At 38.8% G+C, this 144,179-nt stretch overlaps 4 protein-coding genes across 4 annotated transcripts; 2 read left to right on the top strand and 2 right to left on the bottom strand.

The window, feature by feature from the left end:
• Positions 1 to 37,691: 37,691 nt before the first annotated feature.
• Positions 37,692 to 64,569, top strand: LOC139736467 (coronin-2B-like). The gene is made up of 9 exons (XM_071647217.1): positions 37,692 to 38,135; positions 43,507 to 43,623; positions 45,404 to 45,553; positions 54,884 to 55,048; positions 55,729 to 55,848; positions 57,858 to 57,962; positions 59,052 to 59,261; positions 60,167 to 61,369; positions 64,254 to 64,569. The coding sequence occupies exons 1-9, from the start codon at positions 37,893 to 37,895 to the stop codon at positions 64,380 to 64,382; spliced, it is 2,442 nt and encodes an 813-aa protein (XP_071503318.1). The 5' UTR covers positions 37,692 to 37,892; the 3' UTR covers positions 64,383 to 64,569.
• A 14,917-nt stretch (positions 64,570 to 79,486) lies between these two features.
• On the bottom strand, positions 79,487 to 117,467 carry LOC139736510 (carnitine O-palmitoyltransferase 1, liver isoform-like). The gene is made up of 17 exons (XM_071647260.1): positions 117,114 to 117,467; positions 115,665 to 115,819; positions 103,387 to 103,509; positions 101,964 to 102,175; positions 98,821 to 98,906; positions 97,571 to 97,675; positions 96,707 to 96,838; positions 96,038 to 96,086; positions 95,417 to 95,546; positions 93,138 to 93,280; positions 91,127 to 91,326; positions 89,889 to 90,042; positions 85,222 to 85,293; positions 84,409 to 84,572; positions 83,447 to 83,603; positions 81,120 to 81,236; positions 79,487 to 80,232 (listed from the first exon to the last, which is right to left on the bottom strand). Exons 1-17 carry the CDS (start codon positions 117,242 to 117,244, stop codon positions 80,047 to 80,049), a joined length of 2,316 nt encoding a protein of 771 aa, XP_071503361.1. The 5' UTR covers positions 117,245 to 117,467; the 3' UTR covers positions 79,487 to 80,046.
• A 10,946-nt stretch (positions 117,468 to 128,413) lies between these two features.
• LOC139736509 (proteasome subunit alpha type-2-like) lies at positions 128,414 to 135,467 on the bottom strand. Its single transcript, XM_071647259.1, has 5 exons — positions 135,374 to 135,467; positions 133,792 to 134,001; positions 132,711 to 132,833; positions 131,985 to 132,204; positions 128,414 to 129,648 (listed from the first exon to the last, which is right to left on the bottom strand). Exons 1-5 carry the CDS (start codon positions 135,409 to 135,411, stop codon positions 129,532 to 129,534), a joined length of 708 nt encoding a protein of 235 aa, XP_071503360.1. The 5' UTR covers positions 135,412 to 135,467; the 3' UTR covers positions 128,414 to 129,531.
• A 1,792-nt stretch (positions 135,468 to 137,259) lies between these two features.
• LOC139736508 (large ribosomal subunit protein bL32m-like) lies at positions 137,260 to 140,228 on the top strand. Its single transcript, XM_071647258.1, has 3 exons — positions 137,260 to 137,365; positions 138,905 to 139,160; positions 139,937 to 140,228. The coding sequence occupies exons 1-3, from the start codon at positions 137,260 to 137,262 to the stop codon at positions 140,154 to 140,156; spliced, it is 582 nt and encodes a 193-aa protein (XP_071503359.1). The 3' UTR covers positions 140,157 to 140,228.
• The last annotated feature ends 3,951 nt before the right edge of the window (positions 140,229 to 144,179 follow it).

Below are 144,179 nucleotides of genomic sequence, written 5' to 3'. Positions count from 1 at the left end.
AAATGGCTGAGATACCCAAAACAGAGTAATCCTAATAAAAGGTGGGACCCAGCTTTTATTATGATTGCTTTAGTTTACTTTGTTTTTGGATGTCTCAGTCATTCCAAAACCAATTTTCATCAAATAAACTTTGAACTTGTCTTAGAATGGTATGCTCTGCGCTATTTCATAAGTGGTTTCTTGGTATCTCGCAAAAAGTTAAAAGCCCAATCCTCACCTCCACCAATACTGTACCATCCCTTTAACCCTTATTATGCTTTGTTCCATGATAGGCATGCCTGCTGGAGTGCTTTCTTTCCCAATTGACACAGATGTCTGGAAACTAATTGTCAATGTAGAGATTAACTAATCCCCCTAATCCCTATTGTGTTACCATGGCCTCCATACTGGACTGAGGCTCGTTGCTTCACCTGAGTTTAAAGGGACTGTACAGTACTGGTTGAGGTAGGGATTCATGTTTTGAACATTCCTAAGTGAGATAATGAAAAGCCTCTTATGAAATATGAAAGAGCATGTAATTTTGAGAAGGATTCAACGTTTATTTGATGAAAATTGGTTTTCAAATGGCTGAGATATCCAAAAAAGTGCTAATAATAAAAGGCGACATGCCCCAACTTTATTAGTATCTCTTTGTTTCACCTTGTTTTTGGATATCTCAGCCATTTCAAAACCGATTTTCATCGAATAAACTTTTGATACCCATTAGAACCGCATGCTCTTTGACATCTCATAGAGTGGTTTCTGAATATCTCACAAAACGTTAAAAGCTAAATCTTCACCTCGACCAGAACTGTACACACCCCTTAAATAGGCATGCTAACTTTTGACTAGGTCATATTAGGATAGATTACTGGAAACTGATGAAAGAGCTTTGTAAGTTGAACTAAGTGCCTTGGCATGTAAAGTGTTTCGATTGATTTTGCAATGAGTTGGATAGGTTTAATTTCATAAGAATTTAATATTAAATGCAAGGATTCAGTGGCCTAGCATCATATTGACAATAGAGAAGTAAAAATTAATGTTCTTTCCGTCTTTATGGGGACAGAGCACTCCATATAATCTTTTGTAAAATAGAAGTCTGTTCAACATAGAAATATTACTCCTTCCCATTTAGTATTCAAGCAATTACACTTGTGAAATGTCTTCAACAACATGACTTTAATTTCATCCCAAATCCTTCCCCCTTCATCCCCCCCCCCCCCCCCCCAGTATGTCCTTTTGGCATAACAGTTTGCAATAACAAGCTCACTGATGAGTAGTCTGACTTAAAATGATGCCGATATCATACTTCCAAAGCAAGATATTACTCTCTTTTTGTGTGTGCCGGAAGGGAATTTTGTTTTCCAAGTATTACACTGCATGGGAGAGTGTTCCTCTACCTGGGATGAAAAGCATCCATTTAAAAGCTTCCTCGCGGGCAGTCTATTTCGTTTTGTCTCAGATTCTCGTTCCAAACGCAGCACTAATTATCGTCGTGGGCAAAGGGGAGAAAGAACCAATGGAAGAGAACAGGGAAGCAGAGGATGAGTAGGATGAGGAGAAGGAGTAGGTAGAGGAGGGAGAGGGGGAAAGGAGGAGGACGGTCAGAGGAAGAGGAGGAGAATAAGAAAGAAGAGAGGAGGAAGAGGAAGATTAGGAGGAAGAAGTAGATAAGGAGGAAGAAGTAGAAGAGGAGGAAGAAGATAAGAAAGAAGAGGAGGATGAGAAAGTAGTAGAGAAAGAGAGAGGAGGTGGAAGAAGATGAGAGGATAGAGAAAGGAAAAGAAGGAGTATAAGTAGAAGAGGTATACTAGTGGAGGAAAAGAAGAAGAATGAAGATAAAGAATATAGTCCAGGGAATTGAGAGTATATTGAGCATTGTCCATGCTTCATATTGGGATACTGACGTTGGCTGATCTATACTATGTGTAATGACTCCAGTGATAGAGGTTGAAAAGGATTAGTCATTGAGATGGATGAAAGATGACGAGGATTAAGAGGACAAACATTGCCTGGAATGGATGGCACCGAATGAGAGACCCCAGGGACTCTGAGAAAAGGATGGATTAGTTCTTTCCCGATGTAATGAGTCTTTTAGACATCTTGGGGCAAGCAACATCCACTGGTTGCATCGCCATGGAAACAGAAGAGTGAGGAGACATCATCAAAGGCCAGAAGCTAATCTCGCCCTTCGTGCATTATTTTCGACACCTCTTTAAGAATAATCAAATATAAGCCATTCCCTTGGCTCTGAAATGAATGCTATCGTGGGAATCTAGCATGGCTGCACGGCAATCCTTTATCAGCCAAATAATGGCTGGAAGTGATGACCTCATCTAATGAATTAAAACTGGTTCCTGCCTTTCTCCGTTACTGGATTCTTGTTCCAAACTATCTCATAAACCTCACACCAGTGGTCTGGATGAGTTCAGATGCAGATCATCTGCCTTCCACAGTGGAATGATTGACTGGATTTAGGTTGAGGACGAGTCCCGAGTATACTCGGGCAGGGTTCTATGGGAAATGCGTGTTGTAGCAAAATCAGACCGTCCTCAACGGGTTAAATGAATGGTAGCTCAGTAGAATCTTCAGGATATAGGGTGACACAACCTCACACACTTTGCATTTGTGTACATACATTATCAGCTGTCGATAGATCTTGAGTGCAGGTAGCATTTTCATCATGATTAAAGATTTTCCTGAAATAGGCCAAACTGCTGAAGAATTGTTGGAGATGTGTGTCAGCTGAGATGCTACTGCGATTGGTTTCAGGCTTACAGAAGACCTTTTTGTGAATAAGTTCAGAAACATATTTTCATGCTAATTGAGTTGTGTTTGTTAGTCTGATAGCAAACATGAATGTTTCTCTCAAACATGTTTCTAGTGATCCAGTGTTTTGTTATTCATTATGAGTTTTTTGAAACTTGTAATCTGAACAGTTACTGCTGAGACACAATAGAAGAGGAAGAGCTGAGGCTGGCCTTGTACACTTCTGCATGAAATTGTGTTGAGAGTTGTGCATTTGGCTGACAATTTGTGGTATTGCTGTTGTATGGAATGTGTTCCATGTTAGCTGACAACGAGAAATCCTGCTGTAGCGTCTTTGAACTGCTCATGACTTCAGACATGATGAGAAGGTTGTTTCAGACAGTGTGATCAATACGAGAATTGTTTGTAGTCTGAAACCCTCTTGTGTAATGCCTGGTATAAACGTTTCTCATTTGTTGTGAAGTCAGTTGCAAATTGGTGATGTACGATTGGTCAGAAGTGATGGTGGTGCTTCCCATTCTCTCATCCCCCCCCCCCCCCCCCCATGAGTCAGACACGGGAGTAGATGATCCGTAGCCATGCCCTGGAAGAGATAGAGCAGGAGATAGGGTGGGGTGCTAATGAGATAACTTGCCTAATTAAACGATAATGATGCCACCATCCCCCAAAACCCACGCACGCACGCACCTGTGGATCGTTCCAATTTCCTGCCCGCGGCCACCGCTAACAGATGCCCGCCTCGTGCGCTCACGCACGCACCTGTTCACCCCACACATGCCCCCCTTTTGCAATCCCCTCCTAATACAGTGACTTTAATAGGATAAGATGATTAGTAATGCATTGATGATCAATGGGTCATTCTAATTAGCCAAGTGTGAAAGGGAATATCTTGGTCCTCTCGAGTAAGGGTAGACTCTCTGTGACATTTCACTCGGTAAAAGTTGCTTGGCTTGGAATGTTTGTATCTCCTCCTAGTGGAGTCGGTCCCTTTCATCTCAAAGCCCTAGAGAGTATGCGCCCATCTTTCACGCGCCATTGAATATATTCCTGGTGGTGCATAGCAGTATCGAAAGCAGAGCGCGGATAGGATGAAGACGTTTATTGGAAAAATCTTCCGTGATTGTTCAGTGAGTATGCTTATAATCTCTGCATGCTGTTTTGTGAAATTTATGGAAACTCCGCAAGTGCTGTTGTACATACAGTATGTTGAAGTCACTGAGGTTTTCTTTTGCTGCAAACCAATTCCTTATTGTTAATTAGCATTTCATGTGATATTTCTCATTCAATATGGTAAAATGCTTGTCGAATGAGGCATGCCATGTGGAGTACAGTAATTTGTATGATTTGTGATGACTTCTGAAAGGAATTAGTGTCATTCTTTGTTAATTGCAAGACTTACATAACAGTAGGAATTCTTTCGTCCCTGGGGATACTATGGTACATGAAATGAGGGCGATATTGGACTCCCCCATCCAGTTGATCCCTCCCTTTAGATTTCATTTTCAATATTGCGGTGCAGAGCGTGGATAAAAACAATAAATTGAACCCAAGGGATGTCTGCATGATGTTTGTTTAACACGCAACATCGGGAGGACCATTTATGTAAATTAAACGCTGTCTTGGTAGGCCCCCGGTTCATGATGAGGTGCCAGGAAATCTTGGATCATAACAAACTGACAATTGCTTGCAATGATAAGTAGCCCCAGCTACTGCCTTGTGGTCTTGCATAGTCAAACCAAGGAGCTCAAACTGTACCGATGATTTGGCAAGATATCTGAGGCAAAGTAATTTGTATTGACACCTCTGTGCATTCTGAGCTCTCGTCTTTGTTATGCGTGACGAGACAGCCTATTTCAGGATGCCACCGAGCATTTGACAATACACATTGTGAGCGTGATGATAACAAGCATCAATATGCAACTCGAGTGTTGTATTCTGCTCTTTATGTTCTGATTTTTTTTTTTTTCATTTCTCAAGTCCTTTTGAAAAATAGTATGGTTTTGATACTAAATGTGAATGGGGGATGTTCCATTTTGGAGAAAGTTGTCATCTCTCCAAGCTTTCAGAAAACTGACCCTCCGGTGTGTCTGTGTGCACACATGTAGCAGGGCTCGACACTAACGGTGGCCCGGTGGCCCGGGGCCACCAAAAAATGAGAGTCGCGGCACCAAATTTCAAAAAAGTTCACATTTGGTGGCCCGCCTCAGGCCCCCAAAATTGTTTGAAAAGTAGGGGCCTATGTCAATAAATTCGTAACTTTTTGTGCCGGAAATGCATAAATGCATGCAGTGAGTGTGTTACTCATTTAAAAAAAAAACAGGACTTTTAATTGTTTTTTATTGTTTTTTTTCGGGCCACCAAAAATTTGAAATTGATGATTTTGGTGGCCCCATCGGGCCACCAAAAAAAAAAAAGTTAGTGTGGAGCCCTGCATGTAGAATGTGAATATTCTCACCGTTCTCTTGAGGATACAGTTTGGTATTCTGGAGATTTGTTAATCTGAAATGAAATTAGGTTCGTCATTCCAATGGTTTGGTAATCTGATTATGAAGGAAGGTTCTTTATTCCGAAGGTGCGTTAATCCGAAAATGAAATGCGTGGTTTGTCAATCAGAAAATGAAGTAAGGTTCGTTATTCCGAAGGTTCGTTAGTATGTACCATCTTGTTCATTTTTGGATTAACAAACCTTACATTTTCAGTTTAAAGAATCTTCATAATAACAAATGTGATCACCCTTTCTTGAACTGTCAGATTTTTCCTCCTCTCTAACTCTAACTCTCACTTTGTTACAATCCATCTATTATTCTTTTATCATTATTGGTTAGGAAATTGGTCTGATTTATACAATCACTTAATTGTAGATATTCTATACAATCATTTTGTCAATTGTAACATTTTGTGTGTGTGTGTGTATGTGTGTAAAACCACATTTCCCATGGGCTATGCATTAAGAATTAGCTATTGATATCATCTGTAGTTTAAGGAATATTGTTATTTCAGATCATGTTACTCATTATCATGATTATTGCTATTATTATCATCACCATCAGCATCATTGTTGTTATATTATTATCAGTGTCATTATTATCATCATCATCATCATCATCATTATTATTATTATTATTTCTTGTGCTATTGTGATTATGGTATTTTAAAGTTGTGTTGTTAGTCACTGACAAACAATAGCAGAGTATACTACAGGATTCGTAATACCCTATCAGGCAGCCCTTCATTCTGTGCAGGAGTACTGGGGGGAAAAAATGGCAGAAATATTCTCAGAGCCCGTATGATTGGTTGATGTTATCTCTGGGCTTGAAAATGGATAGGTTGTTGTGAAGCTTTCTGGAAGGAGAAATTTGTCAAGGATCCTTTCGGCCATGAACGCGTTCCATATATTTGAAAGTGTAGGTTTCGACTGTGAATCTGTGATTTCATACCTGAGGGGCGAGTTTGATGGGCTTTTTAGCATGTCTCTGTTTTCCTTCTCCGAGGATGCTGCGGTGTGCGGTAGAAAATGGCCGGTTTTAGGTTTCGGTGATCACACCCGCTGTTGGAATGAAGCGCCTCCGAGATAAGTGGTTGAGGGAGGAGGGATTACCTTTCAGGGAATCTGAAGATGGATGCATCCCTTCTGTGATGATGCTGCATGGCGTATATCTTTAACCCCGTCACTCTCCTTGCATCCTTCGTACAGTGAATATACGTCATGAGCCCTTGGCAAGGTGTCTTGCAGAAAAAAAAAACAAAACTGTTGTGTCATTTTTCATTCTAAAGGAGAGGAATTTCATGACCTATAGAAGTTAGAAAAAATACAAATACTGTGCATTATTGTAAAAGTGGTCAGTTTTGCACATTTTGCATGACTAAAAACTAGCACGGAAATAAACGCATGGGAATGTTTTACTTTTTGAATATACCACTATTAAATTGTTTCCGAGGAATTAAAAACACAAGAAATTCATCTTACCCAACCCAGTGCACGAGATTATCCACCTTTACAGTATATGCCAAAGAATTTCATATGTATTATGAAATGCTTGTAGGACATTTACAGTACTTTATTTGTTCCATTTCAACTCATCAAGCCATGAGAGAATATTTCTTCAGAAATCATCACTTTAACATGATTGAATTGGCACCTCTGAATTTTGAAATATCTTATACTAGAGAAAGATTAGGTAGAAGTGGTTAAATTCTTTAAGTCTGCATGAAATCAGAAAGAAGTGCACCAAATTTGCCAATTTGAGAGAGAAACATGTAAATGGTTTTAAGTAGTGAAATCCTGGTGAACACAAAATGTATTCTTCAAAGCATTAAAAAGCTTTCTTTTTAGCATATTACCCGGTCTCCTAATTGTGTACTATTTAGATTTATGTATTGTCAGGCAATATTTGTGCCTCACGTTTCCATTAGGAAAATCTTGAGGTAAGTGTAATGGTTTGCAGCCACAACAGACACAAGTCCTGTCAAACTTTAACTTAATTTTGTGAGTGAAAAAAGAATCACATATTAAAGCTGTCATCTTCAATAAAGGCAGGGACTTGGCTCCACGGACATACGGTCCTTCTTGCATTATTGCATTAACACTCATGAATTGGTAATGTATGTTGACTCCCTGCAATAATGCAAATCCCGTATGACAGTGATGTTAAAACAGGGGGAGGCAACACATTTTAGAACAAATTCTCTCCGCTAACAAATGCCTCATAATGGATGGAAAAATGGATTAAGAAAAGATTGCTATGCACCTCATGTGCACAGTTGTGTATAACATTTACGTGCTATTTTCAAAGCAGAAAGGACAGGTGAATGTGCATGCAGGAAAAAATATTTTTCATTAAAATTATATGAAGTGCAGGGATGATAGAAGTGCATTAACCTCAAAAGCCAAGTGGAAATTGCCCATTACGATGGCACGGACAATGTTTTAAAAATTCATGACGACGGCTGTTCAAACAAACCTAATCACTCAAACTGCATCTGCGACTGCAGGTGTGACTCAAGAACATTCTAAAATGATAATGGTGGTGATTTCATTGTGGAGTGTAATGTAGGGAACAGAGAGAAGTGGGTGCACCGAATTCATGACTAATAATTTCCCACTGTGTTAGATGATTGGGCATTTTTGCTTATGTACGCAAATATAAAACCACACATGCTTTCATCGCATCTTCCACGTCACAAACTCTTTTCCACAAACTTTTATATTCTTGTCCAATGTTTTCTCTGAGGTGTGGTCCTGAATATCAGCACTGTTGAACTCTGCAATCTGTGAGGTTTTAAATCATTAAATGATAAGAGCTCCCTACCATTACACAACCTGTCCAACCTGATGCCCAATGTGTGTGCAAAGATCTTACTCAGAGTAGCAACTGATTTGAGCCAAGACTTTTGTTATGCCCACCCTGTTTATCCCTGTATCGTTTCCATGTGCGATAGACAGTAGCTATAAAGATGACGATTAACAATTGTAAATGCATATTATATGCAGAACACACAACACTGGGGTACCAAAGGGAAGCAACCAGAGATGTTCCTCATTCTGTCACTCTACATAAGTTACATTCACATGGTTAGGACTTAACATAGACACATCAAAGATAAGTCATAAAATCAGACATAAGTCAGATATCAGCCAATCAGACTTGAGTATTCAGAGACATAAATGTGTGACTGTCTGACTTATGCTTGATCTCAACTTTTATGCAACAGGGTCCAGGTCTTTTAAAGGGTTAATCGCTAGAATATCAAGGAGTGAAGTGTCCCTGGATGTGTAGTGCTGAGACTGATGATAATGAGGTAATGAAGTGGACATGAGTGATGACAGCATGCTGACTAATGGCATCCTGTGTTTGTCCTGGGCTGACCCTCTGCCCTGCACTTTGCTACCTCAGGCTGACAGGTTCATGCCCTGAGGAGACACATTAGGTTCATGATTGGTCCCCCTTCTTCACGAACACATGTGCTCAGTGCTCAGTGGTATGCATGAGAGGATAGAACATGATTGTAAAGAAAAGTCAAGCAGAAAATTTCACCTCCCTCCCAGGGGGGTTTCATAGTTCCGGCATTATGGATGAAAGGATTATCTAGTGATGTCTTTTTGTGTCCAAACCAATGGGAGATTTGTTAGGCAATGACATCTTATTAGCACCTTGTGTAATGTGCACAATTTTCCATTGTAATTAATGGTGCTGTCTTATGAGAATATGTGCTTCTTTAGCATCTGATACACTTCTTAGTTCAGCTTGACCAAGTTTAAAATATTCTTTTTCTGTGTCTTTCTTCTCCTTGTCAAAGTTAACCCTTCCTGCGCCAGTGAGTCTAATGTGCACAAATTTTCACATGCATGTCTGTGGACATGAAATAAATGTGGCACACAGGTGGTTAATCAGAGTACAGTGTGGCATATAATGCTTAAAGTACAATGACATTTAAGGGATGAGTTCTCAGGGAGGTGGTGCTCTTACAAAAACATTTCTTTTGTGTCTTGTTGGTTGATTTAAAGCATAGAGAGAAAGAGTTTTATCTACACACAGTAGATGTTATTTCAAAAGAAACGAGGCATTTTTCTTTTCTTCCATGTCTTGATTAGGGTAACTGTAATAAGACGTTAGTTTGCTAAGCAGGTAGTGTTTTATTTGTTAATTTGTTTTGCTATGTTAGGAAAGAGTGGAGTAATGTCTGTGTTATCAGGCACCATAACCTTACAGCTGTTAAAGTTGCCTGCACGTTTGTTCTGGTTTTTAAAGCACATTTCAGACTAGTTAAGAATTTCAATGCACTTTACAGACTATTGAATAATGTAGAAGATAAACATGTATCCTATTGAATAATGTAGAGGATAAACATGTATCAAGTTTTGCCTTGAATGCAATCAATCCAGATGTCTTATCCTTTATTGTGTAATTAAAGTAATTTGAGAGTTGTTAGGAAACAACCATCATATCCATTTCATTTCCTGATACTAAGAGGAAGTTATTTTATGAAGTTGTTTCAGGGTAAAAGTATCACGTTTCGTGTTTAATACTAGGGACATGTTAATTTGACATGTTTTCATGCCTCTTTCATGCCATCAAGGCATATAATAGGAGTTGCAAAGAAGTCATGAAAAGAGATGAAACATAATTTGAGGTGAGACAAAAGTACAAACTTCTAAACCTTTTCTAGATATTGTGATAATTTGTCATTGTTTAAACGTGTGCTTTTTCTGACTGTCTGCATTCAGGGGAAAGTTAAAGCCAAAGAGATCACTAGGTTTGATTTCAATCAATCAGTTCAGTTTTTATCGATCATAAATCAATATAAAAATACAATGCAAAGTAGCATGGGTCAATCATTAACATCCATGTGTAATATATAAAGAAATGAGAGATTACAAGAAAGTGAGAAACTTGTATAAAACATCAGTCCCTGCATATATTTCAAAGTCATTGTTACAACTGTACATGGTTGTTACATGTACAAGTATACAAAATGTATGTAGATGACAGTTACGATGAATTCTGGGATGCACATATTGGTAATTGACCAACCAGAGAATATTACTGCTTAGGCAACAGTGTTATATCAGTGGGTAGAATTTCTTTCCTTGCAATTGAACTTTTTTTAACCTTTTTGGTTGTTAGAAATTGAATACTTTATCATGTGTGGATGAAGTGAAACCATTAAAAATCTCTTCGCGAAAATCTCTTTGCCTCTAGGATAAATGTGATTGTTATGTACATAAATGCAGTGGTTAAAGACAATGTTGAGACACATAATACTTGTGGCTCAGTGTGTCCTTGGTAGAGTGCTTATTGCATTATAAATACAGATATTATATCTCACTGTAAGTGTGCATGCTAATATTACACACTTGGTTGTGTCAATAAGTAGCTTTTAAAGGTTCTTTCATGGTATGGAGAATGTGTGCGTGTCTCGGGGAAAAGCTGAGAGTACCGAACCTTGTTGACAAACTTTGGACTTGTTCGGAATTCGGGTTAGGACAGGATGGAGGTTTACCGAGTTGGACGAAGCGTGATGATGCTTGGTGGATTACCGTTAATGTCTAACCACCAACAGCCACCATTTTAGCCTCTAATGTCTAATCACCAACTACCACCCGAGTGCCTTTAATGTCTAACCAAACCAATACCGTACAATATCCTGGATGAGCAGACTGTTGCTAGGAATTTGAGAACAACCACTTGAGAATTTTTTTAATTCTTTCCATCCCACTTATAATGTTTTCGGTTTCTTATTACGGTATATCTCGTTGCTTGTACTGGACTGGTCTGTACATTCCTCCCTAGCTGCAATTAGTGGCTGGGCAGTCCTGTCGTAGATTCAGTGGAGAGTAAGCATAATTTGTGGAGCTGTTTATTGAGGAGGAGCATGAAAGATTTAGATGTGCTCCCAGATTGAGTGATTTTCTTGCAGTGCTATTCTTTAACCTGGTGCATTCTTGGATATAAGGCAGGAATTCTAAGAAGGTACAGTGTATAAGCAAAGTATCAAATGGCTTCCTAGTATTTGCAATAATGTAGTATTAATATTTGTGGATTCAATTTTTCCTTGGCAAGCGTGATCAATTTGAACCAATCGCTGCTTTTATTATTTTTGTTATTTTCTAAATGTCTATGACATACATGTGCCATTCCATGTATTGCTTGAACAGTCTGTATGTTGTTTTCATGTCGATATTTAACACAGTTCTATCATGATTAATTGTTGCTGTTGTGAAATATTTGTTGGAACCTATGGTTATGTTGCGATGTAGGGCCATTCTGACAGAGACTCCAACTCTCCCGTTTTCGACGGGAGATCTCCCGCCGAAAATCCATTTTTGCAAAATCTCCCATTCTCCCGCTTGAGAATCAATTTCTCCCGCCCTGGCTCTGTGTCTCCCGTTGGAAAGGATTTCTTACTTATTGCTATCGTATCGTATGTTGAAAAAATAAGCCTTAGATAGCACCAGAGAGCATCTAGAACCCTAGGAACTTCGCGCTTCGCACGCATCAACTTATAAGAGTCTCCCGTTTGCTAGGGGTTTCGGGCGGGAGAATCTCCAGATCAGAAGGTGCTTTGGGTTGGAGTCTCTGTTCTGAGTACTTCCCTTCCCATGCTGTCAGTGTTTGGTGTTTGAGCATCATAATGTTGGTGTTTGAAATGCTTGTTTATTCACACTCATAAATTGTAATTCCTGATGAATGGTGTTAATCTGCAGAGACACAACACAATCGTTGATCAAGAGCTCTAGTTTCTTTAGGCACAGTGATTCCACTTCAGTTATTCTCTGGTTATCAAATGTTTGATTTAGAACTTTTTTTTTTTACTGGGTATGCACCTCTTTATTTACTGTGTTTGTTAAGTAATAAATTAAACAGGATGATAAGATAGGGCCATTGGTTTTAATGCTGTAGGGTGTATAACATACATGTATGTGATGTTGGCTCACCTATGCACCACCATACCCATGTAATGGGATTATGTGTATACTAGGCACAATTAAGATTCATTGGTTTGGTCGTAACAACTTCTCTCTTCAGATGTCTGATTTCACATCACAGTACATGTACAGGAATGTGTGAGATTGTAGTATTTATTTTGAATTATGATAGGTTTCCATCTTGTCCTTCCACTGTATCAAACATTTGAAATGTGTTTACAAAAGGAAAACTTGTAGACTATGCACACATCCAAAGTACAATGTGAGGTGTTTACTGTACCTTCGTTCAAAGAGGGGAAAGGGGAAAAGGAAAAAAAAAAGCACTCTGTTGTTGGCCAGGGTTTTGTCAAACATTTGTCCAAAAATTATTGATTGTTTTTTTTTCTCCCTTGGCTGTGTCAATAGCGGGGGAGAATTAGCCTGTGAGGTTTTTACAAGCTTTGTTACACTTGACTGCTAACTAGGGCTGTTCTCCATTGGATTCATTCCATTGAAATTTTCTGTCTTCGTGTAATTGGTTGAAGGAGAATTGCTCCTCCCTCCCCACTCTATTCTGTGTTCTTCATTGGTGTATTGTTGGAGAAACGTCTTGTATATTTAAGTGCGGAGACCAGAAAATAGATTCTTTCTCTCTTATTTGCCGTTGTGCATGAACTTTAAAGCCTAGTGAGCAGTGCAGTGAGTGTATCTCCTGAGGCTTTAAGAGGGAACATCGTCGAGGTGTTTTCTGTTACGAATATTAAAGGAAGAAACGTGAGTAGTGCGTGTATTATGCATGACATGACCTTAGTTTAGTGAATGAATTATCATCTTGGATGTTAGCATCTTGATGATCAAACATATTTTTTCTGTGATTATGTAGTATTGATACTGCTATCTCTATGAAAGATGTGAATGTTTTTGCTTTTCTCTGGTAAAGCTTACTGCCAAAATTATGTGGGTTTGTCATGGGTGAAATGAGCACTTCCGCTGATTTTGGTCTTGTATCAAATCAAGTACGTGTGCATTGTTAATCTGTTTGGCTGATGTTGAGCCTTTATTTTTGCCAGTGCAGTATTGCTGATACCAATGTGTTTTTAAAAATGCATAGTTCATATCATATTGCTGAATGCAATATCTTTCTGTTAGCAGGGCTTGATACTGTGCCACTATTGTGTCCAACTCTCTGAACTGAACTGTATAGGTTCAACTGCGAATTGAACATTTTGAAAATTGGCTGACCTTTCTTTCACAGAAATGGAATGGACCAGACATATTTTGATGTTGATTTTTAATTATGTTATAGCCGTCATGTTTGATGATGAGCTATTTATGGTACTCAACCTCATGATTTAATTAATTTTTGCTTGTTTGTTTCTGTGATGGACATTTCATTGGCACCAGATGTTGAAAAGTATCTCTGTATCTGGCTGGGCTCATGCAAACCTACTTTTGGCTGATGACTTTTAGTGAAAGAAACTGTACCAAGTATGCAGAGTATTGCATGTAATGAGTTTTGAATTTCTTTCCGCTCGTTTTCCATCCCAGCAGCAGGCGAACATTTTATACGCAATAGGCTGCCTAGTTCTCAGGTATTCGAAATATATTTCATTCTGTACACCATCAAACCGTGGAATAATTCATGAATAGCAGCACAGTGCTCCCTGTATGTCCTGCATAATATCACATCACAGCAAATATACTCCCTCTGCTCTGCAGTTTAGACCACATACTGCTCAATCCTGCTGATATAATTCAAAGAGTGCATGTCTATCCAGTAAAACTGCGTCTGGAGTATATACAGTCAACTCCATGTAAGTCGATGGCGCATATTGTATGTCAAATAATCAGCCAAGTCAAAAATGAAAAGTACCGATTTATATTTATAGCCTTTAATACATATATGTGTGTTTTATATCTCAACATGCAGAAGTCGGATATCACCTCAGTCAATGCGGTTTTTCTTAGTCCCATCAGTATCGACTCATGTGGAGTTGACTGTATAATCGAATTACCCTCAGGGAGTGTCTATTGGGGAATAACTGTCCAATTACTGGATTACCTCATGGCCCAGGGCAGTAGAGGGGTTAATTGAGTGACTGCTGTGAACCTGGTGTTACACCTGGTTTGCTGCAGCCAGCAGGTGTTCACCTGATCAGCTGACATCATGTGTCACGTTTCGGTGGACTACGCTGGGCTGGGGAGGTAGTGAGCAGCCACTCTATAGGATGAATTCTTATGATGAACTGTGATTGTCAACACATACCTCAATATCTAGGGATTTCCCCCACCCTCTGCCTGTTGCAATGTTCTTTCAGACATTAGTATACGAAAAGTGGATTTTTTTGGGGGCACATTTCGTGCGAGATGAGACAAGCGCGAAAATAAAAGCATGCAAATTTTCATCTCTTTACGTATGTAACGTTATTTTAAATTTTGATTCAGTGGAATTAAAAGCTCGTAAAATCCATTTAGCCTGGCCAAGTATAAACTATTAATCACACAGAAATTTCCACTTTTTACAGTACCACTGGTAGAAACATGTTGGCAATTGATCCATAAGGTTGATTTTATTCTTTTGTTTTTGTCATTATCTCAATCAATTCTTACAGTGACTGGAAGATGGTTTAAATGACTAAGAGTCTACTTGTAGGAGCATCGTCTTGACTTCATTTATTATTTTGATTTAGAGCTGGGCAGCAGTAGAATAACATAAGGTACACCTGTGAAGATTGAAGAAATAAGACCAATGTATGCCATCTACAACTTGACAATTAAGAAACTTCAGCGATGTCAGGAAGAAGAAAATCCATAGTAAAAAAAAAGAGAAAATGTAGATTGAGGATAGGTGCATGGGATAAAGGAACCATTTTTATGTCATTGTGACTTTTAGACTTCAGCTTGGAATTGAGACAGTCTTCTAGGAGTAGGGCAAATATATGACGTGTATAGTGGAAAGTGTAGCTGTCTGGTTTATCGAAGAGGAAGGAAAATGTGCAGAAAATAATGGATAAAGGGAAAGAGATAGAAAGGGGAAATACTTCTCATGGAAAAAGAGGAAGAGATTGCAAGTTGAGATAATTACATTAACCCACAAAATTTTGAATTACCATATTCATTGCTTTTTCCCATTCTGTGAATTAAGACAAAATTTATATGAACCATCAATTGTGGCCATCCCAATTGGGGGGGGGGGGGTGGAGAAAGAAATGATAGATAGCATTGACATTTATTAACGGGATAGAGGAAGAGGGTGAGAGATATTGTGAGAGAGAAAGGGAGAGAATGAAGTAGATCAATATGTTCATGAATACCACTCACTTTGCACACAGAGAAATGACAGTGTGTCCATTGATGCGGCGTGCACGTGTCTCTACCAGTTATGACGGCAAACATTGCATGAGTCATTATATGATCTCTCCAAGAGAGAGAGGGAGAGCATAAATTGCATTGTGCCAGTTTGCGGCTTTCTGCATCAGTGCTGGTCCATGTGATGTATTCACATCTAGGTCTGAATCAAAAGCAATTTTCTCCCCTCAATATGAGCAGCCAAAGTGCTCATACAAGTTGAATAATAGCTGTCAATAAAGGGAGTCGTTCAGGTTCAACAAAGACAACAATGCAATGCATTTCGATGGTTCATGATGTATGAAATTTCCCATTTTATGTTTGTGGGCATGTATATCATAGATTTAGAACAGTGCACCTTTTAAGGAATTATTGAAAGATTAAAGGATGAGATGATGTGGATATGGGTTTGAGCTGCATTGTTGACTCACTTCAGCTGAAATATTTTAACTTTTGGATCTACCAGTCTAGTAAAACTCCCACAGATTATCGAAGGGCTAATAACAGTGGCTCATGAAATGACCAGAAATACAGAATATTGCAATTTGATCACAGATCACATGATTGCTATTTTTTTTTTCTTCATATAGTGCTTTAATCCAGAGAATGTGAAGTGAAGATGGTATTGATTTGAGTGCTAGGAAAAGCAAAACAGTCTTGTGTATGGATGTAATTATAAGTATTCATTAAGTCTGAATTAAGGAATGAATGGAGTAATGCTGACATCTTTCTTTAGTGAGTTATCTGTTTATATTCATCTTTACCAGTGAAGTAAATCATGTTTGTGCATCTATGTGAAGCTGATGATTCAGCCATCCATAGGCTTTCCAAACAATGTGTGATATTCTTGCTTGTCTTGATCATGTCCTGAATACATTATCACAGGAAGTATTACTGCATACTCTCTGATGAGCTTTTATAAGAAGGATAGGAATACTCTGCATAAGACTCTTGGGGCTTCCCCTCCTTCCTCCACTCCCCTCCTCCTTCCTCTGAAACTGCCAAGTGATTGTTTCCTCTATATATTATGTGAGTGTAAGCGTATGGTTGATGATGAGCTGGCATCTGCATCAATAGGCATGTCTTCATCAGACCGAAGTTCAAACTAGTGGGCTATTTTGTGGTTAAGGGAAAATAGCCCGATATTACAAATGTGCATCTTCATCAGCTCATAAACAGCCAGCCCGCTTTCGAAATTAGCCCGAAGTTGACGCATGCATACTTTGCATCATTACTCGGCTTGCTCATAGCCACAGAACTCTGCGTAGAGTTCTGTGGTCTCAGCGTGCGGTTCATATGATGGGATTGGGAAAATTTCGGGTCGATGGAGATGCAACCCAACTAGCGTGCTGTTTCACAAACTAGGCCAAGATTTTGGGAGAAATCTTCACGATGTAAGAATAATAATGATGATGATAATGATAATAATAATAATAGTAATTGTTGATATTTTTAGAGTGCCTTTTCCATGGGATACAACATGCTATAAGATGTCATCCCTGGTTGCCATAGGAGATAAAATATGTACAAATTACCAGGCAGTGACAGTACAAGTCAGGTGGGTCTTCGTCAGCTCGAGCTTGAAGAATAGCGCGCTTATTGGGGATCAGAGAAATAAGCCCGACGTCAGCTGAAATGTATAGCGCGCTATTTTGCAAATTAGCTGGCTATTTTGCAATTAAGTCCCAAGATTTCGGTGGTTTATTTTCCTATCGAAATAGCGTGCTATTTCGGTCTTTATTGCAAAATAAGCGGGCTATTTTCTGATCAGGCTAATTCTTTGGATCAGAAATAGCGGCTCATTCTTCAAGCTCGAGCTGATGAAGACCCACCTGTCCAGTGCAAAGGGATTTCAGTATAAGTAGGTCTTCAAATTTTGTTTGATGCAAATAGCGTGCTATTTGCATCATCATTGCACAAATAGCGGGTCAATTTGACATTAGGCTAGTTTCTTCACCACAAAATAGCGTGCTCATAAATAGCCAGCCTGCTTTCGAAATTGGAAAAATAGCGTGCTATTTTGAAACTTTAGTCTGATGCAGACTAGCCTTTTGTCAAGGCCCTCTCGCTGTAATGGGCGAGCGAAGCGAGACCAGCCGAGCGCGCCAGCGCGAGGGCCTTTTGAGATCTGCTTCACAACATTATTATTCATGACACGTGAACCCTTCTGAATACTCATTTTATCGGGTTCCGGTCAACCAATGGAATGGCGCGCTCCCCGAATCCTCAGTCTTGGACGTGTTGTCATGTCTGTTCGCATGCATCACTGACCACCCGCAGAGGTCTGCCACAGAACTCTACACACTCTGTGTGTGTAGAGTTCTGTGTGGTCTGCGGCGTGCATTCGCTCCATTCAAATCGGGTTCGAGCAGACAGACACGCTGATTGGTCCGACTTTTGCTCCCGAAATCGGGGAGCAAAACTCGGTAATTCAAAGGGCTAACAAAAGGATGCGAAGCAGATCTCAAAAGGCCCTCGCGCAACCCCACTCAGCTGGGCTCTCTTCACCATACAGCGAGAGGGCCTTGACAAAAGGCTAGATGCAGACAGGCCCACTGTGTCTCTTGGTGTTGTCATCCCAAACTATTACCCTCCCCCCCCCCCCCATTTTAATCCCAGCGGGCAATAATTCATCCACTCTCCTGTGTTCTCGGCAATTTATCCGTTTCTTGTTTCAAGGAGACAAGAGATATCATTTTCACTAGGCAGAGTGAAAGTGATGTCAATTTCGGCTGCATTTTTACATCCGTAGACCTATCAATTGCTTTTGTAATTCTATTGAAAAAAAATATATGTATTGGCATGTTTGTGTAATTATTTTTCAGCTGTTGTGTATGTATTGCTGAATCAGTATGAAATGGTCTCCATGTTGGCACACCGAAGACAGAGACAAAAGAAAATTAATTGGGGAATCAGTTTCATGTTAAACATAGAGAGGAAAAGTAGTGCTGAAGTGCTGAATGATATAATCATTCTTTAAAGATACCTCTCCTGAATATGAAATCATGATGTCATTGAGAAAAAAAGAAAAAAAAGAGGACTCTCGCACGATTCCAAACAAAATGTCACAACTGTATCAAATTACATCACTTTATATGTCTTCTCGGACCCCTGGGATCATGCGCAAATCATTGCCTGCGGCAAAGTCACGGCACGTACGTAGGTAATTTGGTGCAGTGGGGGCACTGTTTATGCCATGATACTTTAGCCTGTGAGGCCAGGCGCATGTATAATTACGAGCAGCTTCACGTCACCTTTGGAAACCTTCCCAGGACTTGTCTGAAAATGCCTCGGCTGTCGTGCATGGTCGTCTCACCTCTTATACTTATTGTGATGGTGTTTATTCAGCACGCAGCTTTACAATGTAGATGAAATTTGTGATAGTGGCTGACTTTCTCCATTTGAAATTAGGTCATTGACATTAAAAGAGGTGAAGATTATCAAGAGACAATCAAGATGAAAACTGTCTGATTTCTTCTCTGTCTAGTTTTAGATCTTTTTTATGAATCAGGAACAAAAGGGGAATAGGTTGAGTATGAAAAGCAGGAGATTTCTAGCTAGCTATCAATTTGCTCTGTTCTGTTGCTTTATCATGCTAGAAATATCTGTATACATTATTTCAAACTTTATAGTGTGCTGTATGACTTTCAAAGATGAAGTACTCCATGAACAAAATGTTAGGCATAAAGTATACTGTTATCTGTTAACAAAATTACTGTTGTTTAGTGGTATTGAAGTTTACGAAACCTAGGCATATATGTAGGAAAAATTAGATTTGTGAAGTGACCACTTGCGTGGAGAAAAATCCACTGACCAGAGCAGCATAAAGTGTGGTCATGCCATTGTGTCCATGCGTGAACCTGTGATACTCAGTGGGTGTATAGTCACCATAGCAGATTGCTTTGGTGACTCTCTCTCTGAATGACACTTGCTGTGTGTGGGGGTGTGTCACTCCTCCCCTCATCCCTAGTGATGTATGAATCATCCCTGTGATGTCTTCGATCTGTGTGTGTCTATGTGTGTGTCTTCTGTGTGTGTGTGTGTGTGTGTGTGTGTGTGTGTGTGTGGCATCATGTGTGCGTGTCTGTTTTTATGTGTGTGTGCGCCCATTTATATTTCTTTGTTTGCAGGTGCAGGGGCGTGTATCGTGTATGCATGTATTCGCTGATCATGGTGAAGAGCGATTCAAAGCGGACATAGGGCAACCCCTTTCTCCTGGTGTATGGCAGTGGTGGTCCATTCCCTCGCTTTCGATCATCATTAAGGGGAAATGCGCTTATCCCGTATCCATGGCAACGTTCCCGCATTTCGTATGAGCAGTGATTTAGATTTTCACCCTGCACTGATCCTCGAGACGTAAGAGCTGCCTTGGATTTGTTTTTTGGAGTCGGACTCTTTCCTCCAACGAGATGAGTGTAAGGATTAAGCTTTAAGAAAGGTTTAAACAGAAAAGTTCTGATGGACCTTGTGAATGATTGTGGTTCTGACAGTAGAGGATTGATTTTTGGGCATTTTTATGTTTGTACTACATGTATACAGTATTGTCTGGAATATTTGGGAATGTCCATCTTTTTGTCTTTTCATGCATATATCTGACCATCTTTCAATTCTCGCATAGATCTTCTTTCCTGGCACATGTGTTGAATGACTTGTGATCATCTTGTGTTTTGTTGTAAATCTTGCAAAGCCTTCTTGTGTCTTGAATATTGCTCAACTGAACTAGGGTTGTCTGAGGTGGAAAATCAGTCCAGATGCTTGAAATATCATCCAAGTTGACCATTGGAGCACAGTTCATAGAGAAATTTGTGATAAATACCAACTAGAATTGGAAGTATGATACCCTCCCATTGCTATGAACTGTATAGTAGTATTTTTAAAGTCAGTCAGGGTTCAGATTTATTCTATAATGGCTGTTGTCTCAACACAAAATACATCCTGGTGAATTTAAAGCAATACAGACTCCCATGGTGTCCTCACATCAATTGATCTCGTGTGAGTACACTGTTTGTGGAGAGAAGCTGCTATGTCAGAGACAGAGTGACCTTTCAGAACTTTTGTAACCTTTTGTTTTGCCATTTAATTTAACTGCTATCAGCAAAGACCAGTCCTTGATTATATCTAATTATGGATGTAGGGCAGTAGGAATATCTATTCTTTTTTATACTTTACATGCAGAGAACAGCAAACAGGACACATACTGTGTATTTTATATACCGGTACTGCATAACATACGGTACTATAAGCTGTTATTTTCGTGAGGGTTTAATTTTCACAAATTTTGCGAATCACAGTCGGATTGCGAAAATGTCGCATTACGCTTAGGTAATATTGCATTTACGATACCATTGGTGTTGGTTTGCGAAAACATCTCGCGAAAATGTCTCTCACCTCCTTTTTCGCGAAAATATCTGTACGTGAAAATAACAGCTGATACAGTAAGATATACTGTATGTATTATGCAGTGAATAAGACAGAAGGTAAAACTTTTGTGTTGCATCTTTGGTCATTTCATAATCTGACAGATTTTCCTGTTTATTTCAGTAAATGCAGTTTGTCAGTTTTGGTGTGTATTCACCAAATGAGCTATAATCCAATCTGGACAGACTTTTAGTCCATCAAATCTCAACCTGCTTTTGTTAGTCAGTGGATTCAGAACACATCTACTATAGATCTCAACTTGGAGAATGCCTGCAATAAAAGCCTTGAAAGTTTACTGAACAAATACTTTGTAGATACCTACAGCATGGCTTGACACTAACTTTTTTGTTTGGTGGCCCGATGGGGCCACCAAAATCCTAAATTTCAAATTTTTGGTGGCCCGAGAGAAAAATTTGGTGTTCTCCCCAAAAAAACAATGAAAAACATTAAAAGTCCTTTTTTTCATGAGTCAAATATTTAAGTTTATGATAATAAGAATTAGAAGTTGGACATATCTACTCATAAATAAACTTCAACAAACTTGCAACACTCACTCTCAGGCACTCATTCAGTCCTTTTCATCCATCCTTTAAACAAATTTAACTGCTAATTTCCGGCGCAAAAAGTTACGAATTTATTGACATACTTTTCAAAAAATTTTGGTGGCTCGAGGCGGGCCACCAAATTTGCCCCTTTTTTGAAATTTGGTGGCCCGACTTTCATTTTTGGTGGCCCCGGGCCACCGGGCCACCGTTAGTGTCGAGCCCTGCCTACAGAATTATTTCTATCCATGCAGCTTTATAGCTGCCAAGACTTAAGTATTCTGTAGGATGCTACATGGAAACTTAGCTATATCTTCATATCTGGACAAGAGAATCAAAACATCTCCCTAATTTGGATATTATTTATTTTTTTTTTTTTGCCTGTTGAGACGCATGTCATACACAGGGGCCACCCTTACTGCAGAACCTCCTTGATATCAATGTGTGAATATTGGCAACCTTGCTTCAGAACTGGACATTTCCTTGTACTCTTTGGTGCTAAAACTATACGTTTGCAAACGTGTAGAATCAAACTGATATTGCACATGTATAGAATTTTACAAGATCTGAGTTATGGTGCTTGCATGACAGTTGCACAAATCATTTTTGAATTGCAATAAAAGTGGGTCTGTCTATGTGGAAGCGGAAACGTGTAAGCTAATTGATTGAGAGTGATTGCTTTTTTTTTTTACTGGGTGATCAGGAGATTAAACAGGCTGAAGCGTGCCCCAGATATTAATCTCGACACATTTCTACGATGAAATATTTGTGTGATTAAGTCTTTCCTTTGGGCCACACACTGTCATCGCGCCAGATTTGTCATAAAAGCTGGACTTTGCGAGAGACATTTGGGCGATATTGCTGCAGGGTTGATAACCTCACAATCGTCACGGAAACGGTCCAGCTGATATGTATTAGATGTGAAGGGGTTAGGATGTGAGTCATGGGAGTTGTATAGCCTTCATGGGGTGCTGTTCAGATGCAATCTGCCTTGCATCATTTCACATTGAAAATTACTGCCCCTTCCAAGGAAAACCAGCATTCCCCGTGATCACTTAGCCATTTCCTGTATGACTGCCCTGTCAGTATCGCTCGTCTAGATGACTTCTGCAATGATGACTTCTGATGACTAGATGACTTCTGCAATCAATGTTGCACAATAACAACATATTGCAGATTTCATCATCCACCCACACTTGGGCAACTTATGAAGAAGTTGGCTCTTACATCATTCATTATGCATTCTGAAAATTTGTGATATTCTTTTAAAAAGTCTGAAGCAGAGTCATGGATATATTTGATAGATCATCCTTTCCAAACAATCAAAATTCCAGATAATATTCCTTCTGCAAAACAAATGTCTGATGAAATCAGAGTGGTTTCTGACTTAACAGGGAAATAAATTTCACACTTGTCTCAAAAACCAAAGCAAACAAATGAGATTCTCCTAGACTTTGTTCCAGGACAAAGCAAACATATTTTGTTCCATTAGCGTAACAATAGAAGTTGAGTCCATCAATAATGATAAGGAAATTTAATCATTTCCCTTGATTACCTTTGTCTATGTAAACCAAGCAAGGAGTATTTTATGAGAGATATCTTTTTATAACAACTGAAGTGGCTGTACTAAGGGACTTACAAAAAAAAAAAGTGTGTCAAATGATCAGCCAGCATCATTTAAATGGTCACAAATGTATCATCAGTGAAATTTTCTTCAGATATTAGAGAGTCTGTTTGTTTTTGTCATTGCATTAATTCACACACACACAAAAAAAATATTTGTAGCAGATTTCTCATTCAAATGTAGCCATTCACTCCTGCATAGTGAACATCATTATTGTATAGACAGACTGGTGTAGGACAACTCACGCAGTCATAATTGCAGCACTTTATTGTCATGCTGTGGAAATATTGCTCTGTGGCCGAGCATCGGAAAGTGTCTTTGACGGTTCACCTGTCCTGGTTTGCCGAGAAGCATCGGTTGACCTCTTGAGATTGGCAGCCCTGTCTCCGCAATCGTCACGAACCTGCCTCTTTCAATGACGTCAGACCTTCACTACTGGAGCCCACTGCTTTGCATTTCCCCACAGAAATTCTAAATGCATGGGAATAGAAGCGGGAGATGACATGGAAAAGAAGGATAGTGGCCACACGGAGAATAGTTTTCCCTCAAAGGTTGAAGGTTACTGTAGAATATTGGAAGCCATTCCCCTCCCATCACCCCCCCCCCCAAAAAAAAAATAAAATAAATAAATAAATAAAAAAGAGAAGAAGATACAGAGCAATATGAATGATTATAGATTGTCACAGCCTAAATGCTAGTCAGTCATGGATTGTCTGCTGCCTCAATGCAGCTCTCAGGTGATTCCTGTTTCCCCCACAAAGAGGATGCCTCAAGGTATCTCACCAAGGGAATTTATCATGGCAAGCTGGGTAAATATTGCATTCATATCCGGCAATGGATGCACCGACTTGCCTTCACCGTGCACTCCAGTGACCGGGAGAAAGATATAACCATTGCCTAGCAACGATGTGAATGATACAGAATGCAAAAGTCGTTTTGTCATGGAGACCAGCAAATTATTGCCCAGTTTTCAGCTGGGTCATTAATCAGGATTTGACCATGATCAAAACCAGAGGGAAAAAAAACAAACTATTATAATGATAAATATATAGAGAGTAAGAGTATATAAATGTATAAAGAGAAAAACTACAGAGTTTGCTGATGAAAGGGGAGGTCATTCTGAATAAGCCAGAACCATTCATAACTCTTGATCATAGAATCACACAGGCTGCTTTTACATCTCAAAGAAATCTCTGAATATTAATGTGGAAGGCTCATGATGTTAAGACTGATGAAATGTCCTCAGAGATATTGAATTTTTATTTCATTTTCAATTTGCGAGTAAACTTTCATTTGTGACTAATAGCATTCAGATTCTTATCCAGATAGTGAAATGGGTTCTGTAAGTGGGTTCTTGCAACAGGTGGTTTTTCTATACTTGTGAAGCCTCCTTCCTCAGTCTGTAGTTCATTTGAGCAAAAATGACAATGATACTTGCAACCTTTTGTACAGTGCTTGTTGACCATATCACCAGCTTCAGTTCTCAGAGCACTTCATATCATTCAGCTCCCAACCCACCCCCCTCTCCCCCTGTCACCCCCCCCCCCCACACTAACCTGTCAGAACTTTGCAAGACAGTTCATTAATCAGGCTGAAGGAGGGACATTCAGAGGCAAGGTCAGGTGTTTTGATTATTCAGAAGATGATAAGTACACCTGTGCCAACTCATCTCTGGATGAATTGTGAACCTGGTTTGCAAGGTGCAGTGATTTACCCCCATAATCCGGTGCCCTCGCCCCCCTTTCCTCTCCTGTGTCCTTCATTCCTGTCCTCTCTCTCATCTCATAGCGGTGGATTTAGCCCTTCCTTTTTGGAACAGGTTAGAACTCAAGCCCTGAAGCACACGTAGGCACACAGAAACAGACAGCCACAGATAAAGATAAAATTCGGGTTGTCATGTTTCCAACAGTAGCTGCCATTGTAAATGATGGTATTGATGATTGCTGTCATGCATACTGTTAATTATCGTAATTATAGCTACCTTTACATAATGCTACTGCCACAACGTACTGCTACAACTACTGATGTTATCATTTTACTCTATATGTGATACAGTAAAATTTGTAGTGATGACCATGGTTTATGTAGAGTGTTTTCACGGCTTTGTGTACAAAGCAATATATCGGTTTGTGTTGCCAGGGGGAAGACCGCCACTTTGAGATCTATGATCCAAACTTTTGAAGGAATGTTGTCCCTATAGTCACTGGTTCAACATTGAATGTTCGTCAGTCGAGTGGCTGGTAGTGTGCCAGCAAACATGGTGGAGGTTGAGATGTCGTTGAGTCAGAGGAAATACCATGATGCGCAAGGTTTTTCCTTCCCCGAGTGAGAGGATGCTCCAGAACAGAGTCGATGTGAAAGATGATCAAAATTTTCATACTTTTACTGACACTTGCTTTCCTAATTACTAGGAGTACATGTCCCTGCAGTTTACATTGCTATGGTAACTCTTGCCTAACATGTTAGTCACTTTGACTAGGGTGTTTTAGCTCCGTGATCAGAGGAGATTGCACTGCATTAAGTTCCCCTCAAACTAATTCCTGGATCTGGGAAGAACTTTGATAGACACTCTTCGCCGCTCTTGACTCTCTTCGCAAGTTTTTTAAGCCGGTGCGAGGAAATCGGCCACTGAGTCAGTGGAAGTCGGAGAAAACGAAACGGAGCGCATGCCAAAGACGCGGGTTTTTCGTGTCCCCCCCATGACAATCCCAGCAGGTGCCATTTGTAACCCCCTCCAATGAGGTGTTAATTGGGGGGCTTTGGGAGGGATTCAGGAAGGACCGAGGACCGTGAGACCTGGTGATGGAAGAAACTGCGAGTCTGCCATGGAGGTGTTGTGTTATAGGAGATCGCTGAGAGACTCGCTGTGGGAAATATTTGGTGTCTGATATCTATCTGTATTGATATCACTCTTCATAAATGCACAAAGTGTTGATTGGTGTGTTTTTGATGATATTTGCATTTTTGAATAATTCCAGTTTTAAGCCCTCTCATGTAATTGGTATTGTGAAATAAGATTTTAGACGGCAGATATATGCATAATGTTGCATCCACCTGCTATATTTTGAAATATCCCAGTTTTATGAATTTCTTGAAATACACATATACATGTATCCACACATGAACACTCACTCAAAATGAATATTCGTCATATAGAGCCTACACACACCTACATGTACTGTGGATGGGGACAACTGAATAAGTTGTGTGGGAATTCAAAGGTAACTCATTGTTACACAACTGTTAACTTGTAAGGTATAACAGATTCTGTTCCATTCTCAAGTTTGTAATGTGACACTTTCAACTGAGGTGTTCAAGTAATATGATAGGGCCTCAATTTGTGAAAGATCTGGGAAATAGTGACAGCTCATGAACAATAAACTGCAATTTTTTGTGTCAAAAATCTGAACAGAATCTAGGAATTGATGAGAGAGGGGACTTGACTCACAAAGACAAACCAAGTTTTCACCATGAACTGTCTCAGACTTCGTATCAAAGCATACCCCACAATAATGTCATTTGACAAGGGGAAGAGAATATTAATGAATAAAATAGGAAAGCTCTATTTGGTTCTCTTCCAAATTTCAGATGTGATTTAATGGTTAAGCTGTGTTGACGGGCATTTTAATTTTTTGGCAGATGTTTTGGCTTAAAAAAAATTGAAACACTCCATTTTGTTAGCAATGTCACTGTATAATCTGGATATCTTCCAAATCTCGGTCCACATTTCATGGCTGGTCTGTGTCATACAGTGGTCGTACTGACATTTATTGAGACAGAGGTTTTCATAACAATGTAAGGATGTTGTCCTGTTTAATAGCAGTTGATATTTACTGAAGTCAATTTAACATTTTTCATTTCTAATCAGCAACAGATAGCATCATGCTTGCATAACTGATAGCCAGGCAACATGGTTAGATAAATGATACTCACATTATAATATTTAAACACTTGTATTTAACAAAGGTTATTAAGTAATCATATGAAATGCAAGATATATAAGCAAAGTGATTGGAAAAATGTTGGATATGAGAAATCTCCTTCAGAGCAGGGCATGTATTTATGTTGATTACTTTAAAAAAAAAGAAAAAAAAGGAAAATGCATGAATTATCAATAAATGATTATACCAGGTGTGTCATTTGTCAGATGTACTAATTATTTACGTTCTGTTTTGAGAATGGAAATGGAATAGCTCCCCCCCCCCCCATTTCTAAGGCATGCATTCAGCAGATCCTGAAGAAATGTGATTGTCATTGAGTCAGCATCATTGGTGTGTGCTCAGCATGACTTCGAATTGAGACAGCTTAAAGGACAAGTTCACCTTCATAGACATGTGGGTTGAGTGAATGCAGCAATATTAGTAGAACACATCAGTGAGAGTTTGAGGAAAATCTGACAATCCGTTCAAAAGTTATGAATTTTTGAAGTTTCTGCTCAGTCACGGCTGGATGAAAAGACTAAGTAAGCTTGTGATGTCACATGAGTACAACGATATAAAGAAAGAATAAAGAAAATTCAACATATTTCCATTTTTCTCGCATAACAAAAGAACACTCGACTTCTCTCTTTCAGAAGGCAGGGGGAATAATATCACCATTAACATACGTCAGTAGCAAGTCGAAGAAATGTGCACTTTATGGGTCATTCCATGGGGTTGGGTCTTCTCTAGATTTTCATGTTGTGTAGGGAATAAAAGTCATATTCTGAAAAATTTATCAAATAATTGTCCGTGGTTTGCAGTTATTCTTGGAGAGAAATGTGTGAAGAATTATTTGATGAAAAAAAAACAAGCCTGTGTACAAATGTATTTTGTCTATGACTGTTTCACTCATGATGTCCCATGGTTTTTTGTGGTTTATGTTGTGACATAAATATATGCCATTTTCATGGCAATGTAAAACAGGAATATACAACCTTTCAGCATTATGCCTATCATAATTAAGAGAGGCAAGGTGACTTCTACAAAGACTATAAGGCACATAAACATTTGTAACAAAATAAGAACACCAGAGCATCTTCAAGCAACCTCATACCTATGTTACAAACGATGTCCATGGCAATTTTTGTTGTAACATAGGTATAGCATGGTTTTACATACACTTCCAATCATAATATGATTAGAAACTTTATATCTATAATGAGATTTATATTTCAGGAGTATTCTTATCCAAAAATTAGCATCAAAATCCTCCAAATAAACGAGAAAATACGGAACATATCACTGTACTTCAGTGTGATGTCCGGCCTCTTCGTGTAACGTAGGTAAGGAAAGACGCTCTCGCGATAAAAAGAAGAGCTACTAACTTCAGCAATCGTATTCATGTCACCGGCAGTCCTCCCCCAATGGCAGAAAAACTACTCACAGCCAATATACACCTACCTGGACAGCGCAAGATCTGTTTTTCTGCCGTTGTCCATGTAACGTAGGTACAGGAGTTTTAATGTTTCTGATGTCAATTGGTAAGGTTTTACGCTATTTTATGAAAATAATAACATTTGTCATATTCTGTAACTCTATTAGAGGAAAAAAACCGACATCTATACCTCTGAACTGGCCAAAAATACTGTGGACGATGATACTGTAGTCCCACATACTGAGATATTTGTTACAGGTTCATGTTCATAATTTTGATTGCCAAATTTTCCGTCCATGCCGGTCGCTGCAAAAGGAGCATATATTCCTCTCTTAGAAAACCATACAAAAGTATATTAGTGTATCTTCACTGCAATATAAAATTGTTTTACCTCCCGATTATTGTGAATTTTTGGACCCTTTTGTCATTAGGTATCTACCAAGGTAGACGTGCTAGAGTTAGTATTAATCACTATATACTAGTTGGAAAACGTAGATGTCCAGACTGCATCTGAACTAGAGAAATAGAGTTTGCCTTATTTTGCTGGTGATATTGAGGGAACTAGGAGCTGTGAAATTCTTTCTCTTTAACAGATTTACTTCGAAAATGTCAATGTTTTCCTTCCAAGATTTCACTGACCTGTTAGATGCTCTGATGAAGTTGTTAACATTTCACAAAGATTCACCATTTCCATTCCATGTTCACCCAAGTGTGAAGTCTCAAAGCTAAAATGCCAGTGTCCTATTCAGTTTGGGTGGGTAGTGGGTAGGAAAGGCTTCAATAAAATTATGAACCCCAATCAAAATTGGACTATTATTGCTCTACACTATCATTCAAAAAGAGGGCGACAATTTCGATGGGGGATGAATATAAAATAGGGCCTAGTATTATTTTGGGAGTCTATTAAGGACCATAACCTTAACCGTAACCCTGACCCTAGCCCTAACCTTAGCTAGGACACTGGGGGCAGCAACCTGCCCTTCCTACAGTGTAGCTTGCATCTGAAAACAAGTTTTTAGCATAGAGTATGAAAATGATATTTTCCTATGTTTGACATGCTATATTATTATTATTAATATTTACATCATTTTAAGCATAACCCATTTTTTTTTTTTCAATTTTGGTGGGAGGTACACATGGAACTCTAGCTAATGGGTATGCCAAGAGGTAGAAATGTAAGCAAAATTGTTAAAATTATTTAATTCCATTCATAAACACACAGATACATCAACAGGAATATATAGTCAACCCCGACAAAAATTTTCTTTTATTTTTTTTATTCTATTTCTCTTTACACCTTTTGTTCAGTTTGTTGATGAATCTGCCATGGCTCCTCCTCTACCACCGCTACATGTTAAACTACATGAAAGAGTGAAAAGGACACATCCACAGCACTCCACAAACAGAGAGGAAGCCGACAAAGCAACACCCAAGAAGAGCGAATGTAACAAACTAGACAAGAAGAAAACTGCACAGAGGGAAAATGGACAGAAGAAAAACAAAAATCGAGGGCTAAATGGACATTGGACAAAAGAGCAGAAATTAATTTCAAACAAAGAACATGGAGAAGACAAGAAGACTTGTCTGATTTCTCTTTATTAGTTTTCTTAGTTAGTTGACAACTAGTTGATGATGTTGTTAGTGTATATTAGGTCAAATTGTGTAAAGCTTCACTTTCTTCTTCTTCTCCTGATTAAATCTGCCTTCTTTCATATCAGAGTTACAAAGAATTGAAGTCTGTGTAACATAGGTATTGTTCCACAGGTGTGCAGTAGATATAATTCCAAAGAACTGTTACAATAGTGTTATTTGTGGGAACATACATAAAGTCTATATGTGTAGGTTTTAACATCTCGCACCACAATAAAGGAAATCAGTTGATATGTCGTAGTGTACCTATGTTACAAAGACATACTGTCTGTGTAACATAGGTAGTACACTGTGGGAGAGGTTGTTGTCTGAAAACCCCTGATTATAACAATAAAATCATGTTTTCACTTGAATACCCATACAAATCACTTGCTTCAATTGTGGTGCTTTTAAGAATATTGTCATTGTGTCACTCTTGATGAAAAAGTTAAACCTTTGATTGAAATTGTTAATGGTTTGTAGAAAAAAACATGTTAATAAAAGTGGCTTGCAGTTGACATCAGAACATCTTACCAATAATGATCTCATGCGCCTGTTAAATAACATGTTGATGTGCTATGGACGAAAAAAACGTGGATGTGTTCATTGTTATCATTTCAGAACACAAAATGATGAAGGATGTCAACAAATGAAGTCCGTGTAACATAGGTATTTTGCCATACCTGTTTACCCATGCTGACTGAAAGTGTGCGAAGTAATAAACAGATTTCTAGTGGAATATGTTGAAGAATGGGAGTAACAAATCAGGGGAAAAAAGGAAATTTCAATTTACCCAACTTGAATTTTCAACTTGTATGTCACAATTTCAGTCCCAACCCCATGGAATTACCCTTATTCAAAAAGTAAAGTTTTGTGAAATTCTCTTTTTATTTTCATTATATAGTTGTACGCATGTGACATCATATACTGTAGTAGTCTTGTCATCCAGCAGTGACTTCGCAGATACTTAGAATATTCATAACTTTTGAACGGAATGCCTGATTTTCCTCAAACTTTCACTGATGTGTTCTACTAATATTGCTGCATTTTCTCAATCCTAATGTATATGAAGGTGGACTTGTCCTTTAACCACAGAACTCACAAGAGTCATTTTATTTATCTTCCCAACTCGAATACCCTCAGCCTTTGGTGCCTGGATAATTTTTTTTTTTTTTTTTGCATTTTGAAAGAATCTGTCAGTGGCATATGTGCAATGACCAAAGACCAATGACCAATGACCAATGACTAAGTTGAAGTCCAAGATATTGAAACAAATATGAGAATGCTTCAATCAGGAAATGTCTGTTTGATAGATATATTATAAGAAATTTAATGAATTATGTGCTCTTACAGCCAGTGTAATGCCGAAGTGAAAGTATGGAAAACATTAATCAGTCTCCTCATCCTAAATTAATCACATATGTTCCATGTTTATATCGCAGTGTAACATCAGCGTTCTTGTCTGTGTTGATATTGATTTTATGGCCAGCGAGGCGCCATGCACCAGCTCATTAATTACCAGTGTCGATTTCCTTGGGAATGTGAAAAATGTCGCGCATGGCAGGGCGGCTGCATGGCTGAATGATGTTAACATTTGCATTTGAAGAGATCAGGTCTCCCTGCACCAGCTGAGGAAGTTGATTTGTGGACCCTGGAAGGTGCCATAGTTTGACACCAGCATGTGCAGGTTTACCTAATTCCCTACAGAGGGATAGTCCCTATTTTACTGTGCAAGCCTCTCTAACATCTACTGCACAATTAGAGGGATGGTATAGTTTTGGTTAAGATGGGGCTCTAGGTTTCCAATTTTTTTTGGTGAGATATTCATAAATGAGAAGCCAGTTGTGAAAAATAAAAGACCATACAATTCTAAGAGGTATTCAAAGTTTATTTGATGGAAATTGGTTTTGAAATAGCTGAGATATCCAAACAAAGGGATCCTTATAAAAAGTGGGACCCACCTTATAGTTTATCTATTTTTTTCCTTGCAAAAAGTTGAAATCTGAATCCTCCATCTCAACCATAACTGTACTATCCTCTGAATACAAAAATATATTGTAAAATTCATGCTTTTGGTCATGACTATCAAATACAAATCCTTCTTCCTAAAACTCATCATGGTTTGATTTCAACACAATAATGTATGGCGATACATTTTTCAGAACAGCAATTTTAGCACTTTTAAATGTAAGGAACTGAAAAAGAAATGCATACCTTTGTTCATACTTTTAGAACTGAAGTTGAAAGTGCATTGAACCCAGGATTTGCCCCAAATTGAGACAAAATGGAGACAGATCAATCTCCATGGACTGGTCTTGGAGACGCAGATGAAGAGTCTCTTTCTCGAATGAAGATTGACTCCTGCGATAGTCGTGGCCTTTCCTTCCTTTTTATACCCCCGCCAAACGAAGTTTGAAGGGGGTATATAGGAATCAGCGGACGGGCGGTCGGTCGGGCGGTCGGTCGGGCGGTCGGTCGGGCGGTTGGTCTGTTGCAAATTTTGCGTCGCGAACTACTTCCTCAGTTTTCAACCGATTCCCATAAAACTTGGCACAGATGTGTGCCTTGGGTTGTAGATGTGCAAGACGTATTTTTTGACAGTACCCAAAAGTACGTTGCCATGGTAACGGCATATTATGGGCAAAAATGGGTACAAATCTTGCGTCGTGAACTCCTCCCACAGTTTTTGATCAATTTTTATGAAATTAGGTACAGATGTTCATCTGAATATGTTAATGTGCAAGACACATATTTCTGCAGTGGCAAAAAGTGTGTTGCCATGGTAACGGCATGTTATTGGTAAAATATAGGGCAAAATGCTTCATGGCAAAACTGCTTCATCAGTGTTCTTCCAATTCTCATGGAATTCATATTGAATGTTTGTCTTAGGATATAGGTCAGCATGACACATTTCTTGACAGTGACAAAAAGTATGTTGCCATGGTAACAGCTCACATATGAGCCAAAATGATGGAAAATTTTGTGTTGCAAACTACTTCCTCAGTTTTTGCCCAATTTCCATGAAACTTGGTACAGATGTGTGCCTTTGGTTGTAGATGTGCAAGACGCATTTTTCGACAGTACCCAAAAGTACGTTGCCATGGTAACGGCATATTAATGGCAGAAGATCAAGGAAAGATCTTGCGGATTTAACTACTTCCTCAGTTTTTTGACCAAAGCTTATGAAATGTTGTTTTGACCAAAGCTTATGAAATGTTGTTTGGTGGGGGTATAACCAGTCGCTGTAGCGACATTTCTAGTTTTTACTGCCATGCTGCGATGATGACAGAGTTGATTCGTCACTTTTCGATAACCTCAGCTGATGGCAGTCTATGTGCGTGTTTGTTTGTTGGTTACATTCTGTAGTTGGCTGCCGATTTGGCCCTAGAAATCTGGCCATGAGGTTCATTTGCTGCGAGGCTAATTAAGGAAAGACACAAAAGAGGGAGCTGACACACGGACGTACTGCTTGACCAAATGTGATTGATGTGATTCGCCCGATTCATTGTTTGAAAGCGGCAGTAATTGTGAGACAACGAGGTCGTGCAAATACTGTTTGCCTGATTTGGAAGAATAAAGGAAAATATCCTGAGGTACTTTAGAGAGAACTTGATAAGCAAAGCTGTGTGTTTAGCCAGCAGGCACTCGTCAAAACTATGAGTAATCTAATTCACGTATACTACTTCAATTTACAGCTGCACGCATGATGTGGTGCTGAGCTGCAGAAGGTAGCAATATGAGGGGGGTTGGGATATGGAGGGGGGGGGGAGGGGGGAGAGGGGAGGTGAGAAAAGTGCAAACTAGCCGTGAATGGTCCCCGAATAGGATAGATAATCACTGAATGAGCGTCGCAGTTGTCGCAGGGTGTTAAAAGGTGCCATTGCTCACATTGGCCAGTTTTTAACCGCAGCCGATCAAGAACTTGGCCGTTCGTCGTTGGTGGGACCGCCGGATCCAAGGTAATCTCTTTCCCCCCACCACTGTCATTGCTGTCCTTCGCTGTGTCCACTCGTTGTCTCCCACAGGAATATTAGATAGTGAATATACCGTACTCACTAGCGTACAGCATCGGGTAAGTCTTGACAATTGCGTGCATAGTCTATGCATAAATTTGTAGTAGTCCTAAACGTACAGTGAGGCATGGACTGATTGTGAACATTGTGATTTTTTTCTTTCAAAGATAAATATTGTGAATGATGTGCCGTTTTACCATGTAAAAATAGGGTTTTAGGGCACAAAGGTATTCCCAAGTCAATATTTCCTCAGTGGTAATGACTTTCACATTGAATCATTCAGAAGAGACAATCCTGAAAAGGCAAAAAAAAAAAATACTAGTAATAATAATTTGGCCATAAAATGAAAATCTTGTCTTCTTTTACGTATGAATCCAGACTTGTACCTTCGTATGTTTTATCGAGACTCTAAATACAAGTACAGTTGTATATGCTTGTAGGTAATATGCCTATGTTGCATAATGACATTTGAATCATAGGATTATAATAATTTTTCTGTCTGTGTGTGTGTCATTACATTCTGTGAAATTTCTGCTAATGTGCTTCTTAAAATATGCTTTAAATTTTTTCTTTTTCCTGTGGATGCAGCTTTCCTGTTGGGTAAACCTCCCTCTAGATACAAATCTAGGGGATAATATGTTGGGACAATTCATTATTTGCTTGGTTTTCAGATGAATTTGGGGCATTTCTGTATATTACTGTGTACTGCAGTTGTGTTGTACATTTAACATCTTCATTTGCTCTAGAGAGGCAAAATAGCCTTTCATTCTCCAATCTTGGAAATTTGACGGAAGCATTTGATTTTCTTCTTTACAAGCTCAGGCTATCTATATGACTAGGGTTGTTTAAGATCATGGGTCCAGTTCCTTGTGAGCAAAACAGCTCATTTACATAATAGGATAAATGACAAATATGGTAGGAAGGTAGTGGCTGGCTTCTCAAAGTTTTATAGCACTTGATATTCCAAACTTGCCCAAGATTTGAGGGTCTATAGTATTTATTTTACCATATGAATACAAAGTGTAATGATAATAATGACCCTCTTTTAGAAAGGAACAGTGCAAAATTGTTGCCATGGTTATTTGAGGGTCAGAAGGAACAACAGAGCATGTGATATGTCTGTACCCTTCCATGCAGTCACAGTTGCCCCGACAGGTAGATTTCAAGCAACATGTGGCAAGCCGTAGTGTGTGGATCAGGTTGATCCAGTCGAGGGGCTTGTAATACATGTGTCATGGTTCCTGTAGCTACTGGTATTAAGTGTTATTAAGCACAAGCCACCCACCACAAAGTTTGAGAATGCTAGTCATCATCCCTAATACATTGACATGCATGTCCTGCCCCTTTTCATGACAATTTTGTGGATTGTCTATGTATCATCCAGGGAGGTAGACTGTACTTGTAACCTTCTAGTACCGAAATTCACAAATGCTTTTTTTTTTCTTTTTGTGGACGAGAATGCTTTTTATAGGCCTACAAAAGAAAAAGTATTTCACTTTGAATTTCATTTTGATATATCAAATACAGTATTTGGGTATGTCAATAGATATCAGGAGAAGTAATGAAATAGCAGTAATATTGGTTCAGAATTGTGCTCTGTAATAGTTGAATGCAAAAACGAACTTATGCAATAATCAGGATGTTTTAAGATTTGATATTGCTCTCTTGTGATATGTGTAGCATTAATACCCATGATCTCGCTGGAATATAAGGGAAGTATGAATTATTTATTTATTCTTATTTATTTATTTATCTATTTATTTATTTATTTATTTGTTCATTTATTCATTTATTTATTTATTCGTTCGTTCATTCATTCATTCATTCATTCATCCATCCATCCATCCATCCATCCATCCATCCATCCATCCATCCATCCATCCATCCATCCATCCATCCATTCATTCATTCATTCATTTCATTCATTTGTGAAAACCACTGCTCGATCACTGCTCACAGATCACAGATAACATGTACAGTGTACTTGCAATAATGTCACCAGTGCCTCATGATACACTGTTTGGTGTGTACTGTCACATTCAAATTCTGCTCCCATCCGATCTGATTCTCGTGAAAGTATTAGGACACTGTACATAGAACTTGAGCGTGTAGGAATTCTAATATCTCTTGAGCAACCTGCTCAATTGTCTTGTCAGTGCTAGTTTCATCCGCTGTTCCTGAGAACATTTGCAGGTACACAAAAGTAGTTTTTTCTGTCTATTTTTTGTTCCTTTTTTTTAGGGGGAGGATGGGTTTTAAATTAATCAAATTTGAATGGAAAGTACGAAACTTTGATAGTAGCTGTCTTGTTGAGTATTTGCCTGCTCTCTCTGAACATGATGAAATCAGATTGAGTCGTGTGTGAAAGGTCGTGGACTTTGTGCCGAAGACATGGAATCACATATTACTTGAACGTCCAACATCTCTCAGTTTCTAGTTTCTATAGCACTATTGGTGTTTATTATGTAGATGCACAAACTGCAAACACAATAAGGTACACCAGATATACAAATAAATCAATTCTTTGGCTGCAACTATTCGAAGCAGTAAGGATTTTGAGGACTGTGGTTTTTTTTCTTTCTTTCCTGATGGAATTTATTTCATCGGAAAGACTTTTTCCCCTGTCACGTGAAGATGTAAGGCTATACCAAGCTTGCAAACACAACATTGACTGGCATGATCTGAATGTGACAATATTTGTCACATGTGGCCTGTCCTCCTCAAGAGTTTTACTGAGCTATTATATCTTTATGAAACATCCTCTGTGTTTTGCTTATTAAAGAGTATTCCTTTCAAAGTACTGATGGTGTCGGTCACAAAGATTCCAAGTAAGAAATGTAACACTGTTTACTGTCTTTCAAGTAATATATCACAACCTAGGAGATGTAATTTAATGTGATTTATGGTAGATGTTACACTGATGACAGGTATTCACTGTTTATGCTTTTGATGAGACCCACCTATGAGAGAAGATTGCAGGGATTTAATAGTTCTCATTTTTGAAATTCAGAGGCAGTGTTATCCTAGATGTGTTTGGATGCTGTGAGATGTATGAGGATGAAATTTCACTAGGAACCTAAAGTGTCATCCGCTCTACAGCTGTGGTTGTGAGATTTGCATATTGCACTTTCAACTGTAGGCCTACCTGGTATATTGCAGCGTGCTTTCTTTTGTAAATAATGGTAAATGATGCATATACATGTATGGTCAATGATTGCATTTGTCATGCATCTGTGTTCCCATCAACATCATGCCCCATACTGTATGTGCACTGCTTGATTTGCTATGTTGCATATTGTGCTACTAACAGCACAGTGATGATATGTTGAGGTTTGGGTTGGTATCCCAGCCAGTAAGTGCAGCTTTAAACACCAGTGCTGATCAACAACGCTTTGACTCTTGATTTGTGTCGAATGCTGAGAAACCTTTTAACAGTTCGTCAATCAGGAATGGTGTATAATATGCAATTGGACATCACTTCTGCATGTTTGAGCAGGAAAGGAGGAAAAGAGTATATTCAAGGGTGCAAACATACACTGTAATCACTGAAACTTTGGAAATCCTTGCATGCTGGGCCAACTTCAGTAAGTTACGCTTGTTCATGATTTTGTGGATGAGAGTATTTGTTTTCGTATTCCCGTTTCTCCCCTGAGAATTAGTGCATTCTCCTTTTTTTCTGGCACGAGTTCAAGAAAGTGCAGATAATTCATGAATATGTCCACACCACTACATATTCAATGTTCCAGCAACAGTAGGAAGAAAGTAACAAGCAGTAGATTCTATTCCAACAGATATATGTAATCACTTTCATGTCTGTCATGTCTGTTCTTTTCATGAATCTCGTGCAGGACATGCCAGGGTTCAAGCAGTTGCGGCACTCCAAGTTTCGGCACGTGTTCGGCAAGCCCTTCAGACGGGAGAAGTGTTACGATGGCATCAACATCAGCCGCAATGCACACGACAACAATTTCTGTGCTGTCAACCCCAAGTTTCTCGCCATTGTCACGGAGTCTGCTGGTGGCGGGTCCTTCATCGTCATTCCTCTTGAGCGTGTAAGTCTCCTTTTATTTTCCCATCATTTACACTTTGGCCAAAAAACAAAATGTATTTGACTGAAACCAAACTGCTTTATTCAAATCTCTATTAAAACTGAGTGTGCCCAATCAATAACCAGGCGCCTTCACCTAGGGCTTAGTTCAGCGAGTTGGATCATGGTATTAGAATATCAAAAATGTTTGTTTGCATGCTGTTCATGCACTCTGAGTCAAATCATTGCGAACTTTAAAAAAACAAAAACAAAATTAGTTTGATCATAGTTTATTGGTTATTTGTCTGTGTGTGAGTGAGTGTGTGTGTGTGTGTCAATAACAAGAGCAGGTGTTTGCAATATATTTCAAAAATCAATATTTAAAATATGTTAGTTTAGATTCTACATGTGAATGGGCCTCCTCATTCTGCAGGAGTTTCCATTAAAAGTTAAGTATCTCTTCATGTCCTGACAAAAAAATTTCAAAACCTCCTTAATTTGGGAATCACATTAACCAATTGAGTTAACATACATCACTAGGTCATTCCATGAATTTTTCAAAGATATTGATTTCTTTACCTTGTAATAAGACAGAGAAATCAGCATATACAAAATAGACCAGTTTTACAAAATTCCATATTTTATGCATATACCTTCAATTTCTCAACAAAGGTGATTTGTGACAACCACTTTATTTAGAGGTTTGGTCCTAATGTAGCAACTACTTCAGTGAATACAAAGAGCCCCCCCCCCCATCAAAAAAAAAACCAAACAAACATAACAACAACAACAAATAAACAAATGTGAAAATTAGATTCCAGGTCATTACTCGACAATGCAACAGATGAGTGATGCGTAATCAGGACCTACCCAGTGCCTTGATAAGTTAACCACACGTTCTGGGACACCAGCTGTTCCCAGTTGGTCGGCCAGATGCGTAGCTATTAACTTGATTGAGCACATGTGCGCAAATGTTTTCTTTCTCCGTAGGCACTCGACAGAGCAACGGAGTAATGTGAAGGTTTGCTTTTTGTCAGACAGCCGATCAATTACACCGAGCACGCTGCTGTCCCCTTGTGCTACAATCGACCGTTGTCCAAAATTAGAAGTTTATTTACGGATGCCACACATTGTACACCCTGGGAAAACTTTTCGGTTGCATGATGAATGCATGCGCTCTCCTCGAGTAGTGTTGAAACACCACAGAAAAAGGGTGTTGACAAATTATGTCAGAACACTCCAAATTTTGTTTCTAATTACCCGTATCTTTGCGCATTCTATGATCTTGTGCTCGGTTTCCATTTTTGAGAAGGGAATGTCATAAAGGGATGAGCAGTTCAACTTTCTTAAACATGTTAGATTTTTTTTCTCTCAGTGTTCAGAAGAGAGGAAAAATTGTGCAGTTTGGAAAAGAACAACATCAAAATCATAATGAGGTACAAGATTAGGCACAGCTAAGTTTTAGGTGGTTACAATATAATATTTGCTGAGAAGAATCACAGCAAATTCAGAGTTTCACAGTTTCTGAAACAGTTTGAGATATGATAACGTTTTCATAACAAAATTTGTGATGTAAGGCAATTACCAACCAATAATGTGCCATTTTCCTTGGAATTATTGCAGAGTTAGATTACTACACATAATATGATTTTTTTTTTGGTCATAATTATGATATGTGTTTTTCATAGTACAGGAGGTTGAATGAATAAAAAATAAACAGATGAAAGCAAAAGTACATCATATACAATACTTCCCTGCAGACTTCAGTTGTTTGATTTTTTTTTTTGTCTGACAATCCTTGATGTGGTTTGACACCAGATTAGATGAATTTAATAGCAAAGAACACAGCTGTAAATGACAATTCTACATTCAGACTAGTTTCACTTTTGACAATCCAGGTGTGTCAGTGAAAAAAAAATAATTTGTTTCGTTAAAAAATCAAAGACAGATATGACTTGTGAATGCCAACTTGACAAATTCACCAGGAAATATAACTATGGGAGCCTTATGGACAGGTTGCTGCTACTATTGCCCCTGTGAGATTCCAGATTTAACCCATCCAGTCCCGAAACACCTTTTCTGTGGTTTAGTGCCATGTCTTGTCATTAGAAGTTTGACCAATCATTGTCAGTGGTTCTTAAGGTAGTGTAGAGTGAAAAATTATCTTCCATTGGAGCTCTGTATTATTCATTGATAGTATTTTTTTTTCAGTAACGGGATTTCCATAAGCCTCTAAACTGTTATATTCATAACTGATCCTTACATTGACATTGCATTTTAGAAGAAAAAGATTTCTTTCTTTTTTCAAACTGGAAGTTAAGTTTCTATACCTCTTTACTGGTTTTGTTTAGAGTCAATGAATTTAACCACTCCCATTAAATCTTTTTTATAAAGGAAAAGATAGTAAAAACCAGACTTGCAAATTGAAGGGGATGAGACAATAATTTCTGCAGCAAAATACCCCATGGACTTGACAGTTTAATGGGGAATTCCAAACCATTTGAGAACTAGTCAGAAAAGAAAGAGAAACTTTTTTTAAAGACAACAATGAAAATTTCATCAAGGTTGGATGAAAATTAAGGAAGATGTAAAATTGAGAAGTTTTGATAATTTTCGTGAATCGGCTCTGGAACAGTCAAATGTTGAATTGATGATGTCATCTCGTCCCAAATTGCCATACAGTTTGTACGTAGAATTTAGACATTTTAAGTTTTTCGTTCAAACACAATTATGCCCCATTCTCATATCATACTGTCTGTCTGATCATGATTTGGAAGATATTCAACAAGGAATGACATTACACTTCTTCAGCAGAAGAGTTGAATTTTCATCATTTTTTTTTTTAACATAATCTATGGATAATTGTGAGGTGATGACATCATCAGCTCACTCATTTACATACTGGTATCATCTATTCAAGAATTGTTTTGCCAAAATTATTGAATCTTCAAAGTTTTGTAACTGGGCAAGTCCAAGATAACACGCGCGTTACGTATGGGACATTCAGAGACTTTTATGACCTGAAAAATAGTGTTAATGGCTTTTGATCATATCAAACTTTATCATGGTGATTGATATCTAGGAGTAGTATAATCATGCAAAAAATGGAGAAAAATGACCTTCACAATTATATTCTAGAAGAGAAAATATGTGCCGTTACGTATGGGACCAGAAAAATTTTGTTTTTTTGAACATTTTTTTCAACCTCAAAACTCTCTGAAAGTATTTCATTCTACAACTTGTAACTCACTGTGATGAAAGTCACAACACTCAAGATTATCATAGGTAAGTTTCGTGTCATTAGGTAAAAAGCTCTAATTACAGGTTCTAATTAAAGACAGACATGACGTGTTACGTATGGGACAGTTACGTATGGGACAGTTTGTCCCCCATTCATTTAGTGTGTGAAGAACCATGTTTATGGGTATTTTGCATAATTATCGAAGTAAAATCAGTTGAAACTACTCAAATACTGATCCAGATTGTCAAGGAAACAATATTCCCCAAATATTCACCATCCTAATCATATTCAATCATATTTTTATATTTTTATGACCAACCTGAGTATGCATGCCCTTTGTCCCCCATTCGTTTAGTGTGTGGAGAGACACTTACAATGTATGGGTATTTTGCAAAATAATTTTGCAAAATACCCATAAACAAATTTTTGCATAATTATTGAAATGGAATCAGTTGAAACTACTCAAATACTGATCCAGATTGACGAGGGAACAATGTTCCCCAAATATTTACCATCATAATCATATTCAATCATATTCTATATTTTCATGACCAACCTGAGTATGGGGTATGCCCTATTTTTATCAGGATAGTTACTACTGAAAAATTGAATAGTTTAAAGTGTGTACTTCCATTGATGAAGGGCAGTTTGCCATTTCATTTCAATAAAAAACAACATTTCAATAAAAAACAACTTGACACAAGAAATATTAATTTTTATAAATAAGCAATACCTGCTGCGTGGAACCCCAGTGATCGAGTAGATATATGATGTCTGTCTAGCAGTCAGGTCATTGATTCGAGTCACACCTCAGTATGTATACCCATGAATTTTGTCGTGGCTGTTATTGAAACCCGAATAAGGACAATTTGTGTATCACTTGCAATTAAAAAAAATCGTTTTACTTTATATTCTTTTTAAATATTTATATCACAACCATTTCAAATTGGATCTCCATCACTAAACTTTGAATTCCTCTAGTCTTAGGATTGTATGCTCTTTAGTAATTCATATAATTGGTTTCCAATCATCTCATTAAATGTTGAAAACTGAATCCCCATTTCTACAAAAAAACTATACCATCCCTTTAATGCTGTTTTTTCATTGTGTATTTTGCCATTTTCCCCTCCCCCTTTCTGAAAATTGTTCAGTCAAGTACATGTATTGTTTAAAGTGTCTATAACTCAAAAAGTAGCGACAATGTTGGGATGCTTTCTTCAGGATGATTGACCATTTGTGTACTGAGAGACCTTCCCAGCTAGCTACATGCATTCACATGCATTATGTATGAGGATGTCCCATACGTAACGCATTTGTCCCATACGTAACATTATTTCAATGCCTTATAAAAAATATTCCTTTTACTGTTTTTTCTTTTTTCTATGGTATTTAATTTCTCTAAACAATAAATTAGAACTTTCCAAAAGGGCATTAATATAACCTTAGCAATTTCAGAAAAAACCTAAAAAAATGACCTCAATTTGTTACGTATGGGACATCTCATGATAGGACACGAGCTAATTTGCATAATCATTTGCATAATCCCTAAATTTTCATACCAAGTTAAACTATTTGATGAACTTCTTATGTCCACATATTAATCAAATATCATTTGCTTTCCTTTGAATTAATATGAATTTTTATAAATGTCCCATACGTAACGCTGTGTTTCACATTTATGCAAATGAAGCCCTTGAAATTTGCATAAATTTACGTAATATAATTTTTTCCTCCATGGAAATCAAAACTTCAACTCATAAGCTTCAAAATGATACCAAACATGTCAATATTGAGCAAAGATGAAATTTTGCCTTCTGAGGGGACCTTATCTTGGACTTGCCCAACTTCCTTATGTTCGATCTGATTTTGACCAAATTTTTGCTCCTGTGCTTGTCATATTTTACTCTTTCCTTTCAGACTACCTTTTAACTAGTCTGAAATTCTCCCCTTAAGACTGTCTGTGTAAAACATCATCTGAAAATAGAAGAATGCTATACAGTGGATATACACTTTTGTGTACTGATAATTGATAGGGTTTTGCCAGGGTTTTGATAGGGTTTAATCATTATTTGAATGTAATCGTCTGACTCATTTTGGCTGTAGATCGTACCCTCCCACTTGTCATGTTGCTTCTCTTTCTCCGTTTCGCTGGCAGGTTGGTCGCGTCGGGCTTAACTTCAACAAGGTGTGCGGTCACACGGGCGCCGTGATGGATATCAAGTGGGATCCCTTTGACGACCACATCATCGCTTCGGCTGCGGAAGATGGCAAGGCAAGTGGGATGAGTCGCATGGCTTCTTGTAGCCTGTGTAAATCACACTTTCCCCTCGGAGAAATATCGGCCTGTTGTCATCTAGACGCAGCTCTCATGACACACTCCTGTGGCATGGATATCATATTGCACAATGGAAAATGAATTCTGAATACATTGATACTTCGTAATCAAATATTTCCCCCCCCCCAAAAAAAAAAAAAAAGAAAGAAGAAAAGAAACAGTTTTGTTGTTGTTGTTTTTGAGAGCTTTCCATACACTTGTAAACCCGTGCATGGTAGAATACCAGATCCTTCAAGAGCGATGAACATTCAACATAAGTTAAAACTGCCTTGACATGTTCCTGACCAGTGAAAATCACTGTCGGACCAGGAAATTTTTCAGGAATGGACCAGTAAAAAATAGAAAATCTGGGTACCTACTGGTCTGACAGACAGGTCGGACTAGTAGAAAAAATGGGTTAGTGTGCAGCCCTGCCATATCAATGCAATATATTAAGACAGTGATAATTGCCTTGTGTGAAATCATTCCCTATCAGCAGACATTATTGCTGCCACACTTGACACAAATGGGCATAGCATGGTATGTTTCTGTGCTATTCTGCAAAGTGGTATACTGTTGAATAAATGCAATTCACTCAGGATCACCATTGTGATAACGTAATTCAGCTTCTTTTTATCTTCCTGTCATATGATGTTGTTATGGCATGTTATGAAAAAAAAAAAAAACCTGATACTGTATATGCCATATATTTAGCGAGTCTAAATTTTCGCGAATCGGGACTTCCTGATGATTTTGCAAGTGATTAAATTCTCGATTGTGGAATACTGTACTGAACAGACAAATGTATATGTGTGTGTTACATTCATATTGGGACCAGAGTCATTATTTCCACATGTCTTAAATTTTGCAAATAGCACCTGACTCGTGAAATTCGCAAAAATAATAACCTTGCGAAATATTCGGCGTATACAGTAATGTATTCCTTGGATGTGATGTGTTAATGGGAAAAATATCTGTCAATAACTGGAAAAATATCTGTCAATAACTGTAAAAAAAATACAAATCCGATACTATAGTAAACATTTATTGTCGGCTGAGAATTTTCCATTTGCACCACTTGGAGTTCCATATGATGTGAAAGAGGAAACTCTCTACCTACCAAGCACTCACCATGGAAAGTTTAATTACTGTTATCAAAAGCTTAATATAAAACTGTGGAGCAGATCCTTATGAAATGATTGGTTGAGAGCATTCACTTGACCAGGCAATTATTTTGCCAAACACATAGTTTTGCTTATGACCGGTCACTATTAAAGTGTAATGACTGCTCATTAGCTAGCTTGTCATGTCGCAATCGTGACCAGGCGAGATGTCATTGTTTTAAGTTAGATGTAGATTTAGTAACATATGGACTTTAAGATGAGGGTAATTTATCAAACAACAAGGATCTGCTGTATTATTTTATAAAACAAGTAATGCACATTATCTTTGTCTGGGCATGAGTATCATTGCCCACACACGGTACCTTTATAAGAGTCCAAACACCTTCCGCTATTGCCTGAGGCATATAGTTTAGAATGTTCCAACGGTACCTTGTGTGGGTATTTCTTACAAACGGCCTCATGGATGTGTGTTATTTGTATACTTATGACCTGCATTGCTGTTTATATTATTGGTGACATTCTCCTATGTTGACAAACAGGAGAATGGCCACATTGCACCTTATTTGGTATAGGATGACTAATAAAGAGATCCTTTCCTTTCGTGCATATCTCAGGTGCGAATATGGAATATTCCGGAGGGGGGTTTACAGGAGAACATGGAGACCCCCAAACACGTGCTCAACAGCCACACCCGCAGGTGCAACTGCATCGAGTGGCACCCTACAGCCAAGAACATCCTTGCCAGCACTGGCTACGATCGGCAGGTAGGGACGGCGATTTGAAACTCGGGTGCAATGTAACGAGAGTGGACTTTAATACTCATGCAACACAGTTGCAGCCGTATTACTATTAACCATACCTGTGTATTAACCACACCCCTTGGGTATATATGCCATTTTAGTGAAAGAACAAATATGTATGAATACATACATTGTACACTCGTTTTCATTTCATTAAAAGTTGATTTGGTGTTGGAATAGTTGAGTGTCAGTTAGTTATGGCTGTGAGTGAGCACCGCACAGTGCCCACGATGTTAGGAACGACTAGTTTATGCCAAAGATCTAGGATCAAGTTCAGAATCTTTCAGTTTTTCATATTAAAACTAACAACTTATATATTTGACATTCTTTCATCTGGCATTTTAGACCAGCCTCAGTGATAAAAGTTGATAACTTAACAGTGTTTGGAGATATAGAGTGAAAGTCATATCTCAAGAGTCCCTGGCTGTGCTGTGGCTACAAAGATTTACAACTTGCTGTTGAGTTCCGAGTCCCAGCTTTCTGTATCAGTGTGACCAGCATAGACGCATCAGTTCTCATGATGTGCCCAAATGTCAGTGGCATCACAAACAATTTCATGCATCCTCGCAATTTGAGGAGTATATTGACTCTTTCTGGTTACGTATCTGGGACGTTGTGATGGTGAGATAAAATTGTCACAAGTCCTTAGGATCATCTCGTCATGGCAAACTTCCGTAGCCATTGTTGGCTGAATCACACACCACTCTCCCACAGGAATACATGTTTTTCGTGATATTTTGGCACCAAGAAATCTCCATGGCAACCCCAGCACATAAATAGAGGCTGCCCCTGTTTTGATGGTACCCCTTGAGATGCTGAAATGGCCCACAGCCACCTTCTTGATTGGTATGTGTGTACTGTAAAAGTGGATATTTTCGCGCGACTGATTTTTCGCGCTTTGCCGGGTGAGAAGAGTTTCGCGTGTTTTTAATTTCCGCGGAATCAAGACACCAAGTACATGAACATACGGCAACCAAAAATATTCGCGTGCTTTTATTTTCGCGCTGGCTTCTGGTTGCGCGAAATGCGCGAAAATTTCAACACCGCGAAAATTTCCACTTTTACAGTATGTGTGTATGCGCAACATGATGTGTTAAAAACGTGTTTGTTTTCTTGGTTCGTATTGTGCTTGTGTCACTGTTCTCTCAGTTAACTCTCTGTGAATTCTCACTAGCAGCATTCACACACGTGAGAGTTATCGGTTGTGGCATCGCGGTGCGAAAATCAATTTTATTTGCTATGTTCACAGCTAGCAAAAGAAATTCACTTGACCGCAAAATAATGTGGTTTTAATGTTTGGACTGCATGCTGAAACATTGCCTGGAGTACGACAGGGGGTATGTACCTGATTGTGTGACAGTCCTAATTGTGGAGAGTTGCATTATGGGATTAAAGGAATTTATTTTTGTGTCATGGATTCTCACACACTGCATTGGGCAAATTATTGCAAGAGTTAAAAAAAAAAAACTGGGTTGATTTTTCACATCGCAATGATTATTGCGAGAGTTTACATTTTTTATGTGTATCCACATACGAGATTGAACTGTTTTGAAATGCTTCGCAGTTACCAATATTCAAAGTCTGTGGATTTCAGGTGTGTATGAAAGGGGGTAGTCTGTTTTTCTCAGCAAGTTGTGCAAAATTTTTTGAAATTTACCACTTCCTGCAGAGAGCACAGTTTGACATAGCCACAAATTTCTAGGTACTGGAGGGTCTAGTCCTGTAACAAAATGTATGACCTGATTTCCTAGATGTGTTTAGTTTGGCATACTATGACATGAATTGTGTAAACTCTGTATGAACTCTCATGATGCACATTCAGAGGAATCCATTGGGTGGCTGTAAGGTTTGATAAATGATAAACTGGAAAGCTGCCAAAGATTCATGACAGGATGCTCCAGGATTCTTTGTGCCTGGATGTATATGAAATGGGAAGAGAAGAAGGGAAAGAAAGGGGGAAAAAAGAGAGGGAGAAGATTAAGAAGGAGAAGGAAAAGAAGGAAAAAGAAGAAGTGATAAGGGAAGATAGAGATAAATAGAAGGAGAAAAAGAAGGAGAAAAAGGAGGAGATGAAGAGATAGAAGGAAAAGGGAAAAGAGAAGGGGAAGAAAAGACAAATAGAAGTGGAATGAGAGGAAATCGAACATAATAAACATAGCAGAAGAAATAGAAGAGATAGAAGAGGAGAGAGATGAATAGGAAATTACAATAATGATTATTTCAGGGTAGATATTTTCTGTTTTGCTTGCCTTGTTAACTCAGGAATTTCAAACCGAAACCCATCCTCTAAAATGTCTTGTTAGAGGAAGCTTTAAAGGGAATCAATCGGTAGATGATATTGTTCTTCGATGGAATCGATCTTCATCCACTGCCCTCTGCAGTACATATGAAAACCCTCACTAGCACAAGCTTGCTAGAATGGAATTGCCCATCAGCTAGGCAAATATGTGCACCGAAGTGCATTACGGTACAAATCCAGCATGAAGATGGGGAAGTTGGTCAAAGGACGTCCGTAACTGCTCGAAAGTTTTCTCAGCTTGAATGAGAGCCTGTTGTGCGAGCGTTTTCCGAAGTGCTATGGAGATTCCCCGCAGAGATTTCATTTGCCAACCTTTGCAATACACAGTCTGTCTACAATACATTCCCTTTAATATGAGTCACCCTTAGCACCAAATGGCATTGTCACTGACCAAACACAGCAGTAGACTTGTCCAAAATCGGCGTTGCCAATTTTGATATGGAGGGGATCCTCACCCACCTCCACTCAAAAGCTGAGTTAGCTGTCCATTCTCAGTTGGGGGCGAGGGAGGGGAGGGATTGGGCTACTAGAAGAGAACCATCTGTAGATTCTGAGATCTTTGGGGGCGGGGCAGGGGGGTGGGGTAGAGAGAGAAAAAAAATTAGACAGGAAAGACTTGAAATAGAGAGGGAGACAGGATGTGAAAGAGACAGTATAGAGAGAGAGGGAGAGGGGAGAGGGGAGATTGGAGAGGGGGAGAGAGAGAAAAAAAAAAGGACGTTTGTTTCAAGAAGTGTTCAAATCATTTTTTTTTTAAAAGACTGCAAGGCTGATATAAATTTCATGCCCCAGACCGATAAATTGACTGGCATTTACAATGTGCTTCAAAAGGAAATATCTTCCTTCCCTCATTCTTGTTTGTTTGTTTGTGTGTGAGTAAGTGTGTATGTGTGTGTGTGTTTGTGGGAGTGGGTGTGTTCCAATCTTGATCCATTCATTCCATTTTCTTCATTTCTCTCTCTTATCCTTTTCTATAGCACTATATGCCCCCTCTCTCTTCCCTTGTCCAGCCCCTCACATGTTCTTGCCTCGTCAAACTGTAATTACCTTTGGATGGACTACATACAAACATCTTTAATTACAGACATCTAAATTTCCTTTTGCTGTCTCTTGTTTATACCCCATAGACTGCCTTCGTCATTCTCTCTCTCTGCCCCTGTTCCAGTCAGATATATTTTGCTGCATTTATCTTGTGCTTGATTTACTCCTTAAAATTCCCCATCCAGTTATCAAATCTCCATCATTTTCCTGGAAAGCACATTATCTATTTCCTTTCACATAACCTGTAACTCCTGTACATATCACACAATCTTTAAAATTTGACACATTTCTTGTTGTCTTCCCTCCTTCCGTTCTGTCCCTCTCTCCCTGCTTCAACCCCCCCCCCCCCCCCCCCCCCCCCCCCGTCTTTTTAATTCGTCACCTGCAAAACAGATGTCTGGTAAAATCAGAGTGGTTTCTGACTTTGATATTGAGCAACACATTGCAAGAATTATTTCACTTTTCCGTTGCCGAGAAATATGATGCAAATGATGAATATCGATAGATTCTTTGGTTGTGAAGATACTGGAATTGATGGAAGCTTTCAAATAGAATATCCAGATTAATGTATAACCAAAAACATTCGCGGCATGAAACTTTTGCAAATTGGAGCCGACAGCCTTTTTTTCACGGTAGGAACCTTCTGCAAATTGTCACTGGCATTCAATGCATAGTGTAGACAAACCCTTCGCATGCATTTTACTTTTTTCAAATTTTGGCTACTCGTGAAATTCATGGAAGTTTCATGCTGGTGAAAATTTATGGTTTTACAGTATTCTAATGAAAACATTATTTGTTGATCCCAAGCTTGAAAGAGATGCCATATGGGACTCCCCAGTGAAAACTGGATCTGTCACTTCATGGGGGTCACTGGTTTCCTGATTTCCTGAGGTTTGTAACCCTGCCAGTGTGGTCGGAAGGAGAACCGAGTAGAATCTTGATGCATATTATTGAGAGCTATCGGTTAAGTGTTCCCACTTGTGTTGTAGATGAAGGGTGTGTAGCATGCCAACTGTGAACTCCCATTTTGGACTGAGTCATACATTTGACATCAAGCTTTTCTCACTTTTTTTTTTCTACTCACTATAAGTAAACCCCTGCATGGATTTTGTAAGGAGACACATTTCTACTTGGCGTATACATATATATATATATATATATATATATATATATATATATCAGGGCTCCACACTAACTTTTATTTTTGGTGGCCCAAAGGCAAACATCTGACCTCTTTTGATGGCCCAATCAGGCTAACAAATTCTTCATTTCTGAAATTTTGGTGGCCCGACGTGCGGTTTTGGTGGTCGGGCCACTGGGCCACCGGGCCACCGGGCCACCCTTAGTGTCGAGCCCTGTATATATATACTGTATATTCCACCCAGCTCAAATCATAGAAGGGTTAGGGTCTGGGCAATTGGAATTAACAACAGTGACAACCCGTTGGTCTGATGTTCTGTTTGTTATGGTATGAATCCTTAGCAGAGATGAAGGCAGTATCAGCACATAAGAAGTGTTCGTGTGTGGGATGCCGTTTTGGGGTATCGGGGAGTAAGCCTATCAACAGCTTTTGCAGCCACTGACTGGTAGGATGGATAGGACTTTAGCGTGAGAGACTGGAGGTTTGAGTGAGAAGTGTATTGTAATTTGCATATGGCCACAGCTGAATGGAAACTGGATCATCCAAAAAGCACATCAGTCATGGAAGCTCATCAATCTGTGAGAATTAAAGAAAAAAGGAATAAAAAATGCCTTTTCTTACCATCCCCCTCCCTCCCCCCCCCCCTCTTTTTTAGCCTCCACCACCATTTGTCATGAAACACAATCCACTCGCATCCCACAACTGACATTGATGAATTATTAGTTTTTTACCGAGATATGAAAAGGAGACGTGACTTGAAACATTTTCGTGATAATCTCAAATTCGGTCTGTGGACTCACAGACACTAGTAACCTTTTCGTCTCCCCCTTAGTTAAAAAGCAAAAACAAAAAGACAACATTAGAAATAACCCCAAGAGGGTATTTTTATGTATGCCATTCACACTGGCAGAAAAACCTGCGAAAAAAGAAGATGAAATCCTCAGGATAGGCTTGCCATTGTAAATTTCAGGTTTTATTGTTTAGCTTGTGCGACCTGTTGCTGCTCCTTGGTAGGTTGCTGAACCTCCTAGTAACAGGTGCAGGACATGAATGAAAGTGATCGTTCCCTCTTGCTTGTGTGTGTCAAAATGGAAGGGTCATGCAACCAACAACAAAAAAGTTTCATTGGCAAATGATTGAACGAACGAATGAATGAATGAATGAATGAATGAATGAATGAATGAATGAATGAATGAATAACAAACAAAACAGGTTTTTGGGTTTTTTTTAATATTAAAAATGCACTTTGGATTTGGCTTTTCATTTTTTTTTTGAAGATATACAGTTTATGCCAAGCAACTTCTATCAAAGAACCAGTGGTATTTCTGAAATACAAAAACAAAACAAAACCACATTTTTTATATGGGTGTTCTTTTTGGTGGTTTGTGGAATGCAAGGGTGGTTGCCTAGCACCCTTTTAATGAGTGTCCAGCATGTGAGAAAAATACAATATTTTGTGTTTTGTTTTGTGCTGCTGTTATGGTGTGGTTCCCTACTGTCACAGTCAATCATATTCAGAAATGAAGCTCTACTGCTGAGCAATTTCATTTCTGGGAAGTTGGATGATGTTTTCTAAAAAGTAAAATAAGTTGAAAGAAGACTTTGGACCTCTTGGAGAGAGTTCCCAGGCCTCTACCTTTCGGTATTCACACAGACCTAGTTCCAAGATTTTTCCCGGGGGAGAGACCCGTATGCCTGCTCAGAAAAGGGGCATGTTTATTCACCCTGTCCACCTGAGATCACCTTCTGACTCTACAAACTACCAAAGTTTCGGTCATCAGTGAGTCGGTCCTTCAGTTTCCAAGGGTGGTGGCCAGTTCTTGGCCCTTTCTACCAAAAGATGCTCGATCTTCTCACTTGATCGCTTCCCCTCATTCTTGAGATTTTCTGCCAGATGCAAACAACCCATACAGGGTGAAGTCAAATTCAAATTTCCGATGAAGATGCAAACAACCCATACAGGGTGAAGTCAAATTCAAATTTCCGATGAAGATGCAAAATGATATTTATCTATTTTAAATTTCATATTGTGTAAAGACAAGGAAAAAAGGTTCAGATCTATTTACTGTAATACTCAATGCACAATTTATGATATCATTAGCAATTATAAAAAACAAAAAGTTAATTGATATTTTTATATACAAACAGATACATGTAGATAGATAGTTATATATATATATATATATCGATATATATATATATATATATATATATATATATATGTATATATATATGGATAGATAGATAGATAGATTGATTGAAAGATGGATAGATATAGATAGATAGATAAATAGATAAATATGTAGATAGATATATAAATAGATATATGATATACATATAGATACCATATCATATGAATGAGAATGAAGAAGGGTTACTTTGTTAGATGTAATGCCAGGACTCTGAGGAGACTGCAAGAGATCGTAGATGGCTTTCCATTTTCCATTGAGCATCATACTCATCTCAGGAGTGTCACTGATGACAAAATCAAACCATTGTTTATTGAGATCCAGGTTAAACTGTGGGGGTCTGTAAAAAGTCTATAGAACCATTCACACATATAGGGAAACACTGCAGTATTACCACAGCAGTATTTCATAATGTGAACAGAAATACCTTGTGAAATACCATGGTATGTAGGGTGGCAATTCAAACACATGTAACACTGAGTGTGAATAGTTGTAGTCGTGAAATACCACCCACTACACTGCTGTTTATTTCTCATGCAACCTGACATAATTCCTGTCTTTTCCCCTTGACTCGTTGAGGATGGACTGATTTTGCTACAACACGCATTTCCCATAGACACCTGCCTGAGTATGCTCGGGACTCGTCCTCAACGGGTTCAGTGAGATATGTGTATGCACAGTGCTTACGTCAGAGAGGTATACTTTTGGGCAAGAAATATACCATGGTATTTTATGAATGAGAATAGTACCATCTGAAATACAAGAATATCTGTTACCATGGTATTTTGCCAATGAGAATGGTGACAATTAATGACTATAGTATGTAATACCACAATATTTTTAGGGTGGTTGCACTTTGCAAATTTCAGAATGTCATAGACAGGAGGGGTTAAGGGAATTTAGAGGGGATGAGACCCATCCCAGGAACAAAATTAATCACCAGCGTTAGCTTATATTATAATCCAAGATTCATAATGCCATGTGATTAGGAGACATCTCATCATACTGGGTAATTTTTGTATGAGAATTGTTTTAATGTTGTTATTGTGATGGTGGTAGCACAACTTGAATGTGAGCATTGATGCGTGAGTATTGGCATGCCGCAAACATTGCATTTATGCACTGTCTTCGTCACGCGACAGACGAACTCATTTGTTCCAGACGATTGGTTCGTGGCAAGACTGAGAAATTGATAGAGAACCCTGTTTGATTCACATAATTTCAAGTGTATCTGGAGCATGTCTTATGCATACTTGACAGAATTAGTGGGGGAGCAACTGAAGAATGAATACATGATTATCACCAGCAAACAAAATACAACAGTTGGCATGAGATTATAGACATTCAAGGTTTCATAACGTCTGACATGCAAGCTATGGATGTTATTTTGCAAGACAAGGATGACTTTTAGATACTCCTGCCTGAAGGAGAATGCACATTTCACCATTCTCAGTACCTCTAATGCTACAGTCACACATGGCCGGATTTCGAACCAGGTCCATAAGGAATTAAAACTGCGTCGACCCGGTTCGAACTGTAGAGACCCGCATTGACCCACATCGTAACCTGTGTCAATTCCTGATAAATTCCGGGGGCTACGATATGGCGGTGAAAAATTTTTGGTTATGTTCAAAATTTTCTCACGGATTTCAATTCCGTATTGATATCCGAATTGACCCGGTTTGAACCGCATTGACTCGCATCGACCCGCTGCAACCTGCAACGTAAAACCGTATGGACCCTTGCCGTATACCGCATTGCCTTCGTGCAATGGATGATGACAAGGTTTACATCCGGGTCGGTACGGGTCAAAGCGGGTTGACACGGGTCAATAGGGGTCGAAAAAGATTCAGTTAAGGATTTAAAGCGGATGTTTATATGGTTCGATACGGGTCAATATGGGTCTCTACGGCTCAAAGCAGGTCAATACGGTTTTAATTCCTTATGGACCCGGTTCAAAATCCAGCGGTGTGTGACTGTAGCATAAATTACTGTAAAAGTGGATATTTTCGCGCGACTAATTTATCGCGCTTGGCCGGGTCAGAAGAGTTTCGCTTGTTTTTAATTCCGCGGAATCAAGACATCACGCACATGAACATATGGCAAGCAAAAATATTCGCGTGCTTTTATTTTCGCACTAGTTTCTGGTTGCGTGAAATGCGCGAAAGTTTCCACTTTTACAGTACCCTCCATTCCGGGACTAATCCGGCTCATTTTCACCCGGATCAAATCCGTTTTGTGACCTGGCCGTGTGTGACTGTAGCATTACTCAATGAACATGCAAACCCTTTACTCAGTTCCCTGTGATATTGCTGTGGGTCTGTCATGAAGCTTTGATATGCCGAGTGTGTTTCTTGTTACCATCATAATCATCCTGCTATGTGTAAGTGATAAAATTCGTAAATCAGACTTTTTGACATGTTTTTTTTTTTTTTTTTTTTTTTGCAGGGTACATCTTTGCATTATTCTTTCAGTCCACAAACACAGTACATAAGCAAATACTTTTAATTGCAGTAGAGTAAAAAAATAAAGAGATAAAAAAAATAATTGAAAATGCAACAGAAGTGACCTCCAAATTCAAGAACTATATGCTATTTGTCTTTATCTTCACCTTGTTCTTCCAGCTCTTAATATGGAATGTACGCACAGAAGAGATTGTGTTCAAGATTGACTGCCACCCAGACATCATCTTCTGCCTCTCCTTCAACTGGGACGGCAGCCGCATTGCCACCACCTGCAAGGACAAGATCATCAGGATCATTGACCCCAGGTCAGGGGTCGTGACACAGGTGAGTGAATCGGGAACATTCAGCATCAAAGGTTTTAAGTCACCTTCATATACATAAGGATTGAGTGAATGCGGCAATATTAGTAGAACACGTCAGTGAAAGTTTTAGGAAAATTGGACAATCCATTCCAAAGTTATGAATTTTTGAAGTTTCTGCACAGTCACTGCTGGATGAGAAGACTACTACAGTGTATGATGTCACATGTGTAGAACGATATAAGGAAAATATATAGAGAATTCCACAAAATGTCATTCTTTGAAAAAAAAAGTGAACATTCCCTTGACCCGCTACTGACGTATGTTAAAGGTAATATTATCCCCCCCCCCTGCCTTCTGAAAGAGGCAAGACAAGTGCTCTCTTATTATGCGAGAAAAGTGAAAATTTGCAGCGCATTGAAGCTTTGCAGTGGTGTACCATGACTGTAGTGACTGCAAATCAGTAAAATTTTGAAATTTATACTTTTTTAGTTGAATTCTCAGTGAGGAAAAAGCAGCAATGAAAGAAAAGCAGACAAAAATTGCATTGAATCGCATGGGAACTAAGACATGCGCAAAACAACCGGAAGCGACAATGGCACCGAGGAATCCCACAGTGCATCTGTGGCAGGGCTTTTTAGCATACACAGAAGTTTTCTGAGAATTGTATCAAGAATTTGGTTGTTGTTGTTGTTGTGATTGCAGGAAGGAAAAGGTCACCAAGGAAGTAAAAGTGCAAAGTGCGTCTACGCCGGCGACACGGGACGCCTTATCTCAGTGGGTTCCACTCGCTCCTCAGAACGTCAAGTCTTCCTCTGGGATCAGGTAAGAAATCCTCAGGATTTATAAATTTGTTCGTTTGTTCTTTTGTTTTTTTAAAGTTTGTAGCTGACTAAGATTGTGATTTCTTGGGGGTTCATTTGTTGCTTTTCATTATACCCCCGCCAAACGAAGTTTGAAGGGGGTATATAGGAATCAGCGGACGGTCGGGCGGTCGGTCGGGCGGTCGGTCCGTTGCAAATCTTGCATCGCGAACTACTTCCTCAGTTTTCAACCGATTCCCATAAAACTTGGCACAGATGTGTGCCTTGGGTTGTAGATGTGCAAGACGTATTTTTTGACAGTACCCAAAAGTACGTTGCCATGGTAACAGCATATTATGGGTAAAAATGGGTACAAATCTTGCATCGCGAACTCCTCCCACAGTTTTTGATCAATTTTTATGAAATTAGGTACAGATGTTCATCTGAATATGTTAATGTGCAAGACACATATTTCCGCAGTGGCAAAAAGTGCGTTGCCATGGTAACGGCATGTTATTGGTAAAATATAGGGCAAAATGCTTCATGGCAAAACTGCTTCATCAGTGTTCTTCCAATTCTCATGGAATTCATATTGAATGTTTGTCTTAGGATATAGGTCAGCATGACACATTTCTGACAGTGACAAAAAGTATGTTGCCATGGTAACAGCTCACATATTAGCCAAAATGATGGAAAGTTTTGTGTTGCAAACTACTTCCTCAGTTTTTGCCCAATTTCCAGGAAACTTGGTACAGATGTGTGCCTTTGGTTGTAGATGTGCAAGACGCATTTTTTGACAGTACCCGAAAGTACGTTGCCATGGTAACGGCATATTAATGGCAGAAGATCAAGGAAAGATCTTGCGGATTTAACTACTTCCTCAGTTTTTTGACCAAAGCTTATGAAATGTGGCACACACCTTGATCTTGGTGGGAAGATGTGGAAGACATATTTTTCGGACGTGTCGGAAGCTGCGTTGCCATGGTAACGGCATATAAATGGCAGAAGATCAAGGAAAGATCTTGCGGATTGAACTACTTCCTCTGTATTCGACTGAAGCTCATGAAATGTGGCACACACATTGGTCTTGGTGGGAAGATGTGCAAGACATATGTTTTGGACGTGTCGGAAGCTGCGTTGCCATGGTAACGGCATATTAATGGCGGAAGATCAAGGAAAGATCTTGTGGATTGAATTACTTCCTCAGTTTTTGACAAAAGCTTATGAAATGTGGCACACACAATAGTCTTGGTGGGAAGATGTGCAAGACATGTTTTTCGGACGTGTCGGAAGCTGCGTTGCCATGGTAACGGCATTTAAATGGCAGAAGATCAAGGAAAGATCATTCCTTGGGTAAGACTGTCGTCACGGGGCAGGGGTATTAATCACCTTCAGTGATATTTCTAGATTTTTGTGTCTTTATTATTATTATTTTTTTTTGGGGGGGGGAGTGTAAGGGGAATGTGGCTTGTCTTGATATGTGAGGTTTTTTTTAGTTTATAGCTGATTAAGATTGTTGTTTCTTTGGGGTTCAGTTGTTGCTTTTCAGTCATTTCTTTGTCTTTATTATCATTTTTCTTGGGGGGGGGGGAGTGTAAGGGGAATGTAGCTTGTCTTGATATGTCATCAAAGCTTATATACATTGTATGTGATTTAGAAAGTTTCTAACTATTGGGATCACAACCCATGGGCAGTGATAACACAGGAGACATCATTACATTTTACAAGGTTAACTGTGGTTTATGTTAACACCATGTGTGGTATGCCCTGTGTGGTACACCGTGTGCGATACACCATGTGTGATACACCTTGTGTGATACACCATGTGTGATACACCATGTGTGATACACCATGTGTGATGTACACCATGTGCGATACACCATATGTGATACACCATGTGTGATACACCATATGTGATACACCATGTGTGGTACATCATGTGTGGTGCACCACGTATATAGCAGTGTACTGTGTACCACCAACCAGCTAAAGCATTGTTTTTTTCCTGCGTCATCACTTCCTCACATGTAGGACGATCTGAGTGCTCCCATTGCGAATGTACCCCTCAGTGCAGGAACTGGCATTCTCTTCCCCTACTACGACCCTGACTGCAACGTCCTGTACATCGGGGGCAAGGTAAGATAAGGAGTGTTCTTGATGAAGGGGGGAGGAGGAATTATAGCAAAGAAATACTTGAAAACAGAATGCACAGTTTTCCTTTGGTGTTACAAACGTATTAGTTGTAGCTGCTATTTGAGCATGTTTAGAGATTAGATTCTACTTATGTACAATTAGAGGTCAAGAGTGTACATATTCCTGTGTGAGTTTGTTTGTTTGTTTGTTTGTTTGTTTGATAAACCGTGAACAAAACACACACACACACCTTGAAAGGTATTTTTTAGAAAAACTGAATTATGACTTACTTTTTTTTTATAGTGGGAGCGTCGAGTCAGATCTCCCAACCATTATTGATTTTGGAGGAAAGAATCTGAATTTTCACTTTTCCCAGCTCTTGTTTCAATAGGAGTTTTCAATTTTTCCTGATAATTTGACTACACACTCCTATGGGAACTGCTTTTCTTTCCTACTTTTGACACAAATCATACCTATTTTTCAGTCAGAATGGTTGGGTGGTCTGGTTTAGGGATGGAAGATGTAACTTCACCTACAATCAGGATGAATGCAAAGATTATGAAGCGAACTAGATTTCATGATGACTATCATTTTACGAAGAAGATGATAGGTGAGGGTAAGCTGAAGCTGCTCCAGTGTGAATCCAAGTTATGTTAAACGCTAATCACGCCATCACCTCAAAGAGAGTGCTCTTTGTTCAGTTAACCCGTTGAGGACGAGTTCCGAGTATACTCGGACAGGTGTCTATGGGAAATGCATGTTGTAGCAAAATCGGCCCATCCTCAATGGGCTAATATATCGTTGTTCAGATGTGGCGATACAGATTCAAATCAAACTTTGAGAGTTGAGAGACCTAGTTTGGTTTGCACACTCCGACAGTATCATTCACGTGGATATCTTGATGTTGTATTTGGTCCTTGTGCAAGATTGAAGAATCATTCCAGTTTAGTACTTAATGACTTCTAGCTGCGACAGTACTGAATCTGTTACATGGACATGTGTGTTTTGAGTATATCAATCTTGGATTTCTCAGCAATGTGGAAAGATTATTACAATGTATGTGATTGTTCACTAATTATTTTTGTTCCGCAGGGCGACTCAAGTCTGCTATACTATGAGATCCTGCCTGAGCCGCCACACTTTTTCTACCTGAACCAGTTTCAGACGTCCGGTCCCCAGCGCGGGCTGGGCTACATGCCCAAGCGTGGCGTGGACACCAAGATCAACGAGGTGGTGCGATTCTACAAGCTCCACGCCAGCAAGAACCTCTGCGAACCCATCTCCATGATTGTACCCAGGAAGGTCAGTCAGTTTGTTTGTTTGTTTGTTTGTTTGTTTGTTTGATTTCCATCTGGGAAGATCGCTGGATAGCCCGTATGCAGCTACACTAGCTGGTCTTCCATGGGGTCCAGTTGGATATGAGACAGACCACTGCAACCTGCTCTCGGCGATGAACGAATGAAGCGGGATCTATTCCGTGCATGAGTTGTGACTCTCTCACATATTGGACATCCATTTTCTGTCCTGTCTGAGGGGCAGAGTGTTTTGCCTCGTACCAGAGGGGATTGTATGATTACACAGAATTAGACTTGGGAATCGAATCCGGATCTTGTGGATTAGGGGGCAAATTCACTACTGACTGAGCCAAATCACGGCCGTAGTTAGGGAATTTTCCCCTTCCAAAGTGCAGAGCCACGTCGGCCACGCCCACTCATCCCCTCTTCCCCCTGACAAGTGTATGTACAAACTGAGGCCAGCAATACTGAAAGCCAGAATGTTAATATAAGTTGCCTTAGTTTCAATATGTCTACCAAGTCAAGAGGATGCCCAGAAAAGCAGGAAACTGGAGCGAAAGTATTTTCTGACTTCTGATGTTGTTAATATCATGGCTGTTGTGCTCCACCTGTGATTTTATTTTATCAGCTTCTATGTAATTAGAAATCATACTTCACGTTCCAATTTTAGCAAATTCTTAATAAAAATTATGAAGTTGGTATGTCATAAGCAATGCAAGAAGTGGTGGGTGAATGCCATGGAAAGCCATATTTAGAAAGACTACATCTCCATAGAGATAAGCGATGAATGAAAGTTGAGATTGGGGAGTCTGACTTGAATACACAAAGGCAAACTGTCTCAAGTGTCCATTTTTCATATTCCTCATATTTTTTGTTTTTGTTTTTGTTTTTTATATATTCTCCTTTGTCCAGGGAGAAGCATTTCAGGCTGACCTCTACCCAGACACAGCAAGTGACCAGCCTGCCCTCACAGCTGAGGAGTGGGTCTCTGGAATCGATGCTCCACCCCACCTTCTCTCCCTGGGTGGAGTGGCAAGGCCCATCAGCTCCTTCCCGCCAGCTCCGACTCCAGCCAAAGTTCCCCTCCGGGAGTCCTCCGTCAAGAGCAGTGACAACATTCCAAAACCTGCCTCATCGTCGACCTCGTCATCCTTCACATCGTCATCATTATCCTCCTCGTCATCCGCATCGCAATCATCTTCGCAACCTCTGTCATTGTCGTCGTCAACGTTACCAACTGCATCCTCGACCATGATCGGCAACAAGCCCACTGCGATTGTGACAGGCATCAACAAGTCGGAGCCTGAGATTCAGCCCGTCAGTGGGCCTGTGACGGAGACGATGCTCTTGCTTGAGAAGGAGAACATCAACATCAAGAGAGAGGACTCTGAGACGAACTCTATCAAGGAGAAGTCTGAACGTGAGCTCCTGGAAAAGGATACCAATGCCAGGAGGTCGTCGGTCGATCAGCAGAAGCAGGATCAGGAAAATGAACTGTCGACATCCTCGTCAACAGCATCGACAACGTCGTCGAGGTCATCGATCTTCGCCCACTGGAAGAATCGGGAAGCGGAGAGCCGCAACAGCAGTCCATCCCAGGTGGGCAGCTTCTCGAGGGGGGACAGCCGCAAGCTGCGCGACCATCCTTTCCGGCAGCTGGACACGAGCAGCCGGTCGTCCAGCGGTGAGATCGAGGTGCACCCAGAGCAGCGGCAGGACGACGCAAGATCTTCCCCCAGCTTCCGGTCGCCACTGTCATCGACCTCGGACGACTTTGAGGTGGAGCGCTCGCTGACCCACGAGGGCAGGGAGGTCTTCCGCATCAACATGAGCCCCACCCGGCAACCATCCATCGGTAGCGGAAGCCCATCCAGGCGTGCTCCGAATGTCTCCGACAGCACCACTCGGCGTCAGATGAGCATGTCCTCGGCTGAGCCAATGAGGGCGCCCAGCCTCACAGATACCAACCGACGCAGTGCCAGTGTATCTGACGAGAGGGGCTACTCATCTATGGCTAGCAGCATTGCAACCAGGTTCACCCTCAGCAGCAATGGAGACAGGAGGAACTTGGATGATGAACCTCTGCTGACATCCAAAGACATGGGCATGGACCAGGTTAGTAACCCTCTATAGGCACTTCGGGTAAAGCTTGCCAAGCATCCTCATTAGCATTCACTTAATCTCTGTGTAAATTTGAAGTTATTGCAAGTATGACAGTCCACTCAGGCCGAACAATGGTTCAGATCAACAGGAGAGCATGGTATGAATATTGGGGTTAGAGAGATTAAGAAATCTCTGCTCATTGATGACATCTCGACATCTTTGCCCATAGGCAAAGAAAGCACCCGAGCTGATTTGCCAATCATTGCATAAAGCACTGCAAGGGTTAAAAGTGGCTTGTCCTCCCTTGTTTACTCGGTTTGGTAGATGAAGAATCCTGTACTTCATTGCCTAACTGGAATGGCTTCTTCAGCTGTCAAAGGGTGCATTTATCAACTCTTTTTCTCGGCAGAAACAGGTTTTCCAAACAGCTTTCAAGGAATTTTTACGAGTTGATAAACACAAAGCTGTTTTGAAAGCCCTTTCAGAAAGCCTTTTCGAAAGCCGCAAATTTGTGGCTTTCCAAACAGGCTTCCGAAACAGGTTTTCAGAAACTGCTGTTTGTAAAAGCCTTTTGAAGTTGATAAACGCAAAGCTGTTTTGAAACGGCTTTGTAGTATTGTACTGCAGTTACGAACAATGCACGCCTTATATGACCTCTTCTCCTCGGGTCGAATTGCGCAATGCAGCTGTGCAGTGACAGGCCGGTTATCGTGTTAGCGAAGAGTTGATAAACGCAACTATTTTGGAAGCCGTTTCTAAAGGGCTTTGGAAACGGCTTTTGAAAGCCGTTTAAACAGGGGAAAGTTGATAAACGCAGCCTTAGTCCAAATGCTTCCCATCTATCATGATAGGAATAAGTTTGAATCGTTTCTCACTCTGTGTCTGTATTAACAAGTGTTCAAGATCTCTCTGTGTTTTTATCTGAGTTCCATGCTTAAAACTTTTGCTATATAAATATCGCTGTGTGACTCTGAAGACTTCTCAACTGATATGTCATGACAGTAGATGGTATGTTTGTGTTGTTGTTTTTTCTCCATTAAAAGAAACAAAATTTGTTTTTGAAGTGAATTTTTTTTTCTTATTAAGTTTGACAGAACATGCTAAGTATACACTCCTTTCCTATGTTAAAAGCAAAATTTCATTTGGACTACAAAAGATAGATAAAGAAATAATTTCTTCTTTTTTTCCTTTTTACTGGACATCAGTTTTTGATTTGCCATGCAGAGGTTGGCAGCCCCATGTACTATATTTGTTACATATTTCACAGGTTTTATTTTTGCAAATTTCACAAGTCTGGTGCTATTCGTGAATTTTACAACATGCGAAAGTAATAACTTTGATCCCAACATGAATGTGATGTGCACGCTTATTTCTTAAAGGGATCGTATAGTTTTGGTTGAGAACTAATTTCAGGTTTCTAACATTTTTTGGTGAGATAATCAGAAACCTTTTATGAAATATGAAAGAGCATGTAATTCTATGAGATATTCAACGTTTATTTGATGAAAATTGGTTTTGAAATGTCTGAGATATCAAAAAAGAGCGATTCTACTAAAGTGTGGGACCCACACTTTATCACGATCGCTTTGTTTTACTTTTGTTTTTGGATGTTTCAGTCATTCCAAACCCGATTTTCATTGAATAAACTTTGAATTCCTCTTAAAATGGTATGCTCTGTACTATATAATAAGTGTTTTCTTGGTATCTCGCAAAAATTTAAAAGCCCAATTCTCATCTCCACCAATACTGTACTATCCCTTTAATCTATTAACTGTACTCCATGAGTGTGAGTTCAACCACTCACGAAATTGTCAGGAAGTCCAGACTGGTGAAAAATTAAACTCACTAGATACACATATATAGCTTATACAGTACAGTCAACCTTGCTTAAGTCGACCTCGCATAAGTCAAATAATTGCCTACATTGTAAGTTGAAGGTCTGTTCAAGTCCTCTTCTCTTTGTATTCCTTTGATTTTAGTCCCTCATAAGTTGAATTTTCTTCTAAGTCGAAGCTATTTCTTGTATGTTAAAATCATTATTTACCATTTGCAGATGAAACAAAAACCCAGCTTCATAGTTCTAAAATGTGAGTTAGGGATAGAAACAGCCAATGTAAAAATGTTAATCAGTATAATTAATGTTAAGTATTGTTAAATATACAAATTGTGAACGATAGTTATAATAAAATTGTTTCTGGAGTAAACCGTCTACAGTTATGGTTTATTGAGAAAAATAGTGATATCTCCTTAAAGGGACTGCACAGTACTGGTTGAGGTGGGGATTCATGTTTTGAACATTCCTAAGTGAGATAATGAGAAACCTCTTTAGAAATATGAAAGAGCATGTAATTTTAAGAAGGATTCAACGTTTATTTGATGAAAATTCGTTTTCAAATGGCTGAGTTACCAAAAAAAGTGATAATAATAAAAGGCGACAGGCCATGCCTTTTATTAGGATCTCTTTGTTTCACCTTGTTTTTTGATATCTCAGCCATTTTAAAACTGATTTTCATCAAATAAACTTTTGATACCCCTTAGGAGTGGTTTCTGAATATCTCGCAAAATGTTAACCCATTGAGGACGAGTCCCGAGTATACTCGGGCAAGCATCTATGGGAAATTCGTGTTGTAGCAAAATCAAACCATCCTCAACGGGTTAAAAGCTAAATCCTCACCTCAACCAGAACTGTACACACCCTTTAATTTTAAGGCTTTATTGCAAAATTTTTGTGTGGTAGGATGTTTTGTGATATAACTGACCTACTGATATGCATCAGATGTGATAACTCGAACATTTTTAAATCACTACTCCCACTGGTAAACAGGACCTTTAAACGTGTTCTCATATATTCCTCCTCACCATCATCTTTTTGCCCCTCTTTCCAATCTGGCTGCAGCTGCGCAAGGCCTACCTCAGGCAGCAGGAGGACATCAAGCAGCTCAAGTCCAAACTCCTCCTCAAGGACCAGAGGATACGGCAGCTGGAGAGGGAGATAGAGTCACTGACCAACGAGTCCAACGCGTGATGAAGGAGGAGGAGGGACTGATGCGTTGGCTAGGTAGGAGAGGGCATCGCGAGAGTGGGTCGGAGGACACTCGTGCACGGGAGCAGTGGAAGGCGGCGACAAAGATGTACTCCGAGCTTCTTCCCGGGCTATGGGAGCCGTTGCAGTGGACGCTTTCTTTGTTGGTGTTAACTGCATCGTCGTGTAGAAGACGGAAAAAGACGTTTGTTTGAGTGTTCTGATGTTTTTATGTCCAGAGTGATTGCTGATCCGTTAGTAGTGCTCAAATCTCCAACGGTATGAAGCAGGTGAAAGTTTTAAAAAAAGGTTTGATATAGAGTTGCTGCTATTTGAAGGATATGAATTGATGCAGGGTAGTGCCATCACACCCTATATCATTGTGATGTTTATGGTGTTGCTGTTTTGTATTTTACAAGTTTACACTATTTACAGTGCCATGCAAACTCTTTTGTGGAATATAAAGGGACCATGCCATATTGTTGTTTTCTCTTTTGTCAGTGATCATTGTAGCTGTGTTTGGGTTTTTGTGGGCAGGTGGTTGATGCGAGCAAGGAAAATAGGATAAGATATTCTTTTCATTTTAGCAGTCGAGGAAAATTCCTCTTCCTCTTTCTGCGTGTCTTTCACTTTTATTTGATGCAAAGATGCAACAGGATTTTATGATTTCATTCTGAAACTGAGTTAGTACAACGGGTAGCTTTTACTGCTGTAACATCTCACTCAATGCCATTGCCAAAAAGAAAACGAACAACCAAAAACTCATAAACACTCCATTGCCAATATACCAAGGAGTGCGTCAAGGAATGCATCAATGGAGTGATTCTTGTGATACTCATGATTGCATCCCTACGTGTGTACATCTGCTTTCATGATTTGCTCTGCATCCATTAGATTTGCTTTAATACTAGTATGTTAATTGGTTTGATCATGTAAGGATACAGCTTTAGTCTAAAGTGGAAGAGATTATTTAAAAATTTCATCCCTCGAAAAAGAAGTGTGCGTACAGTGAGCCATATGGATGGAAATGAACTGTTTTGTTTTGTATCATTCTGTTGTGTTATGGTTTTCGTTTTTGTTTCTGCATTTCTAGATCTTTTTATGTTTGTTTTGTGTTTCTTTGTTTGTGTGTTTTTAATCTATAAAGTCTTTCTGCATATACCTCACTGAAATGTATGTATCCGCAAGTGTCCTCGCTGGTTGCTGGGAATGTTTCAGTTTGGATTCTTCTGAAATATCTGTGAAGAAGGCATTGCAATCAAGGGTTATTTTGTCTTGGGGGGAAGAAAAAAATTACCAAACTTACAACTGTTAGTCAATGATGATGATTTTGTTTCAAGTCACAACTGCAATTGACAATCATGTTAACATTTCTTATTTTAGTTTTATCACCAAGCATTTGCTTCATGCATCTAACAATGCTTCAATGCAGAAGACAGAGCTAGACAGTAAGTCTGCAATAAAGTGTTGTGAATATTGATATGCTAGAGGTCATCTTTGACCTTATGCTGATATTTTGTCATTTTAGAAGATCATAGGAGTCTCATTGGTTTTTGAGACAGATACATATACCTTTTATGCATAGACCTACAACTTGAGGTAGTAATAAGCAGCAAATCGCAAAGGGCTGTTTTAGTCACTCTATGCATTGGGAGCACAAAGTTGGTCATACCTCTCTGGATTTGGTTCTGAAGAATACATGCCAATCTTGAGATAAAGAGATATTTCAGGAAGTCTTGCCCAATCATACGGTCACGTTGTCCGTAGTGGATCTTTGTCTTGAGGTTTGTGACTGGATGACAGTGGCATGACAGAATTATGATCAGGTGGGACCACATGCACGGTGATTGCATGAGTCACAACATCGGTTCTTACTGTTCATCTCTTGCCATTACAGAGGCACAGCTCTTCCTTTTCTAGCTCTAACACTCTAGCTAAAACTGAAGTGCATGAAATAATGATGCTGAAAGAAAGCAACCATTTGCAATGTAGGTGTTTTGCTGCACAGCTGACAAGAGGCATTATCAAATTATGTGTATCTCTCCTGTCTTGTCATAGGGCCATGGGGTTGCGAAATTGGCAGAAAATGTCGCAGTTAGATTTCCGTGACACACAGCAGTCCAACTTGCTGTTACATAGGAGCATGTCTTCACTTTGCAGGGAAGATTGAAGGACAAGTTTGTGGCTAGTAGGTGGTAATCTTAGTGCATTATGACATCATGCTTTTGCTGTGGATATGTTTATGTGTTACGGTATGTTATGAAGGTTTGTTTAACTCATTCTCTAGATTTGTGTTTGTATTTGCGTTCACCATTACCATCATCTCTTCAATGTTTCTTCATTGTTCTAATTGTTGCGACTTCTCTAAGTCCATCACCACCACCATCATCACCTTCATCATCATTGACTGTTCAAATTATGATAAGCATCATCAGTCGCAATGGTTATATGATTTTTGTGTCTGCTGACATATTGAAATTTCCCAATTATGAATATTTCTTTGATTATATTCTTGATGTAATGTTCACAGAATGTGATGTGAATGCTCCATTTTGTTCATTTCGTTTCCAAAATATAAATTTGTTGTCATTGTCACCTCCATTAACTATCCAGTGATTATCATCATCATCATCATCATCATCATCATTATCATCATCATCATCATCATCATCATCATCATCATCATCATTATCATCATCATCATCATCATTATCATCATCATCATTATCAGCAGCAGCAGCAGCATCAGCATCTCTGTGACTGGCTGTTTTCTGCCAAATTGAGAGTGAATGTGCATTTTTGAAGCACACATATCATTGTCTACATTGTATCACATCTTATGCAATACATTCCTGGATTAGCTGCACTTCAGTGAATATGACATACCAGAATGGACACTTTGTTCAGAAAAGGATTAAAATGCACTGGTTTAAAATTTGTTGTTTGTTTGTTTATTTCTTTGTTTTTTTAACCACAGGGCATTCCCATAACATTCCAAGAAATGCTTTGGTTTGATTTAGACTTATCCACAATTTCCACAATGTCAGTATACTCCCCAGTGAAGTACAATTCCTTGTAATATTCAAAGGATGTATAATCTTGCTGTGTAATCTTGCAATAGAGAGAGAGAGAGAAATGTACATTTTTAGCTTTGAGGCATAGTAAAATTTGCTCGCTAAATAAAGACCACACTGTGTCTTTCAGCGCTTTGCATTGATTCCAAAGACCCCAAGTGGATTTTGTTATGCAGACGATGCATTTTGTTAAAATTTGTATGACATGTTGAAGGTGCTTTTAAAATGTTTTTATCGGCTACTACTTATGAGTGTTTTAATATGTATATAGGCTTTAAAAAGCAAAATGAGGGTGGAGTTTTGTGTCAAACCTGGGCCCTGTTTCATAAAGCTGTTCGTAAAGTTACGAACAACTTACGAGCGACTGGTGATCAGTTCTGATGTGTTATACTTATCAGAATTTCCATAATTCAGAGTAAGAACTGATCACCAGTCGCTCGTAAGTCATTCGTAACTTTACGAACAGCTTTATGAAACACCCCCCTGCATAGTTTTAATCGCCACCAATCAATATTATGTAAGTGAATTATTACAATTTTGTGTTGTAATAGTGTTGTTTGATTGATGTTGTAGTTATGAATGAATGGCCACTGAATGGATGTAAAGCAGGTCAGGAATATAATATACGGCAACATTTAGTTGGATAGAAGTCTCATTTTTCCCCACACAGTTTTGTGAAGAATGTGAATGGAATTTAAAGATATTGATACGGTACCAAGAATAGAATGCAAGGCGAGTTTAGCTCAGACATTCCAAAGATTGGTTTATTTTTGTTTTATCTGAAATCATTTCAGACATATACTTGCTCCTTGGTGTATGATCATGGATTATATGAGCTTGCTCATCTCTGTAGATTTATGAAAATAAGTAATGATGAACGATGTAGACATGGGGACATTTGGTCACATAGGAGAAGTTAGAATCTGCACTGCACATTGCCATTAATAACGTGTACACCAACTGCATGAATATATTATAAAATTTCATCACTTCTGTATTAAGTTTGCAGATTTCCCCCATAATCACTTGCTTAACCTTGTTGCCACACAGCAAAATACTTGGATCAAAATTCTATTTTGATTTATTGGTAAAAGTTTATGTTTTTCATGTGGTTGGAGGGCATTCCTCAGTGTGTGTTCATCTCTACTGAAGACTTTGCATGCCAGACAAACCAAGGATTTTGGTGGATGGAAATCAGTATTCTCAGACAACGAGAAATACCATCTAAAGCAAGCAGAGAGGTAATATCATGTGGGCACGAGGTCATTTATGAGGTTAAAACAATGGAGACCGCATTCCTCATGCAACATTCCATCCATTGCCAACACATACACATACACACACAGATACATATGCATTGCCACAAACGTAAAAGATGTTCCAAGACGACTTTTTATAGAGATCATTGATGCAGCAATTTCAATCGTGATGATGTAACAAACAGGTCATTCCAAGAAAATGACATTTACAGATATGAATGGCATATTTTTCCACCTTTGCTGTGGTATTAGTAGAGTATGAAATTGCGTAGTCTCTGCTTTTATGAGGGCTATGCTTAGAAATATGAAATAGTTCAGTATATTGTGTCATATATTGTATCTAGAGTTGTCTGGTCATTTTTATCTCGTCAGTTTTTGTGTCTATCCTTTTTAGTGAGACAATCTAGAGTGTGTATTATATATCTTGAGGACCTCAGATGGGCGAGGTATACAAAAACTTTATGCAATATCACGTAACATCTGCTTGGTATTTGTGTTTATATACAACACGTCTTCACATGATCATGTTTAAAACATAGTGTTTACACGTTATGATTATAATAAGTTTGCTTTTGTCTTTTCCGTGCCATCTGTTTCTGTTTGTGAGAAATGTGTGTGTCGATACATTCTAAGAAAGTTAAAAAGGTACATAGGACCTTTCGTCCTTTTTGTTGTTGTTTGTATGTTTGTTTGTTTGTTTTTGCAAGGTTCGCATTGTGAAATGCAAGAGTTCAAAGAAAGAGCAATTTCAAATATTTGAAAGATCTGTCAGTTTGTGTGTTGGGACATATATAAGAAAAAGACGTATTGGCAAACTCAAGCTTTCACGAAGGCAGGTACAATAAATATTCATATAGTATGTAGAATTACCATAATTATTATGTTGGCAGCAACAGTTTAAAAATTCATCATCACATACTGGGAGATTTATGATTCACAATGAGTTTTCGATGCTGAAATGTTACAACAACTTGGAATGTATGGAAGAAAAAATGTGGAATAATGGAGACACTTGGGTAGGCAGGGGTGTATCCAGGATTTTTTCTGGGGGGGTCGTAACCAAAATTTTTGGACCTTTACCTTTGCGAGGGAGCGGAGCGACCGAGCGGGGGGAGGGTGTGGGAGGGGGGTGTCCCCCCTTCCACGGTAGGGAGTTTTTGAATTCTATATCTTAAAATGGGGCAATTTGGTGCATACAAAAGTGACTTTTTCGGCATGGCAGTGCAGCTTAGAAATAAGGTAAATTATGGCATACTAAAACTAAGTTACGAAATTTACGAGGTTTTTGACAATTTGCTGGAACACCACCTGGTCACTTTTTTTTCCTGTTGTAGGCCTATATAGAGTAAAAAGCCCTTAAAAAAATGTCTTTTACAAAAAGTGGACCTCTTGAAAATTTGGGGGGGTCGTACGACCCTCCCGACCCCCCCTTGCATACACCCATGGTAGGAATACATTACTCATTTTCAGTAATTGATTCTCATTCAGAGAGTGCATAAACATTCAGTGTGGACACATTCAATCTTGTGCCAATTGCTTAGACCATTTTCTTGATATACATGTATATTTCAATTTATGGACATTTTTCCCCTCTAATGGCCAAGTAACAAGCGATTTAATCCATCTTTTTCAGTACCCAGAATCCGACTGGTGTGCCTAAGTTGCCGCTACATAAGGCAATCCTCATGTTGGCTATTCAGCTGTGTAGCAGCATTGAACAACCTTAACTCACTAAAAAGGTACACACAGCTGTGGAGAAATGATCATAGTAAACCGGTTCTAGCTCTAAATGTAGCCACAAAAGGCGCTGAAAACTGCATATCCAGTAGTAGTAAGCCAGTGGAGTATAAAAATGGATTCTAGTTCTATATGCAATAAATTCAATGACCACTTGATGTTGAATTCTGGCATTGGACACTTTGCCATCAGTATTTGACATGAATATGGGCAACTCGTACAAGATCAACACTAATTTTACAAAGCAGTGTGAAAAAGGTGAACTATAACTGGGAATGGCTTAATGTGGGTAGATGAATAGTGCCTTTTTTCATTTTTCCATCGTGTTTGTGCAAATGTTGTGAAGCACTGAATATTTGAGATGTTTGTAATAACTGTGTGAAATGCCATAATATATGTAAATTTCTTGTAATCTGTGACCGAGAGTATTTTGGTGGGATTTTTTGGACTGGATCGGCTAGATTTGAATCGGTGTACAGTGAAAGCAGATGTTTTGAATACACTAGCACCATGTGCCAATGGAAAATGCAGTTTGGTGTTGACTTTGGATTGGATTGGTTTGGATTGGATTGGATTGGATTGGATTGGATTGGATTGGATTGGATTGGATCCTTTGTACACATGGCGAGGTTACGACCCCTTTTCTTGTTTGTGTTTCATGCAGTATTTTTTATACAGTATTTTTACACAGAACTAGTCACACAATGCTAAAGGGGTTACAGCTCGTTATTCGGAAGGTTCATTATTCCGAAGGCTCTTCAGTCCGAAGATTCGTTATTCCGAAGGTTCGTTTTTCCGAATTTCATTTTTGGATTAACAAATCTTCGGAATAACGAACCTTCGGAATAGCGCCACAAATGTTCGGATTATCGAACCCTCTTTCATTTTCGGATTAACGAACCTCTAGGTATGGGGAATTTGTGTGTTTCGGATTAATGAACCTTCGGAATAACGAACAGCACCTGCTAAAGGCACAATAAGCATTCAAGTACAGGAGTTGTGCATTGAATCCCTAAAAAACACTCACAAAAAGACAAGAAAACAAAATAATTTTATGACATCTATATCTTCTCTTTATTTAAGCACAGGCATGCATGTATGACCTCAGATATTACAATTATGAATACATACAACCAGTGCCGGGACTTGAAAAGTTTTGCTGCTGCCGTTCAGGGCAGTAATAAACGACAAATCCCAACTGGTGTACATGGACCCAAATCAATTTGTGATGCAATACATGATGGAATGTAACAGACGCACTACAGCAGTGGGAAGCCCCGATTTGCAATGCACTGTGGGAAGGGAGGGGTTTAGTCTCGGAGCATTTGGGTTTGTGGGGGTGTGGGTGGGGCACGTTTTATGTGGACACGAGGAAACGTTTCAGAACTTGAGTCATTACATGTTACATTGTACATTGCCACAGAACGAAACAAAACCCATGGCAGTCATAGCACAGCAGGATCTACCAGCTCGACTTAAGTGGTAAATACGTAAGACAGCTTTATAAGCAGGGGGGAGATGCATTATGCAAATACAATCATTAGCCAACTGGCTGAGATTTCACATCTGTTCCTACAATGATTCAAGACAAACACCAATGAAAAGGAAAAGGACCAGTTTTTTCCCCCTTTCAATAATCACTGCCTTTAATAAAGCCCACTGTTGAAACTTTCATGATAGATATTATGACAGTGATATTCACAAACATGCATACGACTGAAGAATACTTACATTTTCTAAAATGACAAGTTATGACAAAAATTATCACATTCCATCATGATCAATCTCTACTCACATGAACTACAACACAATAATATCTCTACAAAAGTTTTATCAATATTTTTCTTGAAAATTACAGAATTTGAGCCATGCTGTGCAGGCAAAAACTATTATAAACCATAAATATAGTACTTAATATTCCTACACATACACACACGGACAGACAGACAGACAGACACACACACACACACACACACACACACATTAGGTAACTAAAACACAACCAAGGTTTCCTGATTAACTACTTAAAATGTTAATTGCAAATGCCAAGACAAGTTGCGAAACGAAGCATCAACTGAAAGCAGCCACAGAATGCAAAAGCATAAATTGCTGTGCAAATGACAGCTTGAATGACATCTTTTGCAACACTGAAGCAATTATTTTAATACAGAGTATCCATTTCAGAAAATGCACATGACATTGGTGTAATGACGGCAACCGATACCAACTTGATGATGTGTCAAAGTGGGGACATTTGTCCTCGTCAAAGATGATTTTATAATAGTAATGACAGTAGTCTCTTTGATGGTAGCCATGACAGTGATGACGGCTCAACAGTCACATACATGTACTGTGTGACTTCACTGCATGACAGGCCAAAGTTGCATGACAAATTGCTTCTTCTTCTTCTTTCTTTTTTTTTAATTACAATCAAATCATGTTAATTCCTGTCTTTCCATACATTTTTTTTTTTCAGCTCTCAGAGTACATTGTAGCAGCTCCGTAAAATCTCTTACATGAAAAATCAGGTCAAACCTCACAGTGAGGGGAAAAATTCATGTTCCATCAAGCATTTTCTGGTTCAATCATTTTCAGGTGGAGTGAATTCTGGGTCTCTTCAACGAGTTACCATCTAAAGACATACAAAAATATGTATTGACTTAGCCTTGAAATGATAGTAAAACGACACAAAAGCTAACATAAAATGGTGGGGGAGGCAATTGATGATCATTATCATTATCATAATCATCTATAAAAAAAAACTGCCACTGCTATCATTAGTATGATCATTATCAATGTTATCATCATTATCATCATCATCGCCAAATGATTGAATACGGTGAAACTGTTGACAGTAGAATCTGGCTCATTACAGATTGTGTAGAAAAACATCTTTGGATTTTTTTTTTCTTTGCAAAGAGAACATTCCTGAGCAGTTTGTGATATCCCTATCATAACAACAAAGAGCAAGCAGTCTTTGGATGTGATGTTAAACATTGCAACAGACCCGCACAAAACCTTGAGTCCTCCTGTTACTTTGTTTGAAATACTTGGGTCCAGCAAGAAGAAGAAAACATGCTGATATATGTATAAAATCCTTTGTCTAAATTTGGTTTATCATAAACTGCATTAGACCTACGGATGAAATAGAGAAAGATTTACTCATGTCTACTAACGAGTATATCTGCACTTCACAATAATCACAGAGTACATTATCATTATCAAATGGAGGTACCAATGTGATATTCATTACAGGAATGAACATATGACATGTGCTCTACACAAAAGCTATGCACCACTGAATAGAGAGAAGAACGAGATGAAATCACACACAAAATCTCCTTCTTATCAGAAATCAAAACAAATATTCTGATGATAAAAATGTCACAGGCCACAAAAGGTGTTTATCATGCAAGATGACACTGCTTTGAACATTAGAAATAGAAAAAAATACAGACATGCTAGAAAAATACAAATTGAATGCACTTTTGTCATTACAAGGCTCCCTAAAGACACTCACAAGTAGGAATTTGAATTTTGTAAGATGCCGATAATGATTAATATGCAAAAACTTTTCCAAAATTCTATCACAAACCTACGGTGGATCTGTCGTAACTGTTTCACACTTTCAGCTGTAACGTCATGCAAGCTCACGTGAGTACAAAACTTTGCTTTCAAATGCTTCCAGGTCAGAGCACAAAACTATCAGTTATCAAAACTGAGAAATCGTTTGAAATAATCTTGTACTCTTTTTCCCTTCGGCTTGTGCTTAATTCAAAGCAAAAACATGAAATGAGACAAAATGAAGAAGGAAATGAGGCGATACCCTTCTAACTACCAGCACTGTTTGACGTAAAGAATCTAAAAAGGCATTGTTTCCAAGAGTGGGCCTTGAAAGATATACATTTTGTATTAGTGCCAAGTATCACGAGGAGTGTTTGAGACAACAAAGCATCATAAATAGTCTTCGGTATAGAGACTTCTAGCTCCACTTTGCCACCTAAAACACAACTTTTACTTTCAGTTGACATTGCTCTCTCGAAAAAAAGTCTTCATAAATTGAGATGCTATAAGTGATAAACCTTCATCTCCCTATACTACACCAAAACATCTTGTTGAGTATACTCACACTTATATTTCAATAGTGATGACGATATTTCTTTGATTTGATACAGACACATACATGTACAAATCCACGACTACGAGATTCAATAGCAAGAACGGCAATACAATGCACATGTTGTCACCGCCTTCCATTTGAACCACGTCTAATAAATAAAATATATTTATTATATCTATGAGAAGTGCAGTCTTCCATGGGAGCAGCAAAATACTCATTTGCAATTAGCCGCTGACACATCGATCGTTTGGTTCTACAGCATGCGACAACTGCCGCGACTGATTCTTGCAGACTTTATGACGGGCCGATTTTACTTGAGCCATTTTCAATCGCTATTTGAATACATCCACTGCCAAACAGAGGACAACATCCAAACAGCCTCCGGTCATGAAATGCCACGGCTTGCAACATGCTTTGAAGTCTCAGGAGCTAGTGGTAACCATGGAATTCATGCCAGAATGAAATAAATACCAGTCACTACTAAAATGTAATGCAAAAATGGCATTCAGCATCAGAGATGTAACTTAATTCATGTTGGTGGAAAAATGAGCAAAGAAAATGGGATATACCATCGGGATTTGAACCGGAGACCTCCGGATTGCTAGCCCAGTGCTCCAACGACTGAGCTATAGAAAGCCCTAGTTCGGTGTTCATCCCAGAAACCCTGAATTCTCAATGCTCGGATGGTCAGAAGTTATAGCAGTGTGTTTGCACGCATGCATTATAGATGCGTATATCACCATTTTGCTCCCTTGACAGATTGCACAGTGCGAGGTAGTGGGACATCAGAACAGATCATCGTCATATGCCCATTCTCACTAAAAATATCATAAATATTTCCTTTGCTTGCACTTCGTGAATACTTGCAACCATGTGACACCAGCTTTACCTTCCATCAGTTGCATTTTTGGTCAAAAGTCAAGATTGCTAACAACTTTTAACACCATGTTTACGTACGTAACATGTGAGATGATTGTGAACAGAAATCATATTTTGTTGAACATTTTAACACTCAACAGCACAGTTGTAATTGTGCAGATCTTCATTTTTATGTAACAACTTGTACATAACAAGGAGAAAAGGACAAGTGACGAGTAAAAGAGATACTGCGTTCAATTGTGGCATGGCCCATATGCCAAGTTCAAAAAAACATATTCACAGACAAACACTGTACAGTTAAAAAGTAAAAATAGCAAGTGACATACATATATGTAAGCGAACTATTTATAACAAATAAGGCAGCCAACCATGCCCTATTCAGGAACAAATTGAACTTTAAAAAAAATACATTGTAAATAGATACAAGAGGAACACTACTCAAACATCATGAAGAATTTTAGAACAATAGCTACACAACTTTATACAAGGTAGCATATACAGAAATGGTACAATTGAGTAGACACTCATTCACTCTTTCTTTTATCATAATTTTGTTATTGATAATACTACTTTAACTTCAACGATCCACTGACACTTGTACTAAATGTGTTCTGAAAACAGTTGTAGGTACAATCCCTGGCAAAAAAAAAAGTGCCTTGTCCATCAGCATGATATAATTCCTTAAGGTCACTCAACATTAAGGCCCACATGCAGACCCAGGAGGACGTCCAAATATTCTTTGTTCTCAAGGAGGTGTGCTCTCCACAAAATGGAGTGGAGATGTTGCACATGAGTGCAGCTGGTAGACGTGATATGCATCCATTGACTTGGCTTTGGTAGAAGAAAGTACTCTAAGCAGCAACTTAGAGTGCTGGACAGATATGTGTGATGAGCAAAGCTTTTAATCACTGTTTTACAGATAAAAACATACCAAAATACATATTGCCGTGTAAAATATATATTTCCAGATTTTGTTACCACTTATGGCATCGGTGGGAGAACTGTACATCCTGCTTGTCACAGAGTTTGTATATCATAGGCTGAGAGTCAGAAAGGTGTAAAATCCCCAAGTCTTTATTAAAGCTTGAATGCCCTTCTGCTTCTGAGTTTGCAGATTTCTTCTGTTCACTATCTCTTGCGATCAGAAATGAGGTAGGTATTGTCATATGTATTTCCTTCTCTAAATATAATAGCCTTTTGTTTTTTTTTGTATATCCCCAAATCACATAAAAAACAAACAAAAGGTACAAAAAGAAGATATGGATATAACTATACCATTTGAGTAAAAGTGGGGACTGTCTGCAGTAGTTACTAATATACACTATATTTCAAGATAACACGCATTTCACTATGACACCCCACAAACACAAAAACAAAAAGAGAAAGGAGCATGAAATACAGCATAATGAACTACACCATATTGCAAATACATGGTAGTAACAGCTAGAAATATAAGTAATGGTACAAAGAAGGCCACAGCTATCTATCTTACCAGCTTGATTCAACATGATTTGTAACAAGAAAGGGAATGAATGATGATTTACATATAAGACAACTACTGGAATAAAAATGACAAAATCTCCATTTCAACATCTCTTCTGTTTTTCCCCAATCTGGGACATAATCTGTATAAAAAATTTTAAAAAACATGTTAATAATATATCACTAATTCTTTTTTAATAATACAGTTCAATACCCTGTTATTTGATGAAAATATCATATTACATAATTTTAAAAAAAATATGACAAAAATGAGACCTACATAAACCTCCAAATTTGGAAAATTTCAACCCTGAAAGACAATGGTATGCATATCAAATATGATCTACATATTGAAAAAAAAAGCCTCACACACTAAAATGAAGTGAACAGTCACCATAAAATCACCCAAAAATTAGAAATCTGGACAAGATCTTGAACAGTGGATTCTCCCGGTATCACGTACCAAAGATTAAAAAATGTCCTTTGAAAATTTTTCCTAATGATCAGCATAAAAAAACAAATTCTATGTCCTTTGTACAAGAGTTCATTTCAAGATGATATATCAAACACAAGAATTTTGAGGAAGGAAGATTTGACTTGTTTTTCTCTTTCTTATGTAAGCAGTTCCTGTCCTTTTTGGTATCTTTGTGGTTAATGGTCAAGATAATACTCACATACCCGCTCGTTGATAGTTACAATTATACAACACTAGCAACATTCCTTCATATTGATGTCAATTCTTACCTGGTAAATATCTTCTACAAATATCATATTTCTCACATGATCAGAGCGTTAAGATAGATTTCAATATTTTTGAAAAAAAAATAAAAAATCTTGTTTCCAACATGATCAACTTCTGATTCTCTTGCTTGACACAAACAACCAATGCTAAGCTCATTGCAGTTTTCAATGTTTGCAGTGCATGCTTACAGCTTCAGACTGCTATGCTTTGTTGGATTCATTCAACGACCGACCACCACATGTGATCTGTCACTTCAGAACTTTGAGAAAATCGCAAAATATTGATTTTCCTGTATCAAAATTGTATATTTGAATTGATCTGTTTTATGTGACTACAAAGGAAGCAAACAACTACAGGAACTGGACGGCCTAAAGTCTACTAGAGCCCTTTTTACACTTGTGTTTCTTAACCCCGGACTTTCTCTGATCCAGGACTATCGTTAGTCCCGTACCAATTTTTTCAGCTTTTTACACTGGCCAATTAGTCCCGTACTATCTCTTGTCCGGGGCTAAGGAGAAAACTAACCTTTTTACACTCGTATTTCTTAGCCCCGGACTTTCCAAACCACATGAATATTCATGATTACGCTGTGCACTGTACATGTACACGCACGCACCGGCAGCTCTTGATTACCTCGTTTCTGATTGGTCAGTGGGGGTCGGACTTCGTCTCCGTCGCTTAGCCCCGGATTATTTTTTCGTTCTGTTTACACTCACTTGCTTGGCACCGCAATTGCGGTGCTAACCCTGCTATTTTGCAGGGCCAGATAGTACCGGACTATCGGTGGGGCTAGCCCACTTTGGCAAAAACAAGTGTAAACAGAAAGTGGGCTAAGGATAGTCCCGTACCAACGGTGGGGCTAAGGCCCCCCCCCCCCTTAGCCCCACCGTTGGTACGGGACTAAGCAAAAATTTACAAGTGTACAAAGCCCTTAGGCAATGAGGATAATGTGCCTTGCTTTGAGGCACAACTGCTGCCAGGGAGGGGAATTGAATCAGTGACCTTGGAATGGATAGTCTGTGGTAATGTGGTTATGCCCACAGAGCAAAACAGCTCCTGCTTTAAATCTTTCACATATTAAGTTTTCCTCTAATACACAATCTGCCTCACTTCAGTTACAAAATTCATATGAGTGCCAACGTGTAATGTCACAGCCATTTATCGCTACGGAAACTGGCTCTAAACAACATCGCCTTGCCCAAACATCTGTAAACACTATTGTTGCTAACCATGCTCGCACCTGGTTCAAACCCAAGTTATATGCAAAAAGACTGTGACATCAGCATTTTGGTACTCTATATACCATGGAAATAACAGGAGGTAAGGTGTGCAAATTTTTCGAAAAAATATCAATTTCTTTGCATATTTTCATTTCCTTTCTATAGCCCAAAGCCAATATTTTGCAGGATTCCTCAAAGTCTGCAGTTCTATACAGACACTACAGTATTAAACTGGTTATGAATAATCCAACACATTACAATGCACCAGACAAGAACTAACTGTAACTTTACTGGCCTAGAAATGCACATTGACCTTTAAGCCAAGAGAGACGTTTGAGAAGGCATGTCGTCTTGAAGTATAATTCAATATTCCACACCATGCACAAGATGATTTTTTAATAGACAGAATAAAATCAAACAAAATCAGAAGTTTCATCCAAATCTGATCTCAAAATAAGAGAATCATGGACTTCTCAAAATTTCAAATATTTCAAATTAATTCAATGAAAATTCTGCTCAACTCTTCATGACTTCAACAGAGACAGGCAACAACTATGAGCTCTAGATTCTATTTGCGAAAGAGCTGTACGTGGAAACCTGCAGAAAATTCTGTTCTTTACAGTGGAATAAATGAAATGGTGGCTGGATAGAAAAACATCAAAGGTATGTTTTGATTGCATCACAGTTGAGTATAAAAAGGAATGACATGCATATCTAAATTTATTGTACTTCACTTTCCCTTGTTCCTTTCAATTCACGCATTTCAGAAAACATAAGAAAAAGTCCCCTTGCCCATCCACACTACATTTAGATACATTTACAAGGCCACTGAACATCACATATATCTCCATCAGTGACCTACTGTTGAGTTGAACTGAATACCGGTATGGCATGTACCAGATCTACGGGAGACAGCCATATCTCCGATGCTACTGGTTAATTTGTCGGTCAAGAAAGATATAAGGCCGTTATGGCACGACCAACCATATGCCATTAACACCCGTATCTTTCTGAACAGATGAATTGCTCACTTTGAACACATCCCCTTTCTGCAAATTTCACAACCGGTCACAGGAGTGGCGGCCAATTTGCACAGCATGCCATGCCCAGGGAGGGGAAAGGGATAGAAGAGTAGGGGGATTTAGGGCGGTCCCTCACTCAAAGAGCGCCCTCATGTCATCCAGGCTCTTGTAGAGGTGGTCCATGAAGCGCTGGGAGTTGGTATTCGGGCAGGAGTGCTTGGAGGAGACGTGGAAGTAGATGCGTGTCTCCTCGGGGATCATGTAAGCCACGCCGTAGCCAGAGTCGGAGACGGGTGCGAAGCCGCCGCCTGGACACGACTGTCGACGGAGAAAATGGGAAGAGCTTGAAAAGTTACTTCATGCAGGCGCAACAACACATGTCACTGGGGGCAGCAAGTGCATTGAGTGAGCAGTGCTTTGAGTGAGTACACAGCTGAATTCAGCATGCAGGTAGGGGGGAAAAGCCATTTATACCACATACTTTGCTTTGTATTCTCAAATTTCTTGTTTTTGTTTTTTTCTTCACTGACATTGTTTTAAATTACTGTAAATGATCTGTAGTTGATTTGGGAAAATATCCTCAAACGACGTTAGAGTCAGGGAGTTATTTGAGCATATCATCTTGACCATGAAACCCTCACATACTGACATGGGTCAAGTTAAAGAACAAGCTCAAAGAGTTGTTATCATACTTCCTATATCACTGCCAAATAAACAGTCATATTATATGTGTCAGCACCAGCAGAAACTGTATACATTTTTGGATATAACTTTAATCATTGACACAGGTCTTTAAAATGTCACTCATTGACAAACTTTTACACAATTATGAAAGCTTACAATGTGATTTTTTTTTTTCAAAAGTACAGTGACCTTTGACCATGACCTTTTACACTACCATGTCATGCAAATTGCTCATCTTCATTTAACCTTCTTCCAAGACTATATTACCACCTTTGACCTTTTGAGGGATTTTGCCCCAAATAAAATCAACACATCTACGCCGCAAGTACATGTAACATCCCTGGGCTGGACCAGGCACCAAGAAAAATTTGTTGGAGTGATAACAATATCTGGGACAGATGGCCCAACGGATGGACAGCCAGCTTAATGCAGTTCCTTTTGCACCCTAGGAGATAGAGGCAAATAAATCGGGCTGCTTTCATCAGAACAAAAACCGCACTCAGAGAAGGAGACTTTCTAACCTTGTCCTTGTAGCCGGGCTCATTGACATTCACTCTGCCCAGCATCTGGCTCTGTGGGGTCTGACTCGTCGACAGTGTCCATGGCAACGAGAGGGCGGTCTTCAGGAATTCACTTTCCTGCAATGATGGGGGTGGGGGGGGGGGAATACACTGGGTAATCATTAATGTGCAGAGATGACAGGCAGTATGTAAGGGATTTGAGAATATGAGATCATTACACACATGGTATTGTCACAGAAAATAGAATCCTAAGAGAATTGATCAACACAAGCAGTTAACTCTCTAACTCTACAGGAAATTACCATATCTTTCAGGGGTGGTATTCTGAGACTGTTTTATCGTTGTTGTAAGTCTGTCATAACAAATCGGTATTCTGAACTCCGTTTTATCTCTGTTGTAACTTCTGTTGTAACTTGCGTTTTATCTCGCGCTCTCCTTGCCTGCGCACACCATTGTCTTGAGGTATGCACATGCACGTAACTTTGTGCGCAAACCTTTGCACCCATTAGATTAAACGGTATTCTGAAAACTGTTTTATCTTCTGTTCTAACTCTCACCACGTGGAAACTTATGCTTCTGAGATAAAACAGGGAGGAAGATGTTTTAACTCTGTTGTGACTTTCGTTTTAACTTCTATTAGATAGTGTGAGTTATTTACTCAATATTGTGGTATGTGAGCTCAAAACAAGCAACAATAAACACAATATAAACACAATGTATGTACAAAATGGCAAAAGCTAAAAGCAGTTTGACAAAATGTAAACTCATTCTACAATAAAATATTTGGTAACAGTAAACTTGCAAGTGTACACGCGTAGCATGTATGCACATAAGTAAAAACACAAACACATGGATGCCTACAGAAAGGTTACAGGCACCGCTGGCAGTTTTGTCTTAATATAAGCACTAAAACACACTTATATGCAAACTTTCCTTCACCATGCAAAAGACCTTCTTTTAGAAAGTTTCCTCTGGATTATCCTCAATTTTTTATATACAATATAACAAGTGAAAGTCATTTAACTCTAGTTATGAAACTGTTTACGATTATTCATCTTTCAAAATAATTTAACAGTTTTTACATGATTTCACTATCTTCACCAACACGAATTCACTTTCAGTACCTTTGGATGTTTCAAAAAGTATCTAATAAGCGCTTGTTTTACGTGAAATTTCAAACAGCGGACATTGGATATTTTCCAAAACATGAAGACGTCAATCAATCTTCTGAATGCCTTGAGTGCCGTTAAGAAACAATGAATAGTTAGCAAAACACGATAAGCGTGATAATTTCCCATCTGTCTGATGGAGAAGCCTGTAAAAAAAAAAAAAAAAAAAATGACTTACAACACCGTTAAAACAGTTTTCAGAATACCGATTTACAACTGTTTAAGCGGTGTTGTAACTCACAGACTTACAAGTTACAACAGAAATAAAACGGTGTTCAGAATACTACCCCAGGTTATTGCTTAAGCAGGGCTCGACACTAACGGTGGCCCGGTGGCCCGGGGCCACCAAAAATGAAAGTCGGGCCACCAAATTTCAGAAAAGGGCAAATTTGGTGGCCCACCTCGGGCCACCAAAATTTTTTGAAAAGTGTGTCAATAAATTCGTAACTTTTTGCGCCGGAAATGCATAAATGCATGCAGTGAGTGTGCGACTTATAAAAAAAAAAAATGGACTTTTATCAATGTTTTTTTTTTTCGGGCCACCAAATTTTTCTCTCGGGCCACCAAAAATTTGAAATTGATGATTTTGGTGGCCCCATCGGGCCACCGAAAAATAAAGTTAGTGTCGAGCCCTGGCTTAAGGAAACAAGATGCCTGTAATACTATCTATCTCACATGTAAACACTGTCCTTCATGATGGCTCGTACTCTGCTATATTAAAAACCTAGAAAGGACAAATTCAAATTACAGATTTCACTTTTTTTTCTTTTTGTTGTTGTTGCTGTATCTGGCTATATCAAAGTGAAAAAAATATGTCATGAAGAAACCTGGGTCCCGTTTCATAAAACTTGTTATCAGTAACAACTAGCCACATTTCTACAACAAATTTGTTCTCAGCCAATCAGATGCTAGGATTTCAGTAGCTTATAACAGCTATTGTAATTTGCTATTGATAACAAGTTTTATGAAACGGCGCCCTGGGTACCGTTTCATGAAAGTTGTCAGCACTGACGAGTTGTCAGTCTCTGACAATTACCATAGTGACTGTCAGCGACCAGAGCATCTCAGCCAATCACAACCAAGGATTTTGCTGAAATTATCAGAGACTGACAACTTGTCAGCGCTGACTAAATTGATGAAACACCCCCCTGAACTCACCAGGTTGGAGCCTTTACAGGCCACATAGAGCGCAAACAGGTGTCTGTCCACCCCGCGGCCGTTGGTGCAGTCACGGAACATCGCCTGGTGATTGTTGATGGTGCGTTGTAGCAGCCGAATCTTTTCCTCTTTACTCACAGAACCATCCTCCATTGCCCTTTAGTAAAAAAACAAATGAAAATCATTCATCTTCATTCTGATAATCTTATTTTTGGTGGGGGGAGGGGGGAGGGATCATTCACACTCATATAATCAATACAGATGTTTTACCCTTTTTTCATAATTCATAATTCCTTAGAGTGTGCAATATATCTGCAAGTTGCATCATATAAAGGCTCTGCCCACTTAGAAGCATCTTCCATGGCTGTATTTGATCATATTCAAAATCACTCATCCTAATATTGGTTGTTATTGTTGTTGTTGTTGTTGTTGTTTTTTTTTTGGGGGGGGAGGGGTCATTTTGCATTGTATAACCACACATCTTCAAGTCAAAGAATTAACCTGAAATTCTCACATCATGCAGAATTTGGCAGAAAGTGAACAAATCCTTTATCATTGAAGATCAAGAGATATTCAAAAACTGTAGTGAGGCAATGTTTTATTTCTCAAACACTGACAAGACTGCAACAATTGCTAAAAAGTATGTGTATAAGTACGGTTTTGGTGTACTTCTTATAAAACCACTGCACTAATACTGCAATGCATTCTTCCTTCATTTGTTAGTATTGAAAAAAATAAAAACTTACATGATAATATGGGAATCGATTAACTACTAAGCACAACACCTGTCACTTTACCATCGTTTTCACTCAGTATATCATGTGCCAGCAGTGACCCTAACTTTTTTTTTTTGGGGGGGGGGCATGTTGCAATCAAGAATACTTCTTAATCTTCTAAACCACACACACACACACACAAAAAGAGAGGTTTATTTGGGATGGGGCTTGGATCTTGGCACTCACAGGACAAAGTCTTTGCACTCCTTGGTGAAGGACCTCACAGTCTCCGTCCGCCCCTCACGGTACAGGCGAAGGGCGCAGGACTCGTACGTCAGGGCAAACTTGCCGCCCGAGTCCCGGTAGTAGGTCAGCTGGAGAGCCGTCTGGATGTAGCCGTCGGGACTTAGCTGGAAAGATTATATATCATTAAAAAAAATATCATTATGGCAGGTTTATGAGCCATTCAACAAAATGAAGGCTCTGTGGTGGAGATCTACAAGCTTTTCCTAGAAGAAGTATGGACTACCACTATAAAGACAGAGGGTGTGGCCATTTTTCCACACACTGTGGCAGTTAATGCCTGATGTCAGGAAAGAAAGTTGTCTATGAATTTAAACACTCCCACTTTCAAGATACATGGAAGATCCTCTAATCATTCCAAAATGAGCACAAGAAATTTTTATATTTTAAATGTTTTTAAATTGAAAATATATAACTTTATTTGTTTCCCAAAAGATTCTAGTCCTCCTGAAAACATGACGCATGACCCAACAGACTCCCACATACAGTGGGAAAAGAGGAATTGATATTAATGTTTACTACTTGAGAAATCTACTGGTATACTTTTTCTAGGGGATTAATAATCAATATCACTACAGCAATACTTCATTTTTTTTATTATAGAGAGAATATGAAACTCATTACACATAATGAACATTTAAAGCAACATTTTTTACATTACTATCACAGTCAGAATCATTGAACTTATTAATGTGGTGCAGCATATGGATGTCTGTCTTAGTTTGAAGGACACTAGGGCTAAAAACACAAACTTACCTTGACTTTCTTCATAAATCCCTTCCCATAATGGTCGTGATGAGTGACAATCAAATCAAGGTCAGGCACTTTCTGTTCATTTGAAGAAAATGAGAAAAAAACGTAATTTTGCCAAGTGAGTGATAAGTAAGATTTTGGTCTGCTTCACTTGAATGTGCTACATAATTCTGTAGAAATTAAAGATAATAAAAAGTTTTAGTACCTCAAAAGTTTCCCTGAATTTCCTTGTCTTGGTTTGTGTTTCACGTTAAAGTATGTTGTCTGTGAGAATTACTCGCCCCAAAGTGCTCTCATGTCTTAGTAATCATGCAATAATGGTTTCATACCAGAGCCGTCGCCGTACGGCGTCGATAAATATTGTACGAAACCACTGACTGCGACCAGCAGCGCGCAGCCCATTGTACGCATAGCTAACTGCGACCAGCAGCCCCATATGCATAGCGTAATGGGGCTTCGCATTGTAGCATTCAGGATCCTGACAGAATTAGTATCGCCGGTAAATGTCAACTTAAAATCCAAAAATTTCTTCGATTTGAAGACTTACCAATTAATTTGAAGTATTGAAAACAGCCTTCGAACAACGTTTGGTTCTGCCAATAGTCCCTTTCTTTTCGAATTGATGACTGAATGTGACTCGGTCGAGAGGACCTTGGGAGAGCTACATACACTGACTACTACGGCCGGTGCATGCGCACACAAACATCTTATCCGTTGATGGATTTGAAATTTGTGCGCATGTGATGTGTTCGCATGCACTGGCTGTAGTATTCAGTGTATGTAGCTCTCCCAAGGTCCTCTCGACCGAGTCACATTCAGTCATCGATTCGAACAGAAAGGGACTATAGGCAGAACCAAACATTGCCCGAAGCCTGTTTTCAATACTTCACCTTAATTGGTAAGTCTTCAAATTGAAGAATTGTTGGGATTTTAAGTTGACATTTATCCTGCGATACTAAATCTGTCATGATCCTGAATGCTACAATGCGAAGCCCGATTACGCTATGCGTATGGGACTGCTGGTCGCTATGCATATGGGGCTGCTGGTCGCAGTTAAGGGCGGACGTCCACTTGGGCGCGGACAACCCCCGGAAGGGTTGCGGAAGCAAATTTTGTTATTTCGGCATCCTGTCCGCGACAGACGCGGAATAACTTTGTGAATCGGCTTGTCCTAGGACATTCCTAGGACTGTCCGCGGACTGTCCGCGGACTGTCCGCGGACTGACTGCGGACATTCCTAGGAATCACTCCGGAAGAGCGCGAAATACCTCGGAATATGCTGATCGTAGCCGGGCAGCGCGGAAACATCTAGGATTACACCAGGAATGAACGCGGACAATCAGGATGCCTTCCGGACAACACAAGTTAGGCATGCGGACAAACTGCGGACAATACCAGGAAAATGGAAAGGTATAAATTTGGCGCTGACTTTGACTTTTCCTCATTTGGCTGCTAGCCGTCATTGATGCTCCTTGTTGTGCTTCCGCAGTAGCGGCTGATATTATATTAATATGATTGGTCAATATTATTTGATAAATGTGACCACCAAAAGTCGAAGAATAGGATTGTCTGCATGTCGGCTGACGACTCATTTTTTTTTTTTTTTTTTTTTTGATTTGTCTCATCTGGGAGAACAATTTTTTCTCTGCCTACAGTCACATGGATGATATTCGCAAACTTTTTGAACCATATATATATATATATATATATATATATATATATATATATGAAGAGTTTGTTCGCAGAAATCGATAAGTCCATTTTTGAAGATTTTGAAGTACTGTCTCTGTCATAAAGTACAAAATAATACCTTTTGAATGATGTATTGGTCACCTCATACAAAGGCACATTTTTGAAGTTATGGTCAAAAGAAGCAAACATTTTCTTATTATTCTCTTCATTTTTCTTGACCTTTAATCGCAAATATCTCCATTTGGCAAATATGGACTTATCGGTTTTTGCAAACAAACTCTTCATATATATATACATATATATATGCAATATACATAAAAATGTAAATTTAATGTATATACATATATATATGTATATATAATCATGTTGATAAGGTAGTCCACGTGTGGGCAAGATAAAAAGATAAGTAACAAAACTGCAACAAAGTTCATGCTGTATTCACCAACGGTTTATTTCGTCACAAGAAATAAACCGTTGATGAATACAGCATGAACTTTGTTTCAGTTTTGTTACTTATTATATATATATTCTTTATTCCCTGCCAAAATGATTCTAATCATTAAATTTGTCTTTCTTTCTCTGACTTTTACCCTTGTGCATCTCTAACCCTCTCTTATTTTGATCACTTTTGAACATTTTCAAGTTCGAGATTTTTTTTTCATGCTTTAAGCTTACTAGCCTATTGTCAATGAAGTGTAAAAATGGGGAAATATTTTTAACCTACTTTAATTTACTTCTTTTGGGGGGGGGGTTCAGCTGGATTGTCAAATTGGACAATCGAGTTTATTTGCAATTAAAACAAAAAGAGAAGAAAAATTATAAGGTAACAACAACTACGAAAATCATTCAGGTAAAGAATATTTCTGAAATGATTTGTGATGCTTAATGTGTACTTAAATATATACACTCAGCAAAATACAAAACAAAAGAAAGACAGAAATTTAACACTTTTTCGAGTTCATGATTTATTGCTTTTTCTCTCATTTTACCTGAATTTTGAAGTGACAGAAAATTCTTCATTTTCCTCCGTCATCTTTAGCTTTCATTGTTATTTTGGGCTTCAAAGATATTACATTGTAATGAGAGTAAAGGTATATCTTTGCAATTGGATTCATGCTTTTTAGTGTGATGAATTTGTCTTTTGTTCTAATATGTTGTATCATTAGAAAGCATTTACGTATGAATAACAACTTGTTCATGTTTATATAATACATTAACATTTAGCCAAAAATTCTATGCTTTTTTTTCTGAGTGTATAGCTTCCACCTACTTTTGTGATTTTCCAGCTGGGCTGTCACATAGACAACCTAGTTTGTTTGCAAATAAAATACGAAAACAACATAAAGGAAAATGTACTATAGTAAGTAATAGGAACCAGGAAAGTCACTCAGATGAAAAATAATTTCTGAAAAGATCAAATCAAAACAAACTTACTATAGGAAGTTAGGGGGCTGATTTCATTTCTTTCTGGTTACTTTTGGCACAGTCTCTACTACCTTCTTCTTTGCCTTCTGGGACCGGAAATTCCTTAGATTTACCTGTTCTTCATCACTAGACGAAAGGTGTACCTGTGATGGGGATATTTGCATGGGGGCCTCGCCTCCCTTCTTGCTCATTTTGCGTTTCATTGGCATGACGCTCGCGGAAAGTGTCGACATTTTCGTGTCTGGATCACAAAATTTCCGCATCGGTTCCGGACACTTGCATATATAGATCCGCATCGGCTCCGCGCTGTCCTAAAACATTCCCGGTGTCTTCCGCTTTCATTCGGGAAGCTTCCCCACACCGCAGATTTCTTTCCGGAGCGTATGCGGAAGGAGCGGAAGGGTTCCGGACAAGCGGGACATCCTCAGGACATCGTCAGGACAAGTCGCCGAAGGTGTCAGGAAGTTCATTTCCGCGTCCAAATTTTGGTCTCGATCAAAATTTGGACGCGGAAATTTTTCTCTCTCCCGAAGGTGCGGAAACGCCCGGACATGTTTAGGACAGTGAGCGGACACGTTCAGGAACGTGCGGACAGGTTCCCGAAGGAGTGCGGAATACCAAATTTGCATTCCGGGGCTTGTCCGAGTCTTGTCCGCGCCCTAGTGGACGCCTGGTCTAATTGATGATTACTAAGACATGAGAGCACTTTGGGGCGAGTAAGTCTCACAGTGTTAGTTATATGAAAGGTACTTTAACCTGAAACACAAACTAAGACAAGGAAATTCAAGGAAAATTTTGAGGTACCAAAACTTTTTATTATCTTTAATGCATCTTACAAATCAGAAATGCGATTCATAATGTATAAGCATCCTTACAAAACAAAAAATTTAGGTTAACTTCACATCAAGATAAGTAACCTTTTTCATCGTAAGAACTCATTTACAAAGAAAAGAATTACGGATCTCATTAATCATTTCTTTTATTTGCAAGTAATCATTTGAAAAACACAAAGCAGCAATATTTGTTACATTATAAAACTGGAAGATTAGATTATGGGACCTTAACTTTCAACAGTTATCCATCTGTAAGCTATAAGATAACTACAAAATCCTGCAAAACCACTGTAATTTTCATGCACTAAAATCACACAAACATAAACAAATATATCAAAACAGATGAAACATAACAAAATAAAATGGGCACTAACAAATGTAGAATGCATATAATAAAACAAAATTCAGCACACATAAACACATGAACAACACATAAATTACACTGAGTCAAACAAACATACATAATTACTAAAATATACAGCTGTACATGAAGTATGACAACAGACAACAGGGTCTACATAAGCAAATAATATAATGCATAAAATATAATAAATAAAATATAACAGATATAAACAATGTATAACATGAAATGTATGAAATATGTCTTTGTAAAACAAACATACACAAAAATATATAACATCTTATAAAGTATACTATAATCCAACCAACACAAACAAATGTATCATACTGAAACAACATTCAGCACACATAAACAAATACCTTGAGGTGTATGTCTCTGGCATCAATGAGTGTCTTGTATAGAGGGTCAATGACCTCCCAGACCAACGGCTGTGGCTGACGCCCGGTCAGACTCTCCCTCGAGCGGGGCGGGGCACAATGACCATCTTTAGTGTACAGGCTGAGGTCCAAGTGCCTGACAAACCATTGACGATGAAATGACAGAAATATTATGTAGGGGGTTCTGGCATGAAGAGTAGCATTTCCTTATCACCCGTCTTTCAATGTAAAATTTTATTGTGGACAAGCCCCTTTATTGGGCATGTGGGGGAATATTTTTTTTGTAACGCCTGGCACAATACATGAAAACTAGAGCAATTCAGAACTGGGATGTTTGTGCTTCTCACACAATCACTTTGTCTGCCACAAGAACACTGGAAATTGAAATTTAATCTTGACCACACATCGAGGATGGACCCTAAACCCTCTCTGCACTGCAGAAATACTTTCCAATCTATTTCTATCCATTAAACCAACTACCATAATACTATTGGACACATACAGAGTAGAATCTATGTTCATGAAATTATATTTCACCTTCACTTTTGTGACCTTTGTCATTGACCTTTGGCACTAATCTTTGACCTTTCATCCCAGTAATACCAGACATCTAACTGCTGATTAACTTCTATTCCTTTTATCTGATAATATTACCAATAAACATTCCCAGCTGAAATACAGCCTTGACCTAGCCGAAGTAGTGACCTTTGACCTGGCTGAAATACAGTGACCTTTGACCTATCGCCACTATTATGTTCACGCGAATTGTTCATTATTCGTACTCTGTCCACCAACTGACATTATCACTAAACATTCCCAACTGAACTAATGACTAGAAATGGCATTTGGGGGGGGGGGGGGAGGCAAACTTTTAGTGACTTTTGACCTCATTAGTCTCACAGGATTTTGCCCAAAATCTGAGCTTAATATTTAAACCTCTTCTAGTGTGCTTGAACCAGGTAATATGAAAATCCATTAAACGGTTTTGCTGAAATTGCAGTAACAAGATGTGGGACACACACTGATTACACCTCGAAAACATGATGTATCGGGTCCCCTTTCAGTCAGAAGCCTGAGAAGCAACATTGAGAAATATGCAAATCTCTGTGACATTTTCCCGAGCCCTAGCTATGGGCAGATTGCAACATGAAGCATAGATGGATGGTATGAAAAACAATCTGTGGACACCCGTGAAAAAAAAAAAAAGGAGAAAAACTCACTCCTCCATGACGCAATACTCCAGCATGTGAGCCATGACCAGGGCGTCTCCCCACGAGTGCTCCACGTTCACCCCGCACTTCCCGTTGCTGAAGACCACGGCGTGGAAGCTCTTGTCAAACCACATGTTTCCCCCGTCGCCGGTCAGAGTGTACCTGGCCCGTGACGACATGTCGGGGAACGTCAACGTCTCCAGTGACAGCTAATTATGCAGAAAAGAAATTTAGTAAGGAATATACTGAAGGGAGGGTGTATGAAGATGATAGTCTTAGTTTGATAGCTGCTTGAGAATTTTCAAACTTAATTACTTACCATGCTATTCCCACAGCTTATTTGTCCACAAGTACAATCTGACAAGAGGCCTTCAAAACAAGCCAAATTTGCAGCAAATCAAACATAATGTACCCTTACATACACTTGCTCTTGAGTTTTGAGGGACTCTCTTTTTTAAGAAGAGAGAACAGCTGGTAAGCATACTTGAATAAAATTCTGTAGAAGCCTCTTGTACACAGACAGAAAGCTATTCACAAATTTGATATACAAATTTACAAAATCATTCATTATTAAGGCAGTTCTCAATTCATTATGTTACATCTGCTTCTTTATCCAAGGATTAATTCATTGGCTCATTCATATATTAACAAGGAAAAGTAGAAATTACGCGGTGCGTAATATATGTCCCCGCCGGAAGTAGCATTTTGTAACAAAATGTACAATACAGGTCAAAAAATCAAGGTCAAAGGTCAAAGAAGTCAAAGGTCAAAATTCTGTGTAGAAGTGTTGAAGCCCTCACCTAGTGCCATCATATAAAGCAAACGGAATCGAAATCGGGTTAGAAATGGCGAAGGAGTAGCATTTTGTAGCAAAATGTACAATATAGGTCAAAAAATCAAGGTCAAAGGTCAAAGAAGTCAAAGGTCAAAATTCTGTGTAGAAGTTTTGAAGCCCTCACCTAGTGCCATCACATAAAGCAAACGGAATCGAAATCAGGTTAGAAATGGCGAAGGAGTAGCATTTTGTAGCCAAATGTACAATACAGGTCAAAAATCAAGGTCAAAGGTCAAAGAAGTCAAAGGTCAAAATTCTGTGTAGAAGTTTTGAAGCCCTCACCTAGTGCCATCACATAAAGCAAACGGAATCGAAATCGGGTTAGAAATGGCGAAGGAGTAGCATTTTGTAGCCAAATGTACAATACAGGTCAAAAATCAAGGTCAAAGGTCAAAGAAGTCAAAGGTCACAATTCTGTGTAGAAGTTTTGAAGCCCTCACCTAGTGCCATCACATAAAGCAAACGGAATCGAAATCGGGTTAGAAATGGCGAAGGAGTAGCATTTTGTAGCAAAATGTACAATATAGGTCAAAGGTCAAGGTCAAAGGTCATGACTGAAATTCTGTGTAGAAGTTTCAAAGCTCCCATGTAGTGCTATCGTATAAAGCAAACAGAATCAAAATTGGCTCATAAATGACAGAGAAGTAGCAAATTGAAGATTTTGATCACACACGGACGCACACACGGACGGACACACGGACATACGGACGGACGGACGGACGGACGGACACACGGACACACACACGTACGGAGCCCGTTTCATAGTCCCCTGCTCGAACTCGTTCGGCGGGGACAATTAATCAATTCATTCATTCATTCATTCATTCATTCATTCATTCATTCATTCATTTACTCATTCATGTATATATTCATTCATACATTGTCAACTGATTTATCTGTTCATGCTTCAATCAAGAATTTGTTTTGCAAACAAACTTCAAAATGCTGACAATGTGCAAAACATACGCAAAGATTAGTGAGATACACCACATGCGTGATTGAAATATGTGAAGATGAGATGTTTTCGACAAGCTCGCTCTCACATGATATCAGATGTTGACGCTACTGCAGTCGCATTTAATCTCCAGCAAATACCCATTTTATCTTCCGAAAATACATCTCAAGTTGATAAATTTGTATCCAGGACAGGGCAAACGTAGACAAAAAAGTGACACCTGGCATTACCGTGAATATTGAGGACTCCAGGATTTCCAGAGACAGTGCGTTGACCCCAGACGCAAAGTATTCATTGCGCACTTTGGCCCACTCAGTACGATTCATGGTGGTTAGAGCAGCAAGATAACGACTCCTAGCAGCTTCATCTGAGTCTATGAAAAAATAAAAGAAATGAATTGATTCATATAAAAACTAGAAATGTCGCTACGGCGACTGGTGTATGCCTCCGCCATAATGCATGGTTCTCCTAATAGGTCTATAGTACAATGTGTTGACAATGTGTGATGACAGTTTCACACAACTGGCAAAATATTAAAACGTCAGGTTTGCCACAAATGTGCTGAATGTTCACTTTCCTAGAACTAGGTTCAATTGGATGAATGATTAAAACGTCAAAGTGCAGGTATTTGGGGGAACTGACGATTTTTACTTGACTTTTGACCGTTTTATAAGTTTATGCATTGAGTAATTTTCAAGGTATTGAGAAAAAGAATAATTTCAGTATTAAATGGTAAAATAGTACTATCTAAACCTGGCCTTTGACCTTTGACCTCACAGTTCCAAAGAGAATCACTGTTAGTTAGTTTCATGATAATACCTTGAGTTACTTTTGAGATATGGAGGAAGAAGTGCAGTTTAGCACTTTCACTCGACCTTTGACCTTTTGACCTTTGACCTTTTGGCAAGAAACTTCCCACAGAATATATATTGGGTTATACATGCATACATCAAGTTTAAAAAAATCCTTCAGGCATTGCATAAATATAAGGAAAGTAGTGATATTTTGAGGAGTTGACCTTGACCTTTGACCCCCTGACCTTTGACCCACGACCCCTAACTTCCCTAGATAATCACTGCCCATCAGTACATGCATATATACTAAGTTCCATGAAGATACCTTGAACCATTTACGAGATATGGAGAAAAACATGAAATTTCAACCTTTTTTTCACAAAATAACCTGTGACCTTTGACCTTTGACCCCGTGACCCTAAATTCCAAACAAAGTATCATCCCCCCAGGATATACCCTCATACCAAGTTTGATGCAAAACCACCTCACGGTTCTTGAGATATCGACAAAAACAAAACGGGACGGACATACGGACGGATGTACGGACGTACGGACGGACGTACGGATGGACGACCCGAAAACATAATGCCTCCGGCCACTTCGTTGGCGGAGGCATAGAAATATCAATCAATGAACATACTGATTGATAATTGCAATTCTACTAAAAATATGATATTATATGATGGATGACAAAAAAGCTAACACATTATACTAACCTTTACATCAGTGCATGAATGCAAATATACACACAGTCACATGCTCATGTTGAGAGATAAACGTATACATAATGTCTCAATGCTTCTAGCACATACAAGTATAAGAACATTATATACACATATATATACTTGACTTCATTTACTTGACTGCACACAGAATCATTGGTAATACATGTTGCCATTGTAAAGTATATAGTATTTTCATGTGTAGGCAACCTAATACAAGCATAAGATATTTTCATGGCTGCCTGGCTCTCATTGTAAATACCACTAGTATATGTTTTTGTGTTTTATTTTGCCAAATAAATGGCCTAAATTGGCCTCAATCAATCAATCAAATATACTTGACTAAACTTCTATAATAGATGACAAGTAATTCACCTATATCACCAGAAAAACAAGAGTTAACCCTGCCCCCTGGTGATTTATCACGACCTGGTAGTGTGGATCGCACACAGCATAGCATATTTTGCAGCATAGTCAGAAAAAATATATATATATATGACAGCATCCCCTGAAGGTTACATGTAAAAAGAAGGACTAAGAGGATTAAGTACAGTATACGCCATATATTTTGTGAGTCAAAATTTTCGCCAATCGGGAGTTCCCGACGATTTCGTGAGTGGTTGAATTCGCGATTGTGGAGTCTCGTGCTGAACGGAGAAATGTACATCCATATCGGGATCAGAGTCAATATTTTCGTGTGTCTTTAATTTCGCGAGTGGCATCTGACTCACGAAATTCGTGAAAATAAAAACCTCGCGAAATGTTCGCCGTATACAGTAATCCTTATCCAGTTACTGTCTGGATATCTGTACCAGTCCGTAAACAAAGCACGGGACCAGATGTGCCAGTTGAGAGATGAGGCACAGTATGAATTAAGCAATCAATGCCCACGCATGCATTGCCAAAGACACATGTATGAGTGTATGTTGGGGGGGGCAAAGTTTTATTTTCAGATGGTAACCATGGTGACAGACCCGAGGAGAGATGACCCACCTGCCCTTTTGTCTGCATCCTCCAGAATCCACTCGATTTGCTTCTCGATGGCCGCCGCAGAGATAACCTTCCCCCGGGCGTCATGGGTGTCTACTTTGTAGAAGAGCCCCTTGCGGTAAATCGTTATGTGCTGGATGAAAAAAAGGATGACCAGGAACAACATCACACATCCTACTCGAGTATGTATGCCCGTGATTTCTTTTGTTATAGCTCCTACTAAAAGCACGGATCAATTCAGTGCTTAACTTTACATCGATGTAAGGCAATTTGTCAATCAGCTGCAACATCACACAGCTTTATATACAATGCCTCAGCAAAACAATCCTCAAATTTTCTGCATTGCTTCAAAATGAAAACTATTCTTTTTTTCAAACAACCACATGTGTACAATAGCAACCTGTCCATACAGTTGTGACATGTTTATAATGGCAATATGTTCACAAGTGTCACCTTTTGCAACGTTCACCTGTGTAAGGTGGCCACCTGTCTTTGTCGGTTATTTGATTACAATGGTGACTGTCAATGAGAGGGACCTGTCTTCAATGGTCGATCATCTATCTATAGCACACCTCCTGTCTTTATTGTTCTAATAGAAGAAATCAATCCAAGTTTTGGACATACCTTAGAGTTGTCATGGTGTACAAGTTCATCGCATTCTTCACCTGGCACTCTGGAGGGAAAAAACATTGAGAAATGTGCAAATAACTTCCTTCCAAATGCAGTGATGAAAATCATATAGTTTACGTGTCAATCATTTTCAATGTCAGGGCAGTCTGATTACTAGTACACAAGAATATTCATACCATACTTAGTGAGATAAAGCTCACTTTGGCTTAAACATAGCTCTCTGAACATGATCATTCCGCCCTGTCAAACTTGGGCTTTATAATTGAAATCCAATACTCCTGCCATCCTGGTAAGAAATCACAAATTCAGAATTATGAAGATAATTGCATTAAAAAAAAAAAAATAAGTCTGTACTAGATGCATCCCTGAGCTTGCAGTGCAGCCAATCATAACAGAAACCTGAAGCTGTAGCTGCTTAACATTCATTTTTCACTGAATCTCTACACAGAATCAGGACAAAGTGACTTCGTAACATGAGAAGCGTCAATCAGCACTTACAAAAATTTCACTGCAAGCACTGCCAATACATGGGTGGATTGTTACCAGCCAAACAGAAGGCCGTAACTCAAAGTTTGAGTAAAACATCAGTGGCTGAGTGCCCTTTTGAAAAGCACATGGGGGTAGAGGAGAGGCAAGTTATGGTCAATGGAACCCTCATCTCACCTTGTTGTTGACAGGCATCTCTCGTACTGACTCATGCACATCGGGATGGTGTTCCGGATCCAGATCGGGTGCAAACTCTCCCGCTCCAGTTCCCTCTTGAAGATCATCTCACGGTGGATGAACATGGCCGCTCTTTAAAAATTGAATGAAAGAGGCATCAAACATCACAAAAATTAGTCAAAGAGAGCTAAATGCACTATGGACAATGCAAGAAACGACCTGGTAGTTTTAACAAACCATCAATTATTCCAGACTCTATGTCAGTTTTCAAGCATCTGTAAAATTCCAGTTGTTACTAGTTGCCGCTAGCATTAATGCTTTGTAAAAAGCATGAGAAAATCTAAAGTTCCATTGCTTTCTTGTTTTATGTCAATTTACTTCTATCTGCTTTTCTGATTTTTTTTTGCATTATTCAAATCAACTTTGTGAATAAACATTGAGTATGAATGCACGTAACCATCCAGTATTAGTTTGTTTGTTTTTTCATTCTTCTGTTCTTGTGAAAATAGTTCAGCAGTCAATGTAAGTTCCAATTCATCTAGGTAACTTTCAATAAAGATACAAAATCAGATGAGCTGATGAAGCATCCATGATCGAACGTGAAACTGTCCTCAGAATTTAAAAGCCTCAGTCTAGATGCTATGGTTCAATTTTGTACCTTTATTTAACTATCAAGACTTTCAGTGTTATGAATGCCAATTGACACAAACATTCCTATTGCTTTGTACACACTGTACAAAGTCCTCAGTGCAGACAGGGTTATCTTCTCTAATTTACAACCAATTTACCAATAGAAGACATTACTAAAGATAAAAAATAATGATATTATTGAAATCTCTAAAGATCTGACGTCGTCGAAACTACCTGGCTGCTTGGATCGTTGTGGGCTGATAGTAGCAGAAGTCAAGGGCGTAATAGTTGCTGTACATTGGGATGGGCTCACGACTAGAGAGATAGACATACTTTTCCCTACACGTTCATCAAAAAAGAAACCAAGAAAAAAGACACAACACAAATAGGTATGAAACACTTGTGGCGATAAAACTGTTGTGACAATTATGATTATATATGTATCATGCATTACATCACTTTCTATACTTTCTGGAATGCATGGCTGATGCACATACTATAGAACAACAGATTTGTTCAGCAATGCTGTTTCTGTAGTTTGACAAAAGATTATACTGTATTAAGCTGTTATTTTCGTGTGGGTTTCATAATTTTTTCACAAATCAGTGTCGGACCTTGAATTCAACAACATACGAAAATGTCGCCATGCCCGAGGCCACTTGTTATGCACTAAGAATAGCCTCGGTGTCAATTTGCGAAAACAACCTCTTGCGAAAATGTCCATGACCTGCTCATTCACAAAAATATCTGTACTAGAAAATAACAGCTTATACAGTACCACGCAGTTGTCTGGACCAGGAGTATCACGAGAAAAGTGAACTAAATTCCCTGCAACTATGTCCAATGAAAGAAATCCAATTCCAATATGGAATTATTGATTGAGGTATATATATGCAAAATATGATGATTTTGGCAATATTGCCCTATTACTCGCATTCATGGCAATTACTATGTCATGAAAGTGATCTTACAATATCCCCACAAAAGGAAAAAATGTCAAGTCTTGGTACAGCTGCTCTATGAGCCCTAACATTGACCAGTCCTTTTTTTACAAGCTTTCTTTAAAACTCCTGATAGTTAAGCACAAATAGGCAGTGATGACATCATGATTATCCCACTCAAGACAAAAGCAAATCCCACGTGCAGAACAAGTTGTGTACTTTGAAGTTATCTTAAAATGTGGCATATTTCCAACTTAAAACAATTATGGTAATTGCTTACTGCTGAAGTGCGCTGCCAATAATAATTAGAATATATCACACTTGACTACTGGAAATGAAAAACCCAGTTAGACTTGCACAATATAATGATAAAGGTCACATTTAAATGTTCACAATAGCATGCTGCATGGCATTTTGTCAGCTATCACTTCCCATACACATATTATCAGCCAGGCAGTCAAAGATGACTGACTGGTTGTCATGGGAATGGAAATTTGGGGAGGGTATCACCATCAGCCACATTTCCATGGAGACTGCACTCACCACCAGTCTGAGACATAGTTTGATGCCCACCACGACTTCAGCTGGAGTAGCTTCTGCATCTTGCTCCCGAGGCCGCCTTCAAACTCCTGTCGGCATGGAAACCACACGGCCAATAACATTATAGCTCACATTTCATCAGTTGCATGTGAATGTGTTCATTTTGTTTTATAGCATGCATGCAAATGAATGCAAGAGTTTTCATGAATTGTACATCTTTTTTATGACCAAGGTTTGCCCTCATTAACACTATAAATGAACAGAGACTGGAAACACTATCAACCCAAAAATGGAAGCCAATATTCGAAGGCCTTACTGAATCTTGATTCAGTGTATATCAAGCCCTTAAAATTGAAAAGTCGACGTAGTCACATCCCACACAATAAAAAATCATGATTTGTGTTGCGTACATAAACAAAGAAAAGAACCATTTTCTCTTCTGCAACCAGACAAAGACTTGAACATGCTAGACCAAAAGTGATGATGATGTAACAATTCAAAACTGAGGTAGATGATAGCATGAAATTTGGAGGAAGTACAGTTTGTTGCCAGATCAAAGGGCTTTAATCTATCAAAATGAAATATTTCATAGAAGATTTAAAACCCAAATGCATGAGATAGTAGGATATAAAAGGTAATGCATGAGATACATGTAGTAGGATATAAAAGGTTTTATCATATGAATTGGCTAATGTGTATAATGTTACATATTAGGTTACAATAAAGCTATCAACTGTGATAAACTGCACTGTTGTATCCTTGAATGAAGGCTGGAATTTCGAATAAAAGACAGCTTTGTTGAAAAAAAAAGGTTCTAAGGTTTCATAATCAATGTCATTCAACTTCTCATCACAAGTCAAAAAAAAAAGCATCAATGAATTAAAGTGAAAGTATAGGAAGTTGGATACAACCTAAAAACATTCAGCTTCATTGAACACATAACAAGACTGCTCATTGGCTTGGTTACTCCAATCTATATTCTACCAGTTTCTAACCTTACTATTAGTCAAATTCACAATGAAAGAAAAGATACAGAAAAAAAAAGGTTCTGAGGAAAAGACATTAGATATTAATCATTGTCAGAATTACTGTTCATATCTTTATGACGTGATATCAGACAACCCTGAATATTTACGTATCCATAAAAGAGACTTTATGCAGGTACTTAACCTTCACTCCAGGCTTGCTGAGATATTTAATGATGGTGTCATGTGACACTTTTTGAACTGGCACATGACATCTTCCCACAAATTTGTTTGCCACTCCTGTGACAAGCCCATCATGTCAACAAGTTCAGATGAGCATTACCTATTAAACTTGAACAAGTCTGTAGCGTTGGCCCCCAAAAGAAATGACTTGCTCTTTATTATGTGTGCTTATTTTGTATGAAGAGAGAATAGAGAATTCCAGTGAGTACAACAGCCAACTAAAGAATACATGCATTTTGAAAATTCTACGCTTGACCTTTGGAGCATCAAATTTCGCTTAAAGGTGTGTCCATACACCCACCTTCTGTGTTTACAAAGCAGCAGACTGACACACATGATATGTGTATGCGGATATGAGCTTAGCATCTACTCGCAAAACAAGCGTCCATTCTCTATCACATGAGGACAATGAAAGGATGACTTGTTCCAGTCAACAGAGTAATTCCAAAACTCCTAGTTTGTTATTGGAGGACCCAACAGAAAATGGTCACTGGGTCTACACAACCAACATGTATAATACAGATTGGCATTTTTAGTAATGCACACATTTCAATTTCTACCCTTTACAGTTTTTGCATGATACTTGTACTTAACTTTCATAGTTTTTTTAAGCGCTCCTGTACCCTTTTACTTTGTGCTACTCCTAATAGTCCCATCTGTGCATTTTTTTTTTTTGCTGTAACCCTGTCATCTGAGCTAGTGAATTTAACTTGCAGAATTGATAGCTGTCACAACCAAAGACAAACAAACATACTGTAAGCAAACGATAAAAACCAAAGAAACTCAACCAGACACTAAGCTGGGGGAAAATGATGACGATTGATGTCTAATTTGTGTCATTAGTGAAAACTGCCAAGAGTGTGAGACAACCAAATATTGTACGGCTCAAAAGTCCACCACACAGAGACCAAACTGGTATTGCTGGCAATGTTTTGCTTGTGGACTGCTGTCACCGTCTCGTGTTCTTTTAATATACTGACCTGGATTGGACTGGAAATGTCATAGAATGGCAGGAAACAGCATAAAATGTCCACAGGAATTCAATGAAACTGAGAGTAAAGCGAAGGAAATAGAAGGAAAGATATGGAATATATGGGGTGGGATGAAATGAAAAAGAATGCAGTGGAACACAATTGGCATGGCTTTTTATGAACCTAAATTGGCTTCACCATGTTCTGTTCCTCTAGACCAGGACTTCTCAACCTTTTTCAACCCAAGGACCACTTTGGCTCATATTAAGTTTTTAGTGGCCCAGTCACATGAAATACAGACATTTCTTATTACGTTCACCAAGAAAGGAGGAAGTTAAGTGATCATCGGCACTGGTTTGTCTGTTTGCAAAATAACTCAAAAAGTTGAGAACGGATTTGAACAAAACTTACAGGAAAAGTTGATCATGACACAAAGAAGAGATGATACAACTTTGGTAGTGATCCGGGAATTTTTGAAGGATTTCTTTATCTTTTTGCAGATAGGGTCAACGACTTGGGAGTTCAAGCCGCACATATTTGAGGTTTGCATATGCACTCTAAAGCGCATACTCTGCTTGGTCGAGGCGCTGCGTAGCTGAAGCTGATGACGTAAACAAAAGGCTTCCATTATTGGGAAATTGGGCGATTTTCAGCATGTGTGTACTGGGTGGAAATAAGCTGCTTGGCGGAGGTCTGCACTCTGCGAGTGCTTTTCTAGTTTAATTTTTTTGGCCGACATTGTGAACCACCGGTTGAGAAGAGGAGCTCTAGGCTATGCTTGCGATTTCGATTGGTATTAAAATTTAATAGGTGAAATGGAAAAAAAAAATGAAAAGCAAAGAAAATGCATGTGCTATGATGGAAGTGTAAGGAAATGAAAGGAAATATTAAAGGGATGGAATGAAACCCGGTGGAATATTAAAAACAAAATAGAATGGGGACCACACTAAGCTTGACCAGGACTCACCCTGGCCTGGTCCTCCAGTCTCTTGAACTCCTCTGGGGCCAGGACGTGCTCCACGGAGTCCAGGAACTTCTTGATGGTGGCCTCCAGAGGGGGCACTGGCTGGCGGGGCAGGCACAGCTGCTGGCTGTAGGTTGTCGGGTGGCGGCTGCAGATCATCCTTAGCAACAGGCCCCACAGCTGGGTGGCGCTGCTCTGCTGTCTCGGAGGCTCATCTATGCAAATCAGGAAGGAACAAAAAAGGTAGTATGGTAATTTCTTCAAGATTACTGGTGGTGGGGTACTGTAATGAGAAGCATGTACACTTTTATTTTGTTTGTAAAATTGCACTTCTTGACTGGAGAACCAATAGACAACCTGACCTGACTACAACAGTATGAAATACCTCCATGATGATCTACAATGCTGAACAGTAAAATACCATATATATTTCTAGATTTAAAGTTATGAATATATTACAGGAAATCTCTAGCTAATTTTTAGAGTTTTGCATTTGAACATTTATAAACTGGATACACTAGGTCCAGAGTTTCTGAATCTATATTAATTGGGATGGGGGAATATCAATGTTTTCAAAATTCATAGCAATTTACAATGAACAAGAATGATGACATGGCAGCTTCACCAAGATATGCATGATTGGGTGCTCAAGGAACAGGACAACAGAAGAAAACATGCAAAAATACCACACAGGTAAACTTATTATTATCAGAATAAGCAAGAGTTATTGTAATGGAATCACATTCCATTGGTACATCACTGTACATTGCTGGGATAGCAAAGCCTCCTATGTTATCATCCTTATTTAGTGTATTAAGTTTAGGGTATGGTAGAGTATATTACTTCATCTGCTCAAGATTATAAAATTCTTCAAATATATGGATACATGACACTATCGATTTATGTACTACACTGTCCGTGATGTGACATTATATAACTTGTTTATAATATCCCTGAGCTGTGCAATTTCACATACTACTACCTGCATATTTCCATGGACGCTCATGCGTCTCATAAATTCCACACCATGGGATTTTAGACTCTACTAATAGCCTGGAAAATATTCTTAGTAATCATATGATCACATGTAAATAATAATAATCCACCAGCACATGGCCAGCTGATTTTGAAAACAAACAAACAAACATTAGAGAGGGGTGGTTACGTAACCTACAGTATATGGTCCACATTGTGCCATGATAGTATTACACAGCAAGATCTGAAGCTCACTATAGAACAGATCTCGTATCAAATGAATATGTCGTCAGTCTACAAAAGGAAACTTATAATTCTGATCTTCATTTCGTTCATTGAAGGTTCTGGAAAGTGGGAATGGTTGGCCTCGTGAATGCACAACACAAATATTGTGTATTGTCCTTTAAAATATAAAAGTCCATTTCTATTTCGCCCCTTTAATAGAACTTACACATCCATCTGCGGTAGGAGAGAAGAATCCGCATCATGAGGCGCCGGAAGTGGATGAGGACGATGAAATAGACCACGCCCACTGTGGCGGAGACTATCATCACCTGAGACGGACGAGGGAGCCCTGGAGAATATGGTCAAGAGAAAAGGGAAACATCCAATATCATGGATCACTGTAAACAGCAAAGAACACTGCGGATAATTCTTCCCATTATTTGAGCCTTCTGATACTGGACTTCCATGTGACAGACAGTCGTATATCATACTTATTGAAGTACCAATCGGCTGCGTTACAATTTTTGCATAATCTCAAATAATATAATGATGATGATGACAATAATAACTAGAAAAGAACTCTGAAAGAGCAGACCTCCGCTAAGCATGCAGCTCATTTCATCACTGATCTTGTTCTTCCATAGAGATATCAGTGATTTCCACCCATACTTACTCATAGCATTGTGTGCTGAAAGTCGCCCGATTTCCCAATATAGAAGCCTTTGTTACGTCATAAACCCTCAGCTGCACGGCGCGCTTCGTCCTAGCAGAAATTAGAGCACGCACTTTAGTGTACGCACTTTAGTGAGCGCATGCAAACCTCAAATACGCGCAGCCTGAACTCCCAAGTTCATTAACCCTACCTGTCAAAATATCAAAAATCCTTCATAAATTCCCCCAAAATTATTGGATCACTACCAAAAGTGAATCATTTGTTACTTGTATCATTCTAAACCTTTCCTGCAAGTTTCATCCAAATCCGTTAACTACTTTTTGAATTATTTTGCACACGGTCAAACTAACTAACGAACACACAAACACACAAACCAACGGTAACGAAAACGTAACCTCCTCCCTTGGCGGAGGTAATAATGATGATGATAATAATAATAATGATAATAATAATAATAATAATAATAATAATGATAATAATAATAATAATAATAATAATAATAATAATAATAATAATAATAATAACAATAATAACAACAACAATGTATGTGTTCTGTTATACTTGCATCCATTGAGTAGATTACATCCTGTGAAATACAAAGTTTCTCTTGAAAAATTGAAATATAATTGCATCGTATTGCTCAGTGCTGTCATTATGACAGTTTACATCATATGAGATGGAATGCTGTCTGGTAAAAGGAACATCCATGTGATCCCCATGACAATGAATATCAATGGTTCTACAGTTGAACCTCTCGTATCCGGACAAGTCGGGACCGGGGCTCATCCGGATAAGGGATTTGGCCGGATACGGGAGACTCAATGCTTTATACATGTACATATACATACACATGTACTGATGTAGCCCATTGTAGTACCACATGTAGTAATGTGTATACAGCAACCTTTTCATTGTTACATTTGGGGATGTTTGGGGATGTTAAAATGTCTGAAGGTAAGCAATTTGGAAGGAAATTTGATGTAATGTATGTTAATCGTGTTGGAAGTAATATGTAATTCATGTGTGTTTGTGTAGGAGTTCTCAAGGAGTTGGGAATCCCCCTCTCCTCCCGTAATTATTTTTTTTTAAAAATCACGGCGAGATTGCGTCCGTATAATAGGGAGATCCGGATAAAGAGAGGCCGGATAAGAGAGGTTCAACTGTATTTTATAGTCTGCTGGGCAATGTGTTTGTTTCAACATGATTTTCTTTTATGAACTGTATACTGTAAAATGAGGAATGTTCGCGTGTATTTCAATTTCGCAATTTAGCCAAGATTCACGAAATTAAAATGCACGCAAAAGTTCTTGTTTACACTATATGCATTGATTGTTAAAGGCAACTCGTGAAAATTTCATGCTGCAAAAATATCGTATTTTACAGTATCTCTCTTTCCAAGGAATATTCTAATCATCCAAGAAATGATGTAATCATTGAGTCATTTTCCACATAAGCATTGAAATTTACAGGTACAGGGATGACATTTGACTAATCACTATAGGTAGCCAATTCTTCCCACCCCCCCCCCCAAAAAAAAAAAAAAACAAACAAACACCCTTTTATGAAAAATAATTCCAAATGCCAGTGTCCTGTGAGATTCAAGAATCTCTTTCAACTACATGCTTCATGTACACTGTATTAAAGTTAACACAATCCTTTTTTCCCCTGGCTGGGTCCCAAACATTTATGAAGAGCAATTACATCTACCCCGCCTTTGTTGTTGTTGTTCTTTTAATGAAGCCTTAATGCCGACAGCAATGTGGACAACGTGCCTAATCTATCTCACTTAAGCATATTATCTCAGACTAAATCTATTTTCGCAATGTTTCCTGCCTACAGCGATAGCGGATCCGTACCCACAGTGGAATTCCGACGCCTTTGTGATCATGATTGACTCAAATGGCGGTATCTGGGAGGGTAAATATTGACTATAGACACTGAAGAATTCATTCATGAGTAGGCGCTGGCTTGTGACAACACTCATCAATAACAATGACTACAACTGTACATGTAGGTATATCCAAAGCTTCCTTCATTCATGAGTAAACACAGCCTTCTTTTCTCCCCCCCCCCCCTCCTTTCTTCTTTTACAGCAGATGGAGCATTCCAGACATCCATCCATTATCATTCATAATAAAAGATCGATGTGAACAATATCAAGAGGGAAAGATCAGATCATATGACACAGTCTCTCATTGTGAATCTGCCTATATACATGTACTATAGGACAACTTGTGCCAGCATATTTTTTATTTCCTCAATCTGTGATATTTCAGGCATTGGAAATTGGAAAGAGGATGGCTGAAAAAGCAAAATAATGTTTGATTTTATAAAGTCCCCGAAAAATTGCTGGGGACAGGATGTTTGTGGATATATATATGTATAGATAGATGGAATGATAGCCAGATAGATAGAGAGATAGATAGAGAGATAGATAGAGAGATAGATAGAGAGATAAATAAAGAGATAGATAGAGAGATAGATAGATAGATAGATAGAGAGAGAGAGAGATAGATAGAGAGATAGATAGAGAGATAAATAAAGAGATAGATAGATAGAGAGATAGATAGATAGATAGAGAGATAGATAGAGAGATAGATAGAGAGATAGATAGTGTAGATAGCTACAGGCTGTAGTAAGTATAGATGGATAGGTATACTGACAGACAGATAGCAAAAAAGGCAATCGGCTCCGATTCATGAAAATTTAATGCCGCGAATATTTCTGGTTTTATGGTAATTAGGGCTTGAGAGAGAGAAAACGGTTAATTTCATTCTGTGACATGAACAACCCATTTCCTGCATCCACTATTTCTGATGGGGGAAAATATAAAAGGTCAAGCCAATCTGCTCTACAGTTCCAATCTACAATGTACAAATAGTATGCGGCAAATTAATTGGTATAAAGCCCTATCTCTTCTGCCCTCACTCATTTCTATTGTGTTTCACCTGGATAGAAATGCCGCAATACTGAGAAAAAAAGGCAAAACGCAAATGCTTGCTATTGTCGATTACATGATTCTTGAGGTGAATATATAAACACTGCGACCAAACACAAAATATGTGGGCCTTTAAAGGATATGTTTTTTTTTACTGCAATTCATAATGCAGGAATCTAAGCTACCCAAGTGCGCTACCAGCTTGCTACCGGCTTGTGGTCAGCGGGAACGGCCAGACTACAGCCCAAGGTCAGTAGTTTGTCAGGTCACTACTTATGGTCAAGATTTGAATACCGCCAGGCAGCTAGTGCGATTACCAGGGCAGCATACAATAGTCTATTTTTACATCTCGGGCAGTGCTGATTGCGAGTTTCCTCCGTCCCCTCAGAAAGACACTTTCACACAGCACTGTGCCTCGGATTGCAAACCATTGAGATTCAGTTGTAGGGTATTGTACAGCCATATTGCACGTAATTGCTATTAACCCGTTGTGGACAAGTCCCGAGTACGTATACTAAGGCAGGTGTCTATGGGAAATGTGTGTTGTAGCAAAATCAGTCCGTTCTCAACGGGTTAAAGATCATCGACCAGTACTGCATTAAGGAAGAGGTTATTAGATTGTTACTTGTGCAAGCTCCAGTAAATTCTTCATTATGTAAAATGGCTAAATTCTAATCTTATGAAAATCACCAGATGGAATCACACACCTTAATCAATATGTGGGAATTTCAAAATTATTGATTATTACTAAATATTGATGTCATGTACTTGTTCACCACAAGTCATTAGTCTGCATGCAGTGCTTCGAACTACACAAAAACACAATTTTAACGTTTTTATTTTTAGCCGTCTTTCTTTTCTGCACATCTGCTAAAAAGTGATGAATTAATTTCTTACTTTGAATTAAAATTATCAACCACAAAAATGAACGCAGTATCATATGTTTCTGTCCTTATAACTACATTGGAAAGCAGTAAGATTATGAGATTATAGTAAATAATCTAATGCCTCTAGCATTTTACACTGTTTTTATGATTGCGAACAACTTGGTAACTTTTGATTTCCATAACTTTTGTGTGCTTGATATTTTGATTCTAATGAATTTATTATTTGTTGCTTGAAGGTTTTGTGTTGTTTGAAGGTTTGCATGGTGAAGTACATGTAAATGAAGGAGAAACGTTTGCGGTGACACCATGTGTATGTAGTCCTTAATCGGATCGTTGCTTGGTAGTAGAGACTAGAAAGAGGAGAACTGAAGAGGGAAGCAACATATGGGGGTTGTGAGGAGGGCAAAAAGTGAAGAGTGGGGGACAGTAATGGGCTGGAAGTTGAAGTTGCACTATAGTGGAGACGATAGAGAAGGGAACAGACAGAGTGGTAAAGAAGAATAGAGTGAGAATCAAGCAAGATGCTAAGATGTTTATAAGACATCGTTAGGAGGAGAAAGATGAAATAGAAAGGAAGAGAAAGAAACTTTTATTGTTTTTTATTTTAATTGTACCCTACTGCTGATTGAATATAAACACAGAGTGACACCTTGTTTTACAGAGACATACAATCTGATTCAAGTACAATAGCTGGCACAGACTCAGACAGCCACTGCTTGTATGCATGCCTTATTCCACAGATAGACAACTCACTATCATACAAAATCCAGATAAATGCCGATGACTCAATACTTCCAGCGATTACACAGACAGAGTATTGAGTTTCTTTGCAGTTGAATTCGGAAGTGACTGTACAGTCAATTTCTGTGTCATAGCAGTGAAACAGCAAGACATTCCCAACTCCATTTTGGGGGGTTAGGAGTGACAGAAATGACCTTTCGGAAAGAATACCATTCTCTCTCTCTCTCTCTCTTTCTTTTTTTTTTTTTTTTTAGTCTCAATTCAAATGTGAGCTACACGCAAGGGCATGATTTTATTGTATTGGTGCAACTCGACAAGAGTCACTACACATCATGCAGCTTTTTAAAACCAAAGTGCACCCATGACATCAAAAAGTCCAGCGCAGGAAGCTAATTTGCATACAGGAAGTCACTGTGGAATATTATGTATGGTTCATTTCTGTTTTGTTTTATCTGATCAAAGTGAATAAACCCCCACGCCTTCTGACATGACTAGAGTACATTTGCACCATCAGAACTATATTTACAGTATATCACACAGGTGGGATACCATGTATACAAGTATCTGCAGGTGTATGAGAGAGTCCATGTTTTCTTTTTGTATTTTTTTTACCCATTGAGGAAGAGCTGATTTTCCAATAACACAGGCTTCCCACAGACACCTGCCCAAGTATATTCACATTTTGTAAAACACAATAGGTGATACACCAACAGCACATCACCTAAAAATAATTTGCAAACACAATAGGTGATAAACTGATCATAGCATATAAATTACCTAAGATAATTTGTAAATACAATTTAGGTGATATGCTGTCACCTAAATTGCATTTAGAAATTATTTTTAGGTAGCATATCACCTACACAATTTGTAATTCATACAATAAGTGATGCACTGATACGAGTGATAGCTATCACCTAATAAAGAAACACAAGACTTGATCTCGTTACTGGAGATAAAGAAAAAAAAAGAAAGATGTTTGCAAACATTAAAAACCATTTGTAAATACAATAGGTGATACGCTGATAGCGCATCGCCTAAAAATAATTTGTAAATACAATAGGTGATCATCTAAAAATAATTTGTAAATATAATAGGTGATATGCTGATAGCTATCCAAGAAAAACAAGATTAGAACTCTTCACTGGGAAAGACTGGTGATACCTAGAATCCTGCATGATAGACAATGAATTTAACAAGATATAGAATGAAGCATTCTTTACTTTTGAGTCACTGACCCTAATCTATATACAGGAGTTAAATTAGAAAAAGCACTTCAAGAAAGCAGACATCCGCCGAGAAGCTCATTTCAACCCATAGGTGTGCTGATAATCCCCCAATTTCCCAATGATAGTAAAAAATAAAGAAGCTGAAAAGTATTCGTAAACCTCATCAATTTCCTGCTGGGCAGCTCCTTGAGCACATCAAGCTTTTTTAATACAATACACATACCAATGCAAACCTCAAATATATGCACAGCTTGAACTCCCAAGTTCATTGACCCTACTTGCCAAAATATTTAAAAAATCCTTTTAACCTGCTGAAGACGGTTTGATTTTGCTGCAACACGCATTTCCCATAGACGCTTGCCCGAGTATACTCGGGACTCATCCTCAACGGGTTAAAATTCATAAAAATTCCTGGATCACTACCAAAATTTACTCATTTTGTTCCCTGTGCCAATACAAACTTTTCCTGCAAGTTTCATCCAAATCCGTTAACAACTTTTTGAGTGTAATATCTTGCACACAGACACACCAATGCCGACAAAACTTAATACATAACCTCCTTCCTTGGAGGTACATGTAGGTAATGGCATGTCAATTTGTCTGCCATGACGACCCATCAGAGGACATATACAACTCGTCACCTTTCAAAATAATTTTCCTGTAATTTTCATGCAAATTTTTAAGCAACTTTTTGAGTTATTTTGCACACAGACACCCCAATGCCGACCAAAGTTAATACATGTAACTTCCTTCCTTGGTGGTAGGTAATACAAATCAATTTGCTTGCCATGACGACCCATCAGAGGACATTTACAACTCATCACCTTTCAGAATGTAACAAAAAAAAAGGGGGGGGGGTTCATCATACAGTACATTCCAATGAGCTATAATGATTTCAGGATTTTTTTCTCTTTTTTTTTTGCCATATTTGCACTGTTCATCAGCATTGACATATGACATGTTATCTGCATCTATTGCCAGTGATCAAGCATGCTACCAGTAAAAATTAATATGTGGCTCTCGACCAATGAGATTGCAGGATTCTCCCCATCCATTCTATAAGATAGACTGACTGATAACTATTATGCAATACTACAACCAGTTAAACCTGAGGATTATGGTCACAAAATTTGATACAGAAATGACATTTGGATATGAAGCTATGTCTGCTAATGTGATTTTCCAAAATGGTCCCTCCAAGACATCACGGTTGAGTGATTGCAATGAAAAGTTTCAGTAAACAGAGTTAATGACATGTGACATGATCACGGAAAATTGCTATCGAAATATTGTGATATAGCTGTAAAAAAAAAGTGCCCAGAGATAAAGAAAAAAAGAAAGATTCTATGTAAAACACAATAGGTGATACGCTGATAGCGCATCACCTAAAATAATTTGTGAATACAATAATCGATAAGCTGATAGCATATAAATCACCTAAAAATAATTTGTAAATACAATTTAGGTGATACCCACCTAAAAGGTATTTGCAAATTATTTTTAGTTAGTGTACCTATCACCTAAAAATAATTTGCAAATATAATACAATACGTGATACGCTGATAGCTATCACCTAATGAGGAAAAACAAGATTTGATCTCGTCATACGTGAAAAAATGATTTGTAAATACAATGGGTGATACGCTGATAGCATATCAACTAAAAATAATTTGTAAATACAATAGGTGATACACTGATAGCATATCAACTAAAAATAATTTGTAAATACAATAGGTGGTACACTGATTATAGCTGTCACCTAATAAAGAAAAGCAAGACTTGATCTCGTCAAGGGGACAAGACAAGTGATACACAGAATCGGGGGCAATAGACAATGCATACCAAGATGAAGAATGAAGTGTTTTTTACTTTTGACTCTAATCTATACAGCCGAGATGGCGTCTGATCAGAAAGTCATTTTTTTTTTTTATTCTTCAGATCTGATCCCTAAAATGTTAGCTAGAACATATCAAAAGCTGCCAAGAGAAAACTGTTCATGGGTACCGTAAGTGGGCTACTGCTCAGTGAATGAAGTTGTGTCAATTGAAAAAAAAAATGGACCGCCACAGAGATAATGCATAAAATGGTCAAATTTTGCATGGCTAACTTTAATCAATATTTTTTGTTTGTCTTTGGCACTGATGATGTCATCATAATCATTCATATTGAGGAAATGCAAATTTCAATCTGATAGAGAATCTGATAAGCCACATCATGCTGAAATCTGAGTGAAAAGTAGTCAAGGATATCAAAAGTGAAATACGCACAAATGAATGCAAATATTTGATGATATCATTTTAATTTTCTCTCTTATGTCTTTTATTTCATACCTGTACGGATTTAATAACTTTCAATCAATTTGCCAGCATCGATGACCCATCAGATGACAGACAACTCATCACCTTTCAGAATATGTGATAAAAAATGGGGGTAACCTTTCATTTAACATTCATACGAGCAGTTTTGGTGTGTGTGTTTTTTTGGGGAGTATTTGTACTATTGACCCACATGCAAAATTTCAACTTTGACAGCCTCGTATGAAGTAATTTCAAGTGAAATTTGGTAAACATATTCTCCATGACATTATCAAGTGATTCCATGTAAAAACGGGCACAAAATAACACACATGCCAACCAGTGCCCTTGTGAAACTATGAACAGGCCTTTTTTTTTTCATGTTCATGGAAAATTGCATGTGAAGTGGTGATAGCATGCTCTGAGATATAGCGATCACAAAAAATTCAGCAGAAATAAAGAAGAAAGAAAGATTTTGACAAACACAATAGGTGATACACTGAAAGCACCTCGACGTACCCTGAAAGCATATCACCTAAAAATGAAAGATTTTGGCAAACACATTTAGGTGATATGCTATCAATATGCAATATGTACACAAGTTTCTGCTAAAATGAGAGATGATATTAACATATAATGTCCAACACTGATTCATAGAGATAAAAAATGATCTTTTTTCAATAATGAGAAACCTCTAATGAAATATGAAAGAGCATGTAATTCTAAAGAGGAATTCATGATTTATTAGATGAAAATTGGTTTTGAAATGGCTGCAATATCCAAAACAAAGCAATTCAAATAAAAGGTGGGACTCACCTTTTATTAGGATCACTTTGTTTTACTTTGTTTTTTGGATATCTCAGCCATTTCAAATCCGATTTTCATCAAATAAACTTCGAATTCTTCTAAGAATGTATGCTTTTCAACATCATTAAGTGATTTTTAGGTATCTCGCAAGAAGTTGAGAGTTGAATCCTTATCTCAACCAATACTATTATACCATCCTTTTAAACAATACATTTTGAAGCCCTACATTTTAGTAGCACTAACATGGTGTCAGTGCATTGTTTACAAGTCCATGTTGTAGTTTAATGGAGCAAGGGGAAAATTTCAGCACATAAACTTGGACCCCGTTTACAGTGTGAGGCTCGGCCGCAGTAGAGCCCGCCTTCATTTCAGTGTAAACGCGCAAAAGGCCAAATGCGGGCCAAAGTTGGCCGCGCATTTGGCCACGCTCTGGAGGTGGTCTCGGCCGCGGCCGAGTGCGGCCTTTTCTCAGTGTAAACGCAAACTGGGCCAAATGCGCGCCCAATTTCAGTCTGGCCGCCAAACCCTCTGCCCTTACTATTTCGTTATTCAGGATATTAACCCCCTCAACGTTGAAAACTAGTATAGTTTAAGGTGGTTTGGTCCTGCAAAGGATTTTTCCTTCGGCAAAGGCCTTTGCCCGAACGGCGACGAACCACGGAATCCAGTTGGCAAAGGGTCTGAAAACCAAGCTATACCAAATTGCATTTGTTTACAAGCAGAGCGCCACTACGACAAAATATTGAAAGGTTTGAATTAAAAGCGTGGCCGAGCCCGGCAGTGTAAACGGACAAAATTGCGGGGCTCGGTCCAGCCCCGCACTGTAAACGGGGTCTAATAGCCACAAGAAACATCTCCTGGTACTTGTCAAAGGATAGGTCTGCAATCTTCACTTGGTGGGACTTCCTGCATCGAGGCACTTGTCACACGAAACCAGCTGGCCTTTTTGGTGTCAATGTCACCTTGTCAAGGATAAACTTGACAGCCTGGCTTTCAAAAAAAAAAAAAAATGTCTGGCCTTGATTTAATAGAAGTTGGACCAGTCTAAGCAGGGAGGTGCTAGAAGGAACCTAGAGCTCTGCTCTAAAGTTCAATCTTTTGTGGTGAAGGAAAGCAGAAAAACACACAATCATACTCTTTTGAGCTAACTGCTCTAAACAAATAAAAGTACTGGAATTCTTTTCAATTTCTTTTTAACTATTTCAAGAGCTCTGAAAGGCACGGCATACCTACAGTGATGGAAACAGGCCAAATCTCATGCACAGCAAACAGCAAGCATGTTTACACCACTCTGACATTTACATACTATGTGACATTTACAGTACATACTCTGCATTTGTAACTCTTGATTTGATCAACCAAGAGAATTTAATCCCAATTCTCAGAAATAATCACAGAGAAACACATGTCATACCAAAGAGACTCTCAACATAACTTGTCACAGAAATTGACAAGTCAAACGAAACATTTGTAAGATATAATTGTATTCAATAATTCTCTCAAGTACTACCAGAAGGTAGATTATGCTGGATATCCTGTACCTACTCTTCTATTTCTCATTCTTTGTGGTGGCATAATTGCCATGTAATGGTACAGTCAGAAACCTTATTCACATGCTCAAAAGGCCTGTCTTCATCGGACTGAAGTTTTAAAATAGCATGAAACTATTGTGGTTAGAAAATTAGCATGATGTCAAATCAACCCACTATACGTACTGTACCATGAAGATGCAAATTATAAATAGAGCTGTACCACACCATTTGATCGGAAAAATTTCCCCAAATATCGTGGTCTTGTTCGTGAAATAGTGCGCCAATTTCTGAATCAGTGCAATAATAAGCCAGTTCGCAATTCTACTTTGTGCATGAGCAGAAAAAAGTTCATTCATACCAACAGGCATATTGGTTTTTAAATTCACTGGGATAAGCATTTGTGATGTAATGATTATTCATTTTCCTCATAAATGCTGCTTGCCAGCACATCCATGTGACAGCAAAAGTGGTATTTAAGCAATATCAATAGAAAGAGATTATTAAAATACATTCAACGCAAAATAATGAAACGGATGCTTTCCCAAGTGTTAATTGATGGATCATTCTGGTCAATCTGGTCTACGCAAGATCATTCTTTGTTTGAACAGGATTGATTACACCATGGACCTAATACACATGGACATTCATCGTATCGTTAATTAATTCATACACCCGTACATCTCAAAAGCGCCGCAAAGACATCTTTAGCATGCTTCACTGCTTTGATCCCATGATCGTCACCGCCAGCAAGCCGGGAGAAGAACAAGACGGAGATTCGAGAAATCTAAAACTATATGCGCAGAAGAAAATAACTCACAAAAATCGAGTAAAGTGAATCTGCAGTTGTGGTGTATGTTAGGAAATCATACCTCAAACAAGTTCGCTTGGGAGAAGCAGGCAGTTTTTAAAAGAAAGCTAACATTTTGGCAAAATGAATGATTGTCATTTGTGATCTCAATATTTCACTTTTCTCTGGTGTGTGAAAATGTGCGAATCAGCAATTACCCATCTTTTGGCACAAAATTTGTCATGATCTCAGGTTTGCTGCTCCTCATCATCTGTATTTATTCAAAGACATTTCCGTCTGAGAAAGGCACATCAGCGAAACAAGACTGAAATGAGGGAAACGATCCTTTTGTTAGTGACGATACATGATCACACAATCGTTATTGTCCAGACACCTGAATGTACTCACTAAGATGCACATAATCAGGTGTCGGTGACGATCATCAGTTTTGGGCCAATTTCCCAAGCAGGCTATTTTCGAGCTAATGAAGATGCTCATTCATAGCATTGGGCTATTTTTCCTAAACAACAAAATAGCCTGCTAGTTTGAACTTCAGTCTGATGTTCTAGACATGCCTATAATGAGATACAATGGAGGTTGGCATGAAGGAACTCACCCTCGCAGACGGTGAGTGATTTGGACACCCCCCACAGGGCATCGTGGATGGGTTTTAGGAAGGAAAGCTCCATCGACATGATCAACGACAGACCAATGACAGCAGTGCACAAGTTCCACGGAGAGGTCGGCCAAAGACCATTTAGGATCAGATTCCTGGGGGGGGGGGGGGGGAGGGGGAATGAATCATAAATGTGATGAATCATTTTGCAAGGGTTCCATATGTACAGAGACTCCAACTCTCCCGTTTTCGGCGGGAGATCTCCCGCCGAAAACCCATTTTTGCACAATCTCCCGTTCTCCCGTTTGAGATTTGATTTCTCCCGCCCTGGCTCTGTGTCTCCCGGTGGAAAGGCTTTCTTACTTATTTTCATCGTATGTTGAAAAAATAAGCCTTAGATACCACCAGAGAACATCTAGAATCCTAGGAACTTCGCGCTTCGCACACATCAACTTGGAGTCTCCCGTTTGCTAGGGGTTTCGGGCGGGAGAATCTCCAGATCAGAAGGTGCTTGGGGTTGGAGTCTCTGTATACATAGGCCTACCTTCTAAGAATATTTGAAATGTAATTAAATACCATTACCAAATACTGATAGTGGTGACACATTTGAACGTAATTTTACATAATCAAAAATTTCATTCAACCAAGTCAGAAATCCTGATTCATGAATAATAGCAGAGTTGGGGTTATTTTTTTTTTTCTTCTAAGTATACATTTACCTGGTAGGTTTTTATAGCACTAGTATACACATTTTAAATATCTGCTAGGCTCGATTGTCAGTAACAATCTTTTCCATAATGTTGACTCCCTATAATATTTCGATTAGAGGTATACAAAATTAACTCTTCTGAAATATCTCAAATTTTACATCGACATCATTGTGTCTAGAACTCTAAGCGAATATGTAATCTATCAACGACTGCTTACCAAACTTGCAATTATTGCGGGGTAAATATTTGTTATTGGGATCTATTAATTTGTAGGCTATCTTTCTTGTTCAAGCATTTAGATAAATAATCTATATGGAGTTGGCAGAATTCAAGGTATTCATCAGAACAGGGATAGAGATCTGGATCTGTAGGTATTCCAGATTCCACAAACAGCTCAGAGATTCATCCGACGGTAGGTGTCTGTATATTTTTGTTTGTTTGTTTGTTTGTTTGATTTTTAAAATGCTTCTTAAACTTATCCGGCACTACAAAACAAACGCAAAACGATGTAGAAGTTCTAGAACGTAAATTTACTCGGACGATTTAATACCGCCCCACCCAGCTAAACACCGTTGTATTAAATGATACTATGGTTATCCATGGATAGGATTTAATCCGTTCAGAATTAGTATTACAGGGTTTATTGAGGTAACGGGAAAGGTCTAGGGTAATTGTCCATGGGGTAATTATCCTAGAGCCATGAAGGATCAACCACGATTCATTGGACAACACTTCTTACCTTGTACGAAAGAAATTTCTCATGGACGATCTGCGGTATCTCTCCAAACGACTCTCCCACGTATTTTCCCCCGTGCTGGAGAAATACTCGACTTTTGGCTCGCGAACAACAGCGCTTCTCGCTTCAGCCATTCTGTGATCGTGGATTTATGAAGGTTGAATTTGTGTGTGATACTGATAAAGATAACAATCGTAATAGTATCCAAACTCACGATAAATACTCGTTAATATCCTACGGCTAATGACTGTTTTTGATATTTTGAGGTACACACATCGCATCGTCGACGACAGGGTCCGGCAGCTCGCCCGCATCCAGGGTTGTCTCTGAGAGCTACACAGTTAGCTAGCCCGTATATTTGTAAGTGTACGTGAAGGCACGCAAAAGAAAAATACGAAATGTAGTTGATAGGATACGATGGAACACGAGGGGATTGGTTGGCAAGCACCGCGTCTACATCCAAACATGCATGGATGGGCGTGCCCGCCGTTCAGCTGGGCTCTTGCATACTCAACGCGCGTACACGTGCTCAGCGAACCCTATCGTAAACAACCCTCGTATCCACATCGAGAGAAAAAAAAAGTGATAAATAAAATAACCCTGGGTGCATCTACATGGGCGTCACCAGGGGGGGGGGGGGTGCGTTGGGTGCGAACGCACCCCCCTTCAGATCCTTAAAAAAAAAAAAAAAAAAAAAAAATCAGTCTGCGAGCGACCTCAACGCCGGACGCTAAATAATTACTCTTTTCTATTTTTTTTTTTTTCATATTTTGCACCAGGGACACACACACACACAGACACACACACAAAATCAATTCGCACCCCTGGTTCTGGCAGCACTGATTTTATACATATCTATTAGTATTCTACAGTGTTTACTATTTATCGACCGTACTGTACATCCCTACGATACCGAGCACTTATACACGTTTGCATGTACGTGTGCTACTTACAAGTACATAGTAGGGTCTAAAAAAGTACATTACTTCTGACCAATCAATATTGCCAGCCCAAGAGCGAGCCTTAGCCTCATTTAAAAGAGATGAAAAAAAAATGGAGGGGCAAGCATATTACTTTGCCCACCCCCCCCCCCCCCCTCCATAATTCCAGAGACGAGAAGATTTTCTTATCTTTTTTTGGACCGAAACACAAAAAGTTACCCCCATAAAATATTGGAGGGGCAAGCGTATTTTAATTTTGCCCCCCCCCCATAATTAATAATTCCCGAAATGAGAAATTTTCTTGCTTGTGAAATAACCCCCATAAAAATATTGGAAGGCAAGCGCACCATTTGCCCCACCCCACATGATCATAATTCCCGCGATGAAAAGATTGTCTTGCTTTTTTGTTAGAATTCAAGAAATCTGTCCAATTATTTCACCCAAAAGCAGTGGCGTAACTACGGGGGGGGGGGTGCGCCCCCTCATAATCCGCTGGTAAAAAAAAAAAAAGACTTACCGAAATAGTAATTCAAGTGTTAGTAAACTGCTTTTGAATGAAAGGGTGATCAAGAAATAAGATATTTTTCTATGATTTCTTTTAACTATAATTAGATAGGTATATAGTGTGAAACATTGTTCAAAAAGCCCGGACCCGACAAAAGATTGTGATTCAGCGTGATTCCTGGTTGGCATTCTGCATATAAGCAGGATGTGCGCAGTGTACTCAGTACATCCGAACGAAGAGTCGCTACAATGTTGCGCAATGTGATGTAGAATGTACAGCACCTTTGTACCTTACGCTTCGTTATATCAAAGCTAGATCATTGCTTTTGCAGTGTTGCTTTACATACTAGTCTATGTAAAAATGTCTTGCATTGCCAATAAAAAGACTTGACCTGGGCTAATTCCTAACTTTTCCATGTACATATAATACACACACAAACAAACACGCACAATTAGTTTAGGGGATGCTCTAAAGTGCAGATTTTGGACATCCTTTCCCCGCTTGGTCACTTCGACGCCACCTCGCTGGTCGATCATACCTCCCCCAGTCATGAACATAAACCCACACCCTTGACTACCAGTGGCGGATCCAGGGGGAGGGGCGCACCGGGCGCACCGGGCGTCCGCCCCCCCCCCCCTTTAATTTCCAAAGCGAAAAAAAAGATAATAATATAGCTTCACACGGCAGTTTTTGGACAGTAAAATGTCAACATTTTCAAGCTCGCTCGCTCCTCTCGCTCGCATTTAGTCGTAATGCCATTCTCCTGAAGTTGCTGCCAGTAATTGCCGGCAGTTGCGCCTGGTGCGCCCCCCCCCCCCTTAATTTCCAAAGCGAAAAATTATAGCGACAAACGACAATTTTGGGACTGTAAATGTCAAAATTTTCAAGCTCGCTCGCTCCGTTCGCTCGCATTTAATCTTTATGCCATTCTTCTGATGTTGCTAGATACCAGTAATTGCCTGCAGTTGCGCCCGGTGCGCCCCCTTAATTTCCAAAGCGAAAAAATATGGCTAAGAACGGCAGTTTTTGGACTGTAAAATGTAACATTTTCAAGCTCGCTCTCTTCGCTCGCTCGCATTTAATCGTTATGCAATTCACCTGATGTTGCTGCCAGTAATTGCCAGCAGTTCCGCCGGGTGCCCTTCCCCCTTAATTTCCAAAGCGAAAAAATATGGCTAAGAAAAGAACGGCAGTTTTTGGACTGTAAAATGTAAAATTTTCAAGCTCGTTCGTTCTGCTCGCTCGAATGTAATCATTATGCTCTCCTGATATTGCTGCCAGTATTTGCCAGCAGTTGCGCCCGATGAGGCCCCTTAAATATAGAAATATACCTACAAACGGCAGTTTGTTTTTTACTGTAAAATGTCAAATTTTCAAGCTCGCTCGCTCGCATTTAATTGTTACCCAATTCTCCTGATTTTGCTGCCAGTAATTGCCGGCAGTTGCGCCCGGTGAACCCCCCCCCCCACCTCCTTTATTTCCAAAGCGAAAAAATATGCCTCCAAATGGCAGTTTTGGGACTGTACAATGTCAAAATTTCCAAGCTCGCTCTCTTCGCTCGCTCGCATTTAATTGTTATGCCATTCACCAGATGTTGCTGCCAGTAATTGCCAGCAGTTGCGCCTGGTGCGCCCCTTAATTTCCAAAGCAAAAAAAATACGGCTACAAACGGCAGTTTTGGGACTGTAAAATGTCAAAATTTTTAAGCTCGCTCGCTCGCTCGCTCGCTCGGTCGCATTTAGTTGTTATGCAATTCTCCTGATGTTGCTGCCAGCAATTACCGGCAGTTGCGCCCGTTGGGCCCCCATCACCCCTCCTTTATTTCCAAAGCGAAAAAATATGGCTCCAAATGGCAGTTTTGGGACTGTAAAATGTCAAAATTTCCAAGCTCGCTCTCTTTGCTCGCTCGCATTTAATCATTATGTCATTCACCTGATATTGCTGCCAGTAATTGCCAGCAGTTGCGCTCGGTGCGACCCCCCTTAATTTACAAAGCAAAAAATTATGGCTACAAACGGCAGTTTTTGGACTGTAAAATGTCAAAATTTTCAAGCTCGCTCGCTCGCTCGCTCGTATGTAGTCGTTATGCAATTCTCCTGATGTTGCTGCCAGTAATTACTGGCAGTTGCGCCCGTTGCGCCCCATCCCTCCTTTATTTCCAAAGCGAAAAAATATGGCTCCAAAATGGCAGTTTTGGGACTGTAAAATGTCAAAATTTCCAAGCTCGCTCTCTTTGCTCGCTCGCATTTGATTATCATGCCATTCACCTGATATTGCTGCCAGTAATTGCCAGCAGTTGCGCTCGGTGCGCCCCCCTTAATTTACAAAGCAAAAAAAATATGGCTACAAACGGCAGTTTTTTTGGACTGTAAAATGTCAAAATTTCCAAGCTCGCTCGCTCCGCTCGCTCGTATGTAGTCGTTATGCCATTCCCCTGATATCACTGCCAGTAATTTGTCGTTTCACACCGTCATTCCATAATCCATTTATAAGGGATGCAACCCTCTCCGGCACTTCCACCCCCCCCCCCCCGCCCCCCCCCCCCCCCCCCCCCCGATGAAATCCTAGCTACCGGCGCGCCGTTGCCCTTTCCCCGCTTGGTTTCCCTCAAAAAACAGTAAATGTCTAGGGATTGAGAGCTTCCTATATTCCAAATGTCTGTCCAAAAAAATCTCGTAAACATTGTTAGTGTCAAAACGCACCCCCCTTGAAAAAAAGCTGGTGACGCCCCTGATCTATTCTAATGACTACAAGTTAGTAGGCGTAAGAACTCGGTTTTCCCACATATGTATTCACAGTTTTTGCAATGGCCTACTGAGAAAGTATCGTATTGCATTGCCATCTCGTAGGTTGTCAAAATGAAGGAAGAGACGAGGGGAAAGAGATCGAGGTGCATGTGGGGTCACTTTGGTCCCCGCAGGCCTATACTTTAGTGAATTACGATGAAGGCATATACTACAGTAACTATGATGACAGGAAGATAGGGAACAACCAATCAGCATATTATCAGAACATAATTAGTTGTTACTGTGGTTACTGATGTAGTTATTATAATCAGCATACAACCATCTCTCCAAAGACTGAGGGAGGGATGGCCGCATATGTGTGGTCCAATTCTGAATATTATCCGCTACGGGCAATTCGCCAAACAAAATGATAGATAGGCCTAAATGAATAACAATAGAATAATTACAAAATGATATCGTGAAACAAGAAAACAAATAAGCTACTCCATCGGAGAAAATCAAAATTGTTCTCCATCATTCGTTTTCTTCTTTTTTTTCATACTTTGCGGAAAAAGGGGCTACCCCGTCTGAAATTTCTTCTCATTCACCTAAGCTCTGTAGAATGCATCATTGCGATGTGAGCCATATTCTGTTCACCTACTGTGGAGTATATAGAAATAAAAAAATCGGTAAATTAAATAAAATAAAACTTCTCATCCTCCCTCTCCACGTCAATTGTGTTGTTGTTTTTCTGTCCCTCTTCTTTCACAAACAATTATGTATTGATATACTGTTATATATTATACATTATATATATATATATATATATATATATATATATATATATATATATATATATATATATATATATAATATACATATCTAAACACAAAAATGAGAGATTGTATTGCATTATTAATGTCCAACAACTTTTGATAGTCACACCAATTTTCAACGTGTCACACCGCGTCCTCTTCATAAGGGATTTATCCCAAACCCATTTATTTACAATACAGTATTGAAACTGGGAGGGAGGGAGAGGCGGAAACACTGTAGGGCGAATTAAAACAAAATAGTGACACTTTGATTTACGTTGAAGAAATGCTACAGAATAAAAAGTAAAATAGAGAATGATAATCATGTACATCAATATATACATAGTATAAGAGAGAATCGTAATGATAATGATGATAATGACACTACTACATGTACTATACTATACTACTACTATACTACTGATAATAATGATAACAATAATGATAATAATAATAATGATGATAATAATAATTATGTAGTTTATATAATAATAATAATAATGATAATGATAATAATTATGTATAATAATAATAATAATGATAATAATAATGATAATAATGATACAGTTGAACAGAACTATTGCTTTTGTTATTAATAGAATACTAATATTCTTTGTAAGCACAGATCTAAGTCCAGAGGAAAGACGTTTACCTGACTACCAGCCAGCAGATCAAGATTCGGGGAAATTCGGAACCCACCATGAAAAAATTTAATGGTCCGTGTTCTCTATAGATTAATCCCCTGTATGAGAATAACAGTTACTTTAGACAAATTTATTAGATGTACTTTTGTTAATATGTTTTGTGATTGGTATAGGTATATACGTATTTGAAATCATAAAATGTATGGTTGTACATGTAAATGTATGTCCAATGATTTTGTTCTGTAATCTTTGGTATGTTGATATATATTGTATAAGATACGCTTTGATGAAGACAGAAAGACAGAGAGAGAGAAAAAAAAAAAACCCCTATGTGTATCAAGCAAACGGATCCAGAGCCCTGAGCAGAGCCTTAGAATCGCGCCATCTATTGACGGGCAACCGAAGAATAAGATAACACTGAGTATACAAAGAGAATTTTCATTGTCGCAAACAGTAACTTGTCGCAAAGAAATTTTGAACATGTTCAAAATAAATTCCTTCATGACAAATTCCGACATGGAGAACTAATTACGACAATGAACACTATTTGCTAGTTCTGCAACTTTTTACGAACTCTGGACGAAAAAAAAAAAAAACTAAAATCACTCAGTGAAATACGTCAGTACGTAAGCAATCGTCGCAGGAGCAAACTGTATAATGTCGTGTAACCCGCATGATGGACTGGGAGGGAGGGGTGATGGGGACATATAGTATACACACATACACACTTTTTGGGGGACGACTTGCATTGTCATTCCCATTTTTTCGCAGAAAAAAATAAAACATGATCGTAATGATGATAATGAAAAAAAGACAAAACTTAATAGTTGTGATGAGTTTTATTTTTGATATAGAAATGGATATACTAATTCAGTCTTTTATGCACAAATGCAATCTGATAAAAAATAGTTTATAATGCTGTTTTTGTTTTCAAGTAATTGTGTGACAACTCGACATCATTGTCATTGTCATTGTCGAGTTCTTGTTAAAAAAACAACAGCAACAACACACCTTTTGTTGGAGTTTGCTACGGACAAAAAACAGTACAATGCAATATTGTCCAATTATTGTTTCAAGGGTCAAATATGACGTCACGTGAAAGGGGACATCCTGTCCAAATATAAGTCAGTCTAATAAAAAAGAGTAAAATCTTACGAGTCAAAGCGTAAAAATTTGACTGATATCGGATGAAAAATAATGAAATTATGAAATTGTGAAGTTTTGTTAATTTCTGCAAAACAGTTCTTGTACAGTGGATATGAATATGCAAATGAGTGAGCTAACATGTCATACCCTCACAATTTTCCATTGATCGTGTTTTTAAAAAAATGACGAAAATTCAATGTTTTTGTCATTGAAGTCTGAAACACGATGTTATTCCTGGTTGAATAACTTCAGAATAATAATCAGTTAGATAGAGCAGGATTTGAGCCTCGGGCATAATTGTGTTTGAATGAAAAACTACAAATTTCAAAATTTTATGTACAAACTATATGCCAAGTTGTGAGGGAATGACATGCTCACTTTGCAATTTGCATATTCATTTTGATTGTTCAAGAACTGTTTCCCCCTAAAATAGCAAAACTTCAAAATGTCATAACTTCCTTATTTTTGTCCGATTTTGCTCAAAATTATACCGTTGTACTCGTAATATTTTTTTCTCTTTCTTATCAGACTAACTTGTATTTGGACTGGATTTCCCCTTTATATTTGGCGGTCATATGACTAAATGTCAGACTAACCGTTGTTCAATGACCTTTGCAGATACTCGTCCCAATAGAAGGTGAAATCGGCGATATGATATGGTATTATTGTAATTAAACACGATGCGTATTATGTGCACACTGATACAAGACGTCGCCTGATTTTTGTTTGTTTTGATACTTAGTTTGTAACATGAACATCAAAGAGCACGTTCGGAGGGGAGGGGAGGGGAGGGGATTCACTTAGGATATGGTGGGCTTCAATTTTGACTCATTCTTCACGAGCCCAAAGAGAAAGCAAAAACGAAATCATTTGATTTTCGTTGGAGTATTAAGCTATGTGTGAAGAGAGACAAATACATTACAATGAGATCACAAGACACAGATACCACATCTAATTAGATCATTCAAGACAATTAATGTCATTCAGAAAATGTGCAGTGCACGGAATCTAATTCTAGCAGTAACCACAAGCCCTTCATGTTGACTGCACAATCCGTTAAACTTTCTCTTTATAAACGGCTTCCCATTTCCTTACGACCACAATATGTTAATTTGTGCCAGAAGAAAAAAAAGTCTTCTTTGCTGTAATTTTATCATTTGCTCTTTTTTTTTTCGTGGTGTAGGAATTATTAATAGCTTCTGATATGCCCTGAACTGATTTGATTGCTATCTCTATAATATACCTCTAAGGGTCTTAGATATTCGTATTTGTGCTTTGTTTTGCTAATCCGGGAGGATTTGGACATAGCTGGCGATGTGGACGGTATAAAGTCGATGGTAACGAAAGAGGTCCTCATAAAAGGTGGGACCCTCCTTTTATTAGGACCTCTTTGTGTTTTGGGATATCGCAGCCATCTCAAAACTTCAAAGTCCTCTTAGAATTGCATGCTCTTTGACATTTTTATAAAAGTGGTTTTTAAGTATCTCACATAATGTTAAGACATGAATCCCCATCTCAACCAAAACTATACCATCCCTTTAAATGCATCTGATATATCCAGTCTTGTTAACTTGATATGCTCGAAATTGAATTAGCAGAAAACAAGGAAAATAATTGAAATGCATGTGATGATTTTGATGTCTTCAAAAACAGCTTTTGTTAAGTAACAAGTGCAGTATCATTGAAAAAAATCTCTATTTTGATGATGACCTTACTTTTAAAATTTTGAAAATGACGTTTATCTGTTTTAGCATTCAAACTCTTCATACATATATATATGTATATATATATATATATATATATATATATATATATATATATATACTCCTAGATGGGTCATTTGGAAGACATTTCCATTTGTTTTATATGCAAATTTTAAAATACATGTTCAATGGCAATTTACGCAATGGAGACACGAAAATTGTCTCCTTAATGACCAGTTGTCTCCCTAATGAAGACACTTCCCCCCAATATGTCTCCCTAAGGTGCCAACTAGGGATATATATATATATATATATATATATATATATATATATATATATATATACTGTGTCCATACAAAGAGCCTGCTTTCATTGTCGTCATTAAAACAGTTCATGTGTTATTACATACACTGCGTCTTCACTAGCTTTAAAATGCTCTGGAGCCCTCAAGAGTTTTCCAACGGTAACGTATAAAGTGGGATTATCCCACAGAAACAAGTTCTGTGGATTATCCCCAATCTTTCGCAAAGCTCCCGCACGCGGCCAAAGGGGTATCCCACGATCCGCTACGTGATTGAAACGAGATTGTTCATGGTACACTGTGCAAGAAATTTTCACTCTTCTTCGCGGTTGTATTTATTTCCCGCTTTTAGCTGCGATTATTTCTACTTATTTGCATCTTTATTGCCTTCACGTGTTTTCGTACGTGTGCGTTTTGAGTCCACACCTCCACGCAGATGTTTTCACTTTCCCCCGTCACAATCCTTCCCACTCTCACTCGATCTCTTCCTCTCTTAGATATTCCTTCTCTTATTGACATCCTATTCGTCTCAGTTTAAATAGAAAGTTTAATCAGGGTTTGGCTGAAGTTAGAGATTAGCATATTCACTGCAAACTCAATTTCTTCTTCCTTCTTTTATTCACATCCTTTTCGTATCAGTTTCCAAGGTATGTATTTCCCTGTCAGAGTTTGGCTTAAGATATTAGATTAGCATATTCATCGCCAACTCTCGCTCTCTCTCCCTCTCTATCTTTCTGTCTTTCTTATTCCTTAATCTATTCACATCCTGTTCAGCCCAGTTTCCAAGGTATTTCATGAGAGGTTCGCGTAAGGCATAAGATTAACATCTTCATTGCTAAAATCACAGACAAATCTAAGTCCAAAAAGGAATTTCCTATCTCAGATTTCCTCCAGAAACTTTAAATAGTCTTCCAGGTGCTTTCAGCAAGGCAAGTCGAATATACCTACTCACCTGCACTGCTACGCCCATGCACCATATGTTTATAATACATGTACAACTGTACAAACAACACATATCAAATTCTACAATAAGAGCTACAACAGCTGTTTTGCTTTACATCCCTTTCACATACAGTATACAGCATTGAAACACTCTGCATCCCTCGGGCAGTCTTAATAAAATCAATGGACCATTAATTGACTATGTACATGTACTTGTTCTTTGAGAATTAGTGTACAATGAACCTCAGTAAAATGAGGTTGGATGTAGCAAGATACATGTACTTGACAGTGGCGAAGATTTGAGTGGTCAAAAGCAGGTCATCATAATGAGGTTCCCTGTATAGTACATTGTAGTACATGTACACATGTATTTCTTAATCACAGCACAGCTTCTCTGGAGTGATTTTCAAATGGTTAAAACGACTATAAATGCAGCTGCATCAAAAGCACTACAAAATGTATTCTATCGTACTGCATGCTCATCTAGTTTTATTGCATGCTGGTAACAAGTAATGAAACTCCTTGTGATCATCAAACCTCTTTGTCTCGAAAACAGATGGTCTGTCAATAAATGTAGCCTAATTCGTTAGAGCTATAAATTGACAGTCCTTACCATTTCATAAAATGTACGAATGTCCTGGAGAGAAGTTAAAAGTAGCAACAGTGACTCAGGTCTGATTGAATTTCATCAGTTACATTCGGGTTACATGTATATTTTGTGAGGACAAATAGACAAAAGGCGCAAGTGACTCATTTTCATAAGAAAGGTGAAATGTCCACAGTTTTTTATTGACTCTGACAAGTGTTTCTTTTACTAATGAATTACAAAAAAAAAAGCAATAAACATTACATGTATAGTATGTTTCTTGAGAGAAGTCACTCTCCTTACAAACCATTTGATATACATCATCTCTCCTCCGAATTAGAGATTCTTCTCTAGAAATAAGAATACAAATACAAAGTGTACAGTGTAACTTAAAGCAACTTGATACACTTGCTTGGTCATGATGATCATTTGCCACATAGTTCGTGAGAAATATGTGAGAGTTTCATGACACACACTTTTCACACTCACTTTTTCTGACTGAAAGGCGGAGGATACAAAAACAGAGACAGGGATCTAAGCTCTTGGCCAGTGCTTGTACGTTGATGAGATATATCGCACAACCGCATGGGATAGTGGTTCGAGCATGAAAAATAAATTGAAGGCTATTCAGCTCACCACAATGTGGCGCTTTGTGCAAATGGTTAACAGTGGGTCATGGTTTTCAGACAAAAGTTTGCTAGCAAAACTTGTGCAGTCATCATCTCAGCGAAGAGGCTCTAATTTTTTTTTTTAATGGCCAAATTCCTACTGGACCACATGTGACCATAGATCAGTCAAACCCACTTGGTGTGCAGTGAGCATTTATAGGTCTAAGTGAAGGGTTTACCAAGTCTGCTCTCCAAACTACATTGTAATGGTTTGAGGCCAAACTTTCGAAGGAATTTCAGACATGAGAATGAAATACATTGCTCATTCCAAAGACAGCCACCTTTCTTTTCTTTTTTTTTGGGGGGGGGGGGGAGGGGGGCTAGCCTGGCAACAGAACTGCAAATCCAAGGAGATTACAAATCTTTGTGATGCTCCTTTTTAAAAGACTTCTGGCTCTTTTGCACTGTTTTGTTTTTCAGTTTTGCATGCTTGTCTTGGCAGCACAACTGCCTTCATCGAAGTGAGAAATATCCCTTTGAAAACCATGAGGATTTGAATGTTCTCATACATGTGACTTGCCAATATGAGGTGACAAACAAGTGCATAGCTTTTTATAGGTTACGAAAGACAACCAGAGATGTAATTGTCTGCACTCTGTTGGACTTTTACAATAAGCTGTATCACCTTTTAAACACACAGTGAATGGGCTGTAGATTTTGGATGACTGTGTACATCAAAGTCATTCCACTTGTTGCATATTCGTAATACAGAGAGAATCATGAAATGCACTTCACATTTGGGATGGGATAACAATGAATTGAAATCATTTGAGTTGGGGATCAGGGTATGAATAGTTTCACAAGCATGTAATATACAGTGGAACCTTGTATGAAAGAGGTTGGTTTTTAAGAAAAAACCTCTTATAACAATGTGATTTTGTAGGTCCCAACTCTTATATTTCCTTTTTTGTACCTGAAATAGTGAGAAACCTGATAAGAGAAGGTAATTGTCATGGTTTTTAGGTTCCCGTTATGACGAGAATCCCAAGTATTGTACTTCCTTCATGCGCTGTTTGTAAGGAAAGCTTAATTTGATAGATCATGAGAATCTGGTGACATTTTGACCCATTCCGGACACATCATCGTCGTGAGTAGTCACCGTCTATCGACCTTCTCCCCAGAACACATCCAAGTTGTTGCCTGCTTTTAGAAGCAAGCAGATAGAAAACAAAAACAGATTGTCATTTCACCAAATTCCTATCCATTACCATTCATTTGCCGTGGTAAAGCACAATTTGTGGACATTCCACATTCAAACCTCCATGCTGGTCCTTTGCAGAGAGGTCAAACAAACACAAACTACGGTGTATGTCAGACACACACATCAATTCTACTAGTTGTTCAACAATCCACTAATATTTTACATTCTTACATCATGTTGGGAAATGTACAAAGAGAGTAAGAGAGAATAAACATGAGTAGACGGGGCCAATTATGGTAGGAATCATGCTATCGATGCGAGGTAGTCCTTGACCTCCGAGGGCAGTAGTCTCCTGAATCCAGACTCGTTGCAAATCCCTATCTCAATGTTGTCCTCATTCATCTGGCCCTCAAAGCTCTCCTGAAGTACAAAGGGACAAAAATAATCATCACTGGATGTAAGACTGCATTCACAGTCTATGAGAAAACTCACTTTTGTATGAAAGAAATGTGTTCATTACACTACATTGAATAAAATCGTAAAGGCTGTAGTGTTGTTGTTTTTTAGTCCTTCTGTGTAGATACAATGCATTCCTGTTATAACGATCATTGTTATAACGAAATTCTTGTTATATCAAAGTAAAGATTCAGGTCCCAAAATTATCATCAATACAATTATCTTAATATGATTTACTGTTCAGTTATGATGAAATTTTGATATAAAGAAAGAAAACCACCAATCTCGAGGACTTCGTTATAATGGGAATCGCCTGTATCAGTCATCGCAGTGTGGTTGCAGTGATGTGTTTGTCATAAATGCAAAGCTGGAAGTTTCAAGCATCTACCATACACAAGAACTGACATACAAGTATAACAAGTATGAAAGTTACAGTCAGTCAAAGAAGATGTACATGTACTCACATTCAAATGTCATAACATTTATCCAGTCTTGGTGAATTCAAATGATTATGGTGATGTTTATCACACTTATAATGCATGCACCACTACTGTACGGTGAACTCCGGTTCTAACAACGTCCACGGACCCGCAAATTTGTTAGAACCAAACAGTGAAGTACATGAATGTAGAGGTATACAGATGATAATCTTAGGACCTGAATTCTTAATTTGTTGTACAGGCATTTCATTATAACCATGGCTGCTGCAACAGGAGAGCACTGTATAACAAATAATCATAAAAAGATGACCCCTCAAAAAACATATTCATACAAAAAGGTGCAGCACTTTAATGCAAACTATGCTAAGCAGGTCTGTGATATTGCTGATCCACACAATTCAGAATACAGTGTTACTGTACATTTATTATGGAAATGCTTACACACACATGCACACAAACACACACACAGACAACAAAAAACCAAGAGCTTATGCAATTTAACCCTAATCAGGCTGGGTTTTTTTGGCTATGCTATATCGGGGGGGGGGGGGGGGGGGGGGGGGGCGGATTCCGCCCCCCTTCAGATCTCGCCTATGGAACGCGTGATCGCGCCGAAAATCGGCACCCGCGACGTATACTATCAAAATGTATGGTTGCTTTCTCCGAAAAAATTTTCTTATACAGTTGAACCTCTCTTATCCGGCCTCCCTTTATCCGGATCTCTGTATTATACGGACGCATTCTCGCCGTGATTTGTTTTTGTTTTTTTAATAATTACAGGAGGAAAGGGGGATTCCCAACTCCTTGAGAACTCCTACACAAACACACATGAATTACATATTACTTCCAACATGATTAACATACATTACATCAAATTTCCTTCCAAATTGCTTACCTTCAGACATTTTAACATCCCCAAACATCCCCAAATCATCGCAAGAACATGGACAGATTATGCGCTTGAGTCCTCTCACATGTAACAATGAAAAGGTTGCAGTATACACATTACCGGTACTACATGTGGTACTACAATGGGCTACATCAGTACATGTGTATGTATATGCACATGTATAAAGCATTGAGTCTCCCGTATCCGGCCAAATCCCTTATCCGGATGAGCCCCGGTCCCGACTTGTCCGGATACGAGAGGTTCAACTGTATTTTATATCAATTAATTATTATAATTTATGCATAAAATCAGTTTTGGGCTCTAAATCACTTATTAATGCTCTAATTAAGCTAATTTCTTTTTAAAAATGTTGCTTGTATCATTCTCCTGAGACATAGGATAAAAAAAAATCTGTATCGAAATTAATTTGTTATGTATTTGATTGTTTTTTTAATTTCTTATGTATTTCATTGTTTTTCGACCTTTTGTTTTTGTTTGTTTTTTGGCTAAAATTTGTCACAGACATTTTTCGAAGCTTTATTATGCTAAAATAAATTCATTTTGTCCATTCTAAGTCAAGATATGAATTTTTATGTGAATTAATTGAAAAAACACAATTTGCATTGGATTTGTACACAAAATCACATTTTGGAGCAATTTTGGGGTTGGCAAATTTTTTCGAACGGGCGTCACGTCAAAACGGTACGCGCGGGCGCAACAATTTTGGTCTCAAAAACTGTGCGATACTTGAAAGAAAAAAGTCATGAAACATCGCAGCAGGAGCTTATCGCGCTGGGAAGATATTGCGCGAAACGTCGAGGGGGGGCGGATTCCGCCCCCCCCCCCCCCCCCCCCCCCCCCCAGCATGATTAGGGTTAATCATCAATTCATCAGCAAAACTTTCCATAGTTTCAGAAATGAATGTTTTCTTCAAGTTTTTTAAAAAAAATCACATTCAAGAGGACGTTCACCTTGAGTGTGAGGATGGCTGTGTGGACAGCATCTTCCAGCTCCATGTCTCCGTTGTACCTCTTCTCCAGGAATGTCTTGCCACTGATGTGGTTCTTACCCATAGCCGTGGCCTTCCAGGGGAAGTATGCCCCCGACGGGTCGCACTGGAACAGGTAGGGGCGCGCCTCGTCCTCATCCCATCCGGCCACCAATAGGGACACCCCGAACGGCCTTACACCACTGCAAGGGGTTTGAAGGGACAGGTACACACATGAGTTTGGGGGACAATGTGTTGTTTTGGACTATGCCGAGGCATTAGGTATACAAGATCAGAGTTAACATTTGCATGCATTGTTAAATTCACAAGTACTTCTTGACTCGCAAAACTTACGAAAATAAAAACCTTATGAAATAAAAGCATATTCAGTAGTCATCTATCAAATAAGTTTCACAGGCTCTTCAATTTGATAACTAACAAAACAACACCTAAGCTCTTACATAGCTGTCAACTTGATCGTGTGTGTGTGCGCATTTATTCACCTTAGAGAGCTATGCATCAGTAAAATTCTTTGATCAAAATTGTTCAGACACAACATCCATGCACAGTCATGATAAAGGCACAGCCTTTATCACACAGGCAGTAGACATTTGTTGTGCAAGAGATTGTGGTATTCAGCAGACAGATATCAATAGTATCACCAATCCATGATTTCTTACTCTACATGGGCTTGAAAGTAGTAACTCACCCTTTCTGTGTGTACTCTTGCATGACAGATGCCACCCTCTGGACCAACTGAGATGTGGGAATCTGTTCCTGGTACATGCGGAAGTAGCCCTGGGCCAGTTTCCTAGCTTGCTTCACCATCAGTCTGTCAATCAAAGTCCACAAATTTAGTGAGTGTTACCGTAGTATACAAGTGCAAATGTACAAGGTTTATTCTGAGGCATTGCCTTTGGTCAAGTAAATATTCTAACTCAATTAATGTCATGGTTCCTCACTGGTTAACCAAAGTCAGTTAAACATATTTAGAATACATGTAAATTGATTTTACTTAATTTTTTCTGCAGACAGCTTTAAAACACATTATTGAGTTATTAATTTTTTTTTTTTTATGGTCTTAACCAGATAAAACCAGAATACAGAGTTAGCCTGATTTAATCATAGATGTAGCTCCAATACACAAAGATGCAATTCAAATCCTCAGGGTGAACTGAAAACATTAAAAATACGATCACGTATAATAAAAACACTCAAAACATTTTCACACACTGACTTCACCTGAGGAATAGCTCATACACACACACACACACAAAAAGGAAGAAGAAACAAAAGTCTACAGATTTTGTTTGATATTGCAAAAATCTGGTAAAATGCCATTCACACTCCCTGTGTGCATTGACTACAGTAGATGACAATGTCAGTAAAACTTGGACAATACTAGTATTTCATTCCTCTCAACTACGAAACAATTATTGGGGTAGAAGGCATCAGCATCAGATGTATTATCAAAGCTACCCTGTCAACAGCCCCAACTCTAAGAACAAACAAACGAACAAAACAAACAAACCAACCAACCAACCAACAAACAAACAAACAAACAAACAAACAAACAAACAAACAAACAAACACAACAAAAAAGGAAAGTACTTCATATTTCTTCAGGAAAAAGAATTTAGAATCTCATAATTTAGTGACTACAGGATGGTAAACTGAATGTGGAGAGAAATCATGAAATGTGGCACACCTCATACCAGGATTGGAAAATAAATGACACTGGACAATGAAATACACTGTATACTGTATGTGAAAATGGCTGTACATTGTACCTGTAGTCTGGCCCCATGCCACTATACACCATGCCAATGTTTTTTGTGATGACTTCTACTTTGTGGACGCTCTGCTCCTCGTACAGGACAGATTTCTGCTTCTTCTCGGTTGCTATGACAACTCCGTTGGATGCCTTGATGCCCACTGATGGAGCTCCAGCAGCAACAGCATTCAAGGCATACTCAATCTGGACAAGTTTACCTGATGGACTGAAATGTCAACACATTCCATCAATTAATGTAGGTTTCACACAACTGAAAGTGCAAGATGAGATGCACCATACTTTTAACTAATAATCTGACAGTATGTGTGCATAAGATTTCCTATGGCTACATACATATTGTATACACATGTACACTGTATGCAATCGCTAATGTCAATGAAACCTACATTGATTTACAATCAAGAAAAAGCCTATAAAACCTTATAAGCCTATGAATGGGAAAAAAAAATCACTCTGATTACCTGTTAAGCTACATCCAGCCAAAAATGAATTACATTTTAGTATCAAAACATATGCTACACACTAAAGAACGTACTCATGGCATTAGAGAATTGGGCATTAATTGAACGTAAATTTACTTTCATATCCATGTGGTGTAAAAACAATGTATCTCAAATTCAACTGAACCAAATTGTAGGAAAATTACAGGATATACTTAATAGTTTATTTCTAATTACTCATATGAATTTAAACCAAATCCATTTTTGGAAAGCGTCAATATCAACATTAACTTTCAAGTTGTAGCTCAAAATAAACTCATTCTTTGCGAAAGATGGCGGCGCACATTGCTTGCACTATCAAGAACTGAAGTTAGCTGCCTATATGCAAATGCCAAAAAGGGACTCAATGCAGAAGCTAAAAAAATCAATGTGCAAGGATTATAGCAAGTCGAAAGAAGTCTGTGTTAGTGTTATTGAGAAATGCACGTGTGCGTGTGTGTGTGTGTGTGTGTGTGTGTGTGTGTGTGTGTGACTGTGTCTGTCTGTGGTGTGGTCTTGTGCGATCTAACATAGGAACTGCACTTCTCATCCAATTTCATTCAAGTTACCTAGTTAGCATAAATAATTTGAACACTGAGTTTTGCTCCTAGTAACTCCAAAGATTTGTCGCATTATATTAGTCCGCTAACTTCAGTCTTCAGTTTCAGATTGTGCAGGCAGCGTACTGTACGCAGTGATCACTCATGAGTCATGAATCATGTGAATGATGAAGAGTGAGTTGTTTCGAGCGACAACATGAAAGTCAATGTCGATATTGACACTTCCCGATAACCGGTTTTGTTAAAACTTACTTGAGTGATTGAAAATAAGCTATTAAGTATATCCTGTGATTTTGGTGTAATTTGGGCTTCCGAAATTTGAGATATCTACATGGATACGAAGTACATTAGAGCAAAAAATTGCTGTTATTCATCACTACACAGTTGCAACAACTTGATGAACATATGGGACTAAGGCTCTTGAGTCCATGACTTAGCATTCTGGCCGACATTATGCGTGGACATAACTCATACTACTAAACGAATTCATGAAATGCTAGTATTGATACTTCACACTCCTAATGATTCACATAGTTACCTGAAAGTTGTCAGTGAAAAGCTGTACTGTTCTGTCATCGTGGTGATTTTAGTCACAAAATTGCAGAGCGTATATTGAATGGACCGAATGCCTCTCGTCTCCTCACGGATCACGCTCGAACAGATAAGTCGACTAGTGTCATATTCGCCCCTTTGTTGATCCACACGTACATGTATTCATCGAAACTCGCCCCTAAAATATTGAAATAATGAACTTTGACAATATAAGAGCAGCGGGTGGATATCTTAGAATGACACTACCCCCCCCCCCCCCCCCCCCCCCAAAAAAAAAAGGAAGTAGATAGGCATGCAACACATTAGTGAGTGGAATTGAAACCTTTACATTGAGAGTTGCAGAGTCTTGAACACCCATTCATTACTTGTTTTATACAACACATGCATCGGACATCAATAATATGTGTGGTCCAAACCATGGCCTGAGAACAACATGAACAACTAAATGTACCATTTCATCATGGCATGGCGAACTGGAGACTCTGGGATTGATGGAGAACCTACACAGTAATGTATTGTACATGCAAGCAGTCAGGATTGGGGGGGGGGGGGGCTCCAGGCGCGTGCTCCAAAAATGAAAGGGGAGGGCCGCGCCCTCTTTAATTCTTTATCGCAGTCTCACCAGAAAATTGCGCTGAAGGCCCCCTCCCCCCCTTTTTTTTTTTTTTTGCTTGTCAGCTGATCAAACCCAGAAGTGGCACCAGAAATATTTTTTTTTTTTGCACCCCCGGGTCCCCCAGAATTCCTGCCACTACCTCTGTACATCAGCGTTGACATCATGGTTTGCTATCGCACTATCCTAAACTGAATGCTCGATGAAAGTGTATTATCTTTAGCAATGTCATATGATAAGTAGTCAACAAATGTTAATACTGTATAGTTTGGTAGTTGTAGTCTACGATGTAGTAAGAATGTAATTGTTGGGGGGGGGGGAGTTCGTTTTTGTTTTTGTTTTTAGATTTTGCATAAAACACTTTTTTTTTTTGCCACAATAGCAAAATGCAACCACGGTCATGTGAAAGTGACTGCAATATACAGACAGATTTTTGCAAGGTGCCATTAATCACAAACTTCTAAACTCTGTGGTAATGGTCAGAATATCTCTCTTAATTAACATCTATGTACTTCCGTATTTCCTCGAATTTTGGATATCTCTTATGTTGCTATAACTGCACCTTTCCTATAGGTACACAATTTTGCTAGAGCAGTCACTGAATTGCAAAAGTTGCATCCATTGCAGGCCATGACAGTACTATAACAACGCATTTACTGGTAAGGAGGGCATCAGGAAATGGTCAGTGAGCTAAGACACCTCATTAGGTCAGCTGAAATGCTTGAATGTTCTTTCATCTCTATTTTATATCACGATCTCACATCGGCAAGTTAAACACTAATTTTTCCTTTCACACTTTGAATTTGACAGCCATATATAGATAGATATAGATAAAGAAAAACTAACAGAGTGTAATCATGCCCATTTGTCACTGCGTTATTGCTATTTTTACCGAAAAGCTTTCAGTTTGAAAAGTCCGAGAGTACGTATGAGCTCTAAGGGTATCTTAGAGCAAATGCTGCCAAGATGAGAGTTGTTTTGAAGAACGATGAGCAAAAATTGAGCAAAAATGTTGCCATTCGGCTTCTATACAGCCTGTCTTAACCCCTCCCTTTCCCTAAAAGAGACTAAAACAAAGAAATCTAATTTTTTAGCTTCATCTCACCGGGATGAAATTAGAGGATTATAGATGTTGACATTCAGAAACGATATACAAAAGCACTTGTGGCGCACCGTCCATAGGACGAAACTGAATAGGTTCCTCCTTGTCTCTTTACTAGTAATTTTGTCTCTTTCCCCTGGGACTCTCTCATTTCAAAATGGCGACCAACATGCTGAGAAACGTGAGCACAACCTTGAGGGTTATCTTTAATAGATTTAACGCCACAGTGGGAGACATTATCGAAAAGAATATGATCAGACTTGGTAAGTTTAACGGAAAGTGATGAAACTTTGTCGATGAATTGATCGTCAATGTTGTATGTCTAGCTAGTTTGCTTGCCTCTTCAGTGTTCAACTTGCCGTCGAAAGTTAATAGTCCCACATGCTAAAATTTGTGTATTGTCTGACGTTTAAGAGGGCTGCGAAAGCTCATTGACATTGACATTGTCTTTGCTTCAACGGCTTCAGTGCTTTGCCTTTGTCATCACGTAGCTAGCGTTGGGCTATTTGTTATTACTGTTAATAAGGGTAAGTTCAAATTTTATTGGAGAGGACTTGCAAATGGTAACAAATATTATAGACCCCATGCAGAAAATACCAAAAATGTGAGTTTTCATCATGCATCGCATAGTTTGGTGTGTGCTCTAACAATTAACTGTTAGTGTTAACTGCGACCAGCCCCAATTCTACATGTTGAGGCTGTGCATTGTAGGATTTTGGATCTGGAAAGGCGTAGTATCGCAGTTAAATTTAACCTTATATACTAAAAAATGTGTCAATTTGAATACTTACCAATGTACAGCTATTCCAATTATTGACAAGAGGATACTCAGGAATGTAATACTCAAATAGTCTGTTACATATAATAGTCCATTTCTGTCTAAATCGATGACTTTAAATGATTCGGTCTGTGGGGATCTCCGAGATCGACAACTGCTCACGAAGACGGGATTTGAAACCTCTGCGCTTGCGCAAGTCGGAAGCACTGTAGTCTTTTTGACCAGGGCGTGAGGCACTCTTGCTGCATGACATCGTGTGGCGCCCGATCACTTGCTGCTGGTGTGGGTACGTTTCACTCAAACCCTTTCGCTTGCCACTACACAGCGCGCAGCGAAAGGGCCTGGTTCAAAGGCTAAAATCATCGCGACCCTTTGCGTTATTCATATCGCCAATGCATGGAAGTGCCACGCAAAGGTTGCATCGAAAGCCAAAATGAACGGGAGGTACATGTATACACTGTATGGAGATGTTCTCATTAAAAAAAACGTCTTTTCAAGACTACATGGGATAAATGTGGAAATTAACAAGTGAACGACTCGTATGAATAAGGTAAGAAATGTATGTACATTATAAAAGTAAGCCTTTTGCTGGTAAATTACGAAACTTATAGTCGCGCGAAAATTTGTGTTGCTTTTCCAACTTACAGAGATAGCACTCTTTTGACTCGGGGCGCTCCCACAGTATAACTGTGTACAAGGAGCGCCCCGGGGTTAGGTGTGCTCCTGCTCCGAGCTCTGCTACATTGCTAGTGACAAGTTGTAGGTTATGTTTCGCATGCTCATACAAGTCAAGTTGTCAATGTCAGATGTTACTCTAGTCTGTAGTAAATGTACAAGTAGGTAAACATGTAGAAGGGACACAATGACCCAGATCAACATCAGGCACTCTTAATCTGCCTCCCCCTCCCCCCCCCCCCAAAAAAAAAGAAGATGATAAGGGGGCACTGGCCCAACAGGATTCATTCATATTCATTATGTGATCATGTCCATTCGTATTTCTCGGTTCTCCCTTCTTACAAATCAGAGCCTGCTATTGCCGTCCCAGGGATGAGATGTTTAGAGCCGGAATCCAGCTGTCGTCAAGGTGACAAGGGTGATGGGACGGGTAGCAGCCTGAGAGAATTATTTGATGGCTTCCTCTGGGCCGTCCCAAAGCACAGACGCAGCATCCAGCGGAATAGAACAAGGAGGAGAGCTGTGGAAAAGCGAGTACAGTATAATGACTCGCTTGTACCTTGCGAAGTCTGCGGCAACCTGAGACAAGTAGGCTATGTGTGCGGGTAAGAAAGCAGAAGACTGATGCTTCCTTCTTTAGAATACCATGTATGATGAATTCATGTTTATGTAGGGCAGATCTTTGTCTAGAGCATTATTCGATTAGCCAAGAGCTTTAAACAGGTGCCCTCTCATCAAAAGAACAATTTTTGTTCTCAATAGGTCCTATTTGACAAATACAGCTGTACTCAAATGTTGCGATAGTTAAAAAAGAACATCTTCCACCTGCCGAAATTGGCATCCAGGCTATAAGTCAGAAGTCAAGTAATAAAGTATGGTGACTTTGATCCCAAGCACATGCGAAAATTAAGTGATGATGTTATTAACTTGCAACTGCTTATTTAAGTTGATGCAGGGCAATATTATGTCAATCAGTTGCAATAGAAACAACTTGACGGAAGAATTGAATCAATTTGAATGATTACGCAGTACCCGCTTGCATACTTCAAGAATTAATCAGAAAGCACTGGCTCTCGTGTAGAAGCTTGGTGGTCTAGTGGACAAGATGCCTGTCCAGTGATCAGGAGGTTGTAGGTTTTAATCATGTTTGAGTATGAATGACCATGATTTTCTTTGTTATGGCTACTTCTAAAACACTGATCAATTCAATGCTTATTTACGTCAATGTAGGGCAATTTATCAGTCAATTGATATTATTTTGTCTGTTTGCTCTCTTTCTTCATCTATCAAAGCCAACTTGAATGTGGTGTGATCTTGAGCTTGAAACAATGTTGAATAAGTATGGTATTTGATAATTTGTTGTTTATTGCTCCCTTGCCAGACATTGCCTAGTACAGATCAGGGAGGAAACCAAACAGATCCAGGACACTATGTTTGAGGAGTTGAACAAAGAGGGCGTCATTCCTGACAGAGAAAACCTGGTGCTCTATGAGGGGGAAATGCCCGGCGAACCCGACGCCAACAAGCGCCCTGTGGAGATCAAGAGGAAGCGACCGTTGTGGTTCAGCCGAGACCTTGTGGATGATGGGACAAGATGGTAGCGTCACACACCCCTGTGGACTGTCCACTTTGAAATTGAACTCTGTAAATCTTCCTCAGTCAGCTGTTGCAAGAACAAGAGACATTTATAATCTGACATCATGGAAGCATATTTGAGATTATATCTTCCACACTCTGCTCCAAGTGATTTATTCATCAGCTTGAGTTTGTCAGCCACAGGAACTCTGGAGGCTTTGAGTTTTTTTTTTCAAATCGATTACAATGTTGTGATGCCATGTAAAATGAGACATGCACACTTGTGAGCTGTGTTGACATAAAAATATATGCGAAGGTCCTTTAGCATTGTAATTAATTTTGGAGGTAATGGGCATAAAATAGACTACAGTCCACCTTGCCTAAGTTGCATCTATTTGGACTGAAGAAATAGCTTCAACTAAGAGAACATTTGACTTGTGAGGGATTGAAATCAATAGAATATTAATTTTCAATAAAAAGAGAAGAGGATTTGAAAAGACTTAAGTGATTATTTAACGTACGTCAGGTCAACTTGAACAAGGTTGACTGTTTGTGGAACAGGATTTACCTTATACTGATAGACATAGTCCAGAATCCGCAAACTACATGTATAGTTGACCTTGCTTAAGTCGACCTCGCATAAGTCGAAGGCCTTTTCAAGTCCTCTTCTCTTTATATTCTACATGTATTGATTTTAATTCCTCATAAGTTGAAGCTACAGTGCACTCCCGTTATAACGAAATGCTCGGGACCGGCAGTTTTCTTGCGTTATAACAAAATTTCATTATAACCGAACAAATACAATATATAACAAAAACAAGGAAACCACGCATATATATCATATTCTGTTTGCTGAATAGTCATCATACACTGGAAAGCTATGTGAAATGGGATGGGATTATTGTATTACAATATTAAATGCAAGTTCCCCTCAGAAACTGCGTGACACAAGGAGCGCACACAAAGTGATGTGAAGCGTCGCCCGTGCAGAGATGCTATAAATGCTTGTTCCGCTACGCATTTTCGAAAGCAATTCGCATTCGTTATAACGGAGCACATTTCTTTTGTTTTTCTTTGTCAGTGGCGCTCGGAAAAGACTTCGTTATAACAAAAATTTTGCTATAACCGTGTTCGTTATAAGCGAATTTTGTACCGTAGACTTAAATGGCGTTAATTTTGGGACCAGAAGTTTTACTTCGATATAACGAAATTTCGTTATAACCGTGTTCGTTGTAACGGGAGTGCACTGTATTTCTTCGCATAGGCGAGGTTGACTGTATGTGTGCGTACTCCTTCGATATATGTCTACTCAACCAATCCTTTGGAATGGAATCATTTTTTTTTTTCGGCAATGCTGTATTGCAATACATTGTATAATGTAGGACCACATATGTAATGTACTAAATGTATGCGTTTGTGCAGGTAATTATTTTCAGAGAACAACAGTCTTGCAGTCAATCACATTTGTAATCTATCGCATTTGCTTTCAAATCACACATGTGATTGGTTGGGCTTTCTCACTAGTCTTACATCAAGTCCCTTCTTACATTGTATGGTAACAAATTTATAGATCTTGATTTGTCTTGCCTTGTGAAAAACTTTGCACCCTAATGTTGACAAAGACATTTCTTTGGTAATACAGTCCTAGCTACTTGAAACTTGCTGATAGTTTTCTAATAAGTAGGCTTGAATGAATTTTAAATGTGACCATAACTCAATTGCATTGATGTGCTAAAGGTACCCCTTGCAGCGAGATATGTCAACTACAATGTATACACAAGACCCTTTTTAATGCTTTTTTTTAATTGATTCCCCACTTGTGAGAATTGAAGTAAATAATGTAGTGTATTGCAAATTCCTTCAGCCTACTTAATACATTTTTAGTAGAAATTGGGAATACGCTAGTGTGTTGTGTATTGATCTTTTGACATCTGTGCTAGTTGAGAGCACAAATATTGCCAAGATTTATGAAGAGCTGATGGAAACTGCAAACTGTATTTTAGATTTTCATCAACAATGATAATAATAATGATAATAAATACATCAAAAGATGAGATATACACTGTACTTTGTCCTCAAAGGACTGCTATGAAGGGATTGATACGAATTTTGTGTGGAGTGCTGGAATGCTGTTGGCTTTAAGAGTATGACTTCTGTAACAGCAAATAAAATCTAACCCCAGAATCAATCACATTTTTTTTTTTTTTTGGCAACATAATCGATTGTAACTTGTAATTGATTTTGGGGGATTTGCAATTAATTGCAACTTTTTTTGCAACACCCCATAAGATTGACAAAACCTGTAAAAGACAGAGAGTCTGGTACAATTTTTGTCAATATTTGTATTAGCAATGAACCTCTCCCCCCTGGTAAAAACAAAAAAGAATAGAAAAAGAAAAAGAAATTGTTGCTTATTATTGCAGTTTTGAAGACTCAGTGATTTCTTACATTTATTTCCAATACACATTTATAAGAAAAGGGTACAAGTCGGCTGCAGACTTGTGATGCATTATTACACTGTATGTCTTCACCTCATCTGTTTTATAGCTGAAAACCTGTAAAACATTCAAATTCCATAACCCTCTTTTAATCCAGTGATAGTTCAGTTTTCTTCGTTATGTTTGCTTGATTTTAACTCTCTTTTGTGAAGTCAACTTGAACACGATTGATGGGGTGGATTTTCCCTTTAAAGACAAAACACGGTTTTCCGAAGGACTTAAAATTTATCTTCAACCGTTTGGAATTTGACTGCAATATATGTACATGTATATCGAAAGTTTCTACAACGTACCAAGAAACTAGTCTGGCTGACGCAGTTTGCCAGGAAAATAAGTTGTTTAAGAGTACATGTACGTATACAGTGGACTCCCGTTATAACGAAGTTCCCGGGACCGGCAGTTTTCTTTCGTTATATCGAAATTTTGTATAAGTAACCAAACAAAAACCAATAAAACTCATAGAGCTGGTAATATTGCGGCCTGAATTTTAATGTCGTTGTAACCGGAATTTCGTTATAACCGCGTTCGTTATAACGGGAGTCCACTGTATTGAGATCAGAAGTGAAAAAGGAAGCGGCCTTCCCGTTCTGGAATTTGCTTGATCGAAAGGCTCTAGGCCTATCAAGAAACTAGTCTGGCTTACTCAATTTGCCAAGATAATACAGGTGTATGTCGTTTTGGAGTGCATGTACATGTATGTATTTTGAGATCAGAAGTGAAAAATAAAGGGGCCTCCCCGTTCAGTAGTTGGTAGGTACAGGCTTGTACATGTAAAACGTTTTATTATAGTACATTGTATGTGATAATTGCCCTCAGCAGTAGTAAGCAAATAATCAACGTTGGTGAAGGTGATGGGACAAACTATCACTTCCGAGGCGATCTGGATGTAGGTATCTTTCCGAAGCGCAGCTGAGGAAAGATAGCGTACACATTCAGATCGCCGAGGAAGTGATAGTTTGTCTCATTGCCTGAAACTAAAAGTTGATTATTTGCTTCATATTCCACATCTAGGGTCCTAGATATTCCAATTTTATTCCACATCTGACACCGTTTTTTTTTTTTTTTTTTAATAGCTGTTTTAGGGTATCCTCAGGGCTTAGGCTACGTACATGTAGTTTACTAGTACTTTAGACGTATGCGCGTAGATGACAAATTAACGAATTTGCTCCGCCGCCCCGCGCGTGGCACCGAAATAAAAGTGCGTTGCACTGTGGTCTATCACTTGACTCAGGTCAAATGATAGACCACAGTGCAACACACTTTTATTTCGCGTTATGTCACGCGTTAGGACTGTGTGGACTAAGATCTGCGAAACAAAATGACTATCATCATAGAGTGTAACGAACTTTTCTTCTCAGGTGATGTGATGGGCAAAACTACGCTTTATCATGTGACAGAGACTCCAACCCCAAGCACCTTCTGATCTGGAGATTCTCCCGCCTGAAACCCCTAGCAAACTGGAGACTCCAAGTTTATGTGTGCGAAGCGCGAAGTTCCTAGGTTATAGGTGCTCTCTGGTGCTATCTAAGGCTTATTTTTGCAACATACGAT

Source organism: Diadema antillarum, unplaced genomic scaffold, assembly GCF_040938485.1.
Source record: "Diadema antillarum isolate AM-2024a unplaced genomic scaffold, OU_Dant_1.0 seq00000649_RagTag, whole genome shotgun sequence".
Taxonomy (NCBI): Eukaryota; Metazoa; Echinodermata; class Echinoidea; order Diadematoida; family Diadematidae; genus Diadema; species Diadema antillarum.
Note: the sequence above shows the minus strand (reverse complement) of the source record. Positions and strands in the feature narration are given on the sequence as shown.

Bases quoted from the DNA above. Each gene is read 5' to 3' on its own strand.
- LOC139736467 (XM_071647217.1), top strand. From the start codon at position 37,893: ATGTCTGTCATGTCTGTTCTTTTCATGAATCTCGTGCAGGACATGCCA. The intron at 43,624-45,403 runs GCAAGTGGGATG...TGCATATCTCAG, and splicing joins CGGCTGCGGAAGATGGCAAG to GTGCGAATATGGAATATTCC. The intron at 57,963-59,051 runs GTAAGATAAGGA...TTTGTTCCGCAG, and splicing joins TCCTGTACATCGGGGGCAAG to GGCGACTCAAGTCTGCTATA.
- LOC139736509 (XM_071647259.1), bottom strand. From the start codon at position 135,411: ATGACAGAACAGTACAGCTTTTCACTGACAACTTTCAG. The intron at 132,834-133,791 runs GTACAATGTACA...TTTGATTGACAG, and splicing joins GGCATGGGGCCAGACTACAG to ACTGATGGTGAAGCAAGCTA. The intron at 132,205-132,710 runs GTGAGTTACTAC...AACCCCTTGCAG, and splicing joins CAAGAGTACACACAGAAAGG to TGGTGTAAGGCCGTTCGGGG.
- LOC139736508 (XM_071647258.1), top strand. From the start codon at position 137,260: ATGGCGACCAACATGCTGAGAAACGTGAGCACAACCTTGAGGGTTATC. The intron at 137,366-138,904 runs GTAAGTTTAACG...CTTACAAATCAG, and splicing joins AAAGAATATGATCAGACTTG to AGCCTGCTATTGCCGTCCCA. The intron at 139,161-139,936 runs GTAAGAAAGCAG...CTCCCTTGCCAG, and splicing joins CAAGTAGGCTATGTGTGCGG to ACATTGCCTAGTACAGATCA.
- LOC139736510 (XM_071647260.1), bottom strand. From the start codon at position 117,244: ATGGCTGAAGCGAGAAGCGCTGTTGTTCGCGAGCCAAAAGTCGAGTAT. The intron at 93,281-95,416 runs GTGGGTCATCTC...ATTTTTTCATAG, and splicing joins GGATGCAGACAAAAGGGCAG to ACTCAGATGAAGCTGCTAGG. The intron at 90,043-91,126 runs GTGAGTTTTTCT...ATGGTTTGTCAG, and splicing joins GAGTATTGCGTCATGGAGGA to GCACTTGGACCTCAGCCTGT.